This window comes from Panthera pardus, unplaced genomic scaffold, assembly GCF_024362965.1.
Source record: "Panthera pardus isolate Hobbes unplaced genomic scaffold, ASM2436296v1 HiC_scaffold_11, whole genome shotgun sequence".
In the NCBI taxonomy this organism is placed as follows: Eukaryota; Metazoa; Chordata; class Mammalia; order Carnivora; family Felidae; genus Panthera; species Panthera pardus.
Window position 1 is genome coordinate 44301149 of NW_026526666.1, and position 144179 is coordinate 44445327.

General features: G+C 36.3%; 1 long non-coding RNA gene and 3 pseudogenes across 1 annotated transcript; 1 reads left to right on the top strand and 3 right to left on the bottom strand.

The window, feature by feature from the left end:
- Positions 1-4160: 4160 nt before the first annotated feature.
- On the top strand, positions 4161-100735 carry LOC109266668 (uncharacterized). Its single transcript, XR_002079811.2, has 4 exons — positions 4161-4263; positions 41618-41700; positions 58263-58418; positions 100703-100735. It is a non-coding gene; the product is annotated as an uncharacterized LOC109266668 (long non-coding RNA).
- LOC109266666 (dnaJ homolog subfamily A member 1-like) lies at positions 84153-85574 on the bottom strand (annotated as a pseudogene).
- Positions 100736-115308: 14573 nt separating the features above from the next.
- Positions 115309-116355, bottom strand: LOC109266602 (14-3-3 protein zeta/delta-like; annotated as a pseudogene).
- Positions 116356-131030: 14675 nt separating this feature from the next.
- Positions 131031-131473, bottom strand: LOC109266624 (nuclear nucleic acid-binding protein C1D-like; annotated as a pseudogene).
- Between the last annotated feature and the right edge of the window lie 12706 nt (positions 131474-144179).

Consider the following 144179-nt stretch of genomic DNA (forward strand, 5'->3'; position numbering starts at 1 on the left):
TTGCTCCCAGCCCACTCAATGCCACCCTTCTAAGTAGAAAGATGCCTTCGTTACAAAAGAGGAAGTGGCAAGGTCCAGGAAAATGGCTTTGCTGCTCTTTCTCTTTTCCCTGGAAAATTACTAACACATAGAAACATGGGAAACTACAGGAAACAATTCCCAGATCCCAGCCTGGGAAGAGTTTAGCATCTACTGCAAGGCAGCATGATGTAGCAATTAAAAGTTCTTAAAGTCAGATTTTCTGGATTTGCTTTCTGACTCCCACAGGACTATAGGGCTTTGGACAAGTTAGCCAACTTCTGTCTGTGCCTCAGTTTCTTCATTATTAAGATGGGGATAATAACAGTACCCATCTCATAGGATTGTTGCCAGGATTAAGTGAGTTAATATAAGTAAAGTGCTTAGAATAATAGTAAGCACTCCAGTTCTTTTAACATGCAATGAGAATTGCCAGCAAGAAGCTATTTAAAGAGTTCAAGAGTGATACCTCAAATTACTTGCCCCGTAGAGTTTGCTAATCCCTTACGTTTCTTATTAGAAATTATCCAGGGATTCAGAGTAGAATGAAATTAAGCCAGGAGATCTGTCATAGGGCCCAGAGCCAGAAACTGGAAGAAGGGCTAACTGGCTGTCATAAAGAGTAAGGGCTGTGGCATTCTCTACACTTCTCCTAGTTAGCTAGTTTTGTCCCAGAATTTGGCTTAAAACTGAGCTTTGAAGTGAGAATTAAGTTGGTTAGACTAACTCTGGGGATAGGTGTAGCTGCAGTGACACCAGACAGGTTCGTTGGCCCAAATGACATCATGATGACAGTTTTAAGAGATCTGAAGAGTCATCGATTGGAAGAAATGTTGAACTTACTTATTTCTGTAAGACAGAACTAAGATGGATGGATGGAGGCTTCATGAAGGCAATTTGGGTTCCATGTGAGGAAGAAATATTCAACCACAATTTTTAAAATAGAAAGGCTGTCTTATCAGGTAATAAACTTCCTAACACTAGATATTCCAGCAGAAGCTAGCCCACCACTAATCAGAAATGTACCTATATATTCCATGTAAAGTGAAGATAATAGTCATTTGACTGGACTGTTGTAAGGATTAAGTGAGATAATATGGGTATGGCGGTTACCCTAGTACCTGACACAGTGCAAATATTTGAGGAACGGTAATTGATACTACCACAGCCACCATCGCCTCCATCACTTCTGCTATCATTATTATTATTACTGGGAATTTTAAGCTTAGCTAAGAGGCTGGACTGGATGATCTCTCTAATTTCTATGAAAATAGATAGTTAGCTTATACTTTCTAAGGTCTCTTTCCCCTCCATAAGTTTTAAATACTTAGAAATGGAGACATCTTACATTGTAGGATGTGGTGTTACTCTCTATGTGTTTATTATGCTAGCTCCTTTGACTATTCTATTATTTATTATTCTCTACTTTATTTAGAATGGTTTAACCTGTGTGTAGTTCAGCTGTATTCTTTGTTAGTATAGTAATTATAGACTTTCTTCTGTTTATAAAGATGAAAAGGAGATGGGATAAAGAGAGGAAGAAAGTTTCAAATTTAAATACCAAGGTCTTTTATTTCTCAGCTGGTAAACAGGTTAGATGAAGATTATTTTTAAAAAAATGGCACCTTGTTTATTTTCTCCTGAAAGATTCATTATGTTTTAAAATCAGACTTTGGAAGTTTTAATGCTTTTTTTTTTTTTTTTTTTTTTTGTGACTAAGTCTTTTCTTACAAAAAGAAATCTAGTTAGCAATAAAATTTAAAAACCAGCATATTTCCCTCCAGAGCAAAAGAACAGAACTTATAGAAACAAGTTAGGAACAAATATTTAAACAAAGGACATGTCTAAATGAAGGACAAAAGTGAGAGCTATTATTTCTCCTATTGCTATAAGTATATGCTCTTGGTATAAAGTATTTTATATTACTAAAGGACATCTCTAATTGTTCTCATTCTATCTACTCATTGATGGTGAGGTAGGACCCCACAGGACAAATTAAAGATTTCAGATTTATCAATGTCTGTGGGAGAATAGGGGAAAACAAAAAGGAACACAGATAGTGAAGTTATAAAGGATTCAGAATCATAAATGGTTTTTGCTCTGTAGTCCTTGCTTGCTTAGCAGATGTTAAATGGAAGCCCTGTTGGAGTTTGGCTTCATTTTTATTTTTCCTCTATGTGTGCAGTTTACTTAGACTGCCTCCTCCTTCAAGGATTTTTTTTCCCCCTTGCCTGTAGGCCTGCAGAGGCAATCAAGGCTAAACAATAGGTGCCTTCTTATTCCAAGTGGGCAATTTGCATTTCTGAGTATCTCCTGACTGGATTAAACATATTTCACAGAAGCTTCTGTAACTCAAGGGAATGTTCCTTCTAGAAATGTACCTCATCTTTTAGCAGGGTGGGATATTGCTCAGCTTTCACACTCCTGAGAAACATAAAGCACCTGAATTTGTACAAAGTAATTGTTTTCATTTCCTCTGTGATTCAGTTACTCATAAATTCAGAACTGTTGATTCCATACTCTCCTAATTTTCATACTGTTCATTTGAGTGTTTTACTTAAAATGGAGCAGACAAACAATGAAAGAACTGGAAACTAGAATTTTGAAATTCTGTCCTTGAGGAGCTCTGCAATTTTAGGTCAGCTAATTTGCCATCCTGAATCTCAGTTTCCCCATTTGTAACATGAGGGGTTACTACCCTTTAGAAGTCTACGACTGGATGAAAATTCTCTGCAAAAGTCACCACTGACTAACCCTTCTTTCCTTCATGCAACAAGGAAAGATTATGGATATACCAAGTGTCAGGCACTATAGATACAAACTGGATAATGCATGGGCTTTGCCTTCAAAAGTCTTACTGTTTACTGGGAGGGGCTAATATAGAATATGTGCAAAATGTTGTGGTAAATGTTGTAGGCAAAGAACTTGAGGAGCAGGCTTTACAGAAGAGATGACATTTTGGATCTTAAAGAATGGGAAAGGAATTCAGTAAAGAACAGTCTGTATTGAGAGGGGAGAGGTTGGAGCTCTTGGAGTTATCAGCATCAGATCTGTGTAGAGTAAGCAGAGCTCACAATGGAGGCTCAGGGAGATCTGAGAGACAAGGAGAAAAGCAAGAGAGTCCAGAGTCCTGGAGGCCAAGAAAGACAGCATCAGTGGAGTGCTCATCAGTCATGTCAGATGTCACTAAGGGCTCACTTAAAGCTCATGTCTGTTAGAAAAGACAACAGAGTTAATTGATGACTTCTCATAAAAGCAGGTGGACAGGGGACATACTGCAGTAGATTTAGCAGTAAATGTGACATGGAGACCTAAAGTATTGATTCTTATTTTCACAAGCTTGGCTACTTGGTTGGAAAGAGAAGGAAAGATAGAGGAAAAGGTACAGAAATGTTGGATCAAGAAAGATTTTCTTCTTCAAGGAGGAAAGACACTGATATGTTTATATATTGAAGGAACAGAGATAGTAGACAAGGGATAGTAGATACAGGCCAACAAAGAGATGCAAGCCATTGATTTCTGCCCAAAATTCTCCAGTCTCTCTGCCTTGACATACAAAATCTTTTGAATTCTGTCTGTTCTTTACCTCTCTAGCTTTATCTCTAATCTTCTACATGCACTCAAACTATGCCATGCAACTGAACTAAGGACATTTACTTGAATGTCATTGTATATGCTGCCCAAAATGCCTTTCCTTTACCCACAACCACCTTCTTCTCCTCCCCCGACCCCCACCACTCCTCCTCTTCTTCTTTCTTCCTTCTTTTTTAGCCTGGTTAATTTTTACTTATCCTTAAGGGCTTGTTCAGATGACTCCTTTCTCTGGGAAACATTTCCTGACATCCCCTCCTCACCCTCACCTCAGCTTGGGTTAGCCACTTCAGTTTGAACTCCTTTAACGTTTTTTTGTAGACTTCTATGTTATTAATCACATAGTATTCAAATTTCCTATTTATTTGTATGCCTCCTACAGGTGGCCATTAATTCCTTGAGGCTAGAGAACATTACTTGACAGATAAGTGCTCAATAAATGTTTATTAAACAAGATAAAGAGGGCAACACTTGGGTATAATGGTACCTAAATGAACTTTTGCTTTGCTTCAAAGATACTTGTTTGAATGTCTCTTTGTTCCCTAGTCCTCCCGGAAAATAACTACAGCCTGCTGGGTCATTAAGAAAAGGTGCTGGTATGGCAGATAATTAGTACTCATATTGTCATTTGTTCCAAGACCAAGGCAGATACAGGTAATCAACGACAGGCACTTTTTTGCACAACCTGGATGCTACCTCTTTACGTGGTAGCTATTATTAATGGATCACAGTTAACACTTGGGACAAAAACTATTTGTTCTTCTTATATATCTCATAGAGATTCCTTGTTTTTCTTAAACTGTTTCTAGAAATATAATAGGAAACCCTCCTTCAGCTCTAAAACTGTGTTCCCTGGGTTCCCCAGAAATTGACCTGGGCCATTTTCAGGTGTATATGATCTTTAAGCAATGACATTCAGATGGATTTTTATTTTATTTAGTAAATTATATGAATTATATGCCTGTATATAAATAGATAGTATGAATTCCACTGGTGAGATGAGGGAACAACATTAATGTCTTTAGAAAAATTGCAGCAGAGGCGATGTTGAGGAGGAAGAATGATGATATTTTAGCTACACAGGAAAAAAAAAATATGGAGAAGTGAGGAATCATCATGATCATTATCTTTTTCTTAATCCCTTCTCCATTTCTCACTATACACAATATAATTCAGTTTAACAAAAATTTACCACGTACTTACTTGTGTTAAGTAATGTATTAGGAATAGGAGATACAAAAATGCATGAGACAAACAGCTCTCAAGGAATTTACAGTCTTATTAGGGAAGGTGTTAAGAACTAAAGCAGAAGGATGTATAGGATGATAGTGAAAAGCATGCTAAAAAGCATAGCTTGGTTTGATTGGTCCCATCTATCCAGCTGTGTTGCTAGAATTCAGGAGATTGGTAACCTTTTAACAGTCAAAGTCGCTTAGAATTTTTGTTCTTAATCATGAATCGTCTTTGTATATGGGATAATTTCCTGAATCATGGAAACCGGATGTGAGTAAGAGTTTATAGTCTTATAATGTGCTCTTATGGAAAAAATATTTTAAAATATTACATTATAAACAGGATGTATACTTCTAGGTCAGAAAGTCAGAAGTTAGAATTCAATAAGACTTAGGAATTAATCAATTTAGAAAACATTACTGACTTCTGTTAAAAATCATTTAGACTTTGTTGAGTCTGTAAAATTGGTTCGTTATAAGAGGCAAAAGACAAACTTTATTTAGAAAAGCACACACACACAAAAAAGACATCTCCCAACCTGTTTATTCTTGACTCAAATTGCAGCACAGGCAATAAAGAAAGCCTTACTACACTCATTGTGTTCTCCAGTGAACATTAAAATTAGCACCCATGTGAATATTATAAAAATAAGGAACAACATGTTCATAACAAACCTTAGGAAGATTCTGATGCAGATAAGGACAAATGTTTCATTTTCATTTTTTAATGTAATGCTGTTACAACTTAGCTGCAACATTATTCCCTGCATGGCGGCCCCCTAATTATTTCATCATGCAGCAGGAAATCCTGGTAGGTCATATATAAACAGCCTGAGGCAGGAACCTCTTCATCTGATAGAGTATGACATCTGACATCTGTGCAGTCTGCTGCTCGCCTGCCACAATTAACCAGGAAGCTCAGACATTAACTAATGCAAAGGCAACTGGGAGCTTGGGATAATGTGGAGTAGCAAAGGTCTTTCCTAATCCAATAAATTCCTATGAAGATGAAAAAGCAACAGCAAATAGGTGACAATTTTCTCAGGAACTGAACCTTTGTGGTCTTTTCCTTGACTGTTTTCCAAGAAGCAGCAAGCCATCTTTCTTATCTCCCCTCCCCTTCTACTTCTCATGTATGCATAATTTCCCTTGACTTTGAATGGGACTTAAGTGCACTTACAGGCTGCTGGATTTAGCTCTTGGTATTGTTTATGCCTACTGCTGGAGTGGGGGTGGCAGTCCGTTTCTGGGCTTTACAAACTAAATGAAACTCGGAATGGAACCTCTATATATAGCATAGGGAGGGATTGAGCCAGCACCTGCTTTATAGACTAGTTTCTACCAGACATTTTTTATTATTATTCTAATTAAAGGCAAATGCTAAGGACGGTAGGTGATTAGCATTGCCAGAAATTTCATTGTATTACCTGCTAAGAAAATATGATTTTCATATTTTATTTCAGTGTTATTATTAAACAAACATGTACTGAGTACGTACCATGTAGTCAGTCGCTATCCTTGACCCAGGTCTGAATAAGATCATCTCTACTCAGGGCTCCGAAAGATTATCTCTGCCCATAAGCTTGGTCTGTTGAAGGAGACTACCATATAAAGCAAATAACACACAAATGTGCTTAGTGGCTTGTAACATGGGCTAAGAGTTGATGAGGAGGAAGCATCTATATTATTAAGAGGACAGGCAGAAAAGATAACATGGAGGTAGTGACATTTGTTCTGTATCTTAAGTGCTCAGTTCTCCAGGCTCACAAAGTGAGGACTAGTGTTATAAAGTAATAAAAACAAAGGCACTGGATATTGAAGAGCTGGAATGTTTGAGGGGACTCAGGGAGGATATATATTGTGCGGATACAGGATGTGTGGAGGGCAGTAGAAGGAGATTAGGCTGGAAAGGTAATCCGAGGACTCCGAGGGCCATGCTAAGGAGTTACTATACAGACAGTGATTAACTTGATTTTCTTTTAAAAGTAAAGAAAGATTATTGCTAGAACTATACTTTTGGAAGATTATTCTGACAGAAGCATGTGGGATAGGTTGAAGAGGGAAAAAAGATTTGGGTCAGGAAACCAGTTAAAAAGCCGTTTGTTTCATCAGGGACTCTCCACGTTCATTTGTTGATTCCTTCAACAAATAAATGCCTAAGGTAAAAAAAGATACCTTTGAATTTTGATCTTTTGGTATTTTAAAGAATAGTGGTATGGCTTCATGATTAATTTCTCTAACCCCTCTTTCTCCTTACTCTCTTACCCCATTCTCCATTTTATTTTCTCTGTTTCTGAGCCATCTGAAACCAGAAATCACTGAAATCACACCCCTTTGAGGTTAAAGCTCTTGGCCAACATTCCAATCATTTCAACACTATCCAAGTTGAACTCTTTGAAGTCCATGCCTCGCTAGTAATGATATAGCAGATATTTGTCCAAAATAATCACTAGTGGGTTTATAAGAGAGAAAGAAGCCTAACAGGCAAGGATTGGGACATACATATGGTCAATTATGAATTGACTTAAAAAAAAAAAAGGAGGCTGCAAGAATCTGATAAGGAAAAGTCTGTGGGATTTGGGATAAACATACTGTATTAATTATTATTATTCATTCTATATTGCCACAAGTGTACACAATGCTCTATAAATGGTTGACAGTGCTGGAGAAAGAATAATATTCCAGCCCTGGAGTGCTTATAATTTATGTAAACACATCCTTTTATTTTGTTTTTCCAAGCCATATCTCTGAATTGTGATTCTGCTTATTTTGCTCATATTCATATTTCATCTCTGGTTCTCATATAAACTAAAAAATGAATTGTTTTAGGAATCACACATGTTTTTCCAAAATGATGGTCTCCTTCATAATACTAGAACTGTTGCATGGGGAATTGTGAGTAAAGAGTCAGTCTTTGGTTGAAGTTCCCATGTACATATGAAATGAGAACAGGGGAGTATATTTAAGCTCTTCTGGAGATGAATGGGGCTAGAAGAGTGTAGTATTATTAGGAGTTTTTCTTAGTAGAGTATTAAGATCCTTTGCCTTTAAAAGTCCTTTTGCTACTATAAGACTACAGAGGAAGCCATTAGAGAAGATTAGTACCAACATTTATTATTACCCTAAGTTCCTTGCTAGTTCTGCCTCTTGATCATACTGTTAATTCATTAGGTTCATTGGTCTCCCCCAGCATACATTCATTCTATATTATTGCTTTATTCCACCTTTCCTACAAAAATCTTTAAGCTAGCTGAGTTTAGAAGCAGACTGAGTAATTTATACAGCCTCTCAGGTTTTTGTTAAATGGCAATAAGTATTCCACAGGCAGGCAAATTTGATATTAATATGAATGTGATAGTGGAGAAACTTACATTCTACTGTGACTACACATATTACTTATTTTACTACCTTTCATTTTCCTATTTCAAAACATTTTAAAGGCACAATTTAAACCTTGACACAACCTATATTAGTCTCTGAAAAGACTTTTCTTGAAGTCAGAAACAAAATTTGTGAGCGAATTTGGAACCTTTAATTTGAAGGACCTAGGAAGTATGATTGATGATAATAACATCTGTTTTCTGATATGAATAACCACCACTTATAAGAAATAAATAGGGGTCCAAGAAAAATGAGTTTATTTTAACCCTGATATTAATTGGGCTCTTCATCATGTGAGGTATTATACTGGGCACTATTGATACCGTGGTGAATAAAATAGACATATACCCTGAACTTGCAGGTGTGAATAACATAAACCGACAATCACAGTAGTTTGTGGAAGTGTTTCAATAGGGGAAGTACAGAATAAACTGTGAGAGCTCCTTTAAGCCTCCAAATTCAAACTTAATGATCAGGGAGGACTTCCCAGAGGAAATGACATTTACCAAAAGTGACCTAAAAAATGAGTGAAAGTTAGATGAAAGTGAAGGTTGGGGATTTGGAGATGATTCCAGATAGAGAGCAAAGTCCAGAGGCAAGTAAAATCCTAGTAAGAGGCTAGAACTAAAAATAATCCAGGAAGAGGGGGAAGGAGGAGAATTAAACAAAAGTCAAATTCTTTAGCATCACATAAGCCAAGATAATGTATTTGGACCGAACACTGAAACAGGGGTTCTAAACTTGGGTTCCATGGCCTCGTAGGGAGTCATGGAAGAGGGAATTCAGGGAATTGCTTGTGAAAATTTTGTTCATAAATGGATTCTCAAGGATTCTGGCAAGCCAATCTCCTAGTTAAGAATAAAAATCTCTTCCTTGATGTCCACCTCCCCACCAACAGACATAGCTATTTGTGAAATGTTAACCAATAGGACCTTGGCAATTTAATTTTGTCCATTCATATTCATATATTTAAAAAATATTTATTGAATTTTTCATAAGCAAGGGATACAGTGAAGACAGACTTCTAAAAGGGGAGGGCAGAAAATAAATAATGAATGAGACTTCATAGTAGTAAGCACTATAAAGACACTAAAATAAGGAACTCTGATAGAGAGGAAGTCTTCCTTGAGATGGTATTTGACCTAAAACTTGAATTGGCAAGAAATTAAAACACCTAGTGCAAAGGCCCTAGACAGAATTGATTTAATGTATTTATTGAGTAAAAAGAAGGCCAGCATGACTGCAGTCTAAATAGCTGGTGGAAGTAGTACAAACTGGGATGTAATACTGGAAAAATGGGCCAAGAGTCAAGTTACATAAGTCATGGTCATCATGGTCACAAACCTGAATTTTATTTTCAGTGCTACGGGAAATCATTGAAGGAATTAACCAGTAGCATTATAAAATCTGATTTATGGTAAAGAATAAACAATGAAGGGAAGGGAAGAGTGAAACAGGGAGACTAGTTAGAAATCCATTGTAGTAGTTCAGTTGAGAGATGATAATATCTTGAACTAGGGTATTTGAAATGTACTTTGGGGCAATAGATAGCTGTTTGCGTGCGGGCATGGAAAGGTGCCACACTACAATGGATAAGATTCTCCAAATACAAATACCTCTAAAAGGAGAATACTAAAGATATTTCAACAAAATTACATTAGGGAAGTATCTGACAGACAAAACCAAGCCAGAATATGTGAATCCAAACCTGAACCCTGTCATTTGTGACCTTTGACCAACCAGTGATTTACCTTCTGTGGGTCAATTTTCTCATCTAAAACATGAAGTGAATAAAATGTGAAATAAAACAGTAAAATTTAGTTTAATTTTAAAAAGAACGATAAATAACTTCAAAAACCAAATGATCTTTGAGAATGGGTAGCTGAAAGGGGAGATAAAGAGAATCTAGAAGAAAAAAAATATTTTTACCAAAAGCAAAATTGCTACTTTTTCTTTTTATCATGGCTGCCTCCATTGAACATTTTTCTTTTAAGACCCCATTGAATATGATCTTTACTGTTCCTTTTGTTTCTGTATTCAGAACTGCGTGCATACAAGCTAGGCAGTGAAGAGATTTCTAGTGCTATGTAAACAATGTAGTCTGGCTTCTGAGAATTCATTCTGCATATATTACATGCATTGATATTCAAATATTCACATGAACTTCTCAACAAGCTCATAGTGATTATGACCTCCACAATCACCTTAATTGGACCAGCCCCTCTCCAAGAGTGTGCCCAGGAGTCGTTGGGGATGAACTCAGAGTTTTGTGGCTGTGTATTTACAAATCCTCTCTTCGTTTCTCTTTTCTGTTCACTGTAAAAACTCTGCAGTTAAAAGTAACTCTAGAAAGCAGATTTGGGGTGGGAGTATAGAGTAGAGTCTCAAAAATCTTTAATTAGATACTTACTTTGTGAAAACTAGCATTGTTTATATATTTCTTGCTATCTTAAGCAGCTAGGTGAGTGTTAAATATAAAATTGTGGCTTAGTTAGCATTGTTTATAGAAATAGGTTCTTCTTTGTCATACTGCCATACTAGTATGAAACCAAAGAAATACCACATGCCTTTGTGAGTCCCTTGGTATAGAAACAAGACTCCTGAATTTGGTGGGGGCCGGGAGGGTGGTGGGGAGTGTAGGATGAAGGTATTTGATGGTATACATAAACTTTCCCAATTGGAAAGTCTGGTATTTACAACCTGCCCCCCAAATCCTGTGAATGGATGTTAAGCTGTACAGCCAAAGCTGATCTGGAAGGAACCTCCTAGAAATGAGCCAAGGTTTCAAAAAATCTTAAAAGAAAACAAATGCTATTAAGATTTCAGAATTTGAAAAGAAAATATGCCTCTAGGTTGTGCCTATGAATATTATATAACTAGTATTTGGATAAACTGGGCAGTGCCCCTGTGGCCAAGAGAAAAGATTCTGAATTTTAATTTTGATTATTCTCCAGATTGCTGCTCAGATATCTCCCCTTCATTTATATTGATATAGTTTAAGAAAAAAAAAAAGAGCTGGACACTTGAGCTTTCTACACTACTAGAATTTTCCTTGGAATAGCAGGGCAGGAAATCTTCCTATAAGTAAAATACTACAGTAAGTGAAGTTTGCCATAAAGGAATTGTCTCTTCTGTTCTTTTAATGTACCCCTTTCATTTTGTTACCCTACAATGTGTTAAAAGATAATTAACAAAAATGAAATTATGATCCTTCCAGATATAAAAATGAACATGTATTGAAAATTTAACTCATTCATTGAGGGAAGTAGACAGGAAATTCCACTCTCCTAACACTTTCTTTTCCCCAAAGGGAACTACAGTACTATTCTGAAGTTGGCATTTACCTTTTCTATGTGTATTTTTACTACATATATATGTATGTTATACATATGTATGTATCCAGAATATATATGCATACATGCAGATATTTGCATATATATGCTATTGATATATACTCAGAATTTTATATTATTCTGCTCTATGTATCCTTTTGAAACTTTAGTTATTAACATTATTTTTAAAAATGTATCCATAATGATACACTAGATACAGTTAATTTATTTTGATTGCTATATAGAGTTAAAAGATAAACAGGCATATTAAAATTGTTAAGTGTTTATTAAAGCACAAATTGATTTGAATCAGGTAGCACCAAGCCAGAAGCGGTTAGAAGTGCTCTACCAACAGGTGCTGGGGAAAGACTTTTATGGACAAAAGGCACAAGTAAAGCAAGGAAATGATTTGATTGGCTGTAGCTTAAGTGGTTACCTTATTTGCAAAAGTCTACTTGGTTGTTTGTGATTGGTTGTCCATTTTTTATTTCTTAACCTTGAGGCATTTCAGGCTTAGGTTTTGGTTTGCTCAGTAGGCTGCTAAGGCATTAAAGCTGCTTCAGCCAAAAGACCTCCTTATTTAATTAATTTGGCAATAGTATTAAATTATATGAATAAACACAATTTATTTTCTGTCCCCAGATGAGGACTAATTAAATTGATGTTACTTTTTTGTTGCTGATAATATCCCATTAAACATCCTTTTTCATGTCTTCTTGTATATATGTGCAAATTTCTTTTTTAGAAACTTAGAAGTGAAATTGCTGTGATCTGTAGTGTATATACCTTCGCATATACTATATATTGTTAAATTACAACCTCTTCAATTTGGTTTTACCCATATATACTTTAACAGCAACCTATAAGAACTATACTTTTCCTGAATCATCACTAATACTTGGTGTTTTCAGATTTACTACATTTTGCCCATCTGGAGAGTATTGTTAATTCATTTTTATTTTCTAATTCATTAGTAAGGTTGGTCATCTTTTTATTGTTCATTATAGATTTGCCTTTTCTGAATTGTCCACTTATCTGTTAGATTGCTTGATTTTTTTCTTATTGAGTTGAAGGAACTTTTAAAATACTCTGGTTATGAATATTTTTGTGATTAAAAAGATTTAACATTTCTTTTACCAGTATGAGGATTGTCTTTTAATTTTATTATACTTTTTGACATATGGAGCTTATAATTTTCATGGTGACCTATCTTCTCTCAAATGATTTATGCCCTTCTTTGGTGGTCATAGGAAATGCTTTCCTAATTATAGTGGCTTTCTAATGTGTCAGTTCTGCTAGGCTAAACCATATTTCCCAAAATTTCCTTCTGTGTGTTTCTGGCAAGGTAGGCCAAGAAAGAGATTCTTGTGTGAGATTTAGAGGGCTGAAGTTAAGCATCAGGGATTTTGTAGCTCATATATTTTTATCATTCATCTGATAGATCATTTCATTGGCAGGAAGCGGCTGTCAGGCTGTAATTGCTTTACTTTTTCCTCGATCCTTCTTTAGTTCCTCTAACACGTTGGCCAGTTATATGTGTTTCAGCTCTGTGAAGAAGAGCCCCACAGTTCCTATACGACACACTTTTCATCAAGGTCAGAGGCAACAAGAACTGAAAGATATTTTAGCCAGTCCTCATTCGTTCCAGCTCATGCATTTGAGTTCCAAGTTGTTCTTGCTGTTTCCCAGTTCACATTCATGTTACCTTCTGCTCTTCTGGTTTAAAGCTCCAACATCACATGGGAAGCTAGCACAAACTGGTTAATCAGCTTCCACAATCACCTAAGGTCAAAATTCTGTAACAAGTATTTGTGTGTGTACCTTCTAACACTTCTCTGATTGAAACCCTGACTGATACAGTCTCTTCTGCCATGAAGAAAGTCTTCTGTAGGTTTTTATAATAGTTTTGTTTTTCACATTTAGATATTAGTCCATTCAAAATTTACCTTTTTGTATGGCAAGCTACATAAACAAAAGTTTATCTTTGTTCATATGGATAGCTAATTGACTATCCTTTTCCCACTGATTCGTAATGTCACCTTTGTCATAAATTAATTATCTATATGTATGCACATGGGCCTTTTTAAAAATTTTAATTACAATATAATTAACATACAGTGTTATATTAGTTTCAGGTGTACAATATAGTGATTGCATAATTCTGTATGTTACTCAGTGTTCACCATTGATAAGTGTGCTCTTAATTCCCTTCCCTACTCACCTCCCCTATGGTAACTATCAGTTTGTTCTTTATAGTTAAGAGTCTGTCTTTCAGCTTGTCTTTTTTGTTTGTTTTTTCCTTGTTCATTTGTTTCTTAAATTCCACATATGAGTCAAATCATATGGTACTTGTCTTTCTCTGACTGATCTATTTTACCTAGCTGTATACCTTCTACATCCATTCACGTTGTTGCAAATGGCAAGATTTCCTTCTTTTTTATGGATGTGTAATATTCCACTGTATGTATTTGTGTGTGTGTGTGTGTGTGTGTGTGTGCGCGCGTGTGTGTGTGTGTATCTATGTATGTATATATATATATATATATATTTTTTTTTTCTTTATCCATTTATCTATCTGTAGATACTTGGACTGTTTCCATTATTTGGCTATTGGAAATAATGCTGCAATAAACATAGGGGTGCATATATTTTTTTCAAATTAGTGTTTTCATGTTTTTTTTAAGGTAAATACCCAGTAGTGGAATTACTGGATCATACAGTAGTTCTATATTTAAATTTTTGAGGCACCTCTATACTGTCTTTCACAGCAGCTGCACCAGTCTGCATTCCTACCAACCGTACATGAGGGTTTCTATTTCTCCACATACTTGCAGACACTTGTTTGTTTGTTTCTTTTCTTTTCTTTCTTTCTTTCTTTCTTTTTTTTTTTAGCTATTCTGACAGGTGTGAGGTGATATCTCATTGTGGTTTTGATTTGCATTTCCCTGATGATTAGTTATATTGAACATCTTTTCATGTGCCTGTTAGCCATCTGTATATCTTCTTTGGAGAAATGTCTGTCCATGTCTTCTGCCCATTTTTTAATGGGATTACTTGTTTTTTGGGTGTTGAGTTTTATAAGTTCTTTATACATTTTGGAAACTAGCCCTTTATCAAATATGTCATTTACAAATATCTTCTCCCATTCGGTAGATTGTCTTTTAATTTTGTCGACTGTTTCCTTTGCTGTGCAGAAGCTTTTTATTTTGGTGTAGCCCCAATAGTTTATTTTTGCTTTTGTTTCCCTTGCCTAGGAGATGTGTCTAGAAAAAAGTTGCTATGGCCAATGTTAGAAAAGTTACTGCCTGTGCTCTCTTCTCGGATTTTCATAGTTTCAGGTCTTACACTTAGGTGCACATGGACCTTTTAATTCATTCTGTTTCTTTTGTTAACTTACCTGTACATAGCACATTGTCAGAATTACTGTTGTCTTATAGGTAGCTTTGAAACTGGGTAGACAAGTCCTCATTTTATTTTTTATTTTTTTTTCAAAATCAACAGTTATTTTGGGGTCTCTATACTTACATAGGAATTTTAGTGTAGATTTAAGTTCCATGAAAAAAATATAATTTTGTCTATAGCAATGCTTACCACATAGATGAAATTAGGGAGAATTACTTTAACATTTTCTTATATATTTTTTGTTAGATTTATACCTAGGTATTTCTCCTCCCCCTTCTTCTTTCTCTTCTTCTTCTTCTTCTGATTCTGATTCTGATTCTGAATCTAAAGTAAATAGTATTGTGTTTTTAACATCAAAATCCAATTGTTTATTGCTGATATTTAAGAAAGTAATTGACTTTTTAAACATTTTTATATTAATTTTGTACCCTATAATCTTTCTATACTAGCATATTAGTTCTAGGAGGGTTTTTTGTTGTTGTTAATTTTTAAAAATTTTCTATATGGACAATCATGTCATCTGTGAACAAAGACAATTTTATTTCTTCTTTCCCAATATGTATACCTTTTATTTCCTTTTCTTGTCTTGTTACATTACCTAGGACTTCCAGAATGGTGTTGAATAGGAGTGGTGAAAGTGGACATCCTTGCCTTGATTCTGATATACTGGGACAGCATGTATTCATTTGTAAGGATCTTTTATTGTCCATGAATAATGTTTTGATTTCACATTAAGGTTTCACACATTTTTTTTATTTCCAGCTTTTTTTTTTTAACATTTTGATGCTATTGATATTTGTATGTTTATGTCCAGCAATCCTCCTGAACACTCTTACTACTTTTAATAATATCTCTTGTGTTCTTTGGGTATACAGTCATATCATCTGCAATAATGATATTTTTGTTTATTAGACACTAATTCTTTCATCTGTTGTCTCTTTTCTTTATCTTACTCCATTAGCTACAATCTGTTAAAAAGGTGTGATGATAAACATCCATTTCTCATTCCTGACTATTTTAGTTGTTTTCAAGCACTGTTTAAAGGAAATATAAAAGTGAGAGTTGCTGATTATGCAGACACAACTATTTCTCTCTTAGCTTCTCTTGGCCCAAACTTTGCCTCAGGGAAAAGATTACATTCAATGAGTCATCATTAAACACGACCTCAAGGTAAAAATAAGATCAAGGGTGTAGCTATAGAATCCTTTGTTGATACCTTAGAAAAATTAAAAGCAATGCCTCATAGACCTTCACAGCCAGAAAAAAGAGCTGTAAGAATCTTCAATGGTCTTCCATAAGCACCCTGACTCTCAATCCAAATTAAAGAGAAGACTGTCAAAAAGACATGTAGGTTTGGGGCGCCTGGGTGGCTCAGTCGGTTGAGCGTCCGTCTTCAGCTCAGGTCACGATCTCACGGTTCGTGAGTTCGAGCCCCGCATCAGGCTCTGGGCTGATGGCTCAGAGCCTGGAGCCTGCTTCCGATTCTGTGTCTCCCTCTCTCTCTGCCCCTCCCCCATTCATGCTCTGTCTCTCTCTGTCTCAAAAATAAATAAACATTAAAAAAAAATTTAAAAAAAAGACATGTAGGTTTGTTGTTTCTGTCATAGTGTAGACTATAATTTGATAAACAGGAAGCCCACAAAGTTTTTAAAGAAATAATGTCCACTTGGACTAAAGAGACACACTGTTCAAAATGTAAAGAGGACTCTAGGCCCTCAACTTACAATGGGCAGGAAGCAGGCTGAGAAAGCTCCTTACTTCTAAAATACAGGAAATGAAGTAGAGGACAAAACCAAGAGCCTAGAGTACCAAGAGTTGAAGAGAACCAATCCCAGAATTTAAGGGTTAGACTTTTTATTTATTTGTTACTAACAAATTTATTTATATTTCCTGAAACAACATTAGTTATTAAACTTAACAAGCCAAACATGACCATGATCCAGAACTTACAAGAAATGATGCAGTTCACTGGATAGTGGAGGGCTTTGCTGCGGGCAGCAGTACATCCTGATATGCTTTTTGAGTGCTGGAGAAAAGTACCTGTGGAGAGCTGGCATGTCTCAAAACCCATTGCTGAGCTTGCAAAAGATGCCAAAGAAAGCCTTTGAAAGAGATGTGTCCTACTTTGGAAATCATTACACACCCTGGGCGTCAGCCGTTTTGGGTGGTGCCAGGTGCTGTTGGCTCCAGGTACTGCTAAGCCTCATGTCCTTCAGGAGCTGAGCACTGTGGAAGTCACCTTAGAGGGCACTGAATGAGGCCATTCACAGGGATGTGTCACGTGGTACTGGTCTCTGGGTGCCACAGTGGCTGCTCACACTGCACACTGCAGGAGCCTTCCGAGAGGAGTACACTGGAACTATATACAGAAACTCCTTTAGTATCTTCTGATGACAAAGTTTAACACTGTGCTAGCTGGCAAAGGAGAAATATCCACAGGTTGCAGAGTAGACAGTGAAAGGTGGATTTGGAGCTGAGAAGGAATAAATTGGTAACTGGAACACCAAATATTACATATTTATTTCTATTAATTTTACATCGAGGAAGTAACCTGAATTAGAAATTTTGTGGGTGTCTTGCTTCACACCTACATACTGGTTACAGTAAATATTTTCATTTAATATTATTTTTATCAATGACTTGGAGGCATATAAATCAAATTTATGTAGGACTTAAAGCTGGAAGAGCTGGCTAACAGTGACACAGTGACTAATGGTGCCCAGTGGGGTATTCCTGTAAATATCTGATGGATGAATACTTAAGTGAATGGATAACTATATTATCAATTTAACAGGATCTTAAAAGACTCAAGCCAAATTTGACATTTTAATACTTTTTTTAAAAGTTAATTCCAAGTAATAGGATGAAGGACGAGTCTATAAGGGGGTCTGTAAGGCATGACACTTCCTTTAAAAAAGACACAAGGGTTTTAGATGACCAAAAGCTCAAAATGAGCCAAATGAAAGAAAAGAGGGGAAAAGTCTAGGTGGATTCCAGATCCAGATGTCAGGTTAATTTCACCTTTAGAGATTCTTCTGGTAAAATGGTAGTATCTTCCTAGAGCTATTTTTTGAGAATTGTGAATTTGCTTTGGGGCTCAGTGGAAAATTGTTTAGTAATTGATTACCATTATATGAGTGTGGGAGTGAGCAGTACCAAGGAAGATAATGACATCAACCTTGCCCATTGGTAGGTCACCTTTTGTGATATTGTGTTCTATGCTGGATATCACCGTTTAAGGGTTACACTGAAGAAACTTTTTACTGTTTTTATTTTTAAAATTTTTTTAATGTTTATTTTTGAGAGTGAAATTGAGAGAGAGAGAGAGAGAGAGCACACGAGGAGGGGAGGGGCAGAGAGAGGAGGACAGAGGATCCAAAGCAGGCTCTGTGCTGACAGCAGAGAGCCCAATGCTGGGCTTGAACTCACAAATCATGAGATCATGACCTGAGCTGAAGTTGGACGATTAACTGATTGAGCCACCCAGGAGCCCCTGTTTTTATTGTTAGAATTTGATGGAAGTTATGAACTTTCTCCTGGAATAGTGCACGTTGCATATATATGTAAAATTTTATATGAAATTACAGAAGTTTCATGGTTCATGGAATCTAGATTAAGAATTCTCAAGTTGGAGGATATGGGAAAATATACCTTAAATAATGATAAGAGCGACTTTCAGTGAACAGTTCTATGGGCCAGGGCTCTACTAGGTGATTTTATATGTAGTATCTCCTTTAAGATGCAACAACAATCTTGCAAAATGGGTAGTATTCTTTCACTTTTCAATAGAGGTAACAGTGAAAGACATTCTGTTATTTGTTCAAAGTCACACTATGAATTCCAACTCACTGGGGTACTTCTTCCTTGAAGCTCATTGTTTCCATTTTCTCTAAAGGAACATATCTGGCTTGTACTACTTAATAAATGTCTGAACAGTAAATAAATAAAAAGCTGCCATGTGGAAGATAACTTATTTTGTATTGCCCTGGAAGGGATGCATGAGTAGAACTTATACAGAGTGATGTTTGATATTTGCCCTTTCTTTCATTCATTCATTCGTTTGTTCATTCATTCATTCATTCACTTATAAACCCTATAATACTAGTCCATTGCATTTTCCTAATTATTTTTCTCTTGTAAAGGACTTGTTTTCACATAAAATCTCACATAGCTTTACCTTTACTTTGTGATACAGATAAGGCAGATAGAATTAGTACTGTTTATAAGTAATGCTACTCAAACAAAGGGATTACGTGATTTGCCCAAGGTTGGAGAGTAAATTATGATCAGAGTTCCACGTCTCTTCCCGTCATCTAGTCCAGGTTCCTTCAACCATGGCCTTCTGCTTCTTGGAACATCTCACTGTAAAATGAAACATAAGACAATCACAGGTGCTTGATATATGTAGGAGTTTAAAGGACTGGAGTCCATTTTGGCTGGCCAGATAATCTATGAAAACATAGATTTAGAAATAAAGAATTATTAATATTTTAGATCTATATCCTCCCTACTAATGTAAAGGAGTTCAGAAATATACAATTAAACATCCTGACTCTTAGAAAGGAAGACTATCACTTTTGAATTTTGGGGGGAAAATTTTTATGCCAGGGTTCAGTGGTAACAAAGAATTCCATATGGAGCCAACCTGCTGCCTTTTTCTCTCTCTTCTATTATTGTTTCTCTCAGACTTAGTAAAACTTCTTCTAGGAACTCCTTCCTCTTCTTCCCTTTGTTTAATAAAGCAAAGTGCAGAGTTTCACAAGATACCTTAGCCACAACCTAATTCCACTGCTTTGTTTTATGTGGAATTTTACAATTTACAGAGTTCTTTCCCACACATTGTCTTTTGATTATCAAACCACCTGGTTTCATAGGCAGACCAGACCTTGTGTATCCTTATTTTAGGAATGAAGAAAATTGAATTCCAGAGAGGTTGAAAGATTTCTCCTGGTCACACAGTGATGTGTGGTATATCTAAGGTTTTAAGCCCACCAGCTTTTCTACCCTTTTCCACTAATAGAGCTGAGACAAGAGAGTCTGATAAGTACAAATTGGAAAATGGGTGCTAAGGTGATTTTTGTAGCTAGCAGCAGCACTAAAACATTTTAGGATGACTTGGATCTGTTTCTAGAGCTACCTTCAATCTTGTTTTTTAGGAAAGTTTGTTTGCCTATTCTGGTATGGAACAATCTGGTTTTCTTGTGTTCAGAATTTCTCTTAGGAAAAGGTAAAGGGGATAAATTGTTGTCATGACAGTTCCAGGTTTTTGGATGGATCCAGAAATTGTTTTCTGAATCTGTCAAGTGAGACCAGTGATTGAGGTTTTGGCTGGAGATGATTTCGGCAGGTCACTCAAGTGCAACCCTCCTGCTTTCCTTCTCTCTGCTTGTCTTTGTCGAGTTAGGGCCTGACTTACATCGGTCTGACTTTTTGTCAAAAAGGGCTAAGAATGAGAACAAACTGTGACATCTATTCACACTTTCAAAGATCAACCACCCTCCGTTTACTTTTTTTTTCTTTAATTGGGGTATAATTGATATATAACATTATAATAATTTTAAGTGTACAACATAATAACTCCATATTTTTATACATGGTAAAGTGATCACTACAATAAGTCTAGTTAACATATCACCATCTATAATTATAATTTTTTTCTTGTGATAAGAACTTTTAAATCTAGTCTCTTAGCAACTTTCACATAAGCAATATAATTATTAATTATAGCCACCATACCATACATTACACCCCCATGACTTATTTTATAATTGTAAGTTTATATCTTTTGACCTGTTTCACCCATTTTTCCCACCCCTACCTCCCATCTCTGGCAACTCCCAATCTCTTCTCTGTATCTATGAACTTGGTATATTTTTAGATCCTACATATAAGTAGGATCATACAGTATTGGTCTTTCTCTGATTTATTTCACTTAGTATGATGCCCTCTAGGTCCATCTTATTGTTGCAAATGACAAGATTTCGTTCTTTTTATTTTATTTTATTTTTTATATTTATTTGAGAGACAGAGCACAAGTTGGGGAGGGGCAGAGAGAGAATGAGACACAGAATCTGAAGCAGGCTTCAGGCTCCGAGCTGTCAGCACAGAGCCCAATGCAGGGCTCAAACTCACAAACTGTGAGATCATGACCTGAGCTGAAGTCGGACACTTAAGTGACTGAGCCACCTAGGTGCCCCTAGATTTCTTTCTTTTTTTATGGCTGAATATCATATATATGTGTATATGTGTGTGTGTGTGTGTGTGTGTGTGTGTGTGTGTGTGTGTGTGTATGTTTTTATATGTTTTTGGTAGTGTCCTTTGAAGAAAAGTGTTTATTTGTCTATGATTAATTTTTTCTTGTTAAGAAACCATAGCTTAACATATACACACACTATATGGGGTGTAGAAGTGCAAACCATTTTTGTACATTGATTTTATATCCTGCGACTTTGCTGAATTCATGTATCAGTTCTAGCAGTTTTTTGGTAGAGTCTTTTGGGTTTTCCACATAGAATATCATGTCATCTGCAAAGAGTGAAAGGTTAGCTTCCTACTTGCCAATTGGATGCCCTTTATTTCTTTGTATTGTCTGATTGCTGAGGCTAGAACTTCCAACAATGTGTTGAATAATAGTGGTGAGAGTGGACATCCTTGTGTTCTGGACCTTAGGGGGAAAGCTCTCATTTTTCCCCATTGAGGATGATATTAGTTGTGGGTTTTTCATACCCACCTTTATGATCTTTAGGTATGATCCTTCTATCCCTACTTTCTTGAGGGTTTTTATCAAGAAAGGATGTTATATTTTGTCAAATGCTTTTCCTGCATTTATCGAGAAGATCATGTGGTTTTTATCCTTTCTTTTATTAATGTGATGTATCACATTGATGGATTTTCAGATAGTGAACCAGCCCTGAATCGCAGGAATAGGTCCCCTTGATCGTGGTGAATAATATTTTAAATGTATTGTTGGATCCAGTTTGCCAGTGTCTTGAGGATTTTTGCATTTGTGTTCATCAGGAAAATGGTCTGTAGTTCTCCTTTCTTGTGGGATCTTTCTCTGGTTTTGGAATCAAGGTAATGCTGACCTTGTAAAATGAGTTTGGAAGTTTTCCTTCCATTTCTATTTTTGGAACAGCTTCAAAAGAATAGGTGTTACCATTTCTTTAAATGTTTGGTAGAATTCCCCCAGAAAGCCATCCAGCCCTGGGCTATTGTTTGTTGAAAGGTTTTTGATTATGGATTCAATATCTTTACTGGTTATGGGTCTATTCAAACTTTCTATTTCTTCCTGTTTCAGTTTTGATACTTTATATGTTTCTAGAATTTGTCCATTTCTTCCAGATTGCAAAGTTTGTTGGCATATAATTTCTCATAATATTCTCTTATTATTGTTTCTATTTCTGCAGTGTTGGTTGTGATCTTTCCTCTTTCATTTGTGATTTTAAAATTTGGGTCCTTTTCTTTTTCTTTTTGATTATTCTGGCTAGGGGTTTATCAATTGTGTTAATTCTTTCAAAGAACCAGCTCCTGATTTCATTGCTCTGTTCTACTATTTTTTGATTTTGATATCATTTATTTCTGCTCTAATCTTTATTATTTCCCTTTTTCTGCTGGTTTTGGGCTTTTTTTGCTGTTCTTTTTCCAGTTCTTCTAGGTATAATGTTAGGTTGTGTACTTGAGACCTTTCTTCCTTCTTTGGGAAGGACTGGATTGCTATATACTTCCCTCTTATGATAGCCTTTGGTGCATCCCAAAGGTTTTGGGCTGTCATGTTTACATTTTCATTTGCTTCCATGTACTTTGGAATTTCTTCTTATTTACTTGGTTAACCCGTTCCTTCTTTGGTAGGATGTTCTTTAATCTCCAAGTATTCATGTTCTTTCCAAATTTTTTCTTATGGTTGATTTCAAGTTTCATAGTGTTGTGACCTGAAAATCTGCAAGGTATGATCTTGATCTTTATGTACTTTTAAGGGCTGATTTGTGACCCAGTATGTGATCTATTCCAGGAATGTTCCATGTGAACTTGAGAAGAATGTGGATTCTGCTGCTTTAGGATGAAATGTTCTGAATATATTTGTTAAGTCCACCTAGTTCATTGTATGATTCGAGTTCATTGTTTCTATGTTGATTTTCTGCTTACATGAGTTGTCCATTGTTGTACGTGGGGTGGTGAAGTCCACTACTATTATGGTATTATTATCAATGAGTCTGTGTTTGTGGTTAATTGATTTATATATTTGGGTGCTTTCACGTTGAAGGTGTAAAGATTTACAATTGTTAGATCTTCTTGGTAGATAAACCCCTTAATTACAATGTAATGCCCTTCTTCATCTCTTGTTACAGTCTTTATTTTAAAATCTAGTTTGTCTTATATAAATATGGCTAGTCCAGTTTTCTTTTGAGGACCATTAGCATGATAGATAGTTCTCCATCTGCTTACTTTCAATCTGCAGATGTCTGTTGGTCTAAAATGAGTCTCTTGTAAGCAGCATATAAATGGGTCTTATTTTCTTATCTATTCTCATACCCTATGTCTTTTGATTGGAACGTTTAGTCCATTGATATTTAGAGTGAGCACTGAAAGATATGAATTTAGCACCATTGTGTTGCCTGTTGAGTTGGTGTTTCTGGTGATGTTTTCTGGTTCTTTCTAGTCTTTGTTGCTTTTGGGTTTTTTGTTTGTTTGTTTGTTTTATTTTGTCTTTTCTCGACTCAGAGTCCCCCATAAAATTTCTTGCAGTGCTCGTTTAGTGGTCAGGAACTCTTTTAGTTTTGGTATGTCTGGAAAACTCTATCTCTCCTTCTATTTTGAATGACAGCCTTGTTGGATAAAGAATTCTTGGCTGCATATTTTTCTGATTCAGCATGTTGAATATATATTGCCACTCTTTTTTTTGCCTGCCAACTTTCTATGTATAGGTCTGCTATAAACCTGATCTATCTTCCCTTACAGGTTGAGTTTTTTTTTTTCCCCTTGCTGCTTTCATAATTCTTTCCACGTCTGTGTATTTTCTGCATTTGACCATGATATGCATTGGTGATGGTCAGTTCTTGTTGAATCTAATTGGTGTTCTCTGTGCTTCTTGGATTTTGATGTCTGTGTCTTTCCCCAGGTTAGGAAAGTTTTCTGTTGTAATTTGCTCACATAAACCTTCTGCCGTTTTTTCTCTCTCCTCATCTTATGGGTCTCCCATGATTCAGATGTTACCCCTTTTTAATAAGTCACTGAGTTCTCTAAGTCTTTTTTTTAATGTTTATTTATTTTTGAGAGAGATAGAGCATGAGAAGGGGGATGCAGATAGAGAGGGAGTCACAGAACCTGAAAGCAGGGATCAGGCTCTAAGCTGTCAGCACATAGTCTGATGTGGGGCCCAAATTCACAAACTGAGATCATGACATGAGCTGAAGTCAGATGCTTAACTAACTGAGCCAGCTCCCCTCTAAGCCTTGTATTGTGGGTTTTTTTTTTTGCCTTTGTTTCCCTCTTTATTTTTGTTTCATTATTCTCCATAATTCTAGCTTCTAAATTGTTGATTCACTCTTCTGCTTTGTCCATCCTTGCCATTGTGGCATCCATTTGAGATTTCATCTCAGTTATAGCATTTTTAATTTGTTCTGACTAGATTTTATTTCTTTTATCTCAACAGAAAGGGATTATATCCTTTTTTCAACCCCAGCTAGTATTCTTGTTATTGTGGTTCTAAATCCTAGTTCAGACATCTTGTTTATATCTGTGTTGCTTAAGTCCCTGGCTGTCATTCCTTCCTGTTTTTTTTTTCTCTTGGGGTGAATTCCCTCATTTTGTCATTTTGGAGGAAGAAAAAAAGTAATAAATTAAACAATTAGAAACAAAAGAAAAAATCAAATAAAGGAAGCGAGGTCGTAGGTGTGTTTTGATCTGCTTGTTTAAAGAAGCTTGATAGAATTGGGGAAAAGGAAAGAAGAGGAAAAAAAAGGTAAGAAAGAAATTTAAACATTAAAAAATATATTTAATAAAATAGAATAAAATGAAATAAAATTAAATAGAACAAATTAAAAAATAAAAATAAAGAAAAAATATATAAAAATAAAAAATTAATTTTTCTCTTTCTGTATCCAAAAATGAGGAAGAAAAGAAAGAAAAAAAGAGAAAAGAGAAAACAATTTATGCAAAAGCAGAAGCAAAGAAAACGAACAAATAAATGAACCAGCAAACAGAATGAAACCTGAATTAAGTTACATCCAGTTTCCCCTAGAACGGAAACCATGAAGCCCTCTAAAGTCCATACTCTAAGCAGGTGTAGTGACTTGTACTGGTATTCTAGGAGATGTGCTTGGAGGGAGCAGTTGGGTGGGGTTTGATGTAATGGCTCCATTCTCCAGTAGGTGGTGCTGCTTAGCTTACTGGGGTGGATCAGTGTGGCCCCATGTGTCTGCAAGTGTGTGCTTGTGCGGGAGAGGTGGAAATAGCCTCACTCAGGTCCCTAGTCTCTGGCACAGGAACTTCACTCTCTCACTGACCCACGATCAAGCACCCCTCCTTTTTCTCAGGCCTCTGTCCACTCCCCACCTTCACCCTGTCAGTGTCCAAACTGGCCACCTGCCATGCGGCCCCTCCTTCCAGAGTTTTATCTCAGATAGGGTTGTGTTTCAAAACCCCATACTTCAGAGACTCCTATGGCTTGGACCTGCAACAACTCTCTGGGGGAGGGTCTCGCTGAGCAATGGCCAGGTGTTGGCTTGCCCCAGAAAATGTTCATGTGATTGCAGTGACAGAGGTTCAGTGATTATGGCAAATCACAACACACAGCCAGAGCCAGGTTTCACCACCCTCTGGTGTCTTTGTTCCAACACGAGCAAACGTGGCTGCTCTCTGGGGTCTGCTGGGACCTTTGCCCATGGGAAGACCATATTTTCTCTGCCAAATGCAGTCCAAGCAGGGGAACTGCTTCTCCCCATGTAGCATATGGACCCCTCAGACCCTAGTGCCTGCTCCTGGGGATTCTCCCTGCTTCCTCATCAGAGAACTGCCAGGCACTGAGCTCCAGAACTTCACAGTCGGTGTTCCACTGTTTATATAATCCTGGTGGTATTGAAAACCTCTCTCTTCTTCCTATCATTGGTTTTGTGGAACAGATTTCTTGTTCATTCCCCTGTGAATGTTTTCACTCTTTTTCTCTCCAGATACTTTCAGGGGAGTGCTTTTCCTGCACTCCTGATGTGCCACACTCTCCCCCTTTCTCTTTCTCTGTCTTCTCTCCACAAAATCAGCTCCCTACCCTTCGTGGCTTTTCTCTTTCCCAGTTCACCTCTCTGCACCACATACCTGCTGGTTCTGTGGCTCAAGTTATGCATATTTTTGTGTTAATCTTCAGATCAATTTCCTAAGTGTCCAAAATGGTTTGGTACTGATCTAGCTGTGTTTCAGGGACACAACAAGCTAAGGATCTCTATGCTGCTCTGCCATCTAACCTCTCTCCTCTCAAATATTCTTTCTGTTGCTTTCTGTCTTTCTTCCCATTATACATAGCTTGGTATGCTTGATGATTTCTTGTGTGTCTCTGAGGTTCTATTCACTTTTTCCTCATTCTTTTTCTATTCTTTAGACTGGATAATCTCAACTGATCTGTCTTCAAGTTTGCTCATTCTGTTACTGGTTTGCTTAGTCTTCTATTGAGACCCTCTAATGGATGTTATACTTTCAACTCCAGAACTTTGGTTTGCTTCTTTTTAATCGTTTCTATTTCTTTGCTTATATTCTTTATTTGTAAGTGATTGTTCTCATGGTTTTCTTTAATTCTTTAGTCTATTCCTTTTAGTCTGTTCCTTTAGTCCTTTAGTCTGTTCCTTTAGACCTTCAAACATACTTATGGTAGTTTTTTAAAGTCTTTGTTCAGTAAGTCCAACATCTGTACTTCCTCAGGCCAAGTTTCTGTGTTTGCTTTTTCCCCTTGTGCATGGTCCATACTTTCCTGGTTTTTTTTTGTATGTTTCATCATTTTTTTTTTCAAAACTAGATACTTAAAATGATATAATGTGACAACTCTTGAGATCAGATTCTTTCCTCCACAGGTCTTTTTGTTGCTGTTGGTTTTCATTATCTCTGTTGGCTAAGTGACTTTTGGGCTTAATTACCTAAAATTTGTTTTATTTATGATATGAGGCCACTCATGTCTCTGGTTGGGTTAACCGTCAATTAATTTTTGTCTTTTTGAAAATTAACTCTCCTTGAATTGTTGCAAGACTTTAGTTAACATCCAGAGTTCTGAAAAAGTTTGATTATTCCAGTATTTGCATTGTTTTTACACGGGAGTGGCTTTCCTGAGGACTTTTCATCACTATTCCAGAAGTGTTTCCTTTTGCATATTTCCTATTGAGGTATACCAAAACTAATGAAAAATGCACCCCTCTGAGGATTCCTAGCCCCATTTGTCTCACATCATCTTTTCCAGAAATGCTGTTAAGTTCTGTGGATATGAACATCAGATTGTCTTGTGAGCAGAGAATTTTATTTTGAATTCATTTTTGTATGACATTATTCAAAGGTACTTACTGTATGCCATTAGAAACAACGTTGAAACTTGTGACTAAATCCTATTCTTCCCATCTGTTCTACTTCGCATAATGTAAGTATGCCTTACTTAACCCTCCTGGGTCATCTTATAGAGATAATAAAATCTACATGCAGTCACAACTTAGTATTTGTCAGCAATTTTATGAAGTGCTTTACTTGCATTATTTTATTTTATATTCACAAAAACCTTACGTAGTTGGTACTTTTGTTAGCCCTCATTTTACAGCAAGGGAAACTAAAGTTGGAAAGGTCAAGCAACTTGTCCAAGGTCACCCAGCTAGTAAGCAGCAAACCTGGTGCTCAAACCCAGGAATTCTCACTGTAGAGACATGTGAAGTGACCACATTCTTCTGATCGCTACCTTATAGAAATATGAGGAATTAGGAGAGTTTGGAGTAGGGAGACAGACTAAATTAATCTTGAAGGACTCTCTTGGTGGAGACTTTTTTTTGGCACTATGAGTGTATATTCTTCTTCATCTTTGTAGATCTTTTATCAGTATCACTATGAGAAATCTTTGGAGCTGGTTTATTAAGCTGACCAGTTAGAGGGAAATCAGACATCTTGGGAACATGGGGCTCGAACATCATATTAAATTATTTTTGAGATTTAAATGTAAAGATGAAAGTAAGAGGGATTTGTAGACTTAGAGTATTTCTGTCAGATAGAATAATTATAGTGATTTTTGGATAAAAAGAATTAAAATGCTAAGAATTTGCCTTTTACATAATAGTATACTGGATGAATAAATGGGAATTGTTTTATAAAGGGTATTTTTAAACAATTAATTTTAAAAAATCAAGGTAAGTATATTTTTCTTGATTTTGTGTTGTAATGGTTATAACAAAGTGGTTTATTTTCTCTAAGAAAATTATGATTTTCTTGGTGATGTTTATAATTGCAAATTTATCAACTTGGGATTATAGCATTAAATACAATCATCTTTAAATTTTTGAGGTAAAAATGCTGTGCTCTGGAATTCATATAAAATATTTATGTACATATGATATTCTTTTAAATTATTTTAAGGAAATGAGGTTAATTTATACAGCTTGGAGACACCATGAATTGAAACCTATTTGCCAAGGTCAAGAAAGTAAAAAGAAATGCAAATTTTATTTCTTGTTATGCAATATGCATACACTGATAGTATTGACACATACAAACAAATTTACATTTTCTTCATTAATGACAGCATTGATGTCATGTAGTTGTATTTAATATTTTAAAGAGTGGTATTTTGAATTGAATTTTTTATCCTATTGATGTCCTTATTTTTCCTTCCACTTGAGGGAAAAATCACATTCATTTAAAAGAGATTTTAAGGTCACATTTAAGCTCACAATATGAAGATATCAATAACATTTTCTTTAAGGCATCCATGAAGGTTTAGCTAGGAAGCTTCTAAATAACTAATGGAAACGGACCAACAGTGAAACAAGTGTTCTGAAATATTTCTTCAGATTAGAGTAACTGGACATTCCACCCATGGTAGCTGGTTTGTTGTTGGCAACAATGCTCTTCTGCCTGGCTAGAACATGCAGAACAGGGGAAAACAATTCTTGTATTATGGTTGTGTGCTCGCACATCTGTTTTGGAAGTTTGGTGGATGTGCATTCTTTTAAGCAACACACTCTAGCTCTTAAGTCTATGTTCAAGTTGCTTAGTTTGCACTGTTAGTCATGTGTCCTTAGCCAGTTGGCCTGGAAGTAGCTAGAAAGGTCTTTGAGAACTGCTGCTGACCTTAGAGTATGGGGCAGATTACTGCCTCCCTCTATAAAAGGGAGATAATAGATATTTGGCTACCCAGAAGCAACCTTACACAGCTGCTTCACATCAGAGTTGCAGTCAGCTAATACTTCTGGAATATTAGCTGCTATAGACAGTTAGGCAGGTTATTGGATCAACATTTTCTGGATTGCAGCCCTGTCAGGTGCCTCATTTAGCCAGATTTAACCAGAGATTTTTCCTTTGGGTGTTCCACCAGCCTGTGAACTCTAGAGACACAGACTTTGGAACAGTAAAACTTACTTCGTCAGCATTCTGTCAATAGCAAGTGTTTTTATAACTGCATTTCAAGACATTGAAATAGTAATTGGTATTCAGAGACATTGGTTCATAAAGGCAGGAGATTATAGTGTAATAGTTCTAAATATCAGCTGTGGAATTAGGCCAAGCCCCGTGACTAGTTTTCTCAACTGTAAACTGGGATAGTAATATCTTCTTCACAGGTTGTAAAAAGATTTAAGCTAGTTAATGCATATAAATACATACATAAATACATATTATCTGTCAAATAAAAATCCAACTTGTTCTGGACAGTTCTAACATATTCTAATGATTTGACAAATGTTATTAAACTGTATGGGATACATATCACTTTTTATCCAAGCTGTTGATTAATCAGAATATCCATTTCAGATGACATTAATTCTAATATATATAAATTCCAGTTTCTGAAATCTTGCTTATGGTATCTTTCATTCATAAGACAGTAACTGTCTTAGTCCATTTGGGCTGTTGTAACAAAATATCACAGACTAGATAGCTTTTAAAAAACAGAAATTTATCTCTTACAGTTCTGGAGGCTGTAAGTCTGAGATCTGGGTGCCAGCATGGCCAAATGGGCTCCTCTCTGGTTGCAGACTTCTTGTATTTTCACATGATGGAAGGGGCTAGAGAGCTCTGTGGGGTCTCTTTTATAAGAGCACTAATCACATTTACTTAAAAAAAAATTTTTTTTTAAAGTTTTTATTCATGTTTTGAGAGTCAGGGTGGGGGCGGGGATGGGGGAGGAGAGCATGAGCAGGGGAGGGGCAGAGAGAGAGGGAGACACAGAATCTGAAACAGGCTCCAGGCTCTGAGCTGTCAGCACAGACCCTGACGTGGGGCTGGAACTCACAAACTATGAGATCATGACCTGAACTGAAGTCAGACTCTTAAACAACTGAGCCACCCAAGTGCCCCATCACTAATCCCATTTATAAAGACTATACCCTCATTACCTTATTACCTCCCAAAGGCCCCACCCCCTAACATCATCACATTGGGCATTAGGATTCCACCATGTGAGCTTTGGGGGACACAAACATTCAGACCATAGTCATTTAGTAGCCATTTAGTACCATAGCCAGCAATAGCCATTTAAAAAATTTATAATACATCTCCAGACTAGGTGTAAGGAGGCAGTCAGAAGAAGCAGAGTGCTGTTGCTATTCTAGAGGAGTTTGTAACCATTTTTTTTTTTAGCTTTGTGTGAGAAGCCACTTAGCTTATTTCTAGCATTTTTTTGGTCTTAGAATTTGGAGCAGTACTTTGATATTACACTGGGCCTGAGACATCATTCTTCTCTTAGGGTTTTAATCATATATAGAGCTTATACTCAAAATCTACCAGTGATTCTGTGTACATACCTAATAATATGGGGCTGTCACTGTGGTTTATTCTGTAGTGAAGAGCACTAAAGTACCTCCTGGGATATTAAGATGTTTTCTCTCTCTAATAAGTATTCTGGCTAGTTACAATCTCTTAACTTTTCTTCATATTGTATTTCTAAAGCCATAGCAGGTGTTTTCTCTGCTGGGTAGGTTGATGATGAAATATGACCAGACACTGAGTTTTGAAAAAATTGGCCAATGGAGATATTAGGAATAGGAAGAAGAGGGGACAGAATCTTTAGCTAGGTCTCTTGTTCTGAGAAACTATTCAACTTTTATAAATTCTTACTTTCAGTTTTTTCTTTTTGTTATGACTACAGTTTGTTTGAAAGGTGCTATGGTGTAAATTTTTGTATCTCCCAAAATTCATACATTGAAATTCTGATGCCCACTGTGATGTTATTAGGAGGTTGAGTGTTTGGGAAGTGATTGGGTCTTGAGGGTGGAGCCTTCATGAATGAGATTAGTGTTCTCATAGAAGAGACCCCACAGAGCTCTCTAGCCTCTTCCACCATGTGAGGATACAGAGAGAACTTGGGAGTCTGCAAGGCCCAGAAGAGTCCTTTCACAAGAACATGACTATGCTGACACCCTGATCTCGGACTTCCAGTCACCAGAACTGTGAGAAATAAATTTTTTAAAGTTTATTTATTTATTTTGAAAGAGGGAGCGAGAGCATGTGAACAGGGGAGGGGCAGAGAGAGAGAGAGGGAGAGAAAGAATCCCAAACAGGCTCTGGGCTGTCAGTGCAGAGCCTGACATGGGGCTCAATTCCACAACCCTGGGGTCATGACCTGAGCCGAGATCAAGAGTTGGATGCTAAAACAACTGAACCACCGAGGCGCTAGAAGAAATAAATTTGTATTGTTTATAAGCCATTTAGTCTTTGGTAATTTTTTATAGCAGCCTGAATGGACTAAGACAATCGCCAAGTTTTTCAGTAATAAACGAATCAGGATGAGAATTATCAGGACAACAATGGCCAGGTTTCTTAAACTAATGGGATATTTGAAGCAATGATCAAGGAACTTCACAGTGAGATTTTCTAGCCTGGCTTGAGTTTGGCCACCTAGAGATTTCTATATACAAATGTTCTACTCTGTTTTGTGTTGTACAGACTGGTCTTAGAAGAGGCAAGTCCTGCCATTGTTCAGATAATTCAAACTCCAAACACCAAATTGAGCAAATTATTGAATTGTCTGTAAATATATATGCAGCCAATAGCTGCAACACAAGCCAAGAATCCTTTTCTTGAAATGCCTAAATAATAACAATAGGAGTTATCTGTACGTGTATGGAGCTTCCAAATTTTCCAAATGCTGTCCACCTAACTTATCTTATTTGTAAGTTAGTTTCATTTGATAATGAAAAAAAACAGATGAGAAATTAGGATACAGAGAGTTTAAGAGTTAAGACTTACTTTAGGCTACAGAGTATATCAGTGGAGACGGACTCAAACTTAATTATTTTGGCTACAGATCCAGATGTCTTTGCATTATATATAACACAGCCCAATAAAGTTTAATAGCCATGTCATTCTCTCTGAGTTCAGCTCCATTTAGAATATGACTGATAAACATATGCATTTGTAGTAGACTTTTAAAACCTGAAGTATTCTCTCAATTAGTCTCTTGCTTGGCTGATGCAAAATTCACCATGGAGTCGGCTTGCCTGTCATGTGGAATGTAATGGTGGCAAATCACATTCCATATTCCTAGGCTTTTTACAGTATATTTAAACTTCATTGGCTGTAGAGCCCTCTTTGAGGAATGGGAATGTGAACAGTACACTGGAAGAACGTAAAACATCTGTTAGATTTTCTTGTCCCTAAATAAGTGATTTTAGCAAGAATTTTGAGATAAGAAATAGCATGCTAGTAACAAGTTATGGAAGCTAGAAAAGTAATAATTACATGAGTTAGCTTCTGAGGGTTGGTTGTGTTTGTGTACTTAATCTTCTAGATGACCCTTGCATAAAGTATATCCCAACAATCTAACTTGACTGTGGCTTTTAATACCATGTACAAAGAAAAGTTTAGGCTAAAAATGAATGATTGTAACTTACAAATGGTATAATGGGGAAACACACAGAGCCAACATACTGAAGTGTTTTCTATTATTTATACTAAACAGTTATAGAAATTATATAGATGTAGGATATAATGACTCTAAATTATATACCTTCTATAATAGTCTTATTTAGTAACCTTTATCCTCCACTATGAATAGATTCTTTTCCACAAGTGGGATGAGAGTGGGAAAAAGAACCAAAAAGTTCAGATAGTCCTGAATTAGACAGTACTGGGTGTAGCTGACTATCTCTTTTTTGAGGATATATGTGTTGCATTTCCTTTGTACTAATAGAAGACATTTGCATGCCTTACGTTCTCTTAGCCATCTTTCATCATTCTTGAAATGCAGCTTGTGTTTTAAGTAACTGAGTATCAGATTTTTTCTTCTCCATTAACTCTTTTAGTGAATTACTGGGTGGCAAACTGATGGGATGTTTGGACACAATTGGCATATGGTAAGCAGCTATCATTCCCTATAAAATAGACAAAGGAACACTGTATTATAGTGTGTTGAATACTGTTTGACATATGTAGTTATGAAAGAACATTTACAAAGACACAAGAGGGTAGCAAAACTATTTTCTGATCCTTTGCATCCCTCTTGGAAATATACAAATTTGTATATTCCTTGTACTAGGGAATTTGTAAATAGTTCTTCCAAAATAACTCAAGATAAGTAAAAAGTAGATGTTCCAGTTTTTAGGCCTTTCTTTTTTTTTTTTTTAAGGCTTTTCTTTTTTTAAGTTTATTTGTTTATTTTGAGGGAGACAGAGACAGCACAAGTCTGTCTGGGGGAGGGACAGAGAGAGAGAGAGAGACAGACAGACAGAGAATCCCAAGCAGGCTGGGCACTGACAGAGCTCCAATCCATGTAGAGCTCCAATCCACAAAACCATGAGACCATGACCTGATCCCAAACCCAGAGTTGGACACTTAACTGAGCCACCCAAGTGCCCCTTCAGGCCTTTCTTACAGAAAGATGGAAAGAGAGCTGTTGACCAATAAGAGCACAAGTGGTTTCTTTCTTTTTTTTTTCCAATCATGAACCTACACTGTTTAAAAATACATTTATTATGAAAATTCAGAAGCCTTATCTGTGTGGTTTTAACTATTTATTACATAAAGTGAATTGTAGAGTTAGCGAATGTCTAGAAAATTTGGGCTTTGCAGACAAACAAAACCAGTGTTGGCCAAGATTAATAACAAAACCAAAAACATTCAGTCATTCACATAAGCCAAAAAGCACACACTTGGTTTAACTTTAATTAAAATTCTAGAGTTCTTTTATCTGATTGTCTTAGTTCTCTTTGCAGAATCAGAATAAGCCTTTTTCTATTTTCATTAAAGACTGTGCTTAAAGAAGATGACAAAAGTAAGATTTTAAGAAAAATATTTTGCATATCCAGAAAGGGAAGCTTAAAGACAAAATAAAAAACATTCTTGGTTCATAATAATTCCCTAAGAGGACCATGGGTATGTTTTCACTCAATCAATATGACCATCAAATAAGGCCGGATTTTAATGAGATAGGTATCTCAGAGATCAAATGATTGACAAAAACAGTCTCTTTTCCTCATGTGTCAGGCTTCAAAATCCAAATGGCTTCAACACTTCCCTGTGCTTTAAAAATATATGAACATTGCATGGAAAATCCTTCCACTGCTCATGGTATCATGCCATTACAGGTTATGGTATTATGTGTGCCATTTGCTGTACTGCCTAAAACATGTTTAGGATTTATAAAGAAAAGAAAAGGTAAAGTACTCTGAAGACAGTAGCTATCATAAGCATTAACAAAGATTGATAATGTATTGTTTCCTATTGGTATTATTTAACCTAATATCTCAGGAAACCAAGGGATAAGTGGCAGAGGAAAGAAGGAGTTCAGAGTAGATGAGATGTCATTGTGAGTGGACAATAACAAGATTTTAATAAAAGAAAGGCCTGGCCAACACTTAGGAGGGAGTGGAGCGATGCTATCATTACTCCAAAGTTAGTTATCATTCTGTGTCAAAAATATTTCTAAAAGGATTTTGGGGGCACTTGATTCTGGGTTTATGGAATTGGAACAAGAGAGATTTTAACGTTGGTTTAGATGCTCATTTTGAATATTTAAAGTATGAGTGCCATTGATCATTGCATTAAAAAAAATCATTTCAATGGCATTTGGAATGGCAGAGACAAAGGAAAAAGCAGAATTCACTTGTCTTTCTTCTCAGTCTGGGCTCCATGATGGGTTCTATAACCATCCATTCTCCTTTCCCCTTGACTTCTTGTTATTTCACTCCTTGTTTTGGTTATGTTCATAGACTATCAGTGTTCCTAGATAAAGTCCCAGTATCCCTCTCCCTCTTTGCTTTAACATTAGCTGGACCTCATTGCTGCTTTTGCCAGCAGTTCCTGTCAGATTCCTGTCAGATTGACTCCCTGCTGCATTTCCCACACCTTCTAAAAATCTTCTGTGCTGTTCTCAAGTTCCTTTACTCCACTCTTATTTTGTTTCATCCCCTTCATCTTCATCTCCAACTTTGTGACTAGATTTGTGATTATTATATGATAAGAATTTGAGCTTTGCTATTCTCCACCTTAATATTTCTTTCACTTTTCTGTTTTTCTCTGCTTCACTGGCATGCCTTCTTCCTCTTGCCCCCCCCCCCCAAATGGTGGTGTTTCCCAAGGTTGTGTCTTCTATCATTGTCTCTTAATATTTTCTTTTGCTGTCTTGTGCTTTCCATGACTTAAGCTATCATTTCTGTAGTATTTTCAAATTTACATCTAGCTCTGACCTCTCAAATCAGTTCCATCCTTTTGTTTAAAATTGCTATTTGGAAATCTCCACTTCACTGTCTTTTACTCACTTCAAAGTCAGCATGTCATTATCCTGATCTTAAATCATCTTTTCCTCACTTCCTTGTTTCTGATAATAAGTGGGTGTTCTTAAATGGTTGCAAGTCTCGTCTCCTGGAGCATAGTTCTGTTCGTGTCATTTCCATTGCTGATTCTGTGTTTAACCTCCTAAGCCTCAGTTTCTCCACCCTACTGTGTTGTATTTGGATTGTGGAGACTAAAGTATAAATTCATATGTAATAGGCCAGACTTGGTGCCTGGTACACGGTAGGCATTCACTGTTGGACTTCCTCTTATTTAAATGCCTGTGCTGTCTCAACAATAGCCAAATTATGGAAAGAGCCTAAATGTCCATCAACTGATGAATGGATAAAGAAATTGTGGTTTATATACACAATGGAATACTACGTGGCAATGATAAAAAATGAAATATGGCCCTTTGTGGCAACGTGGTTGGAACTGGAGAGTGTGATGCTAAGTGAAATAAGCCATACAGAGAAAGACAGATACCATATGGTTTCACTCTTATGTGGATCCTGAGAAACTTAAGAGAAACCCATGGGGGAGGGGAAGGAAAAAAAAAAAAAGAGGTTAGAGTGGGAGAGAGCCAAAGCATAGGAGACTGTTAAAAACTGAGAACAAACTGAGGGTTGATGGGGAGTGGGAGGGAGGGGAGGGTGGGTGATGGGTATTGAGGAGGGCACCTTTTGGGATGAGCACTGGGTGTTGTATGGAAACCAATTTGACAATAAATTTCATATATTGAAAAAAAAATAAATGCCTGTGCTGGCTCTCTGTTGTTTACAAAATAGATCCAGTGCTTCTCAGCCTGATATGCAAACTCTCATCAAATTGTCCCCTGAAATGGCTTCACTTTTTCTTATTTTTGTTCATCCCACCCACCCGCCCCTTAATCTGAAAGTCAGCCCTTTTTCATCTATACCAGTTGCAATCCTAACCAGCTTTCAAGGCCCAGTTTAAGTACTTTCTCTTCTATGAAGGGAAATGTTCACAATTGGATGTAAATTCCCCCTTCCCTTTGTCAATCCTTTCTCCACAATTTACAAATCCTGCCTTTGAATTATAGGTATAAGTAAGGATGACATCTCTCTGTTAGAGTTTTATATTCATTTTGTGGACTAGTCTTATTCTTAACTATTTTTATAATGTTCACAGTTCTAGTGGAAGGCCGTCTCCAAAACAGATTCTCAAAAACATTTATTGAATAACTTTTAATAGACAATCAGTCTGTTTTGTTTATACTTTCAGATTCCCAAATGCTTCAGTGGGAAAAACTGATTGTGAAATATGATAAAGTTATGGGTCATGACATTGCACAAATATGCTAAAACTACATTTGATTAGATCACGTAATAGTCTGCTAGAGAATGCATATATTGGTTGCTCACTGTATGTACTATTAGGAGAATGGAACCAGCCTAGACTAAACATTTTCATAATCTTTCATTGACCTTCCTGGAGATAGACTTCTCAGTCTTTGCCATCTCTAATTATTGTAATTTTGTACTTAGAACACATGTGTTATATGGAAATCTCCCTTGCTTGCACTACTTCCCCATGTCCTGCTGGCAAGCACTGTAGGTACTTGTTGAGGTTCCATTTTGCAAAGGCTACAGTTAAACTCAAAGTCATTTTGAAGAGAATTCATGCGTCTACCCGGTCTAAGTGAAGAGGGGAATTAAAGCAATTAAAATATTTTATTCATGAAAACAGACTTTGAAAACCAATAAGGGGCGTCTGGGTGGCTCAGTCAGTTAAGGGTCCGACTTTCGATTTTGGCTCAGGTCATGATCTGGTGGTCATGAGATTGAGCCCCGCATCCGACTTCACGCTGGCTGTGGAGCCTGCTTGGATCCTTTCTCTCTCTCTCTCTCTCTCACTTTCTTTCCCCCACACACCCTCTCTCCTTGAACCTCCCACCTTGGTCTCTCTCTCAAAATAAGTAACCTTAAAAAAAACAATAAAATCCTTTATATAGCACAATCATTATTGAAGACAATTAGAGGAAGGTGTGGGGGTTGGGATGTGAAACATGAAGAGATGAAGAACTCTACCCTGTTTATAATTTCTGAACTCTTAATTTGCCTTCCCTGTGCAATATGGCCTTATGATGACTAGAGACTTTTATACAAAATAGGAGTGGTCTTGGTTAGGAAACAACTTTGGTATAATGAAAAGAACATTGGTTTTGACATCAGAAGAACTAGGTGCAAGTTCTAGTCACTTGGCATCTCTGGTACCTTAGTTTCCATATGTAAAATTAATCTATTAATATCTGCCTCCTGTGACTATTATGATGATTAATTGAGAACAATGTTGTAAAACACTTCCCCAATTATGAAGTGTTTTGTGAGTAATCACTCAATGAAGTGGCTATGATGACTTCTGAGATTAGTAGAATATTTTAAGTGTTTAATTCTTCCTTCAAGGTCTCTCTCTGCTCTTTTTGCCTCTGTCTGGGACTTCCTTCTACTCTTTTCATTCTGTGAGTCTTAATCAGTTCAGAGAGAGACCTTCTTTGATTACTATATTAGTTCTCTAGGGCTGCTATAGCAAAGTACCCCAGACTGGATGACTTAAACAGAAATTTATTTTCCACAGTTCTGGAGGCTGGAAGTCTGAAATCACAGTGTCCACAAGGTTGGATTCTTTTAAGTCTTCTCTCCTTGGCTTGTAGATGGCTGTCTTCTTCAGATGTCCTCACATACTCTTTTCTCTGTGTCTGATTGTGTCCTAACCTCTCTTGTCAAAATGACACCAGTCATGTTGGATTAGGACCCCACTGATATAACTTCATTTAGCCTTAGAGACCTCTTTAAAGGCCCCATCTCCAAATGCAGTCACATTTGGAAGTACTGGGGAATTCCAACATAGGAGTTTTGGAGAGACACAATTTAGTTTATAACAGCATAATCCCATTTTCTACCCCTTTATAGTGCTTATTTGAAATTATTTTGTTTACTCTTTTTGTCTGACTTTTTCACTTGAACTTAAACATCATGAAAGCAGAGACCAGATATTATTCCTTTTGTATGCTCTACCTCTGGCAAAGTGCCTCGCATATGGTAAGTACCTGGTTTCATCACTTTGTATCCATTGTAACTTTGAGCAAATTATTTTACCCCTTTGTGCCTCAGTTTACTTAGTAAGGTGGAGCTCTTATGATTATTAACTTCCTATTATGATTGTCATTTTTCAGTGCTTAGAACAGTATCTGACACAGAAAATGCTCCATAAATGTTAGCCATTGTTCTTACTTTTCCACATATTTGTTGAAGAAGTGAATTGATGAATCAAATGTCTTTTGAAAAAATATTTAGAACTTAAATATTCCTGAATTGATTTTCATGTGGTGATCTATTCAGAAAGTGTATTCACACACACATGCACGTGTGCACGTGCGCGCGCGCGCGCACACACACACACACACACACACACACACACACCCATTTCAGAATGTCACATCCTTCACCGAACACAGGAACAACCATAAAATCTCTTTGGTGCTGAAATGTTTGTGATTCCAACTGCATTTTCAGTGACTTCCTTCCCATTGTTTTGACTGCATGCATTGGATTACTTTGGTGGGAGTCTCTTTGTGTACTTGTATTGAATGATGGATAGTTTTTGTGGGTCTGTAATCATTTATTCAGAATTAACTAGAAATAGGAAAACAAGCATGTATACGAGATAAAATGAGTCCAGATTCCAGAAGAACTAGAGATAAAAGCCTAACTCCAGCAGAAGAAGATGTGAGTTCATGAAATTTGGGATCCAGAGAGCTGTTGAGCAAGTAGCCAAAAGAACTGGTTTAGGAGATAAGTCTAGCTGGGGCCAAGATCCCAAAAGGTAAGATAAGACCTATTTCTCCTTTAGATATCTACCCTGTTCCAGGGGAAGACACAGTTGGAAGCTCAAAGAGCTTCTCAATAAGACGTGGACCAGGAATGTATGTATAACTCTATGCCAGGATGGATATTTCCAGATTGAGAGATTTTAAGATGATCTAATCAATTTAATAATACTTTTTCATTTACTGTTTTTAGGACTGTATAATTCTCTACTTATATAGAGGCTTCTCTGTCAGAGGGTTCATTCTTAGAGGAAAATAAATGAACTTATTTGGCAGGGATTTTCCTGCACGTATGCTAAAATATGTTATTTTTACAAGCATTCAAGAAGTAATGAATTAATAATAATGGCTAATGTAGAGTATTTAGAATGTGTCAGGCACTGTGGTGAGCACTTTAGATGTATTATCACACTTCATTATCCCACATTTATGAAATAGGTAATATATCATTCTGATTCATTCTGAGAAATTGAGGTTCAGGAAAATTAAGTTGGCCATTTTAAAGTTAAGGTTACACAGTTTATAAGTAGTAGAGCAGGATCAAAATTAGGTGCATTTGTTGACAAACCTCCGCACTCTAATTCCCTTCCAATAGCATTTATTGTTTATGTCTCCTGTGCTGTATGTGCTAAATGGTATGTGAAGGCTATAATTTTAAACCTTGGCAACTTTGTGTGTGTGTGTGTGTGTGTGTGTGTGTGTGTGTGTGGTAGGTATTATAATTCCTAATTTTCTAGTGTGGATGCTGAGGCTTAGAGAGGTTTACTTAGGGGTTTTACTTTGGGAGACAGAATCATAAGCAAGAGTTTCAGGGCTTTGAGTGAAAGCAGTAATGGCAAGAATTTTGTCTTATTGTCACAACTCTACTTACAGCTGATGCATTTTTTATATTTGCAGTCCAGATGTAGTTAAAAAAAAACAACCACACAGTGCTGTTACTATAAGGGGAAGGGAGAAGGGGTCTCTGGATTAAATGGTAGTAAATATCATACAGTTTTATTCAGTGTGAAGCAGAGAAGCTTCCACACAGGAATAGTTCCAACACTAATATAGCATCTGTGCCCCTAAAGTCAGTTCTTTCTCACATTGCTTCTTATTTGGACAGTGCTGGCACTAAACACCTTGACAGGAATGATTCTTGGCAACACCTTTTGACAAGAATAAGGTGGCGAAAAAAAAAGTGCGTATGTAAAACAGAGATTTGGCAGATGGACTATCCAATTTTTGACATCCCTGCAAGTTCACCCTCATTAAAAATAAGAGTTGAGACATATAGCTTTCTCCTTCATTTCTCCTAGGATAATCTTTAAATTCCCATGTTGAATAGAAAATGCTAAAATATCAACATCCTTATGAATCACTCCCTTACCCCAATAAACCCTGAAATTCAACCTCAGAATTCTGTAGTTACAGGCCCACTGCTAGTGTGTTTCTTTTAACACATGACAGTATCCATGCACACTAATGCTTCATGTTCGTTCTCTCCAGAGGTTGTAAATAATCCTACACAATATATGTGCTTTAAAAAATATATAACTGCAGAAGTAGACAAAAGTTTTGGGAAAAACAAGTATCTGCTCCACACTCCCTTCCCTGGAAGGAACTCTTTATCTTGAGTCTAATTAGTGGATCCAAGGTAAGTAAAACCCAAGTTTGTTTGCTCTCAATTAAAGCTCTTTTAATGGTATACCCAGAGGCACCACTTAGGTGTGCAAACCAAATGAGATGAATAAAAAGTACTCTGATTAACTCCTTCAAAGATTGTCTATGCATTTTTGTTTTGAGAAATTGATGTTAGGAAGTTAAACAGGAATCCTTAACACTTAGGAGAAAAGTATGTATGCATGTCAATCATTCTTATATATTTGTTTCCATAGCAAGGAGTTTACAAAGAAACTGCCCTATGGATTGGGAGTGAGGAAAGGAATAGGAGAGTGTTTTCACCTACGAAGAAATAAAGGTATGCTTCTCACCTCTGAATTTCCTTAGCACTTTTTCAGTTCTCCTAACTTCCTTGTTATCAAAACATGTGGCTTATGTTCCCAAGTAGATTATAAATTCCTATTCATGTTTGTTGTGTGAGTAAACAATAGAAAAGTGATAGTACTTATTACAGAAAACAGGACACATCAACAGGATCTCCTAAAACTTGAAAACAAAGGCTTCACTCTGCTCTTTAGAGTTAGCACCAAATGGAGGAGAAAAAGCTGCTCGTCTAGATTTAGTTTCAAGAATATTAAGACAAACACAAATAAGCCAATTTTCCAGCATTACAGCTCTGGATTCCTTATCCAGCCCTCTCCTATTTTTATAGCCTAGCTGTTTGCCTTTGGATTTTAAACTTTCTGATTCTTACTTTTCTTATTTATATTAATGTTAGATAACTTTTAGGCATTGTACAAAGCTCTTCACATGTTATTCCTTTAAATCTTAACAATGTACCTTGAAATAGATATTATTTCCTATTATACACATGAGGAAACAGGTGTAAGGAAGCAAAGTAACTTGTCCAACTTGTTGGGATGAGCACTGGGTGTTGTATGGAAACCAATTTGACAATAAATTTCATATTAAAAAAAAAAAAAGTTTTTGACCTGATCAACTGAAAAGCAAAACAAAACAAAACGGAGTTGCCATTTATACAGTTAAGGAAGGGTCAAAGTGGAGGGTAAAATAGGAAAATAGGAATTCAGATTGAGAAATGTTATATATGAGATACTTACTAGGCATCCAAATGGAAATGTCCAGTGGGCAATTGAATATGCAAATCTGGAATTCAAAGGAAAGGCTGCAGTTAGAGATATACATTTAAGAGCTGTTGGTCTATATATGGTATTTAAAGCATAGAACAGGATAAGATTACTAGAGAGTGTTAGGTAATGCACAGAGAAATCTGAGGCCAAGGGCATTCTAGTAAAAGAATTGTGAAAGATAGGTAGGAACCAGTAGAAAATACTGGAAAGAAGAAATGAGAAGATAGAAGGAACACAGTGCTGGTATGTTGCCAAGTGAGGAAAATGATTCAAAAAGGAAAAAGGGGTCATCTGTGTCAAATGCTGCTTAAAGGACAAAATGAGATTGAATTTGGCAATGAGGAGGTCATTGGTGATCTTGACAAAAGTGGTTTTCAAAGAGGTGTTTCAAAGAGGTTTCAAAAAGGTGTTCAAAACCTTGTTAGTGTCATTTCAAAGGAGAACAGAAGGAAAGGAAGTACAGACAGTTGAGTGTCAACGTGATTTTGAAGACTTTTATTGTAATGGGTGCATAAAAATTGGATGATAGCTAGAGGGAAATGTGGTACACAGGAGAGTTGTTTTTTCAACGTTTTTTTTTTTGTTGTTTTGTTTTTTATTTTTTGGGACAGAGAGAGACAGAGCATGAACGGGGGAGGGGCAGAGAGAGAGGGAGACACAGAATCGGAAACAGGCTCCAGGCTCTGAGCCATCAGCCCAGAGCCTGACGCGGGGCTCGAACTCACGGACCGCGAGATCGTGACCTGGCTGAAGTCGGACGCTTAACCGACTGCGCCACCCAGGCGTCCCAAGGAGAGTTGTTTTTAAGATGATATATGTTATAACAGATTTGATGTTGATGGGATCATTCCTGTAGATGGAAAATATCAACCATCAGGGAAGGGAAGGAACAGTTATTATTGTTATTTTACTGATTCATTATCCTTGCTGCTAATTATTACTGTTATATGAGAACTGACATCTAAAATTCACATGTAAAAGCTTTATAAATCCTACAGTTATACCAATAGCCAATATTTACTGTTTACTGTATGACTGGGACTATTTCAAACACTTCCAGTTGTCATTATCTTGCTTAATCCTCTCCATGCCTTTATTGTCACCCCCTTTTAGTGTATGAGAATGCATAAGCTTAGAAGAGTTAAAAATTGTCCACAGTCTCACAGTCAGTTGAAGCCAGGGTTCAAACCCAAACCCAAGTTTGGCTGCCTTCAGAGTAGGCGGTAACTAAACTGCCTCTAGTCAGCTGCTTACTGTGCTTCACTCAGGAAGCATATTAGACTTGTGGAGATTTCAACAAATAACTTCCTAGTTATTCCTAAGTCAACTAGAAATTTTATATCTTAGTGAAGATGTGGAATTTACCCAGATTTCCCACTGCTTATAGCTTACTTTTCACTTAAACATGATTGAATCTCTGAATTCCATGGACATTATGTAGATGAAAGGGCCATCTTAGGACAGCAAGGAAAAAGGTCACCTATTCTTATGGGTGTCTTTGAGAATAGCATGTGGGGGAAATATTAAAAGATCTCCTGCCAAGTTTTGTGGCATTAGGTAGATTAATATTTATTTGTCCCAGTTTTCTTATCAGTAAAATGGAGATACGGTATACTTTGCAGGATTATGGCAAAGAGTACATACACATGAGGAATAATGTGTGTAAATTGTTCAACACAGTGCTTGGCACAGAGTAAGCACTTAATAATGCTCACAATTGCTTTTCTTCTCTGAGTAGTTTGGAAAAGGCAGTTCTTCGTTACCAACTGAACTCCAAGGAGCTTTCTGAAATTACAGGGCCAAGGGAATTGCTTAATTGGAAGGAAATATTTGGGGGATTGAACAGGAAACTACATTTAGAATGCTGAGTTGTAAAGAGACTATCTCATGCTCTAGTTCTATTCAACCCAATTTCAGCTGGGCACCACGTGAAGCACGTCCTTCTTGCTACAGGGGTTACTCACCTAGAGAGCTGGTTCAGTTTATCTTATAAAATCAACATCCTCATGAAGCAAACATTTTGGAGTTGTGCTATATTGTCAATGAGCTAATCCCAGTTTTTTCTTTTTTTAACTTCCTATATCAGTAGACTTCTTATAATTTTACATAGAATCTCAAAAAATGAAATAGATAAAGGCAAACTGCTTGGATTGAAGAAAGGCTCAGCTTCTTCCTCGGCAGTTTTTACTTCTTACCTCAAGTGGTTCCCAAGGCACAGGAATGAAACTTTAGAATTCTATGGGACTTAGTTTGAAAATCATTGACAAAGACTATCTGGGCACTGGGGTGCCTGGGTGGCTCAGTCCATTGAGCATCCAACTTTGGCTCAGGTCATGATCTCGCAGTTCTTGAGTTCAAGCCCCGTGTCAGGCTCTGTGCTGACAGCTCAGAGCCTGGAGCCTGCTACAGATTCTGTGTCCCCCTCTTTCTCCGCCCCACCCCTGCTTGTGCTCTGTCTCTCTCTGTTTTTCAAAAATGAATAAACATAAAAAAATTAGAAAAAAAAAACTATCTGGGCACTAGGAGCATCAGTAAATACATTTCTCAATAGTATTTTTCAGTCATATACTATATTCCAGGCACTGTGCTGAGTGGTGATAGGGAGACTGGTGAATAAATCAGGCCCAGCCTCAAATTATATAGGCTTTAACTATAGGAAACTTTCTTGTATCAAATGACTACAAGTCCAGACCCAGAACGGCTATGAAAGGCAGTACAATAGTTCCGCAAAGGTGTCCATGTCCTAATTCCCAAAACCAGTGAATATATTATATGACATGGTAAAGGGACATTGAAATTGCTAACCAGATGAATTTACAATAGAGAGATTATCATGACTTATTGGGTGGGTCCGATATAATCACAGAGTAGAAGAGGGAGGCAAAAGAAGGGTGAGAGTCAGAGACAGAAACATGATGATAAAGCAAAAGTCAGAGCAATTCAGTGTAAGAAGGACTTGACTTATCATTGCTGGCTTTGAAGATGGAAGAAGGCCATGAGCTAAGGAGCGTGGGTGGCTTCTAGAATCTGGAAAAGATAAGGAAATGGATTCTTTCCTACAGTTGTCAGAAAGAAATGAAGCCCTGCTGACATGTTGGTTTTATGTCAGTGAAACCCATTTTGGAACCCTGTCCTCTAGAACTATAAGATAATAAATTTGTTTTTGTTTAAGACAAATTTAGAAATTTGTTATAGCAGCAATATACAATGAATATAGTAACCTTCAGTGTTTGTTAACTCAGCAACTCAAAAAATCATGAAAGGCATAAAGATAGACCTATAGACAAATAGAATGGAACTGGGATTACAGAAGTAAATCCATATATTTATGGCCAATTGATTTTTGACATGAGTACCAAGTCCATTCAATGGGGAAGGAATTTTCTATTTAACAGATGTGCTGGAACAACTGGATTTCCCCATGCAAAGGAAAGAGTTGGATCTCTACCTCACATCATATATAAAAATTAACTTCAAGTGGGTCAACAACCCAAATATAAGAGCTAAAGCCATAAAATTTTTAGAAGAAAACATAGGGGCACTTTTCATTACCTTAGATTTGGCAATAGATTTTTAGATATGACACCAAAAACAAGAATAACTGAAGGAAAAAATAGATAAATTGGACACCAAAATTAAAAACTTTTGTGCATCAAAGAACATTGTCAAGAAAGTGAAAAGAAATCTAAAAAATATTTGTAAATCTTTTTTATCACAGATAAAAGTTTATATCTAGAATATATAAAGAGCTACCATAACTCAACAACACAAAGACAAATAACCTAATTAAAATAGGAGCAAGGATTTGAATGGACATTCCTCCAAAGAAGAGATACAAGTGACCAATAAGTGTATGAAAAAGTGCTCAACATCATTGGGAATTAGGGAAATGCACACCAAAAATACAATAAAATACCACTTCACACCTACTGGGAGGGCTATAATAATATATTTTTTAAAGAAAATAGCTAATATTGGCAAGGATATGGAGAAATTGGAATCTTCTTATGTTGTTGGTGGGAATGTAAAATGTAACCCCTATGGAGAACAGTTTGGCAGTTCTTCCAAGAGCTTGACATAGAATGACCTTAAGCTAGCAATTCCACTTCTAAATATATAACCAGAAGAATAAAAAGCAGGACTCAGATACTTGTATGTCAGTGTTCACTGCAACATTATTCATAATAGCCAAAAGGTGCAAATAACCCAAGTGTTCATCAACAGATGAATGGATAAACAAATGTATATATGTACCATGGAATACTATTTAGCAGTAAAAAAAGAATGAAATTCTGAAGTTTTTATATAAATATTTATTAAGCTGAAATTTTCACAATATTTTAATTGTTTTCTGAAATTGTTCTACAAATAGCTCTATACAACACTGAAACTAGTGATTTAATAAATAAGAATGTATGTATCACTTTGCAAAAAAAAAAACTATACATTTATGTCTATATATGATATTTGTAGAATCATTTTCCCAAGGTTCATGGAACTAAAGTGTGCACAAATCACATACACATACTACATACATTACAGATGTACCTTGGAGATAATGCAGGTTCAGTTCTAGACAACCACAATAAAGCAAGTATTGCAATAGAGTGAGTCAAATTATTTTTTTTGGTTTCCAAGTGCATATAAAAATTATGTTTTTACCATATTATAATTCATTAAGTGTGCAATAGAATTATGTCTGAAAAAAAACTATGTATGTACCTGAAATAGAAAATAATTTATTGCTAACAAATGCTAACTACCATCTAAGCTTTCAGTGGGTCATAATCTTTTTGCTGGTGGAGGGTCTTGCCTCAATGTTGACAGCTGCAGACTGACCAGGGTGTGGTTGCTGAAGGTTGGGGTGGCTACAGCAATGTTTTAATATAAGACCACAATGAAATTTACCACATTGATTGACTCTCTCTTTCATAAAGGCTCTTTGGCATAAGATGTTGTCTGACAGCATTTTACTCACAGTAGAACTTCTTTTAAAACTGGAGTCAGTCTTCCCAAACCTTGCTGCTATTTTATCAACTAAGTTTATGTAATATTCTAAATCTTTTGTTGTCATTTCAACAATCTTCACAGCATCTTCACCAAGAGTCAATTCCATCTCAAGAAACCACTTTATTTGTTCATCCATAAAAAGCAACTCCTCATTCATTAAAGTTTTATCACAAGATTGCAGCAATTCAAATATAATAATGAAAAATTTTGAAGTGTTGTGAGAATTATCAAAATGAAATGCAGAGATACAAAGTGAGAAAATGCTATTAGAAAAATAGTGCCAATCAACTTGCTTGACACAGGTTTGCCACCAACTTTCAATTTGTAAAAAACACAGGATCTGTGAAGTGCAATAAAGACAAGTGCAATAAAATGAGTTATGCCTGTATATTCAAATCAAATGGGTTTATATTAAGTGTCAAGTTAAAAGCTATATAAGATTTATAACCATATACAAAATATGAATTGAATCAGAAATACACTGTTGATAATGGGTACCATACTTCACAAACCTTCAACCTTGAAAACTTTATGCCAAGTGAAATAATCCAGAACCAAAAGGACAAATATTGTGTGATTCCACTTACTCGAAATATCTGGAATAGGCAAATTTATGGAGACAGAAAGTGGATTAGAGGTCACCAGGGGCATGGGAGACTGGGGAATGGGAGCTGTTGCTGAATGGCCAGTTGCAAAGTCTCTGGGGTGATGAAAAAGTTTTGGAAATAGCGGTGATGGTGGCACAACATTGTGAATATAATGCCGGTGAATTGTATACTTAAAAATGGTTAAAATGGCCAATTTTGTGTTATATGTACTTTACCACAATTTTAAAAAGTCATCAGAGACCCAGGTTTTTTCCTTCTTTTCTCTTTGCTGTCCACAGCATCTGCTTTATCCTAAAGCTACGTCTACCTCCATCATCCTCCTCCCTCAGACAACAAAAACTGTAACTGAGTTATGAGACCAATAAAACCATAGTAGGGCAAGATGAATGATAGTAACATGCAGGTCACAGGAATGATGCAGCCAAAAATAGTGATGTCAAGAAAATTAAGTGATGTCAGCGTGGATTTTTATTTCCAGAGACAGAGTTTAAAGGCAGGAATGGAAATCAAATGTGTGATTTAGAGGAGAATAGGCAGAGATGTGGGTGAGGAAAGACTGCAGACAGTAAGGAGGAGATCAGGTTGATTTTCGATGGGATCTACTAAGGGAGGAAGAGGGCTCAGCAGTAGAGCCAGCCTTCAGAAACACTAGGGGTTAAAGATTTAGTCTGCTAGCCTGGAAGGAAGCTTCTGCCAGGAAGCCTACACCTGCTTTCTTGCTGCCCTTCTGCAGTTCCTCTGGCATCCTGGTTATGGCCAGAACTTTGCACCAATGAGAGCTGTTCTGAGACACAATACAGAACTGATGGGCAACATTCAAGAATATGATCTGGGTTTCATAAATCTTTGTTCTCTATAACTTAGCTCTGTGGTCTTCACCAGAGTGGATATTTGTTATTGTTTTTATTATTGTTGATAAAGATAAGAATATGATGAGCCCTTTTGGTCTTACTGGATGAGATTTTTATGATGAGTAGTGAGGGAAGATAATGAAATAATATGTAGAAAACCCCCACTTTTGTGAAGTTTGGTATTTTGGAGCCCATGGAATATACCATATTGTTAGCATCATCACTTGGGCCATATCATTATCTATATTGGGCTGAATGCTGGGCCTGGGATCACATTCATCACTAGTGGAAAGGGTGGTCAGCCTCAGGGGAGAGTAGCATTAGAAAGGCTGAGTCAGAAGCCCAAAATCATATCCAGGAAGTTAGTCAGCAGGCTGATATCTAGGAGGCTAAGTCCCAACAAAGATGGTGTTCCCAGAAAGTTGAGATATTGCACTACCAGCCAAAGATGCAAGTGTGCTCAAAGCACTTGGAATCAAGCAGGTCTGAAATATAAACAGAAAACTAGATTTTGCTTACTTCCTAGCCTCAAGCTGACTTTTATAGCCTTTGTTGTTTGTTCTGCATGGTTTAAAGGTCTGGCAGTTTCCACTATAAGCCAAGGTCTTGATGGGCAGAGGTTGAGTGGATTCATTTGATGGTTCAGGCTCAAAGTCATGATGATTAGAGGGCAGAATGGTATATCCTGAGACTGATGAATGCCGTTGGGATCTCTGGAACATATAATTCAGAATTTTGGTCTTCTAGGGTTACTTGAGAGCTGTGACAGTGCTGAATCTTAACGCTTTCAAGCAGGATCACTACCACCCACAAAGTACTTTTGCATGGATTAGAAAAAGGTATCGTGTCCCCTGGGTGATGCAAGCCCCAGAGCCAGGACACAAAGCTTGATGAGCAGAGTTTAGGCTTGATTTCAGACCCTAGTCATTGTTTTAGGTGGGTATTTTTATCTGGTAGGCAACCTTCACATTCATACAGGATCCAGCTTCCCAGTCTTTACAGAAAGTACATGAAGGATAGGATTAGCAGATTCTGGCAAGTCTCAATGTGTGAGAGTATCAAGTACATCAACAGAAGGTGTTTTGACTAGCTAATTAATGAAAACAGAGTTAGGAAGCCTTACTTTCTGACCAACCTTAGATGCAACATTACTGTGCCCTGAAGATCCTTGCTTTTTATTATGTAAAACTGTTTTATTTCAATTGATCAGCTTTCTATATAAAAAAGATCAGCTTTCTATATGTGCAAGAAAGGTTTGATTTCATTTCAGCAAACTAACATCTTAATTCTTGTTATCAAGGTTGGGTCCTGTTTTTCTTGTACCTGGGATAACCTCAATTTGGATAGGTGGGATTTATACATGGGGGTGGAAAGGCAAAGAGAATTTATGATCAGCTTGGAGCAAATATTGGTCTAAACTCAGTGTTAGAATGACTAACAGGAGGAGTATGGCTTTTTAAAATTTCATATGTAAGTAATATCATGAAGTATTTATCTTTTTCTATCTGATTTACTTAGCATAATGACTTCAAAGGCCATCACGTTGTTGCAAATGGAAGGATTCCTTTTTTTATGAATGAATAATATTCCATTGTATATACACCAAATTCTTCTTATCTATTAATATGTCAATGGATACAGGTTGTTTTCATGTCTTAGCTATGGTAAATAATGCTACAATGAGCAGGGGAGTGCAGATATATCCAAGATAATGATTAATTTCCTATATATAGAGTTGCTGGACCATATGGTAGTTCTATTTTTAACTTTTTGTCTAATTTGTTTTTGTAATATCTTTTTATATATATTTTTTATAATATCATTTAGATTCACAATCAGATAGGTCAGGAGTATAGCCACCAGTCACAGAATCCAGTCTACTAATTAAATATTCACTGATTGCATATTGTGTTTTAGGCAATGCACTAATAGCTGGCAGTAGAGTTGATCAAAAAGACAAAAGCAAGAAAAGAGACACTGCAGTATGGTATTAATAGCCCTTATTACAGGGTTCTGTGGTATCATGGGGGTGGAGCACTGAGGCCATTCCTGAGGAATTGGGAACCCTCTTTGAGAAAGTAAAAGTGTAAGAATTAACCAAATGAAGATGTGCAAACCCAAGAAATAAGAAGGAACGTGGCATATGCAAGGAGCTACAAGTAACTAGGGAGGGCTAGAGCATGACTGTAAGGGAGGTAGTGGTAGGAAATGGGGGTTGGTGGGAAGGCAAGACGAATAGTTAGGAGACTACTCTAGTAATCTAGGTCGAAAATGATCATGTCCTGAACTAAGGTAATGACAGTAGAGATGGAAAGAAGTGACAATTAAAAGACATTAAGGATTTGGAACAAAGGATTGTTATTTGGTTTGGATATGAAGGAGTGGGAGAAGGAAGTATCATGTATGGTGCCTAGGTTTCTGATTGGGCATTTGAAATATTAAGGCAAGTAACAAGACGGGGAGATATGGGAAAGAGAAGAGTCTGAGGGTTACCCTTCTTAGTATTCTAGTCAAGTTTCCTAGAGATCTAGCTTCCCCTCACCTCCTGAACTCAGACTGTTGCAGGGACCTGACAATCTCATTTGCCTCCTTGAGGGCTACAACTGTACCCCTAGACACAAGCCCACAGTCACCACCTCCATGGCCTGGAGATCTCTCTGATATGGACAGAATTCCTTGAACCACAGTTACAATACACCAGGACATCAGTGTAAATTCCTGCTGAGATCCCTCTCTACCATGCTAAGCCTGACAAATGTACTCTTGGTACTGAGAGCCTTGTGCCTGATGGTGCATGACATTGACCTATGTCTTCACTTCACTTCACTTCACTTCACTTCACTTCGCTTCGCTTCACTTCACTCACTTTCCATTACCAGGCCAGCAGCTCCAATAATGAATTTTCTCCTTCCTTGGTAACCCGATACTGCTGACAACCCTATAGCCCTGTCCCAAACTGGCCTGAGTGATGACACTATGGATAAAAGGGGCCTGGAAGCTTAAGTAGCACACAGAATTCTACTTTGCCACCTCTAACCCTGTCTTTGACAGATGAACTACTATTTAATATCACTGAAGCTGCAGGAAGGAAGGGTACACAGTAGACCCCCTTATCTCCAAGGGATACATTCCAAGACCCCCAGTGGGTGCTGAAACCATGGATAGTACTATACCCTATATATACTACGTTTTTTCTTATGTATACATGACTAAGATAAAGTTTACTTAGGAATTAGGCACATTAAAAGATTAATGATAATTTATAATAAAATGGATCAATAATAATATATTATAATAAAAGTTATGTGAATGTGATCTCTCTCAAAATGTCTCATTGTATGGTACTCACCCTTATGATGATGATGATGATGATGATGATGATGATATAAAGTGATAACATGCCTATGTGATGAGATGAAATAAGGTGAATGACATAGGCATTGTGATGTAGCTTTAGGCTACTATTAACCTTCTGATGATATATCAGAAGGAGAGTCATCTGCTTCTGGACTGTAGTTGACTGTGAGTAACTGAAACCAGGGAAAGCAAAACCACGGATAAGGGAGGACTACTATACTTTCCCATTATTTCCCTTTCTCCCTCTCCCAGAGAGCACATAGCTGAAGGGTGGGCCCTCTATTAAGTGCCAGTCACTTTCATCTTCTCAGGTATGATCTGAAACTAGTTTTTGGTCTTGTTAACCTAAAACAAAGAGCAACCCAACCAAAGAGAGACCTAATAAAAATTAGAAGGCTCTTAAGCCATTAGGTTTGCTCTTAAAATTATTACCTGTGGTGAGTACACAATATTCAACACCTTTGCTCCATGTGCAACCTCTCACTAGGCATTTAAAACCAATTACCTTATGTACAGATTTGTCAGAGTGCTTGACTTAATGCAGCTCATTAAACCTCATGGAGATAAGTGACTCAAAGATCCCTGCTGGCAAGAACACCTCTTCTGGTAAGGTTTTCATTGCTGACAGGCAATGGAACGTTGACTAACCAGCAAATGTGACAAGGTTTAATATAACTCAGAAGTTTAAAACCTGCACAGGGACTTTTGGAAACCTCATAGGCTGCCATGCTACGGAATCCAGTCTTTTTCCAAGGAAAAAAAAAAGGCATGCAAGCTGGTGTTAAAGGTGGGGGAGTAGTCAATGAAAACTGTCTGATGGTCATTTTTCTGTGTGGAATTGTGATATGGTTCTGGAAACTCTTCCTAGCCACCCCATTTCTGTTTCTCTGAGCAAAAGTCATATAAGGGGGCAGAGGCATGACCCTCAGATAAGACAGCATGAGTGGTATGTAGGGAGAGGGCTGTCAGTATATCTTCTCTTTCTCAAAGATAGTGTATTTGAGCATTGGGGCTACACTGAATATGCCTGCACATTGGGTTGTGCCAGTTACTCCAGTGGTGGCAGAGTGGATGAGCAGAGTGCTGGAGCTGAAGTATACCAAAGAAAGAGCTATGACTTCTTGGACCCCAAGTAAACTCCTTGAACTGGTGGTAGAGGAGTCAGCTGGATTTTGATGGGGAAAGGAAGACTCGTGTAAAAGTAGTGCTATACCTCAGTTAGCAGGAGCTGGGTCACGGCAGGCCCTGCTGTTTGACACAGGTTACTTCTTTTTTTTTTATTTTTTATTTTTTTTAAATTTTTTTTTTCAACGTTTTTTATTTATTTTTGGGACAGAGAGAGACAGAGCATGAATGGGGGAGGGGTAGAGAGAGAGGGAGACACAGAATCGGAAACAGCCTCCAGGCTCTGAGCCATCAGCCCAGAGCCCGACGCGGGGCTCGAACTCACGGACCGCAAGATCATGACCTGGCTGAAGTCGGACGCTTAACCGACTGCGCCACCCAGGCGCCCCGACACAGGTTACTTCTGATAGGTGTGGGGATAGCCTCCATCTTCAAGATACCAGCATGGCATTTTACAGGGCATCATGGGGTGGAAAGCTGTAACTTTTTTCTTTTAATTTTTACTTTTTATTGAAGTACAGTTTGCATATAACATATTTATTTCAGGTGTAAAACAGTGATTCAACAATTATGTACATTATAAAATGCTCACCATGGTAAGTTTAGTTCTGTCACTGTACAGAGTTATTACAGTATTATGGACTATATTCCCTATACTGTACTTTTCACCCCCATGACTTATTTATTTTATAACTGGAAGTTAATACCTGTTTCTCCTCCTATTTCATCCATCCTTCCAACTCCCTCCTTTCTGGCAACCACCAGTTTGTTCTCTGTATTTGTGAGTCTACTTCTGTTTGCTTGTTTATTCATTTGTTTTGTTTTTTAGACTCCACATATAAGTAAAATCATATGGTATTTATATTTTTCTGTCTGACTCATTTCACTTAGCACAGTATCCTCTAGGTCCACACATGTTGTGGAGAGTTGTAACTTGTGATGGAGGTGGTTTCAAGCAACCTCTTCAAGATATGTGGGGACCATTCATAATCTACTTGAGTGAATGGTGAATTGTTTATCACAGAGAGTCTGGAGAGAGATCAGAGGGATTCATTTTGATAAGGGTTATAGGCAGTTACACAGTCTGGATCTGACTGGTTGTTGGAGAAAAGAAGTTTTGAGCACACACATCAATATACACATATTTCTTATGTAATAGTTATCACTTATTGAACACATTACTCTCAAGCATATTACATACAACTCCCCAGTCTATACTCATAATGATCCTATAAGGTAGGTATTATTTTCCCAGTTATACAAAGAAGGTACAAAAATATACAGTAATTTTTTATCCCAAAACATGTGCTCTGATTCAGTTTTATGTAGTTCAACTGGTAGCTAAGGACTTTAATTCTTAATATTATCAGTTTAATTTGATGAGGAAATATAATGTTTTTCAGCTGGCTTATTAGACTCTGGCTGTTTATTGTAAACAGACTGCTTGCTCAAGGTGAAGAGAAAAATAATCGAGTGAAATACAAATGCCTTATCTCTGTGCATAGGCACATGAAACTGGTTTGTGGGATTGGATGAAGAAATAATGTGTGTAAAAATATCAAGCACAGTGTCTGGAACATAGTGGAAGCTAAAAAAAATTTAGTTTATTTTATTCTCCATCTTAGAGTTATATAAATTGTCTTTAACTAGGAAAAGACTCAAAATAAAATTGTATGAAGAGTCTAAAGGCTATTTTAGATTTTGTTTAAAACTGGAAGACTTTCTTTTAACACACAGGTTTTTAAAATACGTTTTAAAAAGTTCTTCTCTCTCTCTCTGTTTTTAAATCACATCTATATTTAGATCTACACGTTTTACCTGTAAGCTACTTGTGTACTTAACACCCTTCCTTATATTAAGACCAGAAGCATAGGATAGGAATGAATTAGGGATGGGTGAATCCAGCTGTACTCTTGAGTTCACTGAACATCTCATATGATTTTTCAAATGTTTTGGGCTCACTGAAATCCAAAACAGGTTTCACCCATTGCTTATACTTTTCAGTTTGGAGCATGTGCAATTTAAGGGAAATTTAATCCATATGTTTCTGATTCGTTTACACTTAAATAGTCAAAATATTGTTTTTAATAGTTATTTGATGCCTAAGTAGCCTTTTGAACCTTTTAAATAAGCTTTTAGAGGCTTGCATTTCTCCTGAAAACAGGAAATCATGTCTTTCCAAGGAGGTAAACTAATTCATACATCTGAAAACTCAGGTTCAGTTGAAAACACCCCAAAACCACAGGTTTTTAATGGCCTGTCTGCCTGGCAAATGAACACTCAGCTTTAGACTAAATGCTATTTGAATACATCTACTTCTTGCTGTATATTTGGACTGGACATCCATTTCAGTTGGTGTTGGGCTATTTTGAATAGTGGATTTAGGGTTCTGAAGCTTCAAATGTACCTGGGTTTTTTTTTTGGTACAATTATTTTCAGTTTTGATGTATTCTAGCTCTCCTGGTTAGTAAACTAACATGGCTACTTATTTTCCCCAAATATTTCATGTGTGATGAATTCTTTTTGTGTTTTTCTCTTTTTCTTCCTTTTACTTCACTAAGTATCTTATATTTTTTTTTAAATATGAAAGTATCTGATTTCCAACAAAACTATGCAGAATTTCAATTGAGATATGTGCATTAGCTTTCACATGTATGCCCAAAGACTGAGTAAAATCATGGTAGTCCAAAGGAAATTAGGCAACAGAACCTGCAAAGAAGAGAGGAAGGAAGGAGAGAAAGAAAGAAGAGAAAGAAGAGAAGGAAAGAGAAAGAAAGAAAGAAAGAAAAGAAAGATGGAAAAGAAAGGAGAAAAGGAAGGAAGAGAAAGAAAGGAAGAGAGAAAGAAAGAAAGAAAAAGAAAGTTAATTAGTTAATGATGGCAAAAACAACAGCAAAACAAGACACCACATTAAACAAAAAAAAATTTTTTTGGTTGCATTCCTAGCTCTTGTAAATTTTCATTTTTATTCCCACCTTCACAGAAAAATAGTATCTAAACCATATTTCAGTTTGGTTCAAAAGGTCTGTTTGGCTCTTTATTGAGGATCATAACAGTTGTTAGAAAGTTAATCTCTAAAATGGATTACATTGCCCTAAATTAACACACTTTACTTAAATTTCAGTAGTGCAGGTTCTAAACATAAGAGAGTAAGTATTAAGTGAACTTATGGTGCTATCTTCTAGTGGACATGGTAAAGACACTGTTTCTAAATTATTTTCACATGATTCAGTTTGCTGCCTTGCTGTTGGTCATAATTCAGGAAGAATGCAAGAAAATATTTCATTAAATAAGTGATAGTATTTGTAAAGACCAATACTTTTTTTTTTAATTTTTTAATGTTTATTTTTGAGACAGGGAGAGACAGCATGAACGGGGGAGGGTCAGAGAGAGAGGGAGACACAGAATCTGAAACAGGCTCCAGGCTCTGAGCTGTCAGCACAGAGCCTGACGCGGGGCTCGAACTCACGGACCATGAGATCATGACCTGAGCCAAAGTCGGATGCCTAACCGACTGAGCCACCCAGGCACCCCAAGACCAATACTTTTGAAATTAGGAAATTCCATTCTCTGACCTGTGAGGGAAATGAACTTAGGAAAACTGGTGGAAAGCGTTTAGAGGGAAGAGACCTACATGTTAATGGTTGATGAGAGTAGTAGCTGCTATATAATTTTGTGTGCTTATATGAGTGCTTGTGGGTTTTGTATTTACTGATCTTTCAAGAGACACAGTTGTGATGTAGAAGAAGAAACATGAAATTTAGTCAGAAGACCTGTTGTGTTCCCAGCTATGTGCCCATGAGAAGATTACATACTTCTCTGAAATATCACATTAAACAAATTTTGGGGAGGAAGAACTTACTATGTATGAGGGACAGATTCATTCTTGAGTTACAACATTGTAGTCTCTTCCCCTAAGGAGTTCATTGCTAACTATTACTACATAGTTTTAGAAATGCTTCAACAGGGGCGCCTGGGTGGCTCAGTCAGTTAAGCCTCTGACTTCAGCTCAGGTCATGATCTTGCAGTTTGTGAGTTCAAACCCTGCGTAGGGCTCTGTGTTAATTGCTCAGAGCCTGGAGCCTGCTTCGGATCCTGGGTCTCCCTCTCTCTGTCTTCCCCTCCCCCACTTGCACTCTGTCTCTGTCTCTCAAAAATAAATAAATGTTTAAAAAAAAGAAAGAAAAAAAGAAATGCTTCAACAGTTCACCTAGAGTGGTAGTGAAGTCCAGTATCTGCAGGGTATTTAGACTTAGTAGGTTATGAAAGGTTTGAACTGCATCATGTAGGATAAATAGAACTTATTAATTAAGAGCAAAGGGTAGAATAAAATGGTGTGACATGTAGGGGGAACAGGATGCAAAAAAGCATGGAAGCATGAAATAGTGTTACTTGGTTAGTTTGGTATAGTAAACTTTGGGTAGTTTACTATAGCCAGATCATAGAGTTTGACTTAGATGTTCACTTTTTTTTTTTTTCTGAAGAATATCGTTAAAAAATTCTAAGAGGAATGATAGCAGATTTGGGCAGTAACTCAGCAGTCAGCAAAGTATAAGGACATTTGGTAGTAAGATGAAGTTTGCTTGAAGTTTGAACCACACGTGTTCCTCCCAATCTCTACAGATTTGGTTGAAGAACAGGGAAGAGAAGGGGGTTGTTAGATTTCATAGACCCTTCTGGTTCAAAGCATCTGCATCTGCTGAATTAGTTTATTGTATGGATTCTCTCCTTATCCTGCACATTTTCTTAATCTTTATTGTGTAAAAACAGATGTAGAACTTAGTTCCTTTTTTCCTTTTTGTTTCTGTTCTCTTTCAGGAAACAACCACTTCAAATTCATCCTATTCTACCATGAAGACTACTTGTGGGAAGAGAGGAAAATACTTTTTGCCTCCTGCAAAATAAAGTTGATCTGATGGAAGTGTGGGTAAGTAATAAATTGAAGAACATCAAGATAAGAGGCAAGTACACCAGGTATGAAGCTATTATCAAAGAGCAAAATGCTGAAGACCTGAAGTAAGGCAGTGGCATTAGCAGTAGAAATGGTGAGGGAAGAATATATTTGAGATATATTTCAAAGAGGGAATCCTCAGGAGTGGACTCAGTGACTAAATCAATCTGGGCCAGTGGTATAGGGGAACATGATAGAGCAGAGGTGTGAAAAGATTGGTAGGGGATGAAGGGCTCTGTTTGTCATTTAGAATTTTGTTTGGGATAGTGAACAGTTAGAGGTGACATCCACTGTTTGAGATACAGAAAGAAATGCCTATTTTGGGAGAAATTTAGAAGTCCAGTTTTTGGCAAATTGGGATTGAGGTACTAAATGAAGGTGTTAGGAAAGTACTTAGATGCGGGTGTCTGGAATTTCTTCTAAGAGTGGTCTGAACTGGAGAAGTGAGGTTTAGGAGTGGATTATTTAGGGACTATGCTCAAGTGCAAGTCTAACAAACTCAGCTACAGGAGCTTAACCAAATTGTTATTTTTCTTAAGTAAAAAGGCCCCAGAGTTAAGTAGTCCAGAATTAATGTGGTAGTTCTATGATTTCACCAGTGTTTCGGGCTCTTTTTATCTTTCTGTTCTATCATCCTTAGTGTCTTTGGTTAGGTTTCCAAGAAGCTGTGTCTTATATGAAGATTCAGGTCATGAGATTCATTAAGGGAATGCTCTTCTTGAGGATAAAACCTATAAGGGAAAGTGTAAGGCAGGATGGAGAAGGGGAGAGAGCAAGTAGTTTTACCAACTTAATTATTAAAAGTGGACCATGCATGAACCAGTGACGAGTGTGTCATGAACCAAGGGTTATGACTAATCCCATTCTATGAACATGTGGTCCAAGGAAAAATCAAAAGAATGGATGAAGAGAGGAAGGAATTCAAGGAATATAAAGTTCTTCTTTCAAGTAGTCTGACTTTGAATGGAAAAAGAGTAGGTAGGGGGTTGGGGGAGGGGAGAATATGGGTTAAAAGAGAATTTTAAATAATAGAGCTGCCTACAGGAATGTGATAAAGGGAAAAGGCAGTAGAAAAGGAAGAACCAGAAGAGAAGGAAGACTGAAACTTTAGAAATGAGAGAAATTGGTTGGTGGAGTGATATCATAGAGTTGGCAGGGAGTCTAGAGTACAGATGAAATGATTAGCTCTAGATGCAGGGAAGGACACCTTTTTACTGATAGAGGAGGTAAAGACATAGAAATAAGTGGGTTTACAAACAAATATCCTGGTGGTGGCAAGTGAGGAGCTGAGGAATTCTTACATTATTGCACTTAAATTTATTTCCTCGGCAAAATACAGAAAAAATCATCTGTTGAGCATGTGTGTGTGGAATAGGAGGCGTCAGTGATGGTAGGATGGGGGGAGAGGTGTAAAATGCTTAAAAGTGGTGAAAGTTTGAAGCAGCCACTGAAGGGAATAGGAGAAATGTCTGATTAGAGCTGCCTGGCAGCATTTCAGGCCCAGCTGAGGTTGAAGATCATGAATTTGTAGTAGCAGCAACCCTGGCTGTGTGATTTTCTCCAGCAATGCTTTATAGTTGGGGATAGCATCTGGGGAGATGAGTTGGGCTATTAAATCAAGAGGCATTACACATGTGATTCATTTTCTAGTTGTTAAATACCTTTCAGTTGTAGATTACAAAGAGACTATGGATATACATGAATGTCTGCACCTGCATTTAGGCAGTAGAATGGAACACTGTTGTTGGGTGTAGGTGGATTTAGGAATCAGCCAATAGCAGTCTCAACTTTTCTTTGGTTATTTGGTGCTGATGCTAGTATTGATTATGGTTTAGAGACCAAATAGGATTAGGTAGATGGATGAATATCTAAGGGTGAGTTTGAAGGAAAAAAAAATGACCTACTTTCTGCAAGTTCACTTCAGATATGTTTGTGTTTGCTTGATACTTTTATGACCCAGGGATTTATAATCCATCCAGAATTCTGTGGCCAGATAAATCTTTCTAAAACACATCACTGCCCAGAAACCTTCAGTGACTTCTCACTGCCTATAGTAGATGATATAATTATTTTAGCCTGATGTTTTCAAGGCCTACATAATTTGGCCTCACCTGTTTTGCTTTATTTTTCCACTGCTACCTAAATTCAGAAAGTATAGGTTAGTGGTTTAGAGCACAAGCTTTGCATTTGTTTGAATCATAGCTTTGAAAACTACCAACTGTGTGATCTTAAGAAATTTAACTCTCTCTTCTAGTTTCCTCACCAATAACACAGACATAATAATATATATCTTACAAGATGATAAAGATTAAGCGAAATAACATTATGTGCTTAGTACAGTGCCTGGAGTACCATATATTTACACTACGTTCAGTACTTCATTTAGCTAACTCTACTTACAAAGTGCTTGGATACTGTTCTAAATACTTTGTAAACTCATTTGATCCTTGTAACAACCCTCTAAAATAGGTAATATGATTATCTTAATTTTAGAGAACAGAAAACTGGGGTATAGGGAAATTAATTAACTTACCATTTTAATGGCTAATAAGTAGTAGTATATTTCAAACCCAGGAAGTCTGTCTTCAGAGGCCATGCTTTTAATCACTAAGCCATGTTACCTTTCAATAAATGGTGAATATTATATTAATACTCTACTTACTATATCTTAAACACGTAATGCTTATCTCTGCCTCCTTGCTAATATTCATTTCATTCCACTATGCCAGGAAAGTGTTTTCTACTTTTCTATACAAATCGTCTTAATCTTTTCTTTCTTTCTTTCTTTCTTTCTTTCTTTCTTTCTTTCTTTCTTTCTTTTTCTGTAGGTCTTTCATTTCCTTGGTTAAGTTTATTCCTATGTATTTTAGTTTTTTGGATGTAATTTAAAATGGGATTGTTTTCTTCTCTTTCTGCTACTTCATTATTAGTGTATAGAAATGCAGTAGATTTCTGTCTATTCATTGTGTATCCTGTGACCTTACTGAATTCACTTATTAGTTCTACTAGTTTTTTTTGATGGAGTCATTAGTGTTTTCTATCCGGAGTATCATGTCATCTGCAAATTGTGAAAGTTTACCAATTTGGATGCCTTTTCTTTTTCTTATCTGATTGCTGTGGCTAAGACTTCTAATACTATGTTGAATAAAAGTACTGAGAGTGGACATCTTTGTCTTGTTCCTGATGTTAGGGAAAAGCTCTCAGTTTTGTTGACTATGATGAAAGCTGTGGATTATTCATATATTTATATGAATTTCATATTCTAGAAATTTATTATGGTATAGTATGTTCCCTTTAAACCTACATTATGGAAGCTTTTTATCATGAATGGATGTACTTTGTCAAATACTTTTTCTGTATCTGTTGAAATGATGATATGTTTTTGAATTTTTTTTAACATTTATTCATTTTTGAGAGACAGAAAGAGACAGAGCATGAGTAGGGAAGGGGCAGAAAGACACCAGAATCTGAAGCAGGAAATGATGATGTGTTTTTGATCCTTTCTCTTTATATGGTGTATCATGTTGATTGATTTACAAATATTGAACCACCCTTGAATCTCAGGAATAAATCCCACTTGATCATGGTGAATGAGTTTTTTAATGTATTGTTGGATTTGGTCTGCTAATATTTTGTTGAAGGTTTTTGCATATATGTTCCTCAAAGATATTGGCCAGTACTCTCTTTTTTTGTAGTGTCTTTATCTGGTCTTAGTATCAGTTAATCCTAGCCTTATAGAATGAATTTGGAAGCTTTCCTTCCTTTTCTATTTTTTTGGAATACTTTGAGAAGAATAGATTTTCTTTAAATGTTTGCTAGAACTCTATGAAGCTGTCTGATCCTGGACTTTTGTTTATTGGGAGTTTTTTGATTTCTGATTCAATTTCATTGCTGGTAATCAATCTGTTCAAAGTTTTTATTTATTTCTGATTTGGTTTTGGGAGGTTATATGTTTCTAGGAATTTATTTCTTTTTGATTGTCCAATTTGTTGACATTTAATTTTTCATACTATTCTCTTATAATTCTTTGTATTTCTGTGGAGTAGTTGTTATTTCTCCTCTTTCATTTGTGATTTTGTTTATTTGAGTCCTCTCACTTTTTTTGGATGAGTTTGATAAAGTTTATGCATTTTGTTGATCTTTTCAAAGAACCAGCTCCTGGTATCATTGATCTGTTTTTTGTTTTGTTTTGTTTTGTTTTAGTTTCTGTTTTTATTTATGATCTAATCTTTATTTCCTTCTGGCTTTGGGTTTGTTTTTCTTTTCCTAGCTCCTTTAGATGTAAGGTTAGGTCATTTATTTGAGATTTTTCTCACTTCTCATTGTTATAAATTTGCTTCTTAGAACAGCTTTTGCTGCAGCCCAAAGATTTTGGACCATTGTGTTTTCATTTTTATTTGTCTCCATATGTTTGTTTTTTTTTTAAATTTTCTTTGTTTTTTTTTTAATGTTCAATGTTTATTTATTTTTCAGAGAGAGAGAGAGAGAGAGAGAGAGAGAGAGAGAGCAGGGGATGGGTAGAGAGAGAGGGAGACACAGAATCTGAAGCAGGCTCCAGGCTCTGAACTGTCAGCACAGAGCTCAGTGTGGGGCTTGAACTCACGAACCACAAGATCATGACTTGAGCCAAAGTTGGACACTTAACCAAATAAACCACCCAGGTGCTCCTTTTTTCTTTTTTGATTTTTTTTTTAATTTCCTCTCTGATTTCTTAGTTGACTCATTCATTGTTTAGTACCATATTATTTAACTTCTATGTATTTGTGTTCTTTCCAGATTTTTTCTTGTGGTTTATTTCTAGTTTCATAGAGTTGTGTTTGGAAAAGATGCATGGTATGATTTCAGTCGTTTTGAATTTGTTGAGATTTGTTTTGTGGCCTAAATGTGATATCTTCTGGAGACTGTTCCATGTGTACTTGAGAAGATGTATTCTGCTGTTTTAGGATAGAACATTCTGAAAAATTTGTTAGATCCAGTTAGTCCAATGTGTCATTCAAAGCTTTCTTGCTAATTTTCTGTTTTGATGGTTTATCCATTGATGTAAGTGGGGTGTTAATTCCCCTTCTATTATTGTATTACTATTGATTACTTCCTTTATGTTATTAACCACCTTATGTATTTGGGCATTTCCATGTTGGGTGTATAAATATTTACAATTATTATACCTTCTTGCTGGATTGTTCCCTTTATGATTATATAGTGTCCTTCTTTGTCTCTCATTAGTCTTTGTTTTAAAGTCTATTTTGTCCAGTATAAGTATACCTACCCTGGCTTTCTTTTCACTTACATTTGCATGATGACTACTTTTCTATCCCTTCCCTTTCAATCTGCATGTGTTTTTAGGTCTGAAATGAGTCTCTTGTAGGCAGCATATATATGGGTTTTACTTATTTTATTTTATTTTATTTTATTTTATTTTATTTTATTTTATTTTATAGAAAGAGAGAATGTGGTCAGGGGAGAGGCCTAGAAGAAGGAGAGAGAGAGAGAGGGAGAATCTTAAGCAGGCTCCCTCGTGACCCTGGGATCATGACATGAACCAAAATCAAGAGTTGGATGCTCAAATGACTGAGCCATCCAGGCACCCTGGGTCTTGCTTTTTTATACATTTCATTGCTCTGTATCTTTTTATTGGAGCATTTAGTCCATTTACATTCAAAGTAATTATTGATAGTAATTTATTGGCATTTTGTTACTTATTTTATGGTTGTTTAAGTAGTTGTTCTCTGTTCCTTCTTTTGCTCTCTTCTTTTATGATTTGCTGGCTTTCTTTTGAGATATACTTGGATTCCTTTTTCTGTATTTTTTGCACATTTTTAACTTGTTTTTGATTTGTGATTACAATTAGGTATATACCACTATGTATATACTATTTTGTGCATATAGTGCTCTATATTAAGTTGATGGGAACTTAAGTTTGAACCCATGCTTTACTTGACTCCTCCCTATGTTTTAGATATATATAAATTTTTTAATTTACATCCTTTTATTTAGTGGATCCCTTAACTGATTTTTTATAGATATGCTTAATTTTACTGCTTTCTTCCTCCTTTTCTTACTACTACTTATGTTCTTTCTTTTCCCCTCGAAGAGTCTCCTTTAACATTTCTTCTAGAGCTAGTTTAGTAGCCCTTTAACTTTTGTTTGTCTGAGAAATTCTTTCTCTCTCCTTCTATTCTGAATAATACCCTTGCTGGATAGGTATTTTTGGTTGCAGGTTTTTCTTTTTCTTTCAGGATTTTTTTTTTTTTTTTTTTTTAAGAGAGAGAGGAGGAGCAGGGAAAGGGGAAGAGGGAGAGAGACAATCTTAAGCAAGCTCGGTGCAGGGCTGAATCCCATGATCCTGGGATAATGACCTGAGCTGAAATCAAGAATTGGACACTCAACCAACTGAGCCACCCAGGCACCCCTCTTTCAGCATTTTGAATATATCATGCCACTCCTTTGTGGCCTGCAAAGGCTCTCCTGAAAAATCAGCTGATAAACTTATGAAGTTTCCCTTGTATATAACTGTCTTTTTTTTCTCTTGCAACCTTTATGGTTTTTTAAAAATTTTTTTTCTAGTGTTTATTTATTTTTGAGAGAGGGAGTAGAAGTGGGGGAGGGGCAGAGAGCTAGGAAGACAGAGAATCCAAACCAGGTCCCCCACTGCCAGTGCAAAGCAGACATGGGGTCGAATCCATAAATCACGAGATCATGACCTGAGCCAAAGTTGGATACTCAACTGACTGAGCCACCCAGTGGCCCCATCTTTCAACCTTTAAAATTCTTTCTTTATCACTACTTTCTTTCACTTTAATTACTATGTGTCTTGGTGTGGACCTCCTTGGGTTGATTTTGTTGACTCTGTCTCTCCTGGATCTAGATTTCTGGTTTCTTCCCCAGATTTAGGAAAATTTCAGCTATTATTTCTTCAAATAAATTTTCTGCCCCCTTTCCTCTCTTTTCTTTTTTCTAAGGGATTCTTATAATGCAAATGTTATTATGCTTGATGGTGCCACTGAGTTTCCTTAATCTATTTTCATTATTATTTTTTCTCTCTCCTGTTCACCTTGATTGCTTTCCATTACTCTGTGCTCCAGGTCACTGATCCATCATTCTTTTGCTTCCTCTAGTCTACTATTTATTCCCTCTAGTGTACTTTTAATTTTGTCTATTGTGTTTTTCATCTCTGATTGGTTCTTTTTTTATGTTTTCCCTCTCTTTGTTGAGCATCTCACTGAAGTCCTCCACTCTTTTCTCAAGTCCAGTGAGTATTTTTATGACCATTACTTAAAAATTTTTTTAAAATGTTTATTTATTTTTGAGAGAGAGAGACAGAGTGCAAGCAGGGGAGGGGCAGAGAGAGAGGAAGACACAGAATCTGAAGCAGGCTCCAGGCTCTGAGCTGTCAGCACAGAGCCAGACACGGGGCTTGAACTCACAAACCCTGAGATCATGACCTGAGCCAAAGTCAGATGCTTAACTGACAGAGCCATCCAGGTGCTTCTTATGATCATTACTTTAAATTCTCTGTCAGGCATATATATTTCTTATCTCCATTACATTTAGCTCTCTTGCTGAGATTTTGTCCCATTCTTTTGTTTGGGACAAATTCCTCTGTCCTCATTTTGTGTAGATCTCTGTGTCTGTTTCTATGTGTTAGGAAAGTCAGCTACATCTCTTGCTCTTGAAAGTAATGGCCTTATGAAGAAGAGGTCCTGTAGTGCCCCACACTGCAGTGTCCTCTGTTTACCAGAACCTGGTGCTTCAGGGGCATGTCCTATATGTGTTAGGTACCTACTATTGTGGCTAAGCCATGTTTGATCTCTGTCCAGTTGTCTGCAATGGCTCTCTTGCTTGTTGTGGACAGGGTTTGGTTAGTAGGCCAGTCTGGCACCAATTTGGGCTTGAGTTGAATCAGACCAAGCATTTGCCAGAAATGCAGAACCATGGAGCTGCAGGGTACTTTCCGGGTGTTGTTCCCTGTGAAGCTTTTGTTGGTGGCCTGCAGTCAGAGCCTATGTCTGCCTCCAACACACTGTAGGGGCTGCAGTCAAACTGGTGCTTGTGGTTATCTTCCCCTTTCCTCAGGGCAGGAGTCACTTTGGAGTGGTGCTGGCCACTGTCATGGCTGGTTGAACACTGACAGACTTGTAACGCCACTTTGGATGGGGTTCAGCTAAGGACATATTAAAGGGGTGAATCCACAAGAAGGGCAGGGGCGGGGTTTGTGGTGCCAGCAAGGCCCTTGCTGGTTTCTTGTGTGAGGGGACCTGCACCCACCTAAGAAGGTATCTGTGGAGGCCAAAAATCTTAAACTTTCAAGGCCATCTCAGTGTCTGCCCCTTTTGTGAAGCTTTCCAGGATCCCTCAGTTATCAGCGACTCTTCTCTGAATCTTTGGCACTTAGTGCCTACATAATTTAGTTGGCACTTAAAACACTGTTTTTGTGTGACTATATTACTTTATGTTGTTATTTAATCTGTCTTTGGTTTTCAACTAGACACAATTTGTGAAGGTTGGAAAAATATGTTTTTATCATCTTTGTGTCACTGGCACTGTTTAAGGGGAAGTTCACTGAACTTTGTATCAGAGGACCCCAATTCAAATCATTGCACTGGAACTAAATAAGTCTGTTGAGCTAATTACATATATTACTTGGCCTCTTTGAACCTTGACCATGTCATGTAAAATGCAGATAACAACTTATCTTAGAGAGTTACTATGGAGATTAAATGAAAAGTATATAAAAAAGTTATGACATTTTGTGTAAAAGTTGGGTGTTTTGTGCATAGAATGATCTCTGTAAATATTTGTTAAAGAAATGAATAAATGAATTAATGGATTCACCAAAGATGGAAAGAAGTCAAAATACCTGGACATTAACACTACAACTTTCAATCTGTATTTTCCTTTAAAAAAATTTTTTTTAATGTTTATTTTTGAGAGAGAGAGAGAGAGAAAGAGAGAGAGAGAGAGAGGGAGTGTGAACAGGGGAGGGGCAGAGAGAGAGGGAGACACAGAATCCAAAGCAGGCTCCAGGCTCTGAGTTGTTAGCCACAGAGCCTGACAGGGGGCTCAAACTCACGGACTGTGAGATCATGATCTGACTCAAAGTCAGACACTTAACCGACTGAGCCAATCAGGTGCCCCATAATCTGTATTTTCTTGAGCTAGTCACTTAACCACTCTGAGCATTTTTTTTCACCTGAAAACCAGAGATTAGAAGTTAAGTATGTAGGACACTTGGAAAGAATCCAGGCCTTTACAGAATTCAGCTTTGAACTGAAGTATGAAGGGCCTGGATCTTCAGGATAGAGAAGAAAGGTAATGGGAGATAGGGTGCAGACATACAAGAAGTGAGGGGTTATAAAACACAAACTTACCTTTTTGCTCAAACTAAGCTCTATCTGTGACTTTAGCTTATGAAGACCGGCTAAAATTCCTTAGATTCAAATTTTTTATAAATACATCACTGCCTAGCATATCTGAAGTTCCTCTCTTGGCTGCAGGGTAAAGAATTCCAGCCAATTTCTCCTCATAAAAGTTCAGCTTGAACTTAAATTCCCTACCCACAGGAAAAATTTATCCAAAATTTCACATGACTGACATGTAGCATTTTAAGATTTCTCTAACCACATAACCATGGATTTCTAAATAGTATGTGAAAGTTCTTGATTCTTATTAGGCTTACTGGTATAAGTCCAGCCAACTTTCACATTTTTTCCTTTTCTTGATCATTCTTCCAAAATAAGCCAGCATTTGCTAAATTCTTAGAGCTTATGATATGCACTTATATATCCAGTATCTTTCATAGTCCAGGTTTCCATAGTCAGGGTTTCTACCACCTGATCCCCTTGTGGTCACTTTCTATTTTTCTTTCTATCAGATTCTAATGGCTAGTTAATCTGTGTTTCTCTCTGGGCTCTGTATTCTTATGCTTAGAGTCTGCTCAGCTCTCTTTTTCCCTTCTTTCTTAGCCTTAACACAAATTCTGTAGCCTGTAAGTTGTGGGAATTATGTGGTTAAAGAGAAGAGACCTCAGGTGGGGATGAGATGGTTAAGAAAAACTTGAAAATTAAGAGACAAGAAACCACCTTAGAAAAAAAAGAATTTCAAGTTATGAGGAGAAAGTCTTCCAGGTAGCACTTAGCTCAGAAGAAATACTACTTTGGTCAGGACCTGCCTGCCCTACTTCCACCCATGGTTTATAATTATGTATATCATTTGCAGGCTGTTCACGGTCCAGTGAGATTCAGAGTCTCTCTCTCTCTCTCTCTCTCTCTCTCTCTCTCTCTCTCTCTCTCTCTCTCTCTCTCTTTCTGATTCTCTCTCTCCCCACTTACAAATAGGACCTGAAAAGAGACTATTCCAGCATTTTTCACAGTTATATAAGGACCTGGAGAGTAATTAATGCATTAGAATTCACTGTCTTGTGCTTCAGTAACTTCCATAACCTCCATTACATATGACTAGTCTGCTTTATCAACCCTGGCTCATGATCTGAAATTTGGATATTCTACCAACTTTCCCTTTGCTTCTTCTTTCATGGAATATGAAGTCTAACTTTAAATCCTAGCCAGGAGGCTGGAGATTCTAAATTTCTTATTGGGTTTTAATGAGCCACTTTCTGCAGAACTGAATTCTAGTTCTCCTTAAATTATTTAGTTATTAAGAGTCACATTGGCAAGATGACTGTATAGGAGTTTCTAGAGCTCTTCCCTTCCCAGAAACATCAGTTTGAACAACTATCCAGGCATAAAAATACCTTCATAAGAGCTAATGATTCCAGGTGAGGGTTAACAGAACCTACACAGAAATAAGACAAGATGCATTGAAGACAGTAGGAAAGGCAGTTTCATATTACCCCATCACCCCTCCCAGAAGCCTGGGCAGCCCAGCAAAGAGAGGGGTTGAAATGTGAAGTAAGTGACTGACAGCATTAGTCTACAGCCATGCTTGACCACTTCCTGCAAGCCTAGGTAGCTATCATGGCCACAGGCTTCCAGCCTACTCCACCTCCAGGCTGGCCCCCTTTACCTAGACTCCAGACCACCTTTTGTGGGCTCCTGACCCCTCCCTATCACTGGGCCAGTTGTTGTGGCCCCAGGCTTCTGGCAAGCCCCAGTGTCAGGCCCCACGGAGTTAGACTCAAGGCTGGCTCCTTGGCCTCAGGCTACAAGGGTCATGAATAATCAAAGAAAGGTGTCACCAACAAAGGAAACTAATAAAGTTTCAATGACAGACCCTAAAGAAATGGAGATAACATGAACAGTCTAACAGAGAATTCAGAATTCAGAATATTCCTCTTAAAAAAAAATCCAGTGAATAAAGGAAAACATAAAAACTGAACACTATTTCCATTGAAAAGGTCTATTGTAAGTCTTACTGTTCCTGTTTAAAGTATTAACATTTTTTTTTTCCTATCTGCCTTTAAGATTTTCTCCTAATGTTTGGTTTTTAGCAGTTTGAATAAGATAGGCTTGGATTTGGTTTTCTTTATTTATTTTGGATAGAGTTTGGATTGCTTCTTGAATCTGTAACTTGAGATCTTTAATCAATTTCAAAAAAAAATTCTTGAACATTGTATCTATAAATGTTGCTTTTATCTCTTCCCTCTCTCCTCTCTAAGTAGCTCTCATTCTCTCCCTTTGTCTTCTGAGATTCCAGTCACAGATATATTAAACTTGTACACTGTATTCCATCTCTCTTTTTTTCTGTCTATGTTTCAGACTGGATTTCTTTTTATGCCATGTCATGTCATTCACTAATACTCTTTACAGCTATGTTGATGCCCATCACCAAGTGTTCCGAAAACTTAATTTTTGTTCTAGAATTTATATGATTCTTTTTCCATAATTTCCATTTATCTCATGGAATTCTCCAACATCTTAGTAAATTACTTGAACATATTAATCATAGTGATTTTATAGCATGTATTTAAAATATCAGTATCGAGGTATCCTGTAAGTATGTTTCTATTTTCTGTTTGTTATTTGTGCATGAAAAATGACAAACTAGTTCAAGCTCTAGATGGTATCTTCTTCCAGAGACAATTTAATTTTACTTCTGGCAGAAAATCAAGTTCAGGGAAGATCACTATAATCCAGTAAAAGCTGAAATGATTCAAAGCTGGGCTTCACTTTTTTTGAGGACTGATCTACTTCTTACTCTTTACCATGTAGCCCTTCAGATTCCTAACCAAATGCTAGAGGTGTTTTAACAGGGCCACACTTTTTTAGAAGTCCTGGAACCATTAGCTGGTTCTCTGAATCATGAAAGTGCTGAAAGCTTTGCTCAGCTGCTCAGCCTCTTAGCCACTGTGCTATTGTTTGATGTTAATATTCACTTGTGGCAAAAAGTGACTCTAATATCTATGCTCCCTTTTCTTGGCTTCTCTCTTCTTCTTACTGTTCCACAAATCCTCACTGCCTTGGTCTCTAATACTGTCTAACTGATATTTCATTGAGAATTTAATGTGATTCTATTTTCTTTCTTAGCTATAGGTTATCATATTTGTTAGCATATCACTTACTTTTTTAACCTGTTTTAGTGGTTTCCCTAGAGCTTGCAATATACATTTATAACTAATCCAATGACATTTCTGAATAACACTAAACCACTTAGTGGGTAGTGTGAATACCTTATTAATAAAATAATCCTAATTCCTCCCTCCTGTCATTTGTATCACTGCATGTATCTATATATCTATCTGTAGGGTATAGGTATTTCACTTACATACATTAGTATGTATATATGTATATATGCAATATATATATATATTATATACATAATCAAATGTAGTGTAGCTGCTATTATTTTGAACAAACAGATCTATTAAGAATGAGAATGATGTTTTTTTTTCCTTTTACCTTCACTTACCAATCCTTTTCCCATGCTCTTCCTTTCTTTATGTAGATATGAGTGTCTTATCTATATTATTTTCCTTCTCTTTAAAGAACTCTTGTAACATTTCTTAAAAGCCAGGTCTACTGGCAACATATTTTGTCAGTTCCTGTCTGAGAAAGCCTTTCTTTCTCTTTCATTTTGAAAAATAATTTCGCAGAGTAAAGAATTCTAGGTTGGTGGGGTTTTCTCCTCTCAATACTGATTATTTCACTCCACTCTCTTCTTCTTTGTTTGGTTTCTGAGAAATTGGATATTATTTTTATCTTTGTTCTACTATAGGTAAGGTGTTTATTTCCTCTGGCTACTCTAAGGATTTTTTCTTTACCTTTGGTTTTGTATAGTTTGAAACTTATACTCCTAGTTATAGTTTTTGTTTGTTTGTTTTATTGTTTTTGTTTCCTTTTTTTTCTGTGTTTTTGTTTTTTATATTTATCTTGCTTGATATTCTTTTGGCTTCTTGGATATGTTGGTTTCTGACATTAATTTGGAGAAATTCTGTAATTATTATTTCAAATATTTCTTCTGTTCCTTTCTATATTTCTTCTGGTATTTCCATTATGTGTATATTTTGTAGTTGTCTCACAGTCCCTGGATAATCTGTTGTTTTTGTTTTTGTTTTTTCAGTCTTTGTTCTGTTTGGTTTTTGGTTTTGGAGTTTTCTGTTGATACATTCTCAAGCTCAGAGATTCTTTCTTCAGCCATGTCCAGCTTATAATAAGCCCATCAGATGTGTTCTTCAATTCTGTTGTAGTGTTTTTGGTCTCTAGCATTTCTTTTTGGTTCTTTCTTAGAATTTCTATCTCTCTGTTTATATTTTTCTATTCATCAGTTTTTGCATGTTATCCACTTTATACATTAGAGCCTACAGCATATTAATCACTGCTGTTTAAATTCTCAGCTTGATGATGCCAACTTCCTGTCTGGTTCTGATGTTTGCTATGTGTCTTGCAACTATGCCTTTCCCCTTTGATATTCCCTGTAATTTCTTCTGGATAGCCAGACGTGATGTATCAGGTAAAAGGAACCTCTATAGGAGTTTCTGGGTGGCTCTGTCAGTTGAATGTCCAACTCTTGATTTCTGCTCAGGTCATGATCCCACGGTCGTGGGATCCAGCCCCACATCAGGCTCTACACTAAGCATGAAGCCTGCTTAAGGTTCTCTCTTTCTCTCTCTTTCTCTTTCTCTCTCTATCTCTCTCCCCCTCTCTTTCGCCCTCTGCCCCTCTACCCTCCCATGTTCTCTATTTCTCTAAAATAATTTAAAAACGGAATCTCTATAAATAGGCCTTCAGTAATTTAGTGGTGAGGGGGAGAGAAGCATTTTATAGTCTTATGATTAAGTCTCAGTCTTTCAGTGATTCTGTGCTTCTGGACTATGAACATCACACATGCTTCTGGTTTTTTTCTTCCCCCTTAGGTAGGAAGGGAAGGTTACAGTAGGCTGGAGTTGGGTATTTCCTTTCTTCCATGTAGAGGGCTACAGCTGACTGGATTTGGGTATTTTCTTTCTCCCAGGTCAGTTAGGCTCTCATAATACCCCAGCAACTCATGCTCTGGTAAACTAGATTTCCCAGAGGGCAGGCCTTACTGAGAACAGAGGGAGCTGGTGTATTCCAAAATGGTTCCTTTTCCCCTTCCCCTGCCCAAGGGGATTTTTCTCTGATGTTCACTGTGGGAATCTGGTTGAGCTCTTGGAGGTAAATCTCACAATATTGTGGGGGCCCTACTCTGACTGGGTTCCCCTGAGTTTTTGACTCTCAGAGTTGTCGATAGTTAGCTTTCAGTAATTCATCAATTACAATTCAGGTTTCCTACCCTGGCACTGGTGCCTGAGGCAGTTTCTGCTTGTAAATTCTACTCTGGTAACTGTGACTGTCTGTATTTGCCTGTTTCTTCAGTTTTGGGGACAGCAGTTTGTTCTGTGTTTTCCCCTCTCTGTGAATTCAAGAAGAGTTGTTGATTCTTCAGTTCATTCAGACTTTTACTTGTTGTTAGGGCAGAATGACAAGTCCCACACTCCTTGTATCTGGACCTAAAAACTGGAAGTCTCTTCTCTAATTGATATTAAAAATTGTTTCCCTTTTTTCTAGTTGTTCTTGGCATTAAGGTTGACCTAAGCAGCCTTGTCAGCTGATGCCATTAGTGTAACTCAGTTCTTCCTAGGCTCAGTCCTGCTCTTTACTCCCTTCCACTTTATTTTTATTTTTTTAAGTAGGCTTCATGCTCAGAAGGGCCCCAACTCATGACCCCAATATCAAGACCTGAGCTGAGATCAAGAATTGGATGCCCAACTGACTGAGCTACCCATGTGTCCCTATTCTTGCACTTTAATCTTGTCTACTCATCTCAGTTTTCCTGGTTTAATCTTCACATTTTCTAAAATCTTTGGCTTGGATTCATGTGTCTGTTATACCTATTCCTCACTACCTTTAGTGGTAATCACAGGCCACACAGGTGTTTCTGGAACCCAAACAACATAATAGGTCATCATGAATTACCCTTTACTTGTCCAAACAAAGCTCTTTGGTTTGTGAAGAAACAAACCAACTCAAGCTAGTGCAAATAAAGGAGAGTTGTTGTGAGGATATAGAGGGTGATTTTAGGAACATTTAAAAACAAGAAATGAAAAACAGCCTACTTCCATATGTCTTAGCACTGAAAGGTATTTAAAAAACATTTTTTTAAATGTTTGTTTATTTCGGAGAGAGAGAGAGAGAAAGACAGCATGAGCAAGGGAGGGGCAGAGAGATGGGGAGATACAGAATATGAAACAGGTTCCAGGCTCTGAGCTGTCAGCAAAGAGCCTGATGTGGGGCTCAAACCCACGAGTGGTGAGATCATGACCTGAGCTGAAGTCACATGCTTAACCGACTGAGACACCCAGGTGGCCCTGAAAGATGTTCTTTTTATCTCTGTGCACACACATTCTCTCTCTCTCTCTCTTTTCCCTTTTTGGTGTTTGCTCATTTTACATAAGGTGGACAATTCAGTTCTATACTTTTCCTCTTTCTTATAACATAGACTTTTTAATTTAGGAGGGCTTTAATTTTGTGCATACCAACTTTTCAACCCCTTAAAGGTCAGGGGCCATGACTATTACTTAAAGATTCAGTTACCTGAAGGCTATCACTTATTATTCTTTTCTCTAAAGGAATTATACAGAGTTAATAGCAGTTCATCAAAGAATAAAGTATGAATATATTGATTTATCTTTAAGTACCATATATCCCTAAATATGGGTTGAACTAAGCTGGGGCACATGGTTGAGGCTAAGGCCAAAATAAGACTCCTTGCTACCTTTTCTTAAATTCTTCCCTAACTTATTTCCTAAATCCTTATCTATTCCTTCTTTTTCCTTTCCCCCAAACTGAAGGTGGAATCTTTCTTTCTAGAGCAGTGGCATATACTTCTTTTTGCTTCTGTAAACATGTCTAATTAATTATTTCCTCTCTGCAGCAACCAGCTTTTTGTCTTATTAATCTTTTACATGGTCCAACATGACTGTCCTGGCCCTGATTATGTAATTCAAGTCCTATCACTAATTACTACAGTGTGTGTTTATTTTTCATTTATTTGTGGCTAAGCAAAGCATTGGTCTTGGAACTGGTGTCCATGCTTCTCTAACAAGGTGTGGTAGTCATGGTGCTATGGACATATGGCATATAGGAATGCTCCTTTCAGGCTCTCTAAGAGGGAAATTAAATCCAGAAAAATGAATTAGATATGTGGGACTTGATATCTTCATAACACCTACCTAGGCTGGGTTATTCTTTAGGATTAAGACATATGTGGACAGAATGGAATGTTAAAAGGGTAAAATGGGGGTGCCCGGGTGGCTCAGTTGACTAAGTGTCTGACTCTTGGTTTCAGCTCAGGTCATGATCTCACAGTTCTTGGGTTTGAGCTTCCCATCAGGCTCTATGGTGACAGTGCAGAACCTGCTTGGGATTCTCTCTATCTCCTCTCTCTGCCCGCCACCCCCCTCCCCTCCGAATAAATAAACTTTTTTTTAAAAAGAAAAGGAGTAAAAAGGATGACAAATAATCAGGTTGACCAGAGAAAAGGATATGTGATAAAATCCAGGACTAGGACAATTACATAGTTTCCCTGTAATACCAAATATTACTTATAAATTGCTCCATATCTATATGTAATTAAATTAATCATTACTGAATAGTTAAATCCAAATGTTCTTCCATAATAATCTTTAAGAACAAGTAAACAACGATCTATCCTTATGCATACCTATTGGTAAAGGCATAGATAGGCAGACAGGTAGAAATAATTTGGTAAATATACTGGTCATAAATTTCATGTTCTTATAAATAAGATAATTTAATTTTGTCTTTGATTTTAATAAAAGTAAATCTAAATTGAAACTTTATAGCCACCACATTCAGTGTTTTAGTTTAGAACATGAATGGTGCTCCTTGAATTTGGGCAATGAAAATTCTTCACAAGTGTATGTTGCTGCTCCCTCAACTTCAAATAAGTATTTCCATTTATTTGTTTGTTTAATCTATGCATTTATTTATATATTTATTATAACATTTCTATCCTACTAATGATCTAGATATTTTTGTGTTTTTTAAAAAGTAGTTTGTGGCTACTGTATTCTCTGAGTTCTTCATTTTAAAATAGTTGTCTTTTTTAATTTTGGTAAGATGTCTTAGCTGGATATAATACTTTTGGACCATACTCTGTTTCTCTCAGAACTTTAGAGATATTGCTCCAAGGTTTTTTGGAAATCATTGTTTTGGGGAAGTCTGAAACCAATATGACTTTTTTTCTCCCCCTTGCAGGGAATTTCTAAAAAATTTTTTTCTTATTTTTGAAATTCAGTAACTACCAGATGTACCTTTTGCTGATCATTGTATTTGTTTTATTTCAAACAGAATGTCTTTTTGATAACCAAACTTAGGTTGTCCTTTGTGCATAGTTGTATTGTATCTTTGGATATGTATTTGCATATAGTTCTGGGGTTATAGAACTCAAAATAATTCATTATATCTTTGTTGTCTCAGGTTGGCCTTCATATCCATTACCTTTTCTCTAATTGCTTTAATTGTTTTGGCTTTTTCCTCCATGTTTGCATAATTATCTCAAGCATTTCCTCTGTATTAGTAATTCTGTTTTGTTTCTTGCTTCTTCTAAGTTATTTAGTAGGTCTTTTTTTAATTTTTTAATTTTTTATTTTTTTATTATTAATTTTTATTATTATTTTTATATTTATTTTTATTATTATTTTATTTTTTATTATTAATTTTTTTAGTAGGTCTTTATTTTATTTTTTTAAAGTTTATTTATTTTATTCTGAGAGAGAGAAAACCAGCAGGGGAGGGGCAGAGAGAAAGGGCGAGAGAAGATCCAAAGCAGGCTCTGCACTGACAGCAGAAATGTGGGGCTCAAGCTCACAACCATAAGATCATGAAGTCGAATGCTTAACCAACCGAGTCATCCAGGTGCCCTTATTTTTTTTTAGTAGGTCTTTTAAAGTGCTATTTTTTTTTAATGCTTCAATCTCCTATTTCTTCTCATCTTACTGCTTTTTTATATCATTTTTAGGTTGATGAAAAGCTTACTTTTATTAAATTTAATCTTTTTTTATTATGCTCTGCTATTCAATGCATTCATAATGGATTTTTTTCCATTATTTAGGTTTTTGTTTCAGAATAGGCTATTGAATTCCATTTTGCACACCCTTATTGTCCACTGGTGTTTTTCTATAGTGCAATATGCTATAGTTGCTATGCCATTTTCCTCTCCAAAATGTTGTTTTTGTTTAATGTAGGTATTACTTTTTCAGACATTCTGTTTGTTTTGATATAACATAGATGATTTCTCTTGATTTGGTTCATTATTCTCTCTAAACCTAAATTTTTAGGCTGGACAATTTGTATTCCATCCACTTTACTGTAGCTTGAGAGTATGGGAGTATTTCTGGAATTGGTTAGAGCTAAGATAAAATTATATGAAGTACTGTAATACTCTGAGATTTGATCTTCTGAGGCATTGCAAACTATAGTATATCAAAATTCACTCTATTTTATCATGAACATATCCCATTCCCATAGTGAGGAGATACCTTAGGGCTTGAAGTAACTCTTTTAATTCAGTATGGAGGTCCAGAGCCTTTGTTTCCAATAGATAGCCCTAAAAATTTCTCTAATTTCACCAGTCTCTAATCCATCCCTCTCCATACCAACCTCCTACCCTTTCTTCCAAGCTAATTGTGTGTGTATGGGTGTGCAAGAGAGAGAGGTTGAGAAGGAGTATCATCTCATCTCAATTTAGTTATCTCCAAATTTGAGATAGTGAGAATTATCAGAATTTTTCAAGTTACCAGTGCTGGAAATGCAATGTATATAAAAGCTCTATGAAGACTTCCACTAAAGAAATCTACTTGATTTTCCTAAATCCAGAATTTCTCATATATATATATATATATATTTTTTTTTTCTTCCCTCTAGGATAATGACCAATATTAGTTTGTGATCTCTGATTTCTAAAGTCCCCTAAGTCCACGTATCCTAAATAGGGATTTGAGAGGGCCAGTCTCAGTGTGTGGTTGACCTGGAAGTATGTGGGTTGGAAGGAGGGTGAAGCCTACAAAGGGCATAGGCCAATGGAACATCATGGATGGTGCCCCATGACTGAAGATCCACTGACATGATTTTCTGATATCGGCTGAGAGTAAGAAAAGTCAGAGTCAGTCTCAGTTGTATTCTAGAGAGGATGGAGGGTTGAAACTAGAAAAATCAAACTCCAAAGACTAAATGTTCAGTCAGGAAAGAAGGTTAAGCCAGAAAGATTTAGGAGTTGGATAAATGCAAGAGCAGAGTGAGGAGTAAAGAGCAAGGATTGAAGATAAGAAGTATCAAAAGTTTAAAAGATAATTGTGTAGTATGGAGTGGGCGTGCCAAGTCTGTTGTCTCTGGGGATGCCAGTTTACTGTATTAGAGGCTCTGGAGTATAGGAATATTGACTGTTAATGGGTTCTGTTTTAAGTTTTGTCTCTGATGGAAAGGACTATTTCAGTTAATCTTTGGGTATTCAAATAATAGGAGGTTTTCTAACCACTAGCTTACCTTAGATGTAACTGCCAATTGCATTAAAAGATATTTTCAATGGCCTGGCATTAATACAATGAATACATACATTAAGTAACTGGCACAGTGCTTTATCACTGTGTATTTGTATTTAAATTTTTTTTTTAACTTTTATTCATTTTTGAGAGAGAGAGAGAGAGGAGAGCAGGAGAGGGGCAGAGAGAGAGGGAAACACAGAATCTGAAGCAGGCTCTAGGCTTTGAGCTGTTGGCACAGAGCCCAAAGTGGGGCTTGAACCCACAAACTGTGAGATAATGACCTGAGTTGGAGTCAGATACTTAACCGACAGAGCCACCCAGATGCCCCAGTATTTTTTTTTTTTTAATGAATCAAGGTATTTGATGTTTCTAGAAACTGTAGTATATTTAGCTCTCATCCAAATTTACACAACAGTAGGTTGAGGTACTCATTCTGTAAGACAGTTATCATTCTATGTCTTATGCCACACATATGCCAGGCTACTGATATACAGAGTTGAACAAGATATAGGTCCTGTCTTCAGAGAACTGTGTTCAACCCTAAGGGAAAATATTATATAGATTGGTCTGTCAGAGTTAATGCCAAACTTTCCTTAACAATACTTGAAAAGTTTTGTTTAAAATGATATCTTGGGGCGCCTGGGTGGCTCAGTCAGTTGAGCGTCCAACTTCGGCTCAGGTCATGATCTCACGGTTCAGGGGTTTGGGCCCCATGTCAGGCTCTGTGCTGGCAGCTCGGGGCCTGGAGCTTGCTTCGGATTCTGTGTCTCCCTCTCTTTCTGCCTCTTCCCCCACTCATGCTCTGTCTGTCTCTGTCTCTCAAAAATAAATGTTAAAAAAATTAAAAAAAAAATGATATCTTACGGCAATAGTTCTCAAGCTAGGTTTTACATTAGAATCACCAGGTATCTGATGCCTGGTCCTGTTCCAGGGCAATTAAATCAGAATACTTGGATTTGGGCTTTTGCATCATTATTCTTTAAAACTATACTAGCTTCAACTTGTGTTGAGAACTGGTGTGTTAGAAGGAAAATTAAAAGTTAATTGGTGAAAACCAAAACAATACCAATGAATGAACTGTGCACGAAGTTTTAAATAGTTAAGCATATCTATAAATATGTATATAACAAATTACAGATATAACACATAGCTATATGGCTCATCAGTTTTTGTCTGGTGTTAATTATCTATCTCCCTTCATTAGGGTATTGATAAAAATCCATAGCTAGTTTTGACTGAGTTAGTGTCTTTGTTTTGGTTCTGTTATTGACTGTGATCCAATACTTTTCTGTCTTCTATTTTTATTACCCCTGATCATTTACCTGAGAATGAAATTCTTATTGTGAAATACTCTCATTTATTCTGCAACTACTATAATTCAGTCATTGGAATAGAAAACAGTTGTTCTTAAATCTTGCTTAGTGTTAATCACCTGGAGAGCTTTAAAAATTGCTGATGCCTGGGATTTACCTCTGACCACTTAAATCAGAATTTCTAGGAGTGAGACCCAGTCAATTGTATTTGTTTAAAATTATCCCAGATGATTCTATATACAGCTGGAATTAAAGACCGCCGAGTAATTGATTGTTGTCATAATGGACACCAAAGAATTATGCCTTCCTGTGTCCATAAGCTTTTGCAATGTGACTTCTCCAATTAACAGATGGAGTCTATTTCCCCACCTTCACTATAGCTGATTCTCTAGGTGAATACAACACGTGACTAAGTTGCAGGTGAGGTCAGAAGAGGAACCACCTCAGAGGAGTGAAAAGTAATAAAAATAAGTTTTAAGCCATTTGGCTTAGGGGTGGTTTGTTACCCAGCAAAGTCCAATTGAAATACACTATTGTGGGGGCGCCTGGGTGGCTCAGTCGGTTAAGAGTCGGACTTCGGCTCAGGTCACGATCTCGCGGTCCGTGAGTTCGAGCCCCGCATCGGGCTGTGGGCTGATGGCCCAGAGCCTGGAGCCTGCTTCCAATTCTGTGTCTCCCTCTCTCTCTGGCCCTCCCCTGTTCATGCTCTGTCTCTCTCTGTCTCAAAAATAAATAAAAACGTTAAAAAAAATTAAAAAAAAAAAAGAAATACACTATTGTGGAGGCTTTCTGTAATAAGCTATGACAAAAAACTATTTTGGATTTTTTTCTTTACCTCTATTTTTATTGCTATTGCAAGAACCACTCTAATAAGTGCTTCTAAAACTCTTTCTATTCTCCTAGGTTTCTTCTTCAGATTCTTTTACTGCTGGCAGAATGAGATTTAGGCAGAAAAAGAAGAATTTCATGTCGGTACAAATGCCTTCCTGTTTTTCTCTAGAGTACTTTTTCAGTCTGATTACCAAATGTTTCCTTTACAACTATAAAGATCAAACGAACCACCTGCCCCTGGGGCTGGGGCTCAGGCAGACTTTCATAACACTACATGTGGATTGCATCAACACTTTGGAGACTCAGTTTCACAAGTTAAGGTCCAGAATAAAGAAATCCCCTTGCATTAGGTTGATCTGAGAATAATCTGAAGTCTCCGATCTATTTGCTTAGAGTGGGTCATGTAAAAGAGTTGTAATTTGCACCTTCACTATGCTCTCAGTGATGAAAATTACTATAATTTTGCCTTAATAATAAGATCAACTATTTTAACAGGTCTGATTAGAAGGTCTTCCTTGTGAAATTAGCAGTGAATAAAAACAAGAATTGTCTATATCATTAGTTGGTAGGAAAATCTAGGTTGGTGGGAGGAAATGTCATAGATTTGGAGTCCAAAAACATGGGTTTGACACTCAGTTCTACTACTTAGCTCTTGTGTAACCTTGAGTAAATTGGTAATTTCTTTTTTTAATCTTAGTTGCTTTTTCTGTAAAATTGAGGTAAAAATAACTATCTCCACAATATAGCTAAGAATCTTAAAAGATACCATATATAATATTCCTTTTCAATTTTTAAAGCTTAATTAATTAAAAGTAAGACATTGTTGCTCTTGGTATAGCTATTGGTATAGATAGCATCAGGAAATAATAAATATGGAAAAATTCTTTGACAACAGCTGAGAAAAGCCACTCAGTCTCACAGCATTAGGGAAAGTGAATGCTTTATTAGGCTTCACAGTTTTCTTTAATCTCTGAATCTCAAAGCACCTTGTAGAATACTTTTATTAATTTATAAAACTCCATGAAATACATTTGTTTCTCCTTAAATTTCCTTTTTAAACAAGGTACTTTTTCTAGGACATATAGTAAATTTAAGCCTAACCCAGTAAGGACCCTCAGATTTCTGAATTTGAATAAAGAGGGGTTCTGATCCTTTTTTTATGTTGTAATTTCTGTGTCTTATTTAAAATATGCAAGTCTCTTGATCTTGTCTGCCTTCACTCAAAGCCTGTCCCTTGATGCTTTGATGTAGTGAACATGCCTGTGAAACTCAAATCCTAGACAGGTGGCAGTCTTCAATCCTTACATGTTAGGGATAGGGACAGGGATAGGTTTTGGAGGGAACTTACTAATTTCTTTCTTCCTTAAGTATCTGAAAGATGCCCATTAAAAATATGTGAACCAGATTCTTATACTTGGAGCCCAAGTTGAACTCTAGTTGGAATCAGAGCTGTTGAAGGCTGCATTTTACTCTTTGGCTCCTTGACTAGCATGTAGGAGTTTTTCTTTTGGCTTACTTAATGGTAGTCTGATGATATGCATGACCTAATGGGGCATTCAGCCAAGACTTGTTTAGGTACTAGAAAATGCAGCTATAATTATTCTCTGTATGTCTGTGCTTCTTTTCAAGGAGTTCAGAGAGCTCTGCATACATGATTTAATCTTCCTGAGTAAGGTGAGCTAGATGAATTATGTTATTATATTAGAAAAATTTACCTTCACTCTTTCTATTGTCATATCTTCTGGCATCTTTACTTACTGGTATTTAATGATCTGATTTTTTCCATGGATGTTCCAAATTGTTCTCTTTCCACTATGAAATAAACCTGGTTTCTGTCTATTCCCTCATACTCTACTCTTAAAGGAAAGGGCATGTGTGTGAATGGATAATTAACATATATTATGTTCTAGTCCAAAGAAATGTCATTAAAGGTGAATTTCTTACTTGAGACAAGTAGTGTGTGGCAAAGGATGGTACATTTTGAGGACATGTAGACCTTTTGCTATCCTTCAAAATAAACCACAGATATTTTCTTATGCCTAGAACTGATGTTGTTTATATCTTCTTTTATACAGGAATTGCCTATTGTAGACTCTATTTTAGGGCGACTGGAAAGTGAGGAACAGTACATTTGATAGGTTATGATTCTGATTATTAATGGCTATGGTCTAATATCTGCTTTTGACAGGGTCTCACTTACAGACGTTTCCAATACTCAGTGCTGAAACTTTGATCAGATAATCAGAGCACTTTGAATCTGAGGCTGCCAGAGGTTTATCAAACTGATTTTTCTTTATAAATTTTGCTGATTTCCTGTTTAACTCAACACATGTTTATTGCAGGGAGTTTTCCATATTAAGTCAGTTGAAAAATGAGCCATTTTCCCTCCTAAGGATTAGTTTTCTCTTCTCAAGAGATACACAGACATACACAAACATCTTTTGAACTCTGGTAATTATTAATTCAGTGTGCTGTGTGCAATGTACATGTGCAGGTGATATGAGTGGGTAAGACACCAATAATGTTTACTTCACTTACCATTGTAGGACTCTTTCCACTAAGACTCAAATTCACTATCAGTCTAATTGCCTCAAGATTATTTGGTTTTATATAGGATTACACTTCCATGGACGTCTTCCAGAACTTATTCACAGGAGACTTAAGCAGAGGTCATGCTGGCTTTTCTAAGTAACTTTCTGGAAGAGAAGAGCATAATTGCCCTTTTCCAGGAAACTGGTATTCATCAAGAAAGTTTTGCTTTTCATGTCTTTCCGGGTGGACATTAGTGGATTTATAGGCATGCTGCTCAGGGTCTCTCCAATTCTCTTCTGTGTTTTTTGCTTCCATCTGTGACTTTCTTTGAATTACATTTTCCCTATTGATCTGACTAAAGGTAAGTCAAACTAAAACACAAGAGGGAAATAAATATTTTTAATGAAATAACCCCTGAGAAAGAAGAATAATTTCTTAATCTACTACTATAAAATAAAATCTCTAAGTAAAAGATATTTTGGTGGTAGGAGGCAATTGACACTTTTCTCCTTTATTGAAATTGTTTATCATAATGAAAACACACCCATGCCAGCACAGGCACACCCCAAGCTTCTCTTTTGATAGATAGGTGCTTGATTTTGTAGTTTGAATATGTTTTTGCATATGTTTTCCTTTGGCAGTTTGATATAAGAGAAAGAAGGAGTATGAACTTTCAAGTCAAAAGGGCCTAGATTGGAATCTGCATCTGCTGCTTACTGTTGTATAACCTTGGGCAAATTAATTAACCTCTCTAAGCCTATACTTCTTTCCCTGTTAAAGGAGATTAATAATGTCTAATTTATCAGAGTGACTCAAGAAATAAATGAGAAAGGGATGCCTAGGTGGCTCAGTTGGTTGAGCATCCAACTTTGGCTCAGGTCATGATCTCACGGTTTGTGAGTTCGAGCCATGCGTCGGGCTATGTGCTGACAGCTCAGAGCCTGGAGCCTGCTTCAGATTCTGTCTCCTTCTCTCTCTGCCCCTCCCCACTTGTGCTCTGTCTCTCTTTCTTTCAAAAATAAATAAATGTAAAAAAAAATTAAGAAATGAGAAAATGCAAATGAAGACATGTGGTACATGTGAGTCTTAATGAATTCTTTTTTTTTTTCAGAGCTTTTATATTTTTTATTCTTCATTTAACTTTTAAAACACTACTATAGTTGAATATTAAAACAAAAACAATAATAGCAAGTAGTGAGCTATGATTATAGTCCTTCATTCGTTCACTACTGCATATAAAATGCCAGGAGTGTTCTTCACTGGCCCCATTAAGAGGTCTGACACTGAACACCTCCCCTAGGGTGATGTTCATCATCCTCATACGCTTCTCCATTGTAATGGCGCCTTCTTTCCTGATTTGGATCAAAGTCCACCAGTTCTACCTGGTCCATTTCATCAGTCTCTTCTACTTCCTTCCTCTCAAGTAGGAGCTTTTCCAGCAAAGACAGTTTATCAGGAGAGAGAAAGCCATTCTCAGGGAAGTTTACCTTAAATTCGATGATTAGGCGACCCTTTTCGTATGGTCTACGATAAATTGGCATGCCTTCATTCAGCACACACTTGATATCTCCATGCTTGACAATCTGACCTGGATGAGAGGTAATGACAATGGTTCTGTTGTCTAGAGTAGATATTGGCTTTTGAAAGCCGCACAGTGCTTCAACCAGCTGTATGTCCATACACATGAAAAGATCCCCTCCTCGCCTAGTAAAAACAGCATGGTCCTTCTGATCTAAAACAATGATAATATCTCCTGGTTCCAGTCCAGGTTCTAGGTCTCCTTCACCATGGAATGTTATCTTCTGGCCATCTTTCATGCCTTTGTCAATATGAACTTCTAGAATCTTCTTTTCTCGAACTATCTTCCTTCCATTGCAGCTTTTACATCTATCTTTAGGACTGATCCGTTCCCCATGGCCCTGGCACTCCATGCACACAGATTGAATTTGCTGAACCATTCCAGGTCCTATCTGATGAATTCTTATTTGCATTCCAGTACCTTGGCAATTGGGACAACATTCTACCGCTCCTTTCTTACCACCTCGGCCTTCACATTTGTCGCAAATCACATTCTTTTGCAGAGCTAGTTTTCTTGTTGCACCATTATATAAATCCTCTAAGGTTACAGAGAGCTGATGCACAACATTTTTACCTCTCCTCTCTCTCTGCATCCTTCCTCCTCCTCCAAAAAACATATCAAAGATGTCCATGGGGGAGCCAAAACCACCACCTGCTCCACCTTCTTTAATTGCCTGTTCTCCTCCTTTGTCATATAATTCCCTTTTCTTTGCATCAGAGAGCACTTCATAAGCTTGAGAAATCTGTTTAAACTTCTCTCCTTCATTTGGATTCTTGTCAGGGTGGTACTTCAAAGCCTATTTCCTGTAAGCCTTTTTCAATTCTTCCTGGGTGGCATTGGGTTTGACCCCCAAAACATCATAGTAAGTAGTTTCTTTCACCATTTTCTACAGCCGGTGAGGGGGCCGAGGCTGGTGTGGGGGAGCGGGAAGGAGCGCGTTGCTGGGCGCAGCTCGGGCAGCTGCTGCTCCTCCGCTTTTCAGCGAGTGTTCTGGAAAGTTCCGTTAATGAATTCTTAATAAATATTAGCTACTTTCCCTTCCTGTCATATGTTGGCCAGAGAGTTATCTGGAATTTTGGCTTAATAAGATAAAATAAAATAACATATATAAAAGTGAAAAATGAGGCATACAAATATAATAAAATTTAAGAGTCATTTTATACTTTGTAGGGTGCCTAATTAACACAGGGAACCCAATAATTATATATAAATTGCTACCATGTTCTTGTAAGATAGAAAAATAAGAACAAAGGCAAAAACAAACTATTGAGACTACACCAAAATAAAAAGCTTCTTCACAGCAAAGGAAACAATCAACAAAAGGACAAAGCAACCTACTGAATGAGAGGAAGTATTTGTAAGTGATTTGTCTATAAGGGGTTAATATCCAAAATATACCAAGAACTTATATAACTCAAAACTGAAAAACAAATAGAAATTTTTCCAAAGAAGACATATAGATGGCCAGCAGACACAGGAAAAAAAATGATGCTCAACATCATTATAATTAGGGAAATGCAAATCAAAACCACAATGAGATATCACCTCACACCAGTCAGAATGTCTAGTAGTATCGAAAAGACAAGAAACAACAAGTGTTGGCAAAGATGTGGAGAAAAAGGAACTCTTGTGCACTGTTGGTGGGGATGTAACTTGGTGCATCCACTGTGGAAAACAGTTTGAGGGTTTCTAAAAAAAAAAAATTAAAAAATAGAAATGCCATATGATCCAGTAATTCCACTATAGGATACTTACCCAAAGAAATTAAAAAAAAAAACAACAACACATTAATTCGAAAAGATATATGCGCTTCTGTGTTTACTGCACCATTATTTACAATAGCCAAGATATGGAAGCAACCCAAGTGTCCAACAATAGATGAATGGATAAAGAAGTGGTACATATGTACACAATGGAATATTACTCAGCTACAAAAAAGAATGAGATCTTGCCATTTGCAACAACATGGATGAACCTAGAAGGTATTAAGCTAAGTGAAATAAGCCAGAGAAAGACAAATACCATATAATTTCACTTGGATGTAGAATCTAAAAAACAAATGAACCAAAAAAAGCAGAAGCAGACCTGTCAATACAGAGAACAAACTGAGGGGAACAACTGAGGGTTGTCAGAGGGGAAAAGCATGGGGATGAGCAAAGGATAAAGGGGAGTGGAGGCATAGACTTAAAGAATGAATTATTCATGGAGATAAAAGGTACAACGTAGGGAAGATGGTCAATGGCATGGTGAGAGATGGTAGCTACACTTGTGGTGAGCATAGCATAATGCACAGTTGTCAAATCACTATGTTGTACACCTGAAACTAATGTAACATTGTTTCTCAGCTGTACTCCAGGTAAAATAATAATAATAATAATATATTCATATATTTGTACTGTTTTTGGTCAAAACGTTTATTGAGTGCTATCATTTGCTAAGTTCTGTGCAAGGTACTAGAGATACAGAGGTGAGTAATATAGACATGGTTTCTGGAGTTGGCCTGCTAGAATATTTTCAGTTTATAAAAGGAAAAATTTGGAAGTAAACTACTTAAGGAGCATTGACTTTGATCTTAGTTAATATATAATCCCTGGTACCATTATCTCAAATGGGATTTATCGTCATCTCGTATCCAATTGATTTCTCTTAGTTCCAGTCAGCAATTGGGAATTTTTCCTTAGGCTGTGCCTGGAAACTCCATGGATAGGAAGGTATGCTGGGTTTTTTAACCATTACAAGGAACTTTGACTGAGGTTTATGTCAGTTATAACTCTGGGACCACTTAACATACTATTAAAAGAAAGCTTCCATTTTTTCCCTCTTAAGAAAGCAATATTGAAAGTCAGTACTTCAGTAAGAGAGAAGATTCACCATTTTTGTCTTAAAGGGATCAAGCTCAACCTTACCCTGAGGAGAAAAGCATTGACTGGAGTGGGATGATGTTTCCCGTATTACTGCACTTTCTGCTCCCATTGGTGGAGCAACGTGCCCCAGCCCCTGGAATTATGAGAACGAGGGACACATCCAGCTTGCAGCTCAATCACTTGTTTAGTGCCTGTGGGTGATTGTCTTAAGCGCCAGGATGGTTGAGAGTAATCACCAAAGAGGTTTTTCCCTTCTATGGTCTTCCTCCCTCTCCCCCTGTCTTCTCTCATTTCCCTTGTTACTCTCACTCTCTCTTTCTCATTTACTTTCTCTTCACCTTTGATGCCCAGCAACTTAGTTTCTTGTTTTGCTGCTGTGTGAGGTTTAATCATGTCCCCAGGAAGAGGGATAATTATTAAACCACTGGAAATTTAATGATGGGTATTTATTCTCCAACCTTAGTCATTTTGGTGTCTGGGGTTTGGCATACCAGTCTGTGGAAACCAAAGTGGATAAGTGTCATCGAACCGCACGTGATTTTCCAGTGATTTACGTGTGTTTGTTGTACTCCAGATGGGCAATTACTGATGCCCTGCTCTGCCCTTTATTTCCAAGCATCTGATGATCAAAATAACGAAGACTTAGAACAAGTTCAACTCTACAGTGGTGGCAAAAAGGTGTCAGTTTCCCCAGTATGAAGTCATTTCTGCAACACCTTGTTCTGCTGTAGCATTTCCTTCTTGGGGTGCTTGTCATTGGTCTCCTGAGCTCTTTTTTTAAATTAAAAACTTTTAAATATTTATTTATTTTTGAGAGAGAGACACACACAGAGTGTGAGTGGGGGAGGGTCAGAGAAGGAAGGAGACACAGAATCTGAAGCAGGCTCCAGGCTCCAGGATCTGAGCTGTCAGCGCAGAGCCTGTTTGTGGGGCTCTAACTCACAAATCGTGAGATCACGACCTGAGCCAAAGTCAGCCGCTTAACTGACTGAGCCACCCAGGCGCCCCTTTTTTATTTTCATTTTAAAAGTTATCTTTATTTCTAACTTAAGAACTCAAATTGTTAGGAAAAACAAGTTAGACTTCATATAATTCCCAATGAATGGATGTTAACCTTCTAATGTATTATGTATTTCCTTATTTATTATGTTTGTTTTTATTGTATGTCTCCTCTCACTAAGATTTAAGCTCCCTAAGAACAGGGATCTTTACCTCTTTGGCTCATTAATGTATCCCATGTATTTAAAACAGTGCCTGGCACATATGAGACGGTCTTAATATTTGTTGAATAAATGCCAAATGAATGAATGAATGAATGAATGAATAAGTGCTACTAAGTCTTCAGTAGAAGACTTGCCTGAAATTATTTTTATAGATGGGAGAGACCTCTGTTAAATTTGCCCTTTTAATTGTGCAAGCTTAATAAGTTATTTAACTTTTCTAAGTGTTCATTTCTTCATTCATTCATTTCTTTTATCAATATGGGAAATTTTTTTTTGAAGATTAAAAGGCACTGATTAAGAGGGATAATGCATGAAAAAGTGTTCAACACAGTATCCGTCATATATGGTCAGTGCTCAAAAACTTGTAACTGCTATGTAGTTGTTGCCCTTCAGTTGAATGTTGTGCAATTTTGAGAAATATAGGACTATGTTCACGAAAGAAAGATGTCTTTTGAGGTTGATTTCTGCTTTTTCGTAGCTGAAGCTCCATTGTAATATAATTAAATAAAGATAGGAACTTTGCATGTTTTATGTTCCTAAATATATCTTGACAACTAGGATGGTGCCGGGAAATAATAGGTACTCAATAAATTGTTTGTTGAGTGAATTATTGAATGTGTAAGAGGGAGATTAGCTCCACAAACCTAACCTCTGAGCCCAGTGTAATCTGTTGAATTAATGGCAGAGATTTCAAAATACTATTCTGTTTATTTTTCTTAAAATTTGTTTATTTATTTTGAGAGACAGAGAGTGCAAGTGGGTGGGTGGGGGGCAGTGCAGAGAGAGAGAGAGGGAAGAGAGAGAATCTCAAACAGGCTCCTTGCTGTCAGTGCAGAGCCTAGCAAGGGACTCAATCTCACGAACTGTGAGATCGTGACCTAAGCTGAGATAAGAGTTGGACACTCAATGACTGAGCCACCCAGGTTCCCTTCAAAATACTATTCTAAAAAATGCCTCGATTTTTTATTGTTTGGAATGAAAGACTATAAGAAGAAAGTTTTGATAACTAAAAGTGAAGGGGAGGAAGAGCTGAAAATTATTCAGAAGTTCAGGCTATGCAGAGTTACTCTGGGCAATTCAGAATCAAATGGATTTTTAATTTTCTTATTCCATTTGACTTTCTAAAATACCTGGATCCACGATACTTAGTTCCACTTGATATCCCATAGGTTTGTTTGAAACAGAGCATTTCATCTAATCTTAGCTTCTTCTAGGTAAATGTCTTAGTGGTAAGGCATGTAAGTTTCAGGAGAGAAGACACTATAGAATCCCTGGTAAATATACCTTTCTGGTTCCTGCTGCAAGCCAGGGCTCTGAAAATACCACAGTCTAAAAGGCGTGCTGAAATATGGGTCTTCTATGAAGTTAAAGCAAAACAAAACAAATCCGTGGTCTGTTTTCCACCCTGCTAACTCAAGTTGTTTTGCTAACTACTTTGGCTGATCTTTTATTGTATTTTCAATTGATTAAGGTTGTATTTTGAGTTCTATTTAAAATCAAACATTTACTGGCAATGCTGTGGCTCTATGGCTACTTTTTAAAAAAATTTCACTTTGTGGGGCACCTGGATGGCTCAGTTGGTTAAGCATCCAAATTCAGCTCAGGTCATGATCTCACAGTTTGTGAGTTTGAGCCCTGCATCAGGCTCTGTGCTGACAGCTCAGAGCCTGGAGCCTGCTTCGGAGTCTGTGTCTCCCTCTCTCTCTGCCCCTCCCCTGCTCACACTCTGTCTTTCTCTCTCTCTGTCTCTCTTTCAAAAATAAATAACATTAAAAAAAAAAAAAGAAAAAATTTCACTTTGTTAAAACATTTGACACTAAATTTCTCAAAAAAAATTATATCAGGCAATTCATAGCCATATGTTTTATTTCCATATGCTTTAAAGGTTCAGGTTTTGGTTTTGTTGTTTTGTATTTCAACAAATACAATTCCTTTCCATTATATTAAATTTTAGCATTCAGAAGTATTGCTATTGCTATCCTGAAGTATTTTAAATGCATACTTTTTTAAAAATTTTCTCTATTTATTGTTTTAGAGGATGAAACATTTTAAGTGGATTTTGCAACTGCTGAGATAAAGCCTGAAACTTTTCCAAAAATAAAGATTCTGAATAGTTTAGGTTTTAAAATATGTTCACAACTGCAACCCAAGACAATGAGAGTTGCAAATAACTTTGAGAATGCCATGTTCATATCATGTGGATAACTTTTAACAGAGATTTATATTGCCGTGGGACAATGAATCTTCTAAGTAAAACTTATGCAAATCCAACTTCTTTTACAATTATAGGAAAAACAATTTCACCAACACTTGATTCACTTTGAATCAACTCCTAAATAATTGAGCCCCCAAATATTTTCCTATACTTATATTTTGAGGTTTTTATTTTTAGTGGTTTTTTTTTTTTTTTTGCAAGATATATTTGCTTTTAATAAGTATAAGAAAGCAGGGGGTATCTTTTAGAAATTTTTAAGATAGAAAACTGGAATGGACATGGAAGTATAGAAATGAAAGCATTACTGTAGACATATGACGGTGTATGTAGTTTTGAGGAACATTAATCCAAGGGAGTCAGACTCAGTGTGATTGTAGCCTGCGACTCCACCAAATTCACAGTCATTATTAGGAAGGGCAATTGTCTTGAAGTCAGCTTCCTTATCTTCTACACTGAAGGAAAAAGCAGACAGTCTGATGACAAGAAAAACAGATTTGTACTTACAAAGTTCGAAAGTTGTTTTTCAAGAAGGAGAACATATCAGCTTTTCTCCCCCCACCCTTTGCTCTATAAATAGCTCCTGGCAGGCAGAAACAACTCTGATTGCACGAGATGAAGGCGAACAAGCAGCAGGCTGTAGTGCAGAATCAATGGCACAGTGCCAAGAGCTTCATCAAATGAATAATAGCTTCCACTTGACAATCAGTAAAGTGCCTCTTCTCCTACGGATTTAGTTTTTAATGATGATTAGAGAGGATGGGCCCCTAAAATTTCTCTGGTAGAAATGACCTCCTATTAATTTCTATTCCTTGAAATGCTGAATTTCAAAGCTATTTTACAGCTGCAAAACCAAAGGCACTGACATAAAGGAACTATTATCTTTGTAATTGTAGCAACAAGTACTAAATTTGTCATTGATTAACAGAGACTTTTTAACTTTATGATCCTTTGTTGGTTGAGTCTCCCTATTTGGAGCTCTGCTGATTTACTTGCTTTGAAAGTCAAATGTTACATTTTAGACCCAACAGCTATCAGAATAATGTCCTTTGTTTTAATATAATAAATACTTCCTTATAACATCCTTACATTGATTATTATGCAATGAAGGGTGAGGGTTTATTAATTCTATATAGTGTTCTGTTTTCTATGCAGTTAATGAAAAAATTCTAAACAGCCATGCTAATGCAACATTTATTAAGCAAATATCTTCATCAGAAGTTTTTAAATTCCTAACACATTTTTATCTATGTGAATGTATCTAAAGTATGTTTTCCAAGAGGAATTAGATATAGAAGAGAGCCTCTTAAGAATGAAGATGTTTATACTGATAACAAGTGACAAGACTACAGGCCTACTTTATCAAAACAGGCTATCAGTTATAAAGTTATGTCCTTGGTGTTAAAAATACCCATGGCATATCTCAATCATGTAATATGTGGTATTTTATTGTTTTATAATTGAAATTTTTGGTGTAAGGAGCAATTCAAGAGAAGACAATAGCACTTTACAGTGCTTTCTGTTTAGTGTTCTTAGTAATAAAAAAAAAGCATAATGAAATGCTTACTTCAGAGGTTTTTAAATTTAGGGTGGCTTTGAAAACCCACAGAGTACATACTGCTGAATCTCATACATGGTCATCATAAAAGTTCATAAAACTGATAGAAATATTCAAAATAGTTGAAAAGTTTGCAGGGAAATATTTATTAATAATTTAAAAATTTTGCCAACCTCTGACTCAGGAGGTTATCTGGTAATGATCTCTATGGTCTTCTTAAGTGTTCCTCAGAGAAATGAGAATTCAGTGAGTTCATTGCTCAGTTTGTTCAGTGAAAGGACTTCCTTCAGAATTAAAATGTCCTTTCTTTTATGAAATAATACTATTAGTATGTTTTACTTTTAAAAATCTCTACTTGATAAAACTTTTAAAAATTGGCATTTATGGGTTTCACCTTCACTTTAAAAATATCCTGTGAAACCCAAAAGTTAGCCATCTGCTAGCTTAAGAGAACTTAGAAATTAGTCAGCAGAATTTCCCTTTTATTATTTAAGCTGGTACAAAGAGTCTGTCATAGCCACACATCAACCAATTACATGAGGAAGAAGTAGGGGGGGGCAATTAGCAAGCTATGACACCACAAGTAAAGAAATTATCAAATACTCTTACAATTATGTCCTACGTTTTAGAAAAAAACAATCGGGGCACCTGGGTAGCTCAGTTGCTTGAGCGTCCAACTCTTGAATTCAGCTCAGGTCATGATCCCAGGGTCGTGGGAAGGAGCCCACATCTGGCTCCACACAGAGAATGGAGCTTGTTGTGATTCTCTCTCTCCCTCTTCCTCTGTCCGTCCCCCACCACACGCATGCATGCGCACACTCTCTCTCTAATAATAATAATAATCAGGAATTAAAACAATAGAAGAAAACTTTTAGAAACAGTGAAGGTCAGAGCTCTAGAAAGAAGCTTAAACATGGTACTTTATTTTCATTACCACTATATCCATGTTATTTTTTTAGTGCAACCTATAGACCACATCATTGTTTGAATAGAAAGGATTTAAAATGAAAACAAAAATAATCCTAACATTTCCAACATTAGAGAATGATGTCCTTGCTACTATATCACTTATTTCCCAGTGTAGGAATGTACTAATTTTATGCTTTACTAAGATTTGGCTATTCTGGTAGGCCTACAAAGCTAAACCTACCTTTATTTTATTTATTTATTTTTTTTTTGAGGAGAAAGCATTTCCTTTCAAGTCTGACTTAATTCCTGTTATTAGTCATCCATGGAAGAGGTAAGTCTCTCTAAAAGGAAACTATGACTATCTGATAGAAGTAAAAACTACTTAAAAGGAAAGTTAGAGAGGTAAGGGAATAGAAAGGACTGTTATGTGGAGTGGTTGAGTCATGGGGTTCCTAAGAACGAGTTCGCTATCCTAGGACCACAGTCTTTATTCTGTCAGATTTACTATTTCTATTCCTTGTGTAATGTGCATTTATTTTCCTTCTTGTTTTCTTTACTATTTAATAAACCTATCTGAAATTTCTGGCTTGGTTCAGTTGCATAAAGTGGTATAATGAGGATTACTTGAATCTGCAGAGTATTTAAGAGAGGTGTGCACCCCAGATGCCAATGTGATGGTGGCACCAGGGCCCCCAGTGAGAGACCTTCACCAAGAAGGTCAGATGCACAGGAACAGAGTCATATTACTTGTTAAGCTGCTTTTTCTCATCAGAAAAGTTTCCTTTCAGTACCGATCCTGGAGGGATTTAGGCAGAACTGGCTATATAAGTTGCAGGGCGCAGGGCAAATGGCAAAATGAAAATGTAGGGCCCCAGCCAGGGACAGGAAAATCAATCTCCCTTTGGCACATATCTGCTGCTGCTCAATTTACTGCAACTGGGGTCCAGCACCAGGCCTTACTTGATACCTCTGTGGAATTGGGAAAGAGTGCATGGAGTCACCCCTGAAGGCACTGCCTGTCTGCCAGCCAGAGACTCAGCAGGCACATACCTGACCCAGAACCTCCCTGAGCCCAACTCCATGGAAAGGAATAGGGAGGGTGGTTGGACAAAGGGGATGTGACCTCCTTTAGCCAGTTCAAACTATATCTTAGATAGAGGGTGGCAGTGGCTGAGGGCCAGAGCTGGGAGAGTTTCAAGATAGCCACCTTAGAGCATTAAACCCAAGCAGGGGCCTTCTGAGCATGAGACCCTGTGAGACTTCACCAGTTGCACATCCCATGAAGCTGGTCCTGAAAGTAGGATATATTTTATTAAAGAGGGCATAGTAGACCTTTATATCCACATTGTGGCCCTGACCCTCTTTCCCTAAGCATTTTTTGTGGCATAGTAAACAAGCATAGTTGTTTACTTTTTATATTTGCCCTAGTAGAGTGAAGGATTAGTGCTTATTCACCTGAAGCAAGGATTAGTTTTAGATTTTTTTTTTTTTACAAGATAACTGATAGAACACTTCATTGTAGGAGAACTGATTTTCACTACAGAAGAACACAGATCCCGTTGTATGGCCTGGAGGGTGTCCTGTTAGCAAGCCAAGGCTCAGGGGGTTTTTTGTTTGTTTGTTTGTTTTTAATTTTTTTTTTAATGTTTACTTATTTTTGAGAGAGAGAGAGACAGAGCATGAGTGGGGAGGGGCAGAGACAGATAAAGAGATACAGAATCTGAAACAAGCTTCAGTCTCTGAGCTGTCAGCACAGACCCTAGGCAGGGCTTGGACTCAGGAATGGGGAGATCTGTCCTAGGCTGAAGTCGGGTGCTTAACCAACTGAACCACCCAGGTGCCCTGAAGTTCAATTTTTTAGAGTAAAGAATTGTCAAAGTGAGATGCAAAAAAGGCCAAATCTGTTTTTGAAAATACAGCTGTGTCCTCATTTCTGATAGGAAATAAGTATGGGTATCAATAGTATTATTGAACATGGAGGAAAAAAACCCAATTTTCTCTTGCAGCCATTGAGAACCGTATAGAGCAGAAAAGTTAGCTGGCTAAAAAGGAGATCAAACATAAAAGGGTTCTGTTGAATGGCTGGGGGTCTCACTGATGCAAAGACCAAGCTCTACACTACTCAGTTCTTTCCTTTTATTCTCCTAACTCTGAAGACATAGGAATCTACATTGAGTGGAAGAGCCAGATACTTATTTCACTAGTCATATATATTTTTTTCACCTCTCTTCTGGTGCTTTTCTGATTCTCCTGTCAACCTCCTTTCCATTTCCTTTTTGGCCTGGTAATTGCGAATACAGAGAGGTTCACTAGGAAACAGATTTGTATTACTGGGCCTAAGGTGATGAAGGAAGATAACACCAGGACCTAGTATTAGAATATCTCACATTTTCGGGGCGCCTGGGTTGCTCAGTCGGTTGAATAGCCGACTTCGGCTCAGGACATGATTTCGCGGTCCGTGAGTTCAAGCCCCGCATCGGGCTCTGGGCTGACAGCTCAGAGCCTGGAGCCTGTTTCAGATTCTGTGTTTCCCTGTCTCTGACCCTCCCCTGTTCATGCTCTGTCTCTCCCTGTCTCAAAAATAAAAATTAAAAAAACGTTAAATTGTTTAAAAAAAAAAAAAAGAATATCTCACATTTTCAGAGGTAAGTAGATAACACAGTTACTTTCTCTGTATCTCCCATATTCCTGTTACCCCTACCCTCTGGCCGACTTCCTAGATTAGTGACTTGTGAAAGTTAATTTTCACAAGATTCCCAGGATTGCTTATTATATTAGAAAAATACTTTAAGGAGTATACAAAGGAAGCAATAATATATGTAATAAAAGCAGACTTAATTTCGTAGCAGAATATTTGTATGCACTTTATATTGTTTTATTATCATTTTTCTCATTCTTGGAGTGCAGAAGTCTGAGTTATATTAGGGCATGGCACACTGTTGTCACCAGTCCATGCAATGACTCTCTCTTGTTTTTTTTAAATTTATTTATTTTAAGTTTATTTATTTTAAGAGAGAGAGAGAGAATGTGGGAAGGGCAGAGAATCCCAAGCAGACTCCACACAGTCAGTGCAGAGCCCAATGTGGGGCTCGAACTCATGGACCATGAGATCATGACCTGAGCTAAAATCAAGAGTCAGATGCTCAACTGACCAAGCCACCAAGTCACCCTTGACTCTCTCTTGTTTTATTTATTTATTTATTTTCCCCTTCATTCTTATTTCTTAACCATTCTAATGTGGTTTGTTTTATGTGTGTTTTGTGTTTTTGTAAAATATATATTTTATTATCTATTTATTATAAATATATATTATTTTTATTATTTTTATGTTCACACATTTTTTATGTCTATAATGATCCAGTGCTATAAATTTCATTCTGTTTCTCATTTGTTTTATTTAGCACTGTGCTTTTAGTATCTATGTAATGTATATTGGATATATGTTGTTTCTGTTGACTTTAGGAGAGCTACAATATCTCCATTTCTTTACTACCAGAAATAGCCCTGTAATAAATGGTCTTTTATGTATCTTCTTCTGGATCTGTATAAGGATATCTTGGGATATCTACCCAGGAGTAAGATTGCTGGGCCAAAGTGTGTATATATATATATATATATATATATATATATATATATATATATATACATATATATACCTAATTTAACTAGGTTCTGTCAAACTGCTTTCCAAATTGTATTTACATTCCCATGAAAAGTTCAAGAATATCTCTATATCCTTACATTACATACCTATATCCTTAATTCTTGGCATTACTCAATATTGGCTATTTTGATGAGTGTAAGTGATATGTCATTATTTAAATTTTAATTTCTCTAATTACTAGTAAAATTTAGCATCTCCTAATATGCTTTTTAGTCTTTTGGGTTTCCTCTTATTGCATGTTAATAGCTTTAAACATTTCTGATTTTCATTTTTTGTTTGCTTGGTTAAATGAGGTTTTTTTTTTTTTTTTTTATCTTAGTTGTTATACCTTTTTTATTTTAGACATTGCCAATATAATTTCCCAGTTTGTCCTCTGTCCACTAACTTTGTCCATGGTGTTTATATTATTTAGGAGGTAACTTTGGCATTTGTATTAGAGCCCCATATTAACAATGGCTCTGACAAGAAAGAGGTTTATTTCTCTCTCAAGTAGTAGTCTGGAGAAGGTGATCCTTCTGTCTTACTATTCTACCATTTTTAGGATGATGCAAGGTGGTTTCTCAGCATGATGCAAGGTGGTTCTTATCAGCTTGTTGAGAAGGAGAAAGGAAGGATAAGAGTGTAGTAAGTCCCTTTGTTTTAAGGGCATGACATAAATGCTACATGCATTTGTTGGAAGTCTGCTCACATTTCATTGGCCAGAGAGTAGTGACAGGGCCATATCTACCTATAAGGAAGGCTAAGCAATGTAGTCTTTTACCCAGGTGACCATGCTTCCACCAAAAATTAAGGAGTCCTGTTAGGTTTAGAGATGGGCAAGTGAATTTGGGAGACAGCAGTCCATCATACCACATTGGTCTTTAGTGAATAGAAATCCTGAATTTCAATATTCTCAAATTAATACTTTTGCTTTCTTTGTGCTTTTGGAGTTTTGTTTGAGGAATCTTTCACTACCACTAGATGACTAACATCTTTTAATTTTTAGTTATACATTTTGTATATAAGTTTAAATCTATCTGGAATTCACCTGCAATTATGGTATAAGAGAGGGATGCATTATATGTTTCTTTATGTAGGAGGCAATTTTCCCAATAACATCTATTCAACAATCTATCTTTTTATCATTTTTTTATATGTTAGTTCAGGTCTTCCTAGAAGCAGATGCCAGAATGGATTTAGATGTGCAAGAGATTAATTGGGGGAAACACCTGTGAAGGATAAAGGGGAGTGCCCAGAAGACCACTCCTATATGTCTAACACTTGTGAAGGAGAGAAAGCCAGAAGGTGGATTAGATAGGAAGAGTCTCAAACTACCATAGAGTTCTAAGAAAGTTTTGGCCAGGCCAGTAGGGAGTCCTCAAACCAAAGCTGCCTGTCATGGGAGTATCACATCTTGTGGGAATTAATATGCCCATGTGCTCAGTCATTGGCTGGGAACACCCTCCAGGAAGTGGCCTTGGCATAAATGTGGTTGTGGATGCAGAGGGAGAGCATCTGGGGCCATCAATCAATTATGTTTCTGCAACAGAAACTCTGATCTATGCATTTTCCTAACCACGATTTGTAGGGCCAACTTTATTATATATAATGTTTTCACATTTGCATGTGTCTGTCTTGAGTTTTCCATTATGTTCTATGATCTATTTTTCCCATACTTTGTTATACTGTCTCTTTTATTTACTCTTCTTTTTCAAAGTTACCTTAAACTGATCATAGATTTTTATTCCTTGAAACCAATTTTAAAATGATTTACTTTAAAATTATCTACTTGTGGGGCACCTGGATGGCTCAGTTGGTTAAGCGTCTGACTTTGGCTCAGGTCATGATCTCACGGTCCATGAGTTTGAGCCCTGCATCGGGCTCTGTGCTGACAGCTTGGAGCCTGGAACCTGAAGCCTCTTAAATTTATGAATTAATTTATGAATTTGTGAATTAATTAAATTTATGAATTAATTTATGAATTTGTGAATTAATTAAATTTATGAATTAATATGGAAAAGAACTGGATCTTTAAACTATTATCTCTTCCAACTGTAGAGAATAAATATCCCTCTATTTTTTATGGTATTCAATAGAGTTTAAATTTATCTCTATAAAACCTTGGGTACTTTTTAATGCATAGAAATTGTATAGTCTTTATTACTCTCATGAATGGTGTCTTCATTTTATTATATTTTCTAGATGCTTATTGCTGATACAGAGAATAGTATTGATTTTGTGTAGATTGAATTTGAATCTGGCCACCTCCTGAACTCTCTTAATAGTATCATTTATATGTTGCTTTTTATTTGTTTTTCTTGTATAGAAATTCTTCAAATAATGAGAGTTTTTTCTTTGCTTTGAATACTTTACTGTAGGAGATTAAACAATAGCATAAACAATAGGTATTTTGGTTTTTTTTCTAAGCTTCAAGGGAATGTGTTGAAAGTTGAAGGGTTTGTATACATAACCTTTACCTAGTTAGGGAAGTTTCTGCTAATTCCTTTTATAACATGTTGAACCTTCATTTTTCTTTCTTTCTTTCAAAATATATGATTGTATTCTTTAGTCTATTAATTTGGTATATATATATATATATATATATATATATATATATATAATTGATAGATTTTTTTTCTGTTAAACATTGCTGCATTCTTGAAATAAACTCTACCTGATAATGCGGCACTTAAATAATACAATGTTGGATTCATGAGATAATGTTTTGTTTTGAATTTTTCCATCTGTACTTAAAAGACTTAAAAGTGAAATGATATATAATTTTATTTTCCTGGTTAATCCTTACCTAGTTTTTGAATAAAGATTACACTAGCCTCATAAAATGAACTGGTCAGTCTTATTTCCCTTTCTATTTTATAATTTTTGAAAGTTTGGTAGAACTCAACTGTAAACATGGGCAGGAGACTTTTGTGGAAAGTCTTTGCTCACCACTTAAATTTCTTTAATGCCAATTTGTCTATTCACATTTTCTATTTCTGGTTGTATATACTTTTGCATTTTATATTTCTTCAGAAACATCCATTTTATTGAAATTTTCACATTTCATAATACTATTTCATTATTATTATTATAAATCTGTGTTGATTTTATAGTTATTTCTCTTTTTATATTGTATATGATTTATATCTCATTTTTCTTTTTTTTTTTTTTCAGTTAGTCCTGGTTGAGGAAGATCATTATTGATCTTTTAAAATAATGTTTTAGTGTTATGATCCACTCTATTTTCTTTTAAATTTTTTATTTATTTGAATTCTACTCTTACTTTTAAGAAAATTATTTGTTTCCTTTAGGATGATATTTTCTTTCTTTCATCTTCTTGCTTAGCTCTATTTTTCTTCAATCTTTCTTGTGCTTTAATAAGTGTATTCAAAATTACAAATTTCTCCATAAATACTGCTTCAGATGTGCCCCACAAATTTTGACATATAGTACTAATTTCATTGTTCATTTCTAAATACTTTGTTATTTCTTTTATGATTTCCATAGGCTATTTAGTACCTATTTTGTAAATTTAAGACATATGAGATTGAAAATTGTATTAAACTTCTAGTTTTATTGCAATCCATTTAAGAAGCTAGAAGATAATCTTATTTATTTATTTATTTATTTATTTATTTATTTATTTATTTATTTATATCTATCAGTTTCAGGAGGTGTGTGTAAAAGTCTCCAGCTATACTTTTTTGATTTACCTATTTTTCCCCTCAGTGCAATGTACCTGTATTATTAGGTACATTTAAGTTCATGATACCTAAATCTTCTTGGTCTATTATTCCCTATATCAACATATAATTATCCTCTTTGTTATGATTTTTTCCCATAAATTTTCATCTTGTTGGATGTTAAAGTGCAATTCCAGCTTTCTTTGGAATTTTGAACAATTGACAGATTACATTGTGCCATCCTTTTTGTATCATTTTATTTAAATGGTACTTCTTATGAACAACATGTTATTAAATTTTTTTTTAAATTTAAAAATTAGTATGAGAATCTTTTGCCTTTTAAGTAGTATTAAACCCACTTAAATTTATAGTAATCACTATTAGGACTTATTTTTACAGAACATTTTGGTTAACTGGCACTCCACCATGCATCTGCTTTATATTCCTGGGGAAGAGCAATCCCCTTAGGGAGTTTAGACAGGGAAGAAGTAGAGGAGGGATTCATGTCATGTGACTGGTTGGTGGGACTGTAGTTTCACTCTAGCAGGACTTTTATCTTGCCCTGATATTACCTATGGTAATGACCTGAACTGCTGTTGTGGATTCTTTGGTGAAGGGGCAGATTGTGACCATCCAGAGATAAGAACAGAGTTTTAAAACCCTCCCTAAACCAGTCTTTAATGCTGTGACACAGTAGCCTTTGCCCCAGGGTGCTGCAACCCTATACACCAGTTTCTACAGCTTTCTCCCTAGGAGTTTCCTCATTGTTTTTATAATAGTTATTCTGACCCATGTTTCCCCAGGGTTGATTTTGGGGAAAGGACTTCACATTCTGGTGTTACACCATCTTGTTGGGAAGCCACATATATGTTTTATGAATATATTTGTAAGAATGGTAGTACAGAGATATTTTGGAATAAACTACCAATTAAAAACTACTTGAAACCCCCAAACAAGGTGACCTTCTCAAATTATATAATAGAAATATTAGAAAAGCTGAAATACTTCATATCTGTATCAAATACTTTCTTTAGGACCAAATCATATCACAGTACTCTTAAGTCTTATAAAATAGCTTAATATGTTAATTCTGTTGGTTTTCCCATCTTTTCTTTCTTCCTTGAAAAATATCTCTGCATCCTTTTTTTTTTTTTTTTAATGATATCCCTGTGGTTCAGATTTTTTTTTTTTTTTTTTTTTTTTTTTTTTTTTTTGAAACTCATTCTCAATACCATGCCGGTCTCTGCTGACTATGGGCAGTTCAACTTCCCAGGTGGTAGGTTGTTTAACAGGTTGAGATTGCCTTGTCTTCCTATCAGCAGGCAGCAGTGTTAACAGCACTAATCCCTAAACCCCGTTCATTTACCCTAATGACGCCCTCCTGCACTCATGCACACTCTTGTGTGTTAATGGGATGGCATGAGGGGATATGTAGGTAGTCCCTACCTCGGCCATTAAGTGACCCACTTAACCAAACACCAGAGTCAGTGTTTCTTCCCTGCTTCTCAGGGAGTGACTTTTACCAGTATTTCTAGAAGAAACTCCTGCAGTCCCTCCCTCCTCTCCTGTGATTAAGGGATGGCATTTCCAGCCACAAATGAAAAGGAATGCAAAACAATTCATTTAAATAAGTTGTGTGGTGTAAAGATTTGTTTTAGAGACACAATTTCTCAGAGGATTGGTTACATCACCTCTTAAGGGTGTGTATCAGAGCCTAAATCTCCCATCTCATATTCATTTGGTCAAGGAATTAGAAAACCTTTGTATAGATGATAAGATTTCCCTAGAAGGCTGAAAAATTAAGCAGCTTGATGCCATGGATTAAAAATAATGGATTAGGAATTGAGAAACAGAGATGTTAGCCCCAGCTAAATTATTAAGTAACTGTGTGACCTTGGGGAAATTAGACACCTTATCTGGGAATTTGGCTTCCTCATTTGTAAAATAACATTTGAGGTCCCATTCCCCAAAAGTCCAAGATTCTAAGGCATTTTTAGCCAAGACCCATTTTTGTCCCTAAACAGAAATGTTAAGTTTATCTAAGTAGGATCTTAAGTGAATGCAGTTAAGTTTTCATAAGACATCATAGAGAATCGATGTATCCTAAATTGGGGGTAGTTTTGCTAGGGAGAACAGACCCAGGCAAATTGCTGCACATGAGAATCTGAAGATCTGGGGATCATGGGGGCATAGGCTTTGAAAAGGAGGGGCATGCCTACGGGGAAGTGAGGCCATTGTGAAGACATTCTGCCCCCAGCGTGCCTGGAGCCGTTCCTGAATCCCTGAGTTAGAGGAGGACCTTTGCCATATGCTTCATTTGTAGGCAGGGTATGAAACTCCCTACCACAGACTGATGAAGGGATTACACACATGATCTGTAATGTCAGGGTTTTTAAAAAAAATATAAGTCAGCTTTCTTAGAGACTGATGGGTTCCTTTTGGAAAAGACTTTTCATGTAGAATGCTCATTTGCCACCCTTATCTTAACCATCCATTCCCCCCCCCCCCCACTTCACCTGGGAGTCACATAGGGGTGAAATAAAGTGGTCTAGACATATTTTTAAGATTGGAACATTTTTTCCAGACTATGATAGGACAGCTTCAAATGCGATGCAGCTGGATTTTCCTTGGGTGGCCTGTGGTGCCTCAAACCCGACCCCGACTCTCTAAGTAACCTAAAATTCATGTTTCTCAGGTCTTTAATTAGGAAGGATAGAGACAATTTTATAACCTTGCTTACATGAAGGAGAAGTAGTCTGACTCTGAATGGGAGTACTAAGGGAACTTATCTAATGCTTTCAGCTTTTCAGGACCAAAAGTCAGATTTCTAAGTTCTCCTGTCTTTTCACCTTTCTCATGACTTACCTAGAAATAACTCAGAACAAAAAATGTTAGCTCTCTGTGTTCTTCAGATTGCAGTGGTTGGCAGGATAGGGCCATAAATGGCACCATGAAATAAATATGTAAAAATGTAAAAAAACAGAACACATTCATCATACAGTAATGACTTACATTAAACAGTAATTTTGGAGGTACAGAATAATGTTAGGGAAATATATTAGAAGTGAAATAAAAGGAAGATACTTTAAAAAATAAGTTTATTCTGGCACAACAGAAAAAGTCTTGTCAGTTATATTTTAAAGGGTGTAATTATGAGTTTGTAAGATGATAACTGTATACCGCTTTGGGTACCTCAGCCTCTAGCACAATTGTAAACGGACAAAAATCAACAGCAAATGTACCATGGTTCTCTTTTAATGGAACTTATTTATTTAATTTAAATTCCACTAAGTGAAAATAATATTTTAAAATTCCAATCAGTCCCTTAAGGCAGCAGGAGATCTGCGGCCTCCTGCCTAATGATGTAATTAAGCTTAGCTCATCATTATCCAGCCAGACACCACACACACACACACACACACACACACACACACACACACATGCGTGCACACACATGCACACACACTGCTGTGAATTGCAACTGCATTTGGAATATTAAGGGGTCAGTAAATGATTGGGGACATGTGGGGGTTGAGGAACAAAAGGCCTTAAGTGATTTTTAGTTTTTAGGCTAGATATATGTTGTGTTTTCACAGTAGCTAGACTAAGGACAGGGATGTTTTGATGTGACAGTACTGGAAATCATTATTGTATATTTTAATCGTAAAGTATACAACACTTGTTATCCATTACAAACATACTTAAATAAAAAATGAGGATTTTATGTACCTGAAGAATATGTATCTTATGATTAGCAACTTTGAATGTTTATCTTGCATAGCAAACACTGAGTTTCTTTAGAAAGAACAGATTTTGGTTGTCTGATAGCCATTTTAAAATCACTCTCAGCCATGATGAGGAGGTGTTTCTTTCAAATACTGTTTTAGTCTATTTTGTAAAGAGTGGATACCATGAGAGTGAGGGCTATATGATATTGAATACCTATCCTGGGATGTTTTGCACAAGAAGATCATTTATCAAATATAATTTGTCCCTTCAGGTAGAAGTACAATTAAGGAAATTATTTTGAAAATAAGCTTTATACTACATGAAAAGCCATGCCCCTAAGTGCCATTAAGCACATGCACAAGAATGCTCTGCTCTGCATTCTCTGCTCTGCACTCTTTAGTTTAGCTTCTCCCTCATAACATTTGAGATTTTTTTAAAGCTATAATTACCTGATGGGAATTTTCATAGTTGGTATTGTGGGCACAGTGGTTAATTTTTAAGGGAGTAGGACTTATGAAAAGGAATTTCTTGCCCAGCTATTGAAAAGAAAAATCCTTACCTGTATGAATAAATCTGTATTTTCATTGTTAGATGATTTCATATCCCAAGGAACTAATTTATTCAGAATATATAAGCAAGGTACTTCCAAATCTGTGGCTTTAAGGAGCCTCTGAAATAATTCCTCAGCACTCCTGAGACATTTTTTTGGCACCAAGGCTACATATGAAATGACTTTGGGGAAGTCTTACTGCCTTGCCAGTGACTAACAATGGCCACGTTGAAGTAACAGATCACATCACAGAGTGCATTAAATTCTAGCTGGCACAAAGGGTAGACCATAGAATAAATTCCCAAGTTCTCCAAACAGCTGAGGGTGGAATAGGGATTCAGTAGCTTTTGAGTTGCAAGCCTTGAGGAAAAGAGTCAAACCAGGATAGATGTTCTTACTGATAGAAGAAACAGGGCTTAAAAACCAACCAGGAAGTATAAGAACATTTATTAGCTGTGACTAGGATAATAAGCTGTGGCATAGAATAAAAAGCTACACAACTTTAAGGAAGGGTGCATAGCACAAACCACACTGATTCTTTTCTTTCATTGCTTCATTTATTCCATTAGTGAACATTTATTGAGTGACTGCTACTTGCCAGGTGTACTGAGGATGCAACAGTGCAAATATGTGATATCCCTGTTGTCATGGATCTGTATTCTATTCGGTGAGAGAGGTGATAAACAGATAAATACACAAATAAATCTATTGAGATAAGTACTTCAGGAGAAATGTCCAGGTATTATTGTTGAAATGTCTAAGTAACGGAGAGTTTAGGCGATGTTGAAGACAGGGAGTAGAACATCAGGGATAGGGTGATAAAGGAAGGGCCTTTTGAGCAGGCAGCATCTGAGATGAATCCCAAAGGCTGAGAAAAAGGCAGTCATGCAGAGAGGTGGCTAAGAGCACTCTAAGTAGAGAGAAAATAAATGTAAAAGCCTAGAGTGGGGAAGGGCTTGGTGCTTTTGAGAAATCAAAAGGAGACCTATAGAGCTAAAGCATGGTGTGATGCCAGAAGAGGTTAGAGAGGTTGGCAGGAGTCAGAGCATGTAAGGCCTTTTTCATTGTGGCAAAGAGTTTGGATTCTCTTACAAAAGCAATGAAAGGGATTTAAGCAGGGTGTCACATGATCCAATTTAACTTTTAAATATATCACTCCAGTATGCCTTTTTATTTTCTAAAAAAAATTTAATTCCAGTGTAGCTAACATATAGTGTTATATTAGTTTTGGTTGTACAATATAATGATTCAATAGTCCCATACATTACTCGGTGTTCATCAAGATAAGTGTACTCTTAATCCCCTTCCCCTATTTTACCCATCCCTCCTTCCACCTCTCCTCTGGTAACCATCTGTTTTTCCCTATAGGTAAGAGGCTGTTTTTTTGGTTTGTCTCTTTTTTTCCCCTTTGTTCCTTTGCTTTGTTTCTTAAATTCCACATATGAGTGAAATCAGTTGTCTTTCTCTGATTGGCTTATTCCGCATAGCATTATACTCTTTAGATCTATGCAAATGGTTAGGTTTCATTCTTTTTTATGACTGAATAATATTCCATTGTATGTATATACCACATCCTCCTTATCCATTCTGCAGTTGATGGAAACTTGGGCTGTTTCCATAATTCGGCTATTGTAAATAATGTTGCAATAAACATAGAGGCACATCAAGTATGCTTTTATTTTGATAATAAAGAAAGGGTTGTTCATGTGAACTGAATCATTTTTACCACACACACATTATACAGAAATAAGTCCACATTATTGAAATCTTCAAGGATGATTAGAAAAATTTAAATGTGTCAGAATCAGACCAGGGAATTATCTTGCTGCCTTCATATTCTCCCACATGTGGATTTACTCTCATGACCTTTCATAAACCTTCTCAAAATTATATTTCAGCCAGAACACAGAAGTATATCTTTTAACTCTTTGGCAGAAAAAAACTAATGCAGGTTCAGAAGGTAAAAATATATTCTGATGATAAACTTGTTGGAAGTTTTAAAAATGGCAGGACCATTTTATTGTGTATTATCAGAAGGGCCTTCCTTGGTCAGGAAAAATCTTCTTTGTTGTAGGAGTACAAAAGAGTGGGATGATATCCTGGTTCAATGTTCCCATTCATAGGAGGATGTAGTTCTATAGCCTTCCTAGGCCAAATCTCCATGTACCTCCATGTCTAGAGTCACCTGTGTGACATTGTCTACCCTGTGGCCATCTCTGAATGGAAACATTTCTTGATTTCTTGTTCATTGGCATTCACTTGGGCTTAGACATTTTTTTACAGTAGTATCCAAGACAGATGTTGCTGACTGTGGTTTGTAGAATCAAAGTAATTGTTTAGGAAAAAAAAAACCCTAAAATTTACAGTTAAAGTGTAAATAAATTTATGAAACTACTCATATATAAATGTTTACCTAACTACAGGTATTCTATGTAGATAGCATTCTGACAGAAGAGCATAGAGGGGGTAAGAAATCAGACTGACTTACTCTCAAGTCTTGGCTTAGCCATTTACTAGCTCTGTGATAATGGTTGTTTCACTTCGGTGATTCTTCTTTTGTCATTTATAACATGGAGATAGTAGCACCTGCCATAAAGCATTTTTATGAAGCTTAGAAATAGTGTATATAGAGTGTGTGGCATATAATAATTGATAAAATAGATTTGATTAGATCAAGTCATATTGAATAGATTGAATAGATTGTTTTTATTGTTATGTTCACTAACCCCCTCCATAGAGTTAAAAATCTCTTTCTGTCTCAAAAGTACAATCCCTTTTTTTCCTCTCTGATCCATTTGTTCTATTGTTCACTTTGGTCTAGTTTGAGCCCCCCTTTTTTCCTCTTCCCTAAGGGATGTATCATAACTTAAATTCCAAATTTCCCTTGCACTTAAGTTACCTTTGACTTAGGCTTTTGAGTGAGATGCTGTAAATGAAGCTTACGGTTTTTCTGGTGAAGGTGGTAGGAGCAGGAGTGGTGATAATTTTCCTGTATTTGTAGGGTTTCTGAGACATGAGTATCACTGGCTGATTTCAGTGATTTCAGTGAAGTCAAGTTCCTGGTGTTGGTGGGGTTTGATGGAGAAACTGGCGGGCTTTATTCCTTAGCCTTGAGATTCCTTCACCTAATATCCTTTATTAAGTCCTCCATCAGTGTTATCTAGTCAGAGCATACTTCGTGAATTTGGTTTTTGTTTGTTCACTTTGTTTTGTTTCATTTTTAATAAGAACTCTGACTTTAGTACAGGTAGGTCCATCCTCTTTTCAATTCTTAGTATCTTCATTATCTGGCTTATTTCAATTCCTACCCCTCTATGTCATGTAGATTTCTTTCTGCATAGACCTAATTATATGTTCTTTCCACTTAGTTGTCACAAAAGCATGTAAATATAGTGTACTGAAAATTAAACTAATTCATTGTCTTTCCTGAAACCTGCTCTTTCTCCAGTATGTCCTACTTTGGTGAACAGCCCCAGGTACCACCAGTTGCCCATGCCTGAAATATGGACTTTGTTTAGATCCTTCACTCTCCTTTGCGCAAACACACTATCAATTCTGCTGCCTAAAACTTTCCTTCTTTTCATTTTCATCCCTCTACTTCTTATTGGGTTCAGCTCTTGACATCCCTATACTTAACATCCCTATACTACTGTTGTATCCTCCCTGCTGTCCTTGTCCTTCTTTATCTCCACTTCTACCAGAATGACATTTCTACCCTGAAAATCTGATGTTGTTACTCCTCTGCTTGAAAATTTTAATTGTTCCTCAATAGCTATAAAAATTAAAACCTAAACTTCTTTGTTTGACATTCAAAGCTCTTCAGATTGTAGCCTTTATGTTTCAGTCTAGCTTTATTATCTACTATAGCTTCCATTGCATATCATATTCTAGTCATTATGTGCCAATTTAGGTTCCCCTAAAATTGATTACTTTTTTAAATTTTTGAAACTTTGAACATATTGTTCCTTCTTGCTAGAACCCACCTCTTTTTTGTCTGCTAAGAAAAGTCCTTAGACATCTAGTTTCTGGAAAAATATAACATACTCCCAGGCATTCCCAGAGTTCCTTCCTCCTAATTGCTAACTAGATGTGTTTCTTTCCTCACTATATTCCTTATAGGCAAGGATTGTTTTTTTCATTTTTGTAACCTTATTTATCTAACACATGGTTGGTGCTCAATACATATTTGTTGTATGAATGAATGAATGAATGAATGAATGAAGGTTCTCTTCCTATAGGGGCAACACTTCTGTGCATCTTTTCTGTTCCTGCAGCATTTATTGTGGCTGTTCTTGTTTCTGGCCTGCATTTACCATGCTTCTTTCATTTTTCTCTGTATCTATACCTTTATGAATTATGTTTGCAGGGCCCTTTTCACTCCCTTCTGCTGGCAAGGTTGTATGTTTTTTAGATGCATACGCCATAACATAGATCACAGGTCCCCTGTAAGGGACCTCTCTGCCTGGTCACAGTCTCAGTCACTTCACTGTGTTTTATTCTGCTCATGCTGACTACTCTGGCTATAGGGGTCATGCTTGTCAGTCTGATTCTAGGCCATGCAAGCCACGCACTGACTTTCACATATCTTGAATCTTACTAGTTTTATTAATGACAGTTTTCTCTGAGTTTGACTATAAGTATTAATTTTGTCCATCTACAGATAGAAAAGACCACATATATACCACCTTCATTTGGGGCAATAAAGGATTGCCTTTCTGACAGAGTTATAGTGAATAGTACAGGAAACATTAACACTGTATTTAAAGGGTTTCTTCTGTTCCTCTAGTTCACAAGTATCTTCCAGTATATGATATGAGAAATAAATCTCAGTTCAGAAAGAATTTCCCATTAAAAAAATACTTTAGAACTTTGAATTCTTTATTTCCCTTCCATTATAGGAACAGGTGAAAATTGACCAAAGTCATGTGAAGGCCTGGCAAACAATTAAAAAGCATGTAAGCAAACAAACTATGACAGTGGATTAAAAAAAAAAAAAAACTATTTGTGACCTATTTCTTTTATTCCTCCAGCTTACTGTGGATGTGGTTTTTAATTCTGCCTGCTGAGATAATATGCTCCTGGGACCATGATCTTTCAGAAGAGTATCTAATTTAGTCACAGCTATGACTAACGTGACTCTTGGGGCGCTTCAAATTTACAAAGACACACTGTGAAAAACTGACTGGCAGTAGACTAGTTGGAATTACTTGGTTCAAGAATGGTTTGGTGTTTTCTGCCTCCACTGATTCTTGGGAGGAGAAAAGGAAATGACATTTGTAGAATGCATACTTGACCAGGCACTGTAGTAAGTTCTTTTATTTTTTAAGTTTATTTTTATTTGTTTTGAGAGAGAGAGAGAGAGAGAGACAAAGAGAGAGAAAAACATGTGTGAGTGGGGGAGGGGCAGAGAGAGAAGGAGAGAAAGAATTCCAAGCAGACTGCACGCTCTCAGCACAGAGCCCAGTGCAAGGCTCCATCTTACCAACCATGAGATCATGACCTGAACCAGAATCAAGAGTTGGACACTTAACCAACTGAGCCACCCAGGTGCCTCTGGCATCATAGTAAGTTCTTTAAATATTACAGCTATCTTATAATGAAGACATTGTTTCCCTAATTTTCCAGATGAGGAAAGTGAACCTCATATAGCTTCATAAATTTTCCGGAATTGCACAGCAAGTAAATAGAAGGCCAAGGAAGAATCCCTTTTCTGACATCAAAGCCCATTTGGTGACATCTTTTAACAGTTATAATTATGGACTGAGGATATAGTTGAGTTATTCTGGATATTTCTGCCTCCCTTTGCAACTCATACCATATCACTTATTCCTTCCCACCACCATTCAAGGAGACTTCATCCTTCAAGAGATTCTCAAAAAAGGGAGGGTCTTTCAGCACTGGAGACCTGCATAATTTGTAGTGGACAAAGACATAAGAAATACTTTTCTGTGATGTCTCTACGTATATTCTTTGACCATCCTCTTTTTCCCTTCCTAATACAAGGAAGGCTATGAGAAGCTAATCTGTAACTATTACTATCCATCCATCTAGCTTTAGAAGACACTATATAGATTATGCTGGTATATGAACTGCTAAGTGCCAAACTTACAAATGTTAAATATTGTTAAGAGTTCACAGGTGACATCAAGAATGGTTGTCATGGGGGAGGTTGGCATAAGTGTTGTGAAACTGACAGGTGCTTGAAGAATGCTACGTTTTGATAGGTTGAGATAAGGAGGTAAATATAGGTATTTCAAGATCAGAAAAGTATGAGCAATCCTTTTAATGAATACCTCTAATGAAAACTTATAAATAAATGAATATGCGTGGTGAATTGGGTTACCTCCACCAAGTGACTTAATTGTCAGAAGCTATTCATTGGTACCATCAAAATATAACAAGTAAAATTTGAGTGTACACTATATGTCATATACTATACAACACTCTTTTATTACATGCATTAACATATTTAATTTTCACAGTAATCCCATATGGTAGGCACTGTAATCATCTCCATTTTTCAGATGAGCAAACTTATAAACAGAGAAGTGAAATAATTGCCATATACCTAGACAGTGGTAGATCTAGAGAAATCTGGCTCCAAAGTCTATGCTCTTAAGCCCTAACCTAGGCACAGGTGTGACACATTACCTTGAGAGTAGCTGAGGATAAAAGACGGTTGGAAGAATCCTCCTGTGACTGGCAGAATTCACCTGAATTTTCAGAAATTTTTTGTTGCTATTTCCTTTCCCTTTCTCTATTTTCCCAATGGAAAAAAAACCCCAAAAACCTAATTTCTAGTTATCTGATCTTCTCATATCTGTCCTTGTAGTCTCTTTTATCACTCCCAGTCGATTCTTTTTTTCCTTGACCTCTTTTTTTTCTCTCTTCCCTTCCTCTTTCCCTCCCATCTCTGGGTTATTTGAACCTGTAACATCTCTTCCCATTTGTAGGACTGTGGCTCAGGAACTCTACTGTTCCCATGGGAATCTCCAGGGCAAGCGTGGAAAAGGTTACCATATTTCAGAAGTTGGGGACAGCTGGGAGCAGAGCTCAATCAAGGGTCAGTGTGCTTGACTCTCCTCTCCCTCCACCCATTGCTGCCTGGCCTCTTCCTGTCAACCTAGGAGGGTCCACATGCTTTAAAGAGGAGAGTCCTTAACAAAGGGAATCAACCCAGAGCCTGTGCCAGGATGGGTTTCGCCTCCCCTGCGGCTGTTTTTGTTACCTTGCCAAGCACATCAGTGGATGGATTTATTTGTACAGGAGGTAAAGCCAAGAGAATCTGGGCATAATATTCCAGCAACTCTATCTTAGTTTTCTGGAACTGGAAACCCAGACCTGTCTAGAAATTTTCACCAGGTATTTGAATGGGTGTCTTTGCTTCTAAAAATGGAAGAAAAGAAACAAACAAAAAAGATTTTTTTGATGGAAATGGAACCACTAATTTCAATCTAGAGGTTCTGAGTTGGTTGGAGTTACCCAGGTGGTTTTTATTATGTCTCTTTCTGATTGCTGGTTGCCTCCTACAGAAAAAAAGGCAGAGAAGTTTCAACATTATAGACATTGGTTGAGTGCCCATCATGTGTCTTCATTTTACAAAGTACTGAAAAATGTAGGGGAAGGGGTGGGATTTGAGACTAAAACCAAACAAACATTCCTAAAATGATATATAAAAATAAGTAAGGACTACAATATCAAAACAGTAGTAGGTTTAAAGTTACTACATTTAAAAAACTCTGAGGAGCTCCTTTTCAGGAATTTTATTAAAAACTATTTAAGCTACAAAACAGTAGAAATATTACTCTGCTGACTCACTTGCCTTGGTACTAGATTTGGTGACTAATAACTACTGATTTGCAAAATAAGTTTCATTTTCATTGGAAGAAAATTCATTATTACTGCAGTCATACGGAAGAATGTATTATAGGTTGTATAGTAATAAAAATGGCAGCAGTGTTGAACAGGGACTAAATCTCAAAGTGACTACTTTAAACAAAATAACTTTCATCTGAGAGTATTACGTTTTTGAATGCCTGTTTAAAAATAAAGTTGCACTGGGGCACCTGGGAGGTTCAGTCAGTTAAGCCTCTGACCCTTGGTTTCGGCTCAGGTCGGGATCTCATAGTTGTGAGATCGAGCCCCATATTGGGCTCCATGCCGACAGTGTGGAGCCTACTTAGGATTCTTTCTCACCTCTCTCACTGCCCCTCTTCCCACTCATGCTCTCTCTGTCTTAAAAAAAAAAACAACACTAAAAACGCTCACTGTTTTTCCCAAAGTTAACTATCATGTTGTTTATTTTTGTCTAGTTTTCCATGTACATGTTGCTCATTCAGCCCAAGCTTTCTTTCTAAGCACTAAAGCTCCTCTTCTTACTGTCAGATCTCATTGGTAATAGATGAGTTCCACTTTTTTCCCTTGGAAACATCCCTCCTAGATTTTCCATCTTGCTGATCCAATATAACTGACTGCTTTCTAAGTCTACTATACCATAGTTTTCTTGGGATCTGTCTTCATCTCTACCCTGGGGATACTTTCTTTTGTTGAAGATTTTCTGTATCCTGGGTTGCATGTCTTTCTCATAGTGTCCCCCAAACCAGAGCCTTTCTGAGTAAATCTCCACCTAGAGTAATGTCCTATTTTGTCTTGGTGGACTGGGGATATAGGCTAGGGGAGGACAACTAAACTCTGAATACTCCCATTACAGACTCAAAAATCCATCCTCTTGTGCTCACGCTACCTTGCCCTTTAGTCTTCAAAGTCACCTGGTACCTCTAATTCCTGAATCTTTCTAGAGTTTAGCAGAACAAACATGCTTACTTTTCCTTGGCATCTCTCTTTCCACGTAGTTGGGCTTCACCTTTCTCTGCCATACTGAGTCAGTCGCTATTTGTTCCATCTTTTTTCCATCTTCCAAAACTTTGTTTCCTTTCCTCTTCTCTTTGTCCTGAGGAGTTTATACCTTGCTGTTGTTGTTATGATAAACTTTGTATTAAACTTGGTAAAAGCCCATATGCTGCCAAGAGGAAATAAGGAAAGAATTTCCAAAAATTTCCAACAATTTCCTTTAGAGAAGTTTCAGAACCAAAGACTAATTGGCATGAAATGGTATAGAGAAAGTAGTTGAAAAGTCCACTCATAAAACTTTTATTCCACTTACATGAATTTAACACACTTGTTCTTAACAACTTAGATTGTTCATGAAAATTTCATAGGACATTAAACAAACCTAGCCATCATCTCAGTTATTTCCCTGTTAACTGTTTTTACAGCCCGTGCATGTTAGGCAAGTATTCCCGCCTCCCCCCTCCCCCCCCCACAAAAGAAATCACAAAAGCAAAAAAAAAAATCCTAAAAAAGTTAAATACATGGGATTTTTGTTTTGCTGCTGTTCTTGAAATACATAAAGTAATGGAATTAAGCAATTTATTTTTACTGCATCTTTATTATACATTTGTTCTTAGGTTGCCTAAAACATTTATGTACAAATAAAATGAGTATAGCAAATATAACAAAAGCAAACAGCAGGTAACTTTGCAAATAATGGAATATGAACTGTTTCTGCCTTTATCTAGAGTAAATTGGTCTGCGACTAAAGGAACACTTCTGCAACTATAGTCCAAGGTGTGTACACTGAGAATGAGTATTCCACAGTTACACATGGTTCAACATGTAAAATCCATGGGATACCCATTTCTACTACAGCCTTGTAAGTGCTCCAAACCTTAAAGTACCCACAATAACTATAACTGTGTCTGGAAACAATTATTCCTTTTTTTTTTCTTTTACTTTTTTTACTTTTTTAATTTTTTTAATGTTTATTATTGAGAGAGAGAGAGAGAGAGCACGAGCAGAGAGAGAGGAAAACACAGAATCCAAAGCAGGCTCCAGTCTGAGCTGTCAGCACAGAGTCCGGCGTGAGGCTCAAACTCACGAACCGCGAGATCATGACCTGAGCTGAAGTCAGACCCTCAACTGACTGAGCTACCTAGGCACCCCATAGAGCCAATTATTCCTTTTGTTCCCCACCAGGATAAACCAGTATGTAGGCAGTTTTCTCCGCTGAGACATGGTAGCAGTTTTAATCTGGCCTTTGTGAGACCACAATGTACCAAGTATTATGCCAAACGTTTATAACTAGTATAAAAATTCCACATCCCCATATTTGCCAACTCAAGATGAAAACAGATAACTCCCTAAATGTTAACTGGTTCTATTCCCTTGATGTTAAACATAAAAGCCACATGAGAAAAATGGAAATTTAAAAAGAAGTAACATAAACCTGTCATAAATTGTAAACAAAAAATTATTTGTGGGACAGCATGGGTGACAAATGGTCCACTGTGTAAATTTTAGAATGAGGCAGGCAAAAGTCAGAAGGCTGGTGAGTTTCCCTTCCTCCTCCTGCTTCAGCTTCATCTCCTTGGGTATCTGATGTCCACAATGTCAAGTTGTCTCTCAGTAATTACATTATTAGCATTCCATCTTTTTATGACTCGTCACTTAATGTATCAAGTTCAGCAATGGCTTCATCAAAAGCTGTATTTACAAGAGAGCAGGATTTCTCTGTGGAGTTCAGAATCTCCAAATAGAAGACAGAGAAGTTAAGGGCCTGACCCAATCTGATAGGATGCTCTGGTTGCATTTCCTTTTTGCTGATTTCAAAAGCTTCTTGGTATGCTTGTTGTGACTGATCCACACACAATCCCTTTCTATCACCAGCAGCAACCCCAGGCAAGTAATGCTAGGAGTCTCCTTCCATTAAAAAAAATAATAATAATGTTTATTTATTTTTGAGAGACTGAGAAAGACAGAGCATGAGCAGGGGAGGGGCAGAGAGAGGGAGACATAGAATCTGAAGCAGGCTCCAGGTTCTGAGCTGTCAGCACAGAGCCTGATGCAGGGCTCAAACCCAGGAACCATGAAATCATGACCTGAGCTGAAGTCTGACGGACACTTAATTGACTGAGCCACCAGGCGCCCCTCCTTTCATTTTCAAATAGAAGTCTTTGCTTTCTACTTGTGAAGCACTGGGGATCAAACACTTTTCCAAAAGAGACAGTAGATCATTGCAGATTTCTCTTAGCTGGGTCTCTGTTTTCTCTCTGTATTCTCCATCCATCTGTTGTTGTTTCTCAGCATTTTACGTCTTTTGCTCGATACTTGAGACGATCCTCCATGAAGACCTGTGGGCTCCTACAACATTTTTATAAGCAACTGAGATCAGACTCCTCTCCTCAATGGATAATTCAGCTCCTTGCTCAGTTACAGATCTCATGAAGGCTGTCATGTAATCATACTGTTTAGCTTGCTCGGTCAGTTTGGTCCCCTGCCCCAGCTCATTTTTATCCATGACCACATGTTTTGTGTTCAGAGTGGGTGGCAGTGGATGGATGAGGGCTCAGTGCTCTCTGGGCAGCACTGTAAGTAAGGCTGAGGCTCTCAGGAGTTTATCTTTAAAAAAAATATATTTTATTTTTTAGAGCAGTTTTAGGTTCACAGCAAAATTAAGCAGAAAGTACAAAGTTTTCATGTGCTCCCAGCCCCACACATTCACAGCTTCCCCAACACTCAATGTACCACACCAGAGTGGTGTGTTTGCTATAACTGGTGAATCTACATGGACACATCATTGTCACCCAAAGTCCATAGTTCTCACTAGAGCTCAGTCTTGAGTTGTACATTTTCAGGTTTTAACAAATGTACAATGACATGTATCCACCACTGTAGTATATTTCAGAACTGTTTCACTGTCCTAAAAATCCCCTGTGCTCTGCCTATTATACCCTCTGCCCCTCATCCTTTTGGCAAACACTGATCTTGGAGTCTCCATATTTTTGCCTTTTCTAGGATATCATATAATTGGAATCATACAGTATGTATCAGAATGGCTTTATGCACTTAGTAGTATATATTTAAGATTCGTCCATGCCTTTTCATGGCTTAATAGCTCATTTCTTTCTAGTGTTGAATAATATTCCATTGTATGGATATGCCAGTTCATTTATCCATTCACCTACTGAAGGCCATTTTGGTTACTTTCAAATTTTGACAATTATGAATAAAACTTCTATAAATAGCTGTATGCAGGCTTTTGTGTGTACGTAAGTTTTCAACCTATTTGGGTAAATACCAAGAAGCACATTGTTGGGATGTATGGTAAGAGAGCATATTTAATTTTGTAAGAAACTGCCAAGCTGCCTTGCAAAGTGGCTGTTCCATTTTGCATTCCTACCAGCAATGAATGCAAATTCCTGTTACTCCACATCCTCACCAGCATTTGGTGTTGTCAGTGTTTGGGATTTTGGCCATTTTAATAGGTGTGTAGTGGTACCTCATTGCCTCGATGATGTATGATGTGGCATATCTTTTTTAAAGTTTATTTATTTATTTTGAGACAGAGAGAGAATGAGCTGGGGAGGGGCAGAGAGAGAGGGAGAGAGAATTCCAAGCAGGCTCTGTGTTGTCACCATGGAGCCTGATGCAGGGCTTGAACCCACAAACCATGAGGTCATAATTTAAGCCAAGTTGGCCAACTGAGCCACCAAGGCAACCAGAATATCTTTTCATATGCTTATTTGGTATCTATTTTTGTTCTTTGGCATGGGTTCTGTTAAGCTCTTTGGCCCATTTTAAAATAGTTTTTCTTTTCTTATTGTTGAGTTTTAAGTTTTTTGTATATTTTCATATCAGTTAATTATCAGACATATCATTTACAAGTATTTTTTTCCCATATTGTGGTTTGTCTTTTCATGTTCCTAACAGTGTCTCTCATAGAGAAGTTTTTAATTTTAATGAAGTCTAGCTGATTAATTATTTCTCTCCCTGCCTTTGGGGCTGTATCTAAAAAGTCATCAGCGCACCCAAGGTCATCTAGATTTTCTATATTATCTTCTAGGAGTTTTATATTTTTGCATTTTGCATGTAGATCTATCTTCCATTTTTAGTTAATTTTTGTGACAGGTGTAAAGTCTGTGTCTAAGTTCATTTTTTTGCATGTGGTTGTCCAGTGGTTCAGCACCATTTGTTAAAAAGGCAGTTTTGGGGTGCTTCGGTGGCTCAGTCGGTTGAGTGTCTGACTTCAGCTCAGGTCATGATCTCATGGTTTGTGGGTTCAAGCCCCACATTGGGCTCTGTGCTGACAGCTCAGAGCCTGGGGCCTGCTTTCGATTCTGTGTCTCCTTCTCTCTCTGCCCCTCCACTCACACTGTGTGTCTCTCTCAAAAATAAATAAACATTAAAAAAATTAAAAATAAAAATAAAAAGACAATTTTTGCTGCATTTTGTTGCCTTAGGTCCTTTGTCAAAGATCAGTTGACAGTATTTGTGATGGTCTGTTTCTTAGCTCTCTATTCTGTCCCACTGGTTTGTCTATTTTTCATCAATATCATACTGTGCTGATTACTATAGCTTTGAGTAAGTTTTGAAATATGACAGTGTCAGTCCTCTGACTTTGTTTTTCTCCTTCAATATTATGTTGGTTATTTGGTGTCATAAATCAGATATCCATAAAATAATTTGCTGGGATTTTTATTGGAATTGCATTTAATCTATTGAGTTAGAAGGAATTCACATTGTGACAATATTGAGTCTTCCTATCCATGAATATGGAATATCTATCCAAATTTTAGTTCTTTGATTTCTTTAATCACAGCTTTGTAGTCTTCCATATATATCTTGAATGCATTTTGTTAGATTTATACTTAAGTATTTCATTTTGGGGATTGCTAATGGTATTGTGTTTTTAATTTTAAATTCCAATTGCTCATTGCTCAGATATAGGAGAGTGAATGACTTTGGTATGTTAACTCTGTATCTTGCCACCTTGTTATAATTACTTATTAGTTCCAGGAGGTTTTTTGTTGATTCTTTGGGATTTTCCACACTGACAGCCATGTCATCTGTGAACAAACACAGTTTTATTTCTTTCTTCTTAATCTGTATACCTTTTTTCCCCCTTTTCTTCTCTCATTACATTAGTTTGGACTTCCAGTATTTCTAGTACTGTTAAAAAGCAGTGGTGAGAGGGCACATCCTTGCCTTCTTCTTGGTCTTAGTGGGAAAGCTTCTAATTTTTCACTATTAGGCATGATGTTAGAAACATGATTTTTGTTTTATTTTATTTTATTTGTTTGTTGTAGATTTTATTTATCAAGTTGAGGAAGTTCCCTCTATTCCTAGTTTGAATGGGATTTTATTAAATTCTTTTTTTTTTTGCATCTACAGGCATGTGAGATATGAGCATGTGATTTTTTTTTTTTTCTTTAGCCTGTTAAGGTAATGGATTACATGAATTTTTGAATGCTGAACCAACCTTACCTGCCTGGAATAACTCCCACTTGGTCATGGTATAATAATTCTTTTTATACATTATTAGAGGATTTTGCATCTTTTTGCATGGGAGATATTAGTCTGTAGTTTTAATTTTCTTATAATATTTTTGTCTGATTTGGGTATTAGGGTAATGGCATCATAGGGCTTTTTCACATTGTTTTAGTTGAAAAGTATTGTTTTCTTCCTGTGCCTGGAAGTATTCCACTTCAGCTTCTGCAGAAAGAGGATACATGGCGGAGATGGGGTTAACTTGGGCTTTGGAGTAGCAAAAGGGAAGAAGGCAGTAGATGATAGTGGCCAAGAATGCAGGCTGAAGATTCAAATGAGACCTGATACAAGTCTTGGCTGTACAATTTACCAGCTAGCTGACCATGAGTAAATTATTGAAACACTCTAAGCCTCAGACTCCTCATTTGTGAAATGAGCATAGTAATATACCTGTCTCATAAAGTTGTCAAGAGGATTATTGAGATAAAATGGGTAAAACACATAGAATTAATACCCAGCCTTCAGTAAGCATTTGATAAATGTTAGATATTAATTTTAAAAAAAATGCAAGGGACAATGGTAAACTTCTTTAGATGGATAAACATTGAGATAATGACCAGAATAGCAAGGATTTAAACCAGAATGTGCCATGAAAAGACTTAAGCAAAAGGAATATATGAAGTCTTTTAGTAACTGATAAGATTTTACAAGGGTATAGGAAATAAGTTAGAAATTAATTTTCACTTGTCTCCTACATAGATGGAGCTGCACCTCTAGATCTCAGCCTTCAGGAAGCCTATCTTGACTCTCCATCTTATACCACAACAATTGGGTATTTCTCTTAAGTGCTCCTATAATAATCTGTATTTCCCATATCCTCGCATTTACCATATTATATTGAAACTTATCAAAATACACTGCTAGGCTCTTGACTCCTCAAGGCTGGGATTCATGAATGTCTTATTTACAGTGCCAGTGTCTGGAACTCAGTAAATCCCCTTCAACTAAATGAGTGAATAAATGAAAATATAGTATAGAATTAACAGGTGGAAGACTTTGAAAAGACACTACAACTTATGGCACATATTTATATAAGGTATATCAGGTTTGAACAATATAGATAGAGCTAGAGGTTACTCTGCTAATATTCTCAAAATCCATAGTGTTTAGGGTTGGGGCTAGAATGGTGGGGATGGAGGCAGCAGTAGATATTTTGTTTACACTCTAGTAAAATTTTGAAAATAGTCCCTAAATTTGAGGAGATAGAGTCATGGCTTCTCTTGGGCAAACCTATTTGTAATTAAATGGAATTTTCTTTGTCATGGTTTTACTTCGTTATGGAAGTACTTTGTTATGTTTGCTCTTTTAAAACAAAGAGTGAATATATGACAATTTTTCAAAAGATATACAATGCCTAGTTCTGTATGGATTAGTGATTTCCAGCCTTGCTATTACAAAGACAAATGTATAGCTAGTGCGGGAGAGTTGTAACTTTGAAAAATTGTTTAAAACCACCACATTCTGTTTTTCTCTTGCCTGTTCATGGTCTTATTTTATGTTTGAGTGAGTTAAACTATCTGATTATGTTTTAGACACTCATGAGTGAAATATGTGCCAAGCTGTGGACTGTTCTGACTTGTGAACATAATTTCTTCCTTCCTGAATCTCTCTGCCTTCTAGGTCTTTTCTTTTTTTCTCTACTTGTTCTAACAATGTTTCCTTCTCTTTATAAAATGCTGCATCCTACTATCTCTTCCACCTAAATTTAACTCAGGTTAGTTTTATACAAAGAAATAAAATGATTACTCATTTAAAAAATCCATTTTTTTCTCTTTTCCCTGTGTTAATGCCTAATCCATTTCCATCACATTTAGCTAAGGTGTTAGGAGGTTGTTTACTTAGCCTGTGTCATTCCTTTTTAACTATAAACCTCAAGTGGATAGTTATTTTTTAGTCTATTTAGTCTATGAATGGCCCAACCTTTTTTTTTCTTTTTTTAATTTGTTATTGATCAGCATTTCTTATGTGATATATAATTAATACCACTTCAATTCTATTCTACATTTATTCTCTAAATAAATGTTTAAATTATAACCACAGCTTCCAATTCAGTACTGAGAAAGCCAGAGTTTTGCATATGTGTGTGAGGAGATAATGCCCATATATAAGGCAATGATATACAGTATATCTGTTGCTCATTTAAAACTTTGGCATTGCCTACGTTACCTACATGTCCTGTGTATCTGTATAAGATCACATTAGGCATGTGTGTAATATTTACCATCGATACTGCCAAAGTTCTGAATTGAATTCTTTCCAGAAATGTTAAGGTTTGAGTTTATTGTTTCAAGTTAATGAGTATGCCTTTAACTGAAGGCAAAGACAAGGGTTGAAAACAGATTATATGGCTTTAAACCACACAACAATTTCCCTTGTGAAATTTTTTGCTGTTTGAGTTTAGTTTGTATAAAATAATCAAAACACTCTGTAGGAATTATAAGCTTCTAAAGTGTTTTATCCCCACAGAGCATTTTAGATCATGTGTGGCAGTCCGGAACTTAGAACGTGGTTGACTTAATTTATTGTAAGCATTAGAAATCAAAATTAGCATTAAAAATCAACCCCTTGTGACTTTCCCCCTCTGAGTTGAGCTTACATAAAACAACCGAATATACTATAGGATTCATCAGCTTTTGGTGAACTTTTAATTTGGTTGTATAATGCTATAAAATGGTTATAAAAGATTTGGAATCAAGCTTGAATCACTTCTACTTAGCTCTGAAAGTCATTAAAACATAGAGACCCATAGACTTTTATTGATAAACATTTTGATTACAACTTTATTTTAGAGGACAATTCTTAATTTCCATGTTTGTGTACTTGTTGGATCCCAAGATTTCTCAGCCATCTTTTATTCAGTTATTCAGGACTGAACATAGATTTTAAAGTTGTTTTTTGTTTTGTTTTGTTTTTTAGTTGTATGTTGAGAAATAGATGTTTCTGTTTTTTCAATATAAACTTAATATATAAGAAACTTGTGTACAATGTGAACATTTACATATGCTTTGTATATATATAGAATAGTTTATTTATTTAAAACTAAAGTTTGCATAGGACAGTGGAAGCTGAAAAGGCCTGTTTTGTAATAACTTCAGTTTGCTCAAGAGAGCATTGCTTCAAAAGCAAAACAAAACAAATAAACAACTGACTTTGTTTCATAGTGTCTTAAAATATAACAAATTCTCCATACTTAATGGATTATAGTTAGTTAATGAATCATATAATATCAGTGGCATATAATTTTTTCCAAATAAAATTTGTGTACACATATAAATGTTTTTATACATTACCTTTTTTCTCAGAAAAATAAAGAAAAAGAACCAACTTTTCTAAAATAAATACCAAAAAAGTAGATGGGGGGGAGAGATTGTAACTATGAAGTCAATGATATCTAATGTGGATAAAAGTGTCTTTACTTAATACTGATCACTTTTGAGAAACAATTGTATATTTTAAGGTGACAACTCTGTAATTATTTTTGGAATACTATGTTTGCTTTATGAAATCCACAACCATTTCTATTTTCCTCTTTGTACGGCAATTTGGCGAACTGTAATTTACTGCAATTTGTGTGGACAAGGATTGTATATTATATTTTGCTATTAATATTCCCAAATACAAATTTATATCAACAAATCCAGAGGTGGCATATGACCAAATTCAATGACTTATGCTTAAGAAAACAATAGTTAATTACAGTTTTAAAAGGTAGTATATTTTCCAGCCATTCAAAAATACATAACAGCCTTCCAGCAGTAATCTGGGGTTTGTACCAAAAGAAAGCCTCTTGCTGAAATGTCTGTGGGACCTCTTTGAAGCTTGGTGCTCATTAGGATGTGCATGCAGAACAATTTACTGTTCAGAGGTCTGGTTAGGACAGTACAAAACCAAAGCAGTCACAAATAGCCTAGTCCTTTGCATCTCCCAATATTCTGCTAGTAGATTGCTAATAGATTGGAGGGTAAATGTTCATTATGGGAGATACATATATTTTAACTTGTGAACCTGAGTGTTATATGGAAGTATATAACTATATGGAAGTTAAGTGGGAACACTAGACACCTGTTTTTGATGTTTGTTCAAAGGATGCAGAAAGATCCTCTCAGTTCCCAAATTAACTCTTGTATCAGTTACCTGTATCACCTGATATTATTATAAAAATTCACCTATGAGTTAAGATATTACATCCAGGAATAAAACTCCCTTAAAGAGTTTTTGATACACATGTCAATAATTTAGTATTCCCCCCCAGTACTTTATAATTTACAAAGCTCTTCATTTTCCTATTAGCAATGAGGAACTGAGGCTCAGAGAAATTACATAACCTGCTCAGGGTCATATAACTAATGGTATATGGAAGCCTCTGATTCCAAATCTAATCCTTTTATCATTACATTACAACAAGGATAGAAAAGACTACTGGCTCACTAATTAGTACATAGGATAGTTTAGCAGGTTTGTGGGTCAGCGTTGGGAGAGGGCTGGAAAGATGCTTTAGATCCAAGTGAAGAGGGAGGCAGTGAAGCACACTGAGCCTCTCTACCAATCAGGTGTTTCCTACAGTTACAATATTTTCATCATCATCATTAACAAGCACTCTTTTAGGGCTGGAAGATCCGGAAATCAGATTCCCTGTGTTAGACTCTGTTTCTTTCCAGCTATGTGCCTGTGGGCAATTTCCTCATCTGTTAAATAGTCATAATAATAGTAGCTACCTCATATGTTGTTGTAAGAATTACATAAATAAATACATATAAAGATCTTAGAACAGAATAAGCTTTCAATGAATTTAGCTGTTATTAAAATTCATAGAAAATTATAATCAAGGCATGCCACAAAAAGTATGGATATAATTGAAATGAGTACCCCCAAATTTTGAAATTTTAATTTATAGTAATTGTTAGTATTTTTCTTAATAAGGACTTTTTTATTTTATAGTTAATAGCACTTTGATGAGACCCTTTTTTTTTTCTGGACTGGGACACATGATATAGTTTAGTAATTTTTATTCCATAAAGATGTTTCCTAACAAAGTATCAGTTGCTTCTTTCATCTTCTTTCTCATCCTTGAGGACATAAGAATCAAGTCTTTCACCTAAAACATACAGTAGCCCAAGAGGAATATTTATGTAATAAGCAGCTGGAAAAATCAGCTTACGAGATGTAAGAAATAAAGCATGGGAAGCCTGGGCTGAAATTGAGAGGACAGAGTTAGGAATGGGGACTTTGGCCTAAACAGAAGGTTCTGGAAATTCAGAGAAGAAAAGCTACCATATTCTTTTATTTGTTCAAGTCAATTGGTTTCTTTCTCATCAATATTATATGAAGATGATAGAAGCTTTTTAGGATCAGCTAAAGGAAAATAATGCAGTTGCTTGGTGCTTGCTTATCTGAATTTTTATTCTGTTTGCCTTCAGAGTTGACTCTGTTTCTTGAATACTTTATGCTCTCTTTTGCTTTTTGAAGGGTGGAACTTTGCATATCCTGTACCCATCTTACAAAAATCTCCCCAACAAACTCGTCCTCTGTTAGGTTAACTTCTCCTCTTCTCCAAAGTCTCTGTTTAAATGTCACATCCTTGAGATACTTTACCTTACCCCTGGATCAGTCAGGCTCCACTAGATGCTCTCAGAGCACCTTTGGAGCTTCCACATTGTCAAATTTTATTGTACTTCTCTAATGTTTGTCTTCACTAGATTGTAAGTTCCATGACAGCACAGCTCTTATCTCTGGGTTCTGGAAAATGTATTGTATCTTGATTTGGATGGTGGTTTACCTACATAAAAATAAAAAAACCACAAAACCCTAAGATTAGTGCACTTTATTCTGTGCAGATTATGCCTCAATAAATGAGAACTAAAAAAAATTAGCCACTTATCTGGAATTTAATCTGCACAATACCAAACCCTGAGGATAAGTTGAACATTTTGAATTATTAGAAAAGTTCTTCACTTAATTTAAATATGTATTCCTATAATTTTCATCTGTTGGCCATATATCTATTCTCTGAGCCAACTTTAAATAATTCTATTTCTCTTTTTACAGGATGCTTTTTAAAATATTTGATGAAAGCTTACATGTTCCAGGATAATCTCAACCATTCCTCTCATGACAGTTTTAATTTTTTAATCATCTCAGTCTTTCCCCAGCAGATGTTCTCTAGTTGTTTTTTTTTTTTTTTAATTTTTTAAGTGTATATTTATTTTTGAGAGAGACAGAGACAAGAATGCGAGTGGGTTAGGGGCAGAGAGGGAGAGAGGGAGACACAGAATCCGAAGCAGGCTCCAGGCTCCGAGCCGTCAGCGCAGAGCCCAATGCGGGGCTCGAACTCGCGAGCTGTGAGATCATGACCTGAGCTGAAGTCGGACGCTCAACCTACTGAGCCGCCCAGGCACCCCAAGATGTTCTCTAGTTTATTCATGTCTTTCAAAATATGGTACCTGGAACTGAACACAGCATTCCTAGTATTAGCTGACCAATGCAGAGTACAATTTGCCATCACTTCCCTTGAAATGTATATTTTGCTACTATTAAACAGACTAAAACATTTGTATTTCTGTTTAGTATTATCTTTTCTCATATTAAGACTCTTTTTCAACTCCATAAAAATTGCCATTGAACTAGATCCCGTCCATCCATATTTGCATAAGTCATCTTTTAAAACTAATTTAGTCCATTAAATTCTGCTGGCTTTAGGCAATAATGAGTTCCAACTTGTTCCACCCAAAATTACATTCTCTATTTCAGAGGTTTACTATAAAGATTAAATATGATAATGCCTATAAAATATTTTTATAAAATGCATAGTATATGCAAATTAAAAAAAATATTGAGATGATTTTGAAACCCAAGACTTTCATTATTCTGTGTTGTTTAAGAATCTTAAATATAAAAAACACAGGGACAGAGTCCTGTAGCATAACTTCCTTTTGAGTTAATATCCATCAAAACTTTTCGCCTTACTTATTTAATCATTATTAAATAGGAAAATAGCCAAATGCCATATTAAAAATCAAGAAATATTAAGGAACATATATAAATAAGATAGAAGTTGAATAGTTTGTATTTTTTGCATCAAGTCCTAACATATAACTAACTCCTTAAGCAGTAATCCTATACAGTCTTACAGCTTTATAATACATTTTCATATTTGGTAGATCTTGGCTATGATTGGCCCTATAAATTTCCATACACTATTGAATATGCTATTCTAGTCCTGCATTTGTATAGACACCGACAGTCTGTTTAGGTTTTGACTAGAATTGCTTCAAGTCTATAGATCGTTTGGGAGAGAACTGACACCTTTAAAATAATGATTTTTCTAGTCCATGACCACAGTATGTCTTTCCATTTATTTAGAGTCTTTTTATTGTCTTTCAGTAAATTTTATAATTTTTCTATAAAGATCTTGCACATCTTCCTATGTACATCATATTTTTGTACTGCACTGTTTTTTAATAAATGCCATTTTCTTTGTTGCCAGTATAAAACCTAACTGATTTCTGTTTATAGATTTTTTAATCTACTAATCTTATAAATGATAATTAATTCCAACAATTTTTTAGATTTTTAAAAATTATCTTACAACATCATGCCAATCCCTTTAACATACACTTTTCTTTGTCCTTCTAGTCTAATCCCTCCCCCTGCCTCCACCCCTTCCCCAGGCTACCACTCTCCTGAGTCTTGTTTTTAATAATTTATTTAATGTTTTAAAATATTATCATATATATGTATTCCTTTAAAAGAATAGTATAATTTTAATTTCTTTTAACTTTGTAAGAGGTATTATATTGTATATAATATTGTGGAATTTATGACTATATTATATTACTTCATTCTTATTGCTGCATAAAGAAAACACAGAATACCTTCTTGATCTTGGTGTAGGGAATGATTTTTAGCAAGACTATATAAAATTAGTATCTTTTTTCATCAAAGAAACTTTTAATATAGTAAAAATAACATATTACAGAAAGCAAGGACCTGAACAGATATTTGTATGCCAATGTTCATGGCAGCATTATTCAAAATAGCTAGAATGTGGAAAACAACCCAAATAGCTATCATTGGTGAATGGATAAATAAAATGTGGTCTATACATATGATAGAATATTACTGTGCAATATGGATGAGTCTTGAAAACATGGTAAGTGACATAAGCCAAATACAAAAGGAAAAATATTATATGATTCACTCATATGAGGTGAACTTATAAACAAACTCATAATGAAAGAAAGGAGAATAGTGGTTAGGAGAGGCAGAGGGGTGGAGGGAATGGGGAGTTATTGTTTAATGAGTACAGAATTTCAGTCTGAGATAATGAAAAAGTTCTGGAGATGACTGGTGGTGATGCTGGCACAACAGAGTGAATGTGTGGAATGCTACTGAGTTGCACACTTAAAAATGGTTGTAATGGGGGTGCCTGGGTGGCTCAGATGGTTAAATGTCTGACTCTTGATCTTGGCTCAGGTCATGATCTCACAGTTTGTGAGTTCGAGCCCTGTGTCTGGCTCTGCACTGACAGCACGGAACCTGCTTGGGATTCTGTCTTTCTTTCTCTGCCCTTACACCGCTCACTCTCTGTCTCTACGTCTCTCTCAAAATAAATACATAAACCTTTTTTTTAAAAAAATGGTTTTATGTATATTTTATTACAATAAAGAAAATAACACGTTACAAACTAGGAGATAGTATTTATAGCAACTATACCTCAAGAATAGAAAAGAACTAAGGGTGCCTGGGTGGCTCAGTCAGTTAAGTGTTCCATTCTTGATCTTAGCTCGGGTCATTATCTCAGCTCAGGTCATGATCTCATGTTTCATGAGATTAAGCCCCAAGTCAGGCTCTGTGTTGACAGCATGAAAACTGCTTGGGATTCTCTCCTCTTCCCCCACCTCTGCCCACCCTTCTCTCTCTCTGTCTCTCTCTGTCAAAATAAATAAACTAAAAAATATTTTTAAAGAATATAAAAGAACTATAAGGAAAGAAACTACTCAATAGAAAAATGAGCAAAAACCATGGACAGGAAAAACCGTGGCTGATAAACACATGTTTATCATGTTATCATGGCTGATAAACAGATGTTAAACCCCAGCTGTGAAGGGAAAAATGCAATTCAAAGCCACAGTGAGATGCCATTTCCCAATCACATTTCACATTCACTTGAATGGCAGATACTAAGTCCAGTAACCTAAGTGTTGGAGAGGATGTGGAATATCTTTTTTACTTACTGCTGGAATATAAATCAGAATAACAACTTCATTTGTTCACAAACCCAACATTTCAACAATTCTATTCTTAAATATTTACCCAAAAGAAACTCAAGCTTTCACTGCAGAGATGTTTATAGTAAAGTCTGTAGCTACATTAGAACAGTAAAAGCTTGGAAAATCCCAAATGTTTCCTAAAAGAGAGTAGGTAACTATATTTTTGGTATATTCAAACAGTGTGTTATTTTATGGCGAAGTAAATGAATTATAGTGGCCCTAAACTACAGATGAACCTTTAAAACTTCTTAGGATACATACTCTGTTCATCAATTTTCAGTTCTTCATCTTATGTAATATATGTATTTAATTAGCGACATCTCACACATTTTGGCTTCCTATACTTTTGTTACTGCTCAATTTGAAATATTTTCTTATGTTTATAATTCTTTTAATAATACATTATTTAGATGTATCTTAATTTCCAAACTTAGTTGTTTTTTCTACTTCTTAAAAATTTTATTTTTAGTTTAGCTGCAAATAAAAGTCTGTAGTTGGGGCGCCTGGGTGGCTCGGTTGGTTAAGCGTCCGACTTCAGCTCAGGTCATGATCTTGCGGTCCGCGGTTTCGAGCCCCGCGTCGGGCTCTGGGCTGATGGCTCGGAGCCTGGAGCCTGCTTCCGATTCTGTGTCTCCCTCTCTCTCTGCCCCTACCCCGTTCATGCTGTGTCTCTCTCTGTCTCAAAAATAAATAAACGTTAAAAAAAAATAAATAAAATCTGTAGTTTCATTCCTTTAAAATGAGTTGAGATAATTTCTGCAAATGTTTGAAAAGAATGTATATTTTACACTTCTTTTGTGCAGTATCCAATGTACACCCCTTAGGTCAATTACTAACTATTTTCGTTGAAGTCTGTATCTTTACTAATTTTTTGTCTGCTTATTCTTTCAATAATTGAAAAAAATCATTTTGTTGTCTCCCACTATGATTGTGAAGTTCTTTCTTTTGTTCTGTTACTTTTTTCCCCGGATTTATTTTGAGGCTATATTCAGTGTATAAGAAGTGAGAATTGTTGCATAGCTTTCTTTATAATTTGGGAAAGTTTTTGACTTAAAGCCTGTATAACTGATAGCAATACAGCTCTACTAGCTTTCTATTCATGAATGTCTCCATGGCATACTTTGAGCCACACTTTTACTGCTAATAGTTCTGTACCTCCAATATTTTAGAGAGATCTTTTGTAAACACCTTTGCCTCCCTCATTTATTTTATTCTCATTTCTGGCTGTCTTTTGGATTAAATTTTTAAAGATTCAATCCATGTTTCCTTTGGCTAGTTTAGAAGCTATACACAATATTTCTAGTCTTTTAGTGGTTACCATGGAAGTTATTACATGAATTCTTAACTTATCAGTGTTTAAAGTTAGTACTTTTATTATTCTCCTGGAGAGCTCAAGGACCTTAGGACACTTTAATATCTCACTCTTAGGGTGCCTGAGTGGCTCAGTTGGTTGAGCCTCTGACTTTGGTTCAGGTCATGATCTCACGGTTCATGAGCTCGAGCCCCGCGTCTGTGCAGACAACTCGGAGCCTGGAGCCTGTTTGGAATTCTGTGTCTCCCTCTATCTCTGCCCCTCTCCCACTTGTACTCTGTCTGCTCTCACAAAGATAAATAAACATTAAAAAACATTTAATGTTTTTTAACATTTAACTTTAATATTTCACTCTCAACTTATTTGTTGTTGTAATTTATTACCATTGTGAATTTTCAGTTTTAAAAATGTCCACATTCTATTGTAGTTATTGTTTTATACAGTCAAAATTACCTTCTATTTACCTTCATATTTACTACTTTATTTTTCATTATTTTCTGTATATCTGATCTTTTGTCTTTTTTATTTTTTATTTTTAAGTAGTCCCCATGCCCAACACAGGGCTTGAACTCACACCCCTGAGATCAAGAGTCTCATGCTCTACTGATTAAGCCAGCCAGGCACCCCACATCTTTCGTTCTCTGTCTGAAGAGTGTCTTTTTAAATGACCATCTCCTTCACAAGGATTTTTTTTAAGGTTATTTATTTTTTTTAGAGAGAGAGAGAGCGCATGTGCATGCAAGCAGGGGAGGGGCAGAGAAAGAGAGACAGATTCCCAAGGACAGGCCTGACATGGGGCTTGATCTCACCAATGGTGAGATCATAACCTGAGCCAAAATCAAGAGTCCAATGCCTAACTGACTGAGCCACCCAGGTGCCCCTGAAGAGGTGTCTTTTAGAAAATTTGTCTTTTCTGTCTGGAATCTTCTAAGAAATCACAAATTTCATAATATGTATTATGTGTATTTACTTTTACATATTACATAATATGTAATATGTATTATGTGTATTTACTTTCTTATTTTTACTTTTATAAATGCATTACTTTGGGGGAATGCATTTTTTTTAGTTTTTATTTTTTCCTTTATTGGCAACTTTGGATGCATTTTTAGGTTTTGGTTCCCAAAGGATATTTTTCACAAATCTTGAAGCTGCACCTCTACCCAGCTTGCCAGCCTTTTTCTTGTGTGTTGTTTCCTTAATTCTATTCATGTGTACTCTGATTCTTTCCAATTCCTGCTTTACTGGATATTCCTTAAGATTAACTTGCTGAGTTGCCAAATAAACCAAAAACAATGAATTTAATGTGTAAGCAGAAACTAAATCCACTTTTTCTATTCAAGAGGGTCCAACTTTAGCAACAACTCATTTCTAGAAACAGACATTATGGTCTTCAGCATCTCATCCACAGCACCAATGGAATTCTCAATTGTTGATAAATACTCCTGAATTTTTACTGAGTAGTCTTTGTTAATTTCCTCACCTGCCATTATGACCAGCTTGCTGGCCTTCTATTCCTGTCTATGGAGAGTGCAGTTTTTAATCTGAAGAATTTGTTTTATATTATGGAAAATTCTTAGCTATTGCTATTTTTTATATTTCCTCTTATCTAATTTTTGCATTTTACTTGTACTAAAATGCTAAAAATGAGCATCCATAAATACACTACCTTGCTTAAGAACCACAAACACTACCATGCTATAGAGTCAAACTTTGTTCTTCCCTGCTCTTGTCCCTTTCCTACTTATTTTTTAGTTTTGCATGACTTTTCAGGTATAAAGGTGATGTCATACTAAGTCTTCTTTGACTCACTAGTCCTAAAATCTAAAATTAGATTTCTAAAGTGAATCTATGTTGTTGAGGATATAGTTCATTTATTTCACTGTTATATACTATTCCATTGTAGGAATATATCATTCCATTCTCCTGCTGGGTTGTTTTGTGGGCTTTTTTTTTTTCCTGTTGTAATCAATCCTGCTATGGATATTTTTATGCAAATTTTCTGGCACATAAATGCAAGGGCTTCTCCAGGGTATGCATTTAAGAGTGAAATTGCCCATGTTGAACTTCAGAAAATTCCAAATCATTTTTCACAGTGATTGAGTCGATACACTATAGCTAGTAATGTGGAAAAGTTCCTGTTGTTTCCTATCTGTGCCTATATGCTATTATCAGACTTCTCGTTTGTTTGTTTTTGTTTTTGCTTTTATTTGTTTTGTTTTGCCAATCTAGTAGGTATAAAATGGCATTGTATTGTTGTTTTAATTTGGTTTCCAAGATTACTAATGTGATTAAACATTTTATCACATACTAATTTGCCATTTATGTTTCCTCTCTTATGAGATGCATGTTTATGTATTTCGACCATTTATCTGTTGAGTTTTGTGTCTTTTATTGTTGAAACATTCTATTTTAAATATATACTAATCCTTAATCCTTTGCTGATCATAGCTGTTAAGTATATCTTCTCCCTTGTATTGCTGCTTGTAGTTTTTTCTTTATTTTTTAGGTGGAAGCGATGGAACTAGATAATTTATTTTCCTCACCAGTTATAGCATGACAACAACTTCCTAACATGTGTTATAGTTAACTCTCAACTTTTTCTTAAAAAAAGGTTGCTTTACCCCTTCACCCACCATCATTTTGAAGGTCAGTTTTGTTTCCTTTCCTCTCCAAATGAAATTTGCCACAGAGCTCAAGCAGATCTTTCTTCTGACATCCTTTTCAAGTCTGTTAATAACATATAGTAGAGGTAGGGACAGGAAACAGTGTAAGTAGGGGCCACTACTCCTGAGGGCAGAACCAAAGAGTCACCCACTATTTTCAAGATTGACCTAAACTTCTTTGTCTTGGCTTTAGCAACATTGGCTTTAATATCTGGGGCCAGTATTTTACAACTTTTTGAGATTTATGATCTGTTTCACTTTGTCCATAGTTTTGCCTCATCATATGGACACCAAAATGTATGCATTCTTTTGGTTTACAGGTGTTTCTCTTCTGCCAACTCAGGAGTGCCTTGGCAGAGGCATACCTCATACTATGCTACCAATGGCATTCTATTTTAGATCTTCAGAACCTTCTGATTTCAGTTGCTCATGAAGCGTGAAATCTCCAGGAGCATCTAGTCGGACTTACTCTGAGCTAACTATTACATAGTGTGTGTTTGACCTGAGAAGGTTTACCTCTTGAGGCTGTTACCCGGGAGAGTGCTGATGAGGACCTTGGACTTCACTGTTCACTCCTTTAAGGATTGAGACTCCCCATCAGTAAATAGCCTGTAGCAATTGATTAGGAGGATGGTGTCCAGAAGGGGTGAGCAATCAGAAGTAGCATGTGCCAGGGAGCAGGAAGGTCACATGTGGCTCTGCAGACAGAGGGGGAACTAGATATCACTACTAAGGAACATGTGAACAAGTTTATTTGATTTCTTTGGATAAATTTAACTTTAAAAAACCCGTTTGGAGGTATAATTGACATAAAGAAAATAATCCATACTTAAAGTATACAATTTGATACAATTTGACTTATGTATTCCTGTGAAAAATTACCACAACTAAGATAATTCATTACCCCCAAATGTTTCCTCCTATAACTTTGCAATTCTCCCTCCTATCCCTTCCTGCACCTCCTTCCACTTTCAGGCAGACACAGATCTATTCTCTGGCATTATGTATTAGTTTGCATTTTGTAGAATTTTATGTAAATGGAATAAAAAATACATACTCTGCCTTAGGGGGTGGAATTCTAGGTTCTTTCACTCAGCATAATTATTTGAGATTCATCCATATTGTACATATTGATAACTTTTCTTTTTATTACTGAATAGTATTCTACATCAGTATAACAGTTTGTGTATTTATTTTCATATTTATGCATTTGTATTGTTTCCAGAGTTTACCACTTACAAATAAAGCTGCTATTAAGATTCAAATACAGGTCTTTCTGTGGACATATGCTTTCGTTAGTCTTGGGAAGATACTTAATAATGGAATGACTGAATCACATGGTAGATGTGTTTAACTTTAGAAGACTGATAAACTGTCAAAGTGATTCCACCATTTTACATTCCCATCAGCAGTGTATGAGAGTTCCAGTTGTTTCCATATTCTTGCCAACACTTAGTATGATTGAATTTTTTATTTTATCTTTTGTAACAGGTGTATAATGGCATCTCAATTTGGTTTTAACTTGTAATAACAAATAATAACTGCTAATAATAATAACTGATGATGCTGAGCACTTTTTCACATCTTATTTTTGCAGTCCAGATATCTTCTTTGGTAAAGTGTCTATTCAAATCTTTGCCCATTTAAAAAATTGAATTGTGTTATTTCCTTAGTTTATTGTATTTATTTACTGATGTATAGTTGACACACAATGTTACATTAGTTTCAGGTGTACAACATAGTGATTCAATAGCTCCCTATGTTGGACTGTGTTCACCACAATTGTAGCTACCGTCTGTCACTGTATAACGTGGTTACAATACCATTGATTATATTCTCTATGTTGTGCCTTTCATCCCTGTGACTTATTCATTCACTTCATAACTGGAAGCCTGTACCTCCCATTCCCCTTCACCCATTTTTTCCATCTCTTATGCCCCTCCTCTCTGGAAACCACCAGTTTGTTTTCTGTATTTATGGATCTATCTCTGATTTTTTTTTGTTGTTCATTTGTTTTGTTTTCTTAGATTCCACATATAACTGAAATCATATGGTATTTGGCTTTCTCTGTCTGACTTATTTCACTTAGCATAATACCCTCTTGGTCCAGCCATGTTGTCATAAATGGCAAGATCTCATTCTTACACAACTGAGTAATGTTCTATTATATATATATATATATATATATATATATATATATATAGAGAGAGAGAGAGAGAGAGAGAGAGAGATAGATATAGATATGTATATAGATATATCCATCTTTTTAATAATATATAATATATTTATATATATATTATAATTATATATATATTTAATTAATTAATATATTTCACATCATAGACCCTTAGGTTGCTTCCATATCTTGGCTAATGTAAATAATACACCCCCAGTATATGTTGTTTTCTCATAATTTAATCTTGAGAGTTATTTATAAATATGTTATAGATACAAGTCCTTTATCAAGTGGATGATTTGCAAATATTTTCTCCCAGTCTATGGCTTGTCTTTATTCTCTTTCATAAAGTAGAAGTTTTTAACTTTGAGAAAACCCAATTTATTATTTTGTTCTTTTAATGCATCAATATTTTGGTGTTGTATCTACAACATGAATTTTAATGTCAAATTTTCCAATGTTTCTTTTATGGCTAAGACATTTTGTGTTTGGTTTAAGATATAATTCCAAGTCTGATGTCATAAATATGTCACCTTATATTTTTGTTAAAAATTTTAAAGCTTTTAATTTTTTATTGATATGGAATTGTTTTTTATATATGTTGCAGGTAAGGAACCCATTTCATTTTTTTCTAAATGAATACTCACTTGACCAAGAATAATTTATTAAATAATCCATCCTGTCCCTATTGCATCAATTAGATAACCTCAGTTATGCTGTAGTAACAAATAATCCAAAAATGCCTATGACATAACATAGTAATAGTCTATTTCTCAGCTCATGCTATATGTGTGAGACAAGTCAACTTGGACCCTGCTCATCATAGTCACTCCCTGTTGCCAATGTTGATGGAAGCTCTGTTCTGATATATGCTTCTAGAATTACTTAGAAAGAGGAAGAGAAACACAAATTAGTGACTGGCTTTTGAAGCTTTTTCAAGTAAGTAACATACTTGTTCTCACATTTTTTTGACCAATGTAAGTCACAAATTCACACCTACCATCAAAGAGAAGGGGAAACTGCAATCCTTTCATGTACCTAGAAGGAAAAGACAAGGAAATATAATTAATAATATAATATTAATAAATAAATAAATAAATAGTATTAATAACTACATTAATGATGTATCTACAAAGGTACCTATGTAATATATCTATTTTCATATGTGTGTGGATTTGCTTCTGAGCTTTTTATTGATCATTTTTTCTATTTTTTTCTAACTTGAATTGTACTGCAATTCTTAATTACTATCGCTTTGTAGGTTTTGGCATCTGCTAAGACAACAAGACTAAAGGTAAGAAATAAGGACAGAAATAAAACTTAACAAAGATGAAAGGGTTAAAGTTCTAGGGAATACAGCATGAGTTAGGAGTCATGAGTTTCTTGTGGTGACTAAGCTAACCAGGGATAAAGGGCATAATGAGATGGCATCAAAGCATATAGGGTAGGAGATGTTCTAAAGTGATTTTTATTCAGGAGTATAACTTCCTTGAGAATAGAATCTGTGCCTGATTTATCTTTTTACCACTGATTGCTTACCCTCCCCCAGTCAACAAAGGACTTGACACTTTATAGGTGCTCAATAAATAAATATTTATTGAGTGAATTTTTGAATGAATAGTTCATGTTATATAAACTCATAGTAACAAAGAACACCTTGCTCATGGATATTCACTCCTCTTCTACTTTTTGTCACTATCTCAGAGAAAACGAGAATGTATATTGGTGCAACCATGTGGAAAACAGTATGGAAGTTCCTAAAAAATTAAAAATAGAACTACCATATAACCCAATAATTCCAATGCTGGGTATATTTACACAAAGAATATAAAAACATTAATTTAAAAATATATGTGCATCCCTATGTTTATTGGAGTATTATTTACAAAAGCCAAGATATGAAAACAACTTAAGTATCCATTGATAGATGAATGGATGAGGAAGATATGTAATGGAATATTACTCAGCCATAAAAAAGAATTAAATCTTGCCATTTATGGCAACATGGGTGAACCTAAAGGGTATTCTGGTAAGCGAAATAAGTCAGACAGAGAAAGACAAATACCTTATCATTTCACTTATATGTGGAATCTAAGAAACAAAACAAAACAAACAGAAACAGAAATACAAAGAAAAAACTGGTGGTTGCCATGGGGGGTTGAATGAAATAGGTGAAGAGGATTAAGAGGCACAAACTTCCAGTTATAGTATAAAAAAAATCTGCAAAGTAACATGGACTTTAGAATTTGGCCCTTTGACCAGCAGTCCAACAATGCTACACCCCCTTAGGTAGCCAAATAATCCAGGATTGACCTGCTAGACAATCCTGTAGTATGACATTGAAAGAATATGTGGTCTCCTTTTTGCTTTATTTTAAGCTTTGGAAAAATTCCATAATAATAGTGTAACCATAATGGTATATACTGCAAAAATATGTAAGAAGATGTCATGAGGAAAGAATATTTTCTCTTGTGCAACAGTGTTATGCTCAATTGATACCAAGGTTTACACTCTTCAGGCAGAGATGGGCTTTTTCTCCTTAATCCTTGGAAGATCAGAGTTATGGGGAAAGGTTTTGTGAAAGATATGAGGCTGTATCTGACTCATAAAGCGGAGATTGAAATAAAGAATGTGACATTAGAATAAAATAAAATAATGTGGGTCGCTATTAGCTAAAATGTGGGGTTTTGTTTAATTTTGTCTTAGCTGTCTCTTAAGACAACAGATTAGATTTTAATAAAGAAAACAAAAAGAGAACAAGGCTGTGAGAGTCAAAGAACAAAAGAGAATTAAAAAAAATTGTAATTAAAATCACATCTGCCTGAAGGGGCTCAGGAGATAACATTCATTCATTCATTCATTCATTCAAGGCCATATTCCCATTCTGGCAGAGTGTCTCAGGCAGATGCTACAGAGGACAGTTCAATTAGTTATCATGCACCATGCTGTCCACCACTCACACTCACATTGCTATATAGTTTTAATAAAGATGCTTGAATTTGTTCTGAACTAAGAAATGTAATCTTAGTTACATTTGTGAACAAAGGCAGGAGTCAAACATCCCTCAGGAATTTAAGCTTGGTGGATAGAACTTGCTGGTAATATTGTGGGAAAGGCACTAAATTTGGTGTATGAAGAACTGTATGCAAAGGTGACTCAGTTAGCAGTGATGGAATTGGGCAAGTCATGTAAGTTTTCAGGGTCTTATTCTCCTCATCTGCAAAATGGAGCAGTAATACCTATATCATGGAGTTGCAGTAAGAATTAGATTAAAGAAAGTATCTTAGTCTGTTGGGGTTGCTATATTAAAATGGCACAGACTAAGTGGCTTATTAACAACAAGAATTTACTTCTCATAGTTCCGAAGGCCAAAGTCCAAGACCAGACTGCCATCATGGTCAGGTGAGAGCCCTCTTCCAGGCACAGACTTCTCATTGTATCCTGTATTCAGAGAAGGGGCTAGGGAACTCTTTGGCCCTTTTTTATTATAAGAGCACTCAATCCCATTCATATACTTAGAGCCTCCCATAGGCCCCACCTCCTAATACCATCACTTTGAGATTAGATTTCTAACATACTAATTTTGAGAGAAAGCATACATTTGGACCATAGCAGAAGGTATATGAAAGTACTTTGTTAATAATTAATGTAAAGGGAAGTCTGGTTTTCTTGACCTTGCCCTTTGCTGGCCAGGAAGTTTCCAGTAACCTCATGAATTGGCTTTTTCTTTGACCTATTTTCCAGAGCACAGTGATTGAAGCATAAAATAACCTGCCATTTTCAAGCACAAGTCCTCTAGCAACTATCATTAAGAAGTTCCAAAAAAAAAAAAAGTTCCAAGCATTCTTCAGGAAGAAGCTGGAACAGATTCCTGCCTGTACCTATAACTGTTTTATTTTATTTTATTTTACTTTTTAAGGATAGGCCCAACACATCTGGACTATGGTGGGATGTTTAGAGACATCATTTTTTGAAAGTCTTGACAGGAGGATTTGGAGCACATGTTGCATGCCCTGTCACTTTTTACTTCCATCTGGTAAACAGAAGCCTAGTTGGGACTCACAAGGGAGAATGATTTATGCATTTTAGTGGAGACCCCATTTATAACATTCATAAAGCAAGATAAAGTCAGTGGGTTATTTTATTTATTTAAATACTTCTACTCTGCCTCATTCCACAAAAGATTTGAGGGAGTTAGGTAGGAGAGTTGATGAGAGCTAGCATATTACTTAACAAGCTGTCAAAATTATAGTGAAATTAGCTCTAAGTGTTGATTTAGTTGTATTCTTTGTAGAATTTATATAAGACAATATATGTTCCCGTGGCTATGTCTATACAGAGAAAATTACATGAAAAATATGTGTGCAATTCAAGATGCTAAGGACAATTCTTTTGGTTTCGATAGCATTGACAGCATTGACATATAAATATATGCATATGTGTATGTATATATATATAAAATATCATATATATGTATACATATACATATATATACATACATACATATATATGTACATATACATATATACATATATACATATGTATATGTACATATATATGTATACATATATATATTATTTTTCTTGAATTACCTGAATTTCATGGTTTCCTAGTTACTGTGCTCAGTATTAGTGGTTCATTGACAGAAAACTTGCAGAAACACTTTGTCAGGCAATTTTTTCAGGGATACTCCATCAGCACAAAACTGAATTATGAGGTCTGTCAGTCAGTAAATGCTTGACCAGAACTTCTGATTTCTTTACTGTCATGTATTTCTTAGGCAGATACCATTGATGAATCAGTACATTCTGTTTCATGTATATAAAACCAGTCTGATGTCACATCTTATTGTGTATATACAATTTATCCTTTGTTCTGAGTAGGTTACTACATCTGCCCTTGTTCATGGAAGCCAGGAATCCTTTTTCACTTTGTGGATATTTTATCATCTCCAGGACTAAGTTTAATCAGAGAACAGTAATATTGGGGGAAAAATTGATTAAGGCCAGATCTTTCTTACTTCTCATTATTTTAAAAGAAACTGAATTTGGAACAGGCAGACAAAGTGGTCATTCATTAAATACTTTCCAGGAAGTAAAACATATTTAAAGTTAATTCCCCAATATTTGAGGTATATATAACATGTTAATCCCTACCTGTACTTGTATTTTTTATACTTTCATTCTCTCCCTGCCATTATTAAGTGCAGCATAAAAATCTTTACTTTTAAAAAAAAATTAACTAAACCCATTTAAATAAATTTATTTTGAGAGAATCCCATTGGGAACTTAAAATGACTGGGTCATTCTTGAGTGTTTAGGCATTCATCTTTACGCCAAATATTCATGAGCTTCTACTATGCATGAAACGCTTTGATAAGGCAGAGGATTTAGCAGAGAACCAAATAGACCTGTTCCCTGCCTTTATGATCTTTACAGTTTAGACAGGGGGAAAAACAGTAAACAACTAACCACAAAAATAGGCATGTATTAAGAAAATGAGATAAGTACAATGAAGGAAAAATACAGATTTCTATGATTAAAAATAAAAGGAGCACCTAATTTAGATTGAGAGAACAGGAAAAGCTTCTTTGGAAATTACAATTGAATGGGTAAAATACTGGAAGGGTTGATTGGAGGTGTCTAAGAAGTGAGAGATTGTCAGTATGTCTGAAGAATTGGTGATGGAAGGAGAGAGTAGAACAAGGCAAAACCAAGAGGTAGATTCAGGTCAATTCATAGGCAACTGAGGGCTATGCTACAGTTTTAAAATTTGATCTTAAATGCATTGGAAGTCATCGAAGGGTTTTAAAGAGATCTAAAAAATATATGATTTGTATTTTTAAAAGATTCTCTGACTTCTGGTTGTGTGGAGAATAGACTGCAAAAGAACAAAGGTGAAGAGAGATGGGTTTTTCAGTGAGGGATATCTGTTAGAAGATTACTGCATATGGCTAGGTGAGAGATGATAGTAATTTGCATCAGATTAATGGCAGTCAGTGGAGACAAAATGAAGTGGGGCATATATATATTATGAGGGCAGTAAAATTGGCCATGGGATGGATTGGATGAGCCAACGAAATAGAATGAATTATTAAGAATGGCTTCCATTTTCCTTCATGAGCAACCAGGTGGATGGAGGCACATGGATGCACAGAAATGGAGAAGAGTGAAACAGGAGCAGATTTAACAAAACTGAGAATTAAAAACCTGAAGTTAGGGATCATTATTCTAGAAATATTGAGAAGAAAGATATAATGAAAGATAGACATTTGGAGTAGCATAGGAGAAATCTTGAGGATGACAGTACCTTTAGTGAAAGTTCAACAGGGATAGACCTTGAGTGATAGTTCTCATACTTAAGGGGAACAATGGGCCTTGGTGCTTCAGTAAGAGCCTCAGAAGCAGACACAAGGACTCTTGATTACTGACAACTTGTTTGCCTTTGAACAAATCACAATAGGTGATATGGGCTTCTACTCATTCATCTGTTCAATGAAGATGCTGGATGAGATAAGGTACGTTTTTATTCCAGAATTACATGATTTTATGCAGTGGGAGACAGCAGGAGTTTGTGAGTCACAGAGTTCAATTTCTAGGTCTATAACATGGGACTAATATTAATGATGTAGCAGATTAACATGCCTTGCATATAGAAATGGCTTTCTTCCTTTCTTTACTTTTAATGCCAATCAGTAGTTCTTATTACTTTTGGAAATTAGTCATACACTTTATTTTCTAAAATTCGAGAGACAAACTTGGAGTAGAAGCCCAGCATCTGTACATGTTTAACGTGCTTTATTATCATCATGTGATTCTACTTGTCTGAGGATCTGTTTTCTCATTTGTAAAATGAAGTGGCAATTTTTAACTTATAAGGTTGCTATAAGATTTGAATGAAATAATGTATTCCACGGACCTAGCAAAGTGTATGGAACATTGTAGAGTCAAAAGATTTGATTCTCTTTTCCTTTATTCCTTAAGTAAAAAAAAATACTGGGGCACCTGGATGGCTCAGTTGGTTAAGCTTCCGACTTCAACTCAGGTCATGATCTTGTGGTTCATGAGTTCAAGCCCTGTGTCAGGCTCTGTGCTGACAGCTCAGAGCCTGGAGCCTGCTTCAGATTCTGCGTCTCCCTCTCTCTCTCTACGCCTCCCCTACTCTCACTCTGTCTCCTCTCTCTCTCTCTCAAAAATAAATAAACATTAAAAAATATTTGAACTATATTCCTCTCTATAGACTTCATTTCAAGACAAAAACAGAAATTAGGTAAGTAATCTTTAGGCCAGAACTACTTTGTATAGTTACTGGATAACTGATCATTTCATATTTATACCTATATTCAATGGTTACTAAATATTTAGGCAGAGTCAGTAAGTGTGTTAATGCTTTACTGTAACCAGGGAAAGTCAGACTTTCTCATTGGGAAGGGAAAACAGCTCCAAGAACAATGAAAAGCTTCTCTAAGCCTAACTGACATCTGTCTAAGCTTAGTGATATATGTTGTTTAATGCCAATGAAAGTCCAATTTGTATTTCAGTGGCAATATGATCTTTAAAATAGGTAAGAAGATTCTGGGGTGCTGTGTAAAAGAAAACACCACACATATTCCCTTTGACTTTAAGAGTGCAGCAAGCCTGATTTGGGAGCCCTTAAAATCAGTGAGTTACTCAATCTTCTCTCAGGAGCACTTTTCAGTAGCATCCAATTTCCTACCTCTCAGACCTTGAAATGCCCAGAGTCTAAGAGACCCCCAAAAACGAACCACCAGAGTCCAGAGTCAAAGCTAAGCAGCAAGGGTCATTTATTGCAGGTTCGAACCTGGACCTCTGCGCCCTCGTTGCCGGTGACGCCGAGAGGTCCTGAGAGAGGTTTTTACACCCCTTTTATAGACAGGTACAAACAAGTCATGGGGAAATCAGGAATTTTCCACAGTTACAGAGCTGCGATTGGTTGGTGTTTAAAGTTGGACACTTAACAGTATTCGATTGGTTCCTGCCTTTAGGTCAGACCACAACCGGGGGTATGGGTATCACAATGATTGATCAGGAATACACGGATGTGCCAGGCAACAATGATTGATCAGGAGTACACAGATGTGCCAAGTAACAATGGTTGACCAGGAATATACGGATGTGCCAGGCAACAATGATTGATCAGGAATACATGGGCGCGCCAAGCAATTGTACAGAAGCGGAACAAGCTGGTTAAGCTTGGTTAGGTTTCAGTTTCCCATAACTTAAGCTTTTAAGTTTTAATTTTCTCAGGCCTCTCAACCTGAGGTTGTCTTAAGTGAATTGCTGAAGAGAAGACAAAAGGTCCATCCCATAACATTCTTAGCATACAGAGGCCAGGTTAAATGGGATTCCTAGCACTTTTGTGTTTCAAACGCTGGCTTAGGTCACAGGTGGCTGTAATTGTGTCTGGCAAGGCTAAGAGCATCTTGAAATCTTGGCCAACCTGCTTTCTTCACCCAGCCTTTAAAATCCAAGAATTAGGAGGTTCAAACAATACAAGTTTAAGGTTTTATCACCTTAGGCCCTGAATATTACAATAACCCCTAATTCCTATCTCTCCCTCTAATCTCTCTGCCACCAATTTCTCTCTCCTTCAGTTTTCTGTCTCTAATTCTGATTTCTCTCAGATTAATCTTCCTAAAATAGCTCTTGAATGAAGTCTCACCTCATCTTAAAACTTTTCATTCTCTATTAAACAAAGTGTAAACTCTATAAGGTGGCAAAATCTGACCCTTAGCTAGCTGCCTAGATTTTTCTTTCTCATTATAATCCTTCGTGAACCTGACATACAAGGCATATGTAATATCTTGAGATCTTGCCAAATCTCAGAGGTACTGCCAGAAGCAGGATATATATCCTGTTTAGTTTTGAAATTCAGAAAATTTTCCCTTATTTCTTTTTCCCTAGCACATGGGAATCCTTATATTTTATGCCAAAAAAATTTCTTTCATGTATCTTCAAGGTATTCTAACTATGCTCATGCACCCCTTTCCCTAAATATTATTTTGAAACAAAAACCAGTCATCCTTATAAGATCTTTCTACTTTCTCCCCCAACTTATAGGCATAAAGGTCTCATCAACTTTCCTGAAACTAAATTAAAGTACAAAAGGCAGGGAGAAAAAAAACCTATGAAGTGATTTTCATTGAAATAGTTCAGAGATAAAGAAACTGAGAACAATGAGCAACTTGGCCAAATGTACACACCTATTTAATGGTGAAACCAGTATCTAAAGGCAGGTCTACCTGCCTTTATAGCATAGTCTTTTGAGTGGTGTATACAGGCCCCTGTCGTGTCCCCCTGAATGCCTACAAGGAACAGAAATGTGACTCTAAAATTTTGTTTTCTGGAAGCT